The sequence below is a fragment of the Episyrphus balteatus genome, chromosome 2 (genome assembly GCF_945859705.1).
Source record: "Episyrphus balteatus chromosome 2, idEpiBalt1.1, whole genome shotgun sequence".
In the NCBI taxonomy this organism is placed as follows: Eukaryota; Metazoa; Arthropoda; class Insecta; order Diptera; family Syrphidae; genus Episyrphus; species Episyrphus balteatus.
The window spans coordinates 111,615,675-111,759,853 of NC_079135.1; the positions used below are offsets into that span (position 1 = coordinate 111,615,675).

Genomic DNA, 144,179 nt, shown 5'->3' on the forward strand with positions numbered 1-144,179 from the left:
TAAAAATAAAAATACATTAGTTTTCTTACTTAAATGTAGAGAATTTGGATTGATTCCGGAATTTGTCCAAAACTCTACAAAGAATGTTTTAACGATATTTGATTTTGAAAATGGACATTTTGAAGAGGTTTTAAAAAAGAAACTTTCGTCAACTTCAAGGAAATATCATTTGAAATTATTAAACATATCAATATCGTTGAAGCAATCTCAAATAAAATCACAACAGAGGTTATTGGAAACTTTAGAAAGTAAAATTAAAAATAGGTTATTGATTAATGAATATACTAATTTCTTTAGTAGTCAGGAACAAACAAAAAATAAAATCAATAATAGCACTAAATTATCACAAAAGAATAAACTTGAATTGCTCAAGTCTAAGCTTAGGCAAGAAATGAGAGTACATTTTCAGGAAAGTTGGTTTGTTAATAAAACACAAACAGATTTTCCTGAGGATGTAAAGTGGCTGCTCTCATTAGGACCAAAATTTGCTTTGCCAGTTTCAAAAGAAAATTTCCCATTATTTAAAATTATTGCAGATGGGGAAGAAATTATTAAAAGTAAGGAACAAAGTGAACAAGAACCTGCACGGTCTTGTTTCACACAAATTCTTCAAAATCATCTTCGATGTGTATCAATTCCACCTTTTGATAAATATTTGAATAAAATATTTAATGATACAAAAAAGTTTTTGAAAAGACATCCAGAGATTTACATTGTTCCGGCTGATAAAGGCAACGTTACAGTTGCAATTTTAAAAACGGATTATTTTAATAAAATGAATAATATGATGGCTGATAGGAATACATATTCAATTTTAAGAAGCGACCCAACAAATAAAGTTCAAAGTCAAAATAATAAACTTGTAAAAGACTTATTCATAAATAAATTCATTAATGAATCTGAGAAAAAATGTATGACGACTTATGTAGCTAATAGTCCCAAAATATATGGTTTGCCTAAAATACATAAACAAAATGTACCTCTAAGACCAATTTGTTCGTCGCTTAAAGTTCCTTGCTATGAGTTATCGAAATACATTGTTAATATTTTAAAAAATGTTACTGTTAACTCCAAATACAATGTTAAAAACGCATCATCGTTTATCTCAACAGTATCACCAATTATTTTAGAACAGGATAATATTCTTGTTTCTTTTGATGTTGTGTCACTGTTCACTAACATTCCTATTCCATTAGCACTAGAATTGGTTGAGAAAAGTTGGGATATCATTAAATATCATACGAGAATGCCAAAAATAAAATTCTTAGAAATATTACGATTTTGTGTTATAGATAACAATTATTTAGAATTTGATAAAATATTTTATCAACAAAAACAAGGAGTCCCGATGGGTAGTCCTGCATCTCCCATATTGGCAGACATTGTAATGGAAGCATTATTGGATAATGTTTTTGAAAATATTCCATATAAACCTAAAATTGTTACAAAATATGTGGATGACATTTTTGTTATACTTAAATCTAGTCATGTTAATTCAATTTTAGATGCACTGAATGGTTTTCATCCAAAAATTCAATTTACAGTTGAATATGAAAATAATGGAAAACTTCCGTATCTTGACGTGCTTGTAATTAGGAAAAATAACCGTTTGATATTTGATTGGTATAAAAAACCAACATCATCAGGTCGCCTTATTAATTATAATTCCCAACAGCCAAAACAAATCATTATTAATACAGCAAAAAATTTTATAACCAGAGTATTGGATATCAGTGATATTGCCTTTCGTCAGAATAACATTTCAAAAATCATGGATGTTTTACTATCAAATTCTTTTCCAATAAATATAATAAAAACTTTGTTGAACCAATATTTCAACCCGTTGGTTAGACCAAATTTAGTTACAAATACAACACAGTTTTCCTACAGAAGTTGTTTGTATATTCCTCATCTTTCGAATCGAATTCAAGATGCTCCTATTAGAAACAAAGATAGTGTTCGTTTAGCTTTTAAATCAGTAAATGTTTTGAGAAATTCACTTTTTTCAAATTTAAAAGGTGAGTTTTCTAAAAACGATAAATCAAATATAGTATATAAAATCAAATGTTTAGGTGATGGAGCAAACTATTGTCCATCAGTTTATGTAGGTACTTCCATGCAGAAGCTTAAAAATCGTATAGCTGGTCATAGATCGGATATTAATAACGCACATTCTCATAAAACTGCTCTAGCTTTGCATTGCATAGGTGAGGGACATAGACCAGATTATAACAATGTAGATATTTTACAGTCAGAAAAGCATTATAATAAGAGAATGATATTAGAAATGTTACATATTTTAGATACAGACAACACTGTTAATAGGAGGTCGGATTGTGAAGGGCTTAGCAGTATTTATAGTCAGTTTGTTAAAAGGAATTTTTAAAATGAATAATCAACTCAATTTGATAAGAAATTTTTTTGAATTTCTTATCAAATAATTAAAAAAAGTTTTTATATTTTGAAATTTCGATAACAGAAAACGTCTTTTTCAAGACATTTTTTATTGATTTTTGAAATATTGAAGCGAGACAAAAAACCTAAAAAAACCTTTAACAGCAATTAATTGGAGATCAAAAGATTAAAGATAAGTATTTATTCTATACGTTTTAGCATTTTTTAGAATTATTTTTTCTTAGTCCTGAAGAAGCGTGTAAGCACACGTGAAACGTCGACAAAGAAGTTTAGATAAAATCGAAACAAGACCTATAGCCAGCGAAGAAGATAAAATTTATTTAATAAAGAAAGGTCACGGAATAAGGCATAAGAATTTATAATTACGGAAGGCACGCCGTACTACAATCAAATTTCAAAATGAGTTTCTACAATTATATATCCTTTAAATACGGATGCGAAGTATGTATGAGTTTAAAAACCTATAGCAGAATTGGGGTGAGTTATATTAAAAATAAAAATACATTAGTTTTCTTACTTAAATGTAGAGAATTTGGATTGATTCCGGAATTTGTCCAAAACTCTACAAAGAATGTTTTAACGATATTTGATTTTGAAAATGGACATTTTGAAGAGGTTTTAAAAAAGAAACTTTCGTCAACTTCAAGGAAATATCATTTGAAATTATTAAACATATCAATATCGTTGAAGCAATCTCAAATAAAATCACAACAGAGGTTATTGGAAACTTTAGAAAGTAAAATTAAAAATAGGTTATTGATTAATGAATATACTAATTTCTTTAGTAGTCAGGAACAAACAAAAAATAAAATCAATAATAGCACTAAATTATCACAAAAGAATAAACTTGAATTGCTCAAGTCTAAGCTTAGGCAAGAAATGAGAGTACATTTTCAGGAAAGTTGGTTTGTTAATAAAACACAAACAGATTTTCCTGAGGATGTAAAGTGGCTGCTCTCATTAGGACCAAAATTTGCTTTGCCAGTTTCAAAAGAAAATTTCCCATTATTTAAAATTATTGCAGATGGGGAAGAAATTATTAAAAGTAAGGAACAAAGTGAACAAGAACCTGCACGGTCTTGTTTCACACAAATTCTTCAAAATCATCTTCGATGTGTATCAATTCCACCTTTTGATAAATATTTGAATAAAATATTTAATGATACAAAAAAGTTTTTGAAAAGACATCCAGAGATTTACATTGTTCCGGCTGATAAAGGCAACGTTACAGTTGCAATTTTAAAAACGGATTATTTTAATAAAATGAATAATATGATGGCTGATAGGAATACATATTCAATTTTAAGAAGCGACCCAACAAATAAAGTTCAAAGTCAAAATAATAAACTTGTAAAAGACTTATTCATAAATAAATTCATTAATGAATCTGAGAAAAAATGTATGACGACTTATGTAGCTAATAGTCCCAAAATATATGGTTTGCCTAAAATACATAAACAAAATGTACCTCTAAGACCAATTTGTTCGTCGCTTAAAGTTCCTTGCTATGAGTTATCGAAATACATTGTTAATATTTTAAAAAATGTTACTGTTAACTCCAAATACAATGTTAAAAACGCATCATCGTTTATCTCAACAGTATCACCAATTATTTTAGAACAGGATAATATTCTTGTTTCTTTTGATGTTGTGTCACTGTTCACTAACATTCCTATTCCATTAGCACTAGAATTGGTTGAGAAAAGTTGGGATATCATTAAATATCATACGAGAATGCCAAAAATAAAATTCTTAGAAATATTACGATTTTGTGTTATAGATAACAATTATTTAGAATTTGATAAAATATTTTATCAACAAAAACAAGGAGTCCCGATGGGTAGTCCTGCATCTCCCATATTGGCAGACATTGTAATGGAAGCATTATTGGATAATGTTTTTGAAAATATTCCATATAAACCTAAAATTGTTACAAAATATGTGGATGACATTTTTGTTATACTTAAATCTAGTCATGTTAATTCAATTTTAGATGCACTGAATGGTTTTCATCCAAAAATTCAATTTACAGTTGAATATGAAAATAATGGAAAACTTCCGTATCTTGACGTGCTTGTAATTAGGAAAAATAACCGTTTGATATTTGATTGGTATAAAAAACCAACATCATCAGGTCGCCTTATTAATTATAATTCCCAACAGCCAAAACAAATCATTATTAATACAGCAAAAAATTTTATAACCAGAGTATTGGATATCAGTGATATTGCCTTTCGTCAGAATAACATTTCAAAAATCATGGATGTTTTACTATCAAATTCTTTTCCAATAAATATAATAAAAACTTTGTTGAACCAATATTTCAACCCGTTGGTTAGACCAAATTTAGTTACAAATACAACACAGTTTTCCTACAGAAGTTGTTTGTATATTCCTCATCTTTCGAATCGAATTCAAGATGCTCCTATTAGAAACAAAGATAGTGTTCGTTTAGCTTTTAAATCAGTAAATGTTTTGAGAAATTCACTTTTTTCAAATTTAAAAGGTGAGTTTTCTAAAAACGATAAATCAAATATAGTATATAAAATCAAATGTTTAGGTGATGGAGCAAACTATTGTCCATCAGTTTATGTAGGTACTTCCATGCAGAAGCTTAAAAATCGTATAGCTGGTCATAGATCGGATATTAATAACGCACATTCTCATAAAACTGCTCTAGCTTTGCATTGCATAGGTGAGGGACATAGACCAGATTATAACAATGTAGATATTTTACAGTCAGAAAAGCATTATAATAAGAGAATGATATTAGAAATGTTACATATTTTAGATACAGACAACACTGTTAATAGGAGGTCGGATTGTGAAGGGCTTAGCAGTATTTATAGTCAGTTTGTTAAAAGGAATTTTTAAAATGAATAATCAACTCAATTTGATAAGAAATTTTTTTGAATTTCTTATCAAATAATTAAAAAAAGTTTTTATATTTTGAAATTTCGATAACAGAAAACGTCTTTTTCAAGACATTTTTTATTGATTTTTGAAATATTGAAGCGAGACAAAAAACCTAAAAAAACCTTTAACAGCAATTAATTGGAGATCAAAAGATTAAAGATAAGTATTTATTCTATACGTTTTAGCATTTTTTAGAATTATTTTTTCTTAGTCCTGAAGAAGCGTGTAAGCACACGTGAAACGTCGACAAAGAAGTTTAGATAAAATCGAAACAAGACCTATAGCCAGCGAAGAAGATAAAATTTATTTAATAAAGAAAGGTCACGGAATAAGGCATAAGAATTTATAATTACGGAAGGCACGCCGTACTACAATCAAATTTCAAAATGAGTTTCTACAATTATATATCCTTTAAATACGGATGCGAAGTATGTATGAGTTTAAAAACCTATAGCAGAATTGGGGTGAGTTATATTAAAAATAAAAATACATTAGTTTTCTTACTTAAATGTAGAGAATTTGGATTGATTCCGGAATTTGTCCAAAACTCTACAAAGAATGTTTTAACGATATTTGATTTTGAAAATGGACATTTTGAAGAGGTTTTAAAAAAGAAACTTTCGTCAACTTCAAGGAAATATCATTTGAAATTATTAAACATATCAATATCGTTGAAGCAATCTCAAATAAAATCACAACAGAGGTTATTGGAAACTTTAGAAAGTAAAATTAAAAATAGGTTATTGATTAATGAATATACTAATTTCTTTAGTAGTCAGGAACAAACAAAAAATAAAATCAATAATAGCACTAAATTATCACAAAAGAATAAACTTGAATTGCTCAAGTCTAAGCTTAGGCAAGAAATGAGAGTACATTTTCAGGAAAGTTGGTTTGTTAATAAAACACAAACAGATTTTCCTGAGGATGTAAAGTGGCTGCTCTCATTAGGACCAAAATTTGCTTTGCCAGTTTCAAAAGAAAATTTCCCATTATTTAAAATTATTGCAGATGGGGAAGAAATTATTAAAAGTAAGGAACAAAGTGAACAAGAACCTGCACGGTCTTGTTTCACACAAATTCTTCAAAATCATCTTCGATGTGTATCAATTCCACCTTTTGATAAATATTTGAATAAAATATTTAATGATACAAAAAAGTTTTTGAAAAGACATCCAGAGATTTACATTGTTCCGGCTGATAAAGGCAACGTTACAGTTGCAATTTTAAAAACGGATTATTTTAATAAAATGAATAATATGATGGCTGATAGGAATACATATTCAATTTTAAGAAGCGACCCAACAAATAAAGTTCAAAGTCAAAATAATAAACTTGTAAAAGACTTATTCATAAATAAATTCATTAATGAATCTGAGAAAAAATGTATGACGACTTATGTAGCTAATAGTCCCAAAATATATGGTTTGCCTAAAATACATAAACAAAATGTACCTCTAAGACCAATTTGTTCGTCGCTTAAAGTTCCTTGCTATGAGTTATCGAAATACATTGTTAATATTTTAAAAAATGTTACTGTTAACTCCAAATACAATGTTAAAAACGCATCATCGTTTATCTCAACAGTATCACCAATTATTTTAGAACAGGATAATATTCTTGTTTCTTTTGATGTTGTGTCACTGTTCACTAACATTCCTATTCCATTAGCACTAGAATTGGTTGAGAAAAGTTGGGATATCATTAAATATCATACGAGAATGCCAAAAATAAAATTCTTAGAAATATTACGATTTTGTGTTATAGATAACAATTATTTAGAATTTGATAAAATATTTTATCAACAAAAACAAGGAGTCCCGATGGGTAGTCCTGCATCTCCCATATTGGCAGACATTGTAATGGAAGCATTATTGGATAATGTTTTTGAAAATATTCCATATAAACCTAAAATTGTTACAAAATATGTGGATGACATTTTTGTTATACTTAAATCTAGTCATGTTAATTCAATTTTAGATGCACTGAATGGTTTTCATCCAAAAATTCAATTTACAGTTGAATATGAAAATAATGGAAAACTTCCGTATCTTGACGTGCTTGTAATTAGGAAAAATAACCGTTTGATATTTGATTGGTATAAAAAACCAACATCATCAGGTCGCCTTATTAATTATAATTCCCAACAGCCAAAACAAATCATTATTAATACAGCAAAAAATTTTATAACCAGAGTATTGGATATCAGTGATATTGCCTTTCGTCAGAATAACATTTCAAAAATCATGGATGTTTTACTATCAAATTCTTTTCCAATAAATATAATAAAAACTTTGTTGAACCAATATTTCAACCCGTTGGTTAGACCAAATTTAGTTACAAATACAACACAGTTTTCCTACAGAAGTTGTTTGTATATTCCTCATCTTTCGAATCGAATTCAAGATGCTCCTATTAGAAACAAAGATAGTGTTCGTTTAGCTTTTAAATCAGTAAATGTTTTGAGAAATTCACTTTTTTCAAATTTAAAAGGTGAGTTTTCTAAAAACGATAAATCAAATATAGTATATAAAATCAAATGTTTAGGTGATGGAGCAAACTATTGTCCATCAGTTTATGTAGGTACTTCCATGCAGAAGCTTAAAAATCGTATAGCTGGTCATAGATCGGATATTAATAACGCACATTCTCATAAAACTGCTCTAGCTTTGCATTGCATAGGTGAGGGACATAGACCAGATTATAACAATGTAGATATTTTACAGTCAGAAAAGCATTATAATAAGAGAATGATATTAGAAATGTTACATATTTTAGATACAGACAACACTGTTAATAGGAGGTCGGATTGTGAAGGGCTTAGCAGTATTTATAGTCAGTTTGTTAAAAGGAATTTTTAAAATGAATAATCAACTCAATTTGATAAGAAATTTTTTTGAATTTCTTATCAAATAATTAAAAAAAGTTTTTATATTTTGAAATTTCGATAACAGAAAACGTCTTTTTCAAGACATTTTTTATTGATTTTTAAAATATTGAAGCGAGACAAAAAACCTAAAAAAACCTTTAACAGCAATTAATTGGAGATCAAAAGATTAAAGATAAGTATTTATTCTATACGTTTTAGCATTTTTTAGAATTATTTTTTCTTAGTCCTGAAGAAGCGTGTAAGCACACGTGAAACGTCGACAAAGAAGTTTAGATAAAATCGAAACAAGACCTATAGCCAGCGAAGAAGATAAAATTTATTTAATAAAGAAAGGTCACGGAATAAGGCATAAGAATTTATAATTACGGAAGGCACGCCGTACTACAATCAAATTTCAAAATGAGTTTCTACAATTATATATCCTTTAAATACGGATGCGAAGTATGTATGAGTTTAAAAACCTATAGCAGAATTGGGGTGAGTTATATTAAAAATAAAAATACATTAGTTTTCTTACTTAAATGTAGAGAATTTGGATTGATTCCGGAATTTGTCCAAAACTCTACAAAGAATGTTTTAACGATATTTGATTTTGAAAATGGACATTTTGAAGAGGTTTTAAAAAAGAAACTTTCGTCAACTTCAAGGAAATATCATTTGAAATTATTAAACATATCAATATCGTTGAAGCAATCTCAAATAAAATCACAACAGAGGTTATTGGAAACTTTAGAAAGTAAAATTAAAAATAGGTTATTGATTAATGAATATACTAATTTCTTTAGTAGTCAGGAACAAACAAAAAATAAAATCAATAATAGCACTAAATTATCACAAAAGAATAAACTTGAATTGCTCAAGTCTAAGCTTAGGCAAGAAATGAGAGTACATTTTCAGGAAAGTTGGTTTGTTAATAAAACACAAACAGATTTTCCTGAGGATGTAAAGTGGCTGCTCTCATTAGGACCAAAATTTGCTTTGCCAGTTTCAAAAGAAAATTTCCCATTATTTAAAATTATTGCAGATGGGGAAGAAATTATTAAAAGTAAGGAACAAAGTGAACAAGAACCTGCACGGTCTTGTTTCACACAAATTCTTCAAAATCATCTTCGATGTGTATCAATTCCACCTTTTGATAAATATTTGAATAAAATATTTAATGATACAAAAAAGTTTTTGAAAAGACATCCAGAGATTTACATTGTTCCGGCTGATAAAGGCAACGTTACAGTTGCAATTTTAAAAACGGATTATTTTAATAAAATGAATAATATGATGGCTGATAGGAATACATATTCAATTTTAAGAAGCGACCCAACAAATAAAGTTCAAAGTCAAAATAATAAACTTGTAAAAGACTTATTCATAAATAAATTCATTAATGAATCTGAGAAAAAATGTATGACGACTTATGTAGCTAATAGTCCCAAAATATATGGTTTGCCTAAAATACATAAACAAAATGTACCTCTAAGACCAATTTGTTCGTCGCTTAAAGTTCCTTGCTATGAGTTATCGAAATACATTGTTAATATTTTAAAAAATGTTACTGTTAACTCCAAATACAATGTTAAAAACGCATCATCGTTTATCTCAACAGTATCACCAATTATTTTAGAACAGGATAATATTCTTGTTTCTTTTGATGTTGTGTCACTGTTCACTAACATTCCTATTCCATTAGCACTAGAATTGGTTGAGAAAAGTTGGGATATCATTAAATATCATACGAGAATGCCAAAAATAAAATTCTTAGAAATATTACGATTTTGTGTTATAGATAACAATTATTTAGAATTTGATAAAATATTTTATCAACAAAAACAAGGAGTCCCGATGGGTAGTCCTGCATCTCCCATATTGGCAGACATTGTAATGGAAGCATTATTGGATAATGTTTTTGAAAATATTCCATATAAACCTAAAATTGTTACAAAATATGTGGATGACATTTTTGTTATACTTAAATCTAGTCATGTTAATTCAATTTTAGATGCACTGAATGGTTTTCATCCAAAAATTCAATTTACAGTTGAATATGAAAATAATGGAAAACTTCCGTATCTTGACGTGCTTGTAATTAGGAAAAATAACCGTTTGATATTTGATTGGTATAAAAAACCAACATCATCAGGTCGCCTTATTAATTATAATTCCCAACAGCCAAAACAAATCATTATTAATACAGCAAAAAATTTTATAACCAGAGTATTGGATATCAGTGATATTGCCTTTCGTCAGAATAACATTTCAAAAATCATGGATGTTTTACTATCAAATTCTTTTCCAATAAATATAATAAAAACTTTGTTGAACCAATATTTCAACCCGTTGGTTAGACCAAATTTAGTTACAAATACAACACAGTTTTCCTACAGAAGTTGTTTGTATATTCCTCATCTTTCGAATCGAATTCAAGATGCTCCTATTAGAAACAAAGATAGTGTTCGTTTAGCTTTTAAATCAGTAAATGTTTTGAGAAATTCACTTTTTTCAAATTTAAAAGGTGAGTTTTCTAAAAACGATAAATCAAATATAGTATATAAAATCAAATGTTTAGGTGATGGAGCAAACTATTGTCCATCAGTTTATGTAGGTACTTCCATGCAGAAGCTTAAAAATCGTATAGCTGGTCATAGATCGGATATTAATAACGCACATTCTCATAAAACTGCTCTAGCTTTGCATTGCATAGGTGAGGGACATAGACCAGATTATAACAATGTAGATATTTTACAGTCAGAAAAGCATTATAATAAGAGAATGATATTAGAAATGTTACATATTTTAGATACAGACAACACTGTTAATAGGAGGTCGGATTGTGAAGGGCTTAGCAGTATTTATAGTCAGTTTGTTAAAAGGAATTTTTAAAATGAATAATCAACTCAATTTGATAAGAAATTTTTTTGAATTTCTTATCAAATAATTAAAAAAAGTTTTTATATTTTGAAATTTCGATAACAGAAAACGTCTTTTTCAAGACATTTTTTATTGATTTTTGAAATATTGAAGCGAGACAAAAAACCTAAAAAAACCTTTAACAGCAATTAATTGGAGATCAAAAGATTAAAGATAAGTATTTATTCTATACGTTTTAGCATTTTTTAGAATTATTTTTTCTTAGTCCTGAAGAAGCGTGTAAGCACACGTGAAACGTCGACAAAGAAGTTTAGATAAAATCGAAACAAGACCTATAGCCAGCGAAGAAGATAAAATTTATTTAATAAAGAAAGGTCACGGAATAAGGCATAAGAATTTATAATTACGGAAGGCACGCCGTACTACAATCAAATTTCAAAATGAGTTTCTACAATTATATATCCTTTAAATACGGATGCGAAGTATGTATGAGTTTAAAAACCTATAGCAGAATTGGGGTGAGTTATATTAAAAATAAAAATACATTAGTTTTCTTACTTAAATGTAGAGAATTTGGATTGATTCCGGAATTTGTCCAAAACTCTACAAAGAATGTTTTAACGATATTTGATTTTGAAAATGGACATTTTGAAGAGGTTTTAAAAAAGAAACTTTCGTCAACTTCAAGGAAATATCATTTGAAATTATTAAACATATCAATATCGTTGAAGCAATCTCAAATAAAATCACAACAGAGGTTATTGGAAACTTTAGAAAGTAAAATTAAAAATAGGTTATTGATTAATGAATATACTAATTTCTTTAGTAGTCAGGAACAAACAAAAAATAAAATCAATAATAGCACTAAATTATCACAAAAGAATAAACTTGAATTGCTCAAGTCTAAGCTTAGGCAAGAAATGAGAGTACATTTTCAGGAAAGTTGGTTTGTTAATAAAACACAAACAGATTTTCCTGAGGATGTAAAGTGGCTGCTCTCATTAGGACCAAAATTTGCTTTGCCAGTTTCAAAAGAAAATTTCCCATTATTTAAAATTATTGCAGATGGGGAAGAAATTATTAAAAGTAAGGAACAAAGTGAACAAGAACCTGCACGGTCTTGTTTCACACAAATTCTTCAAAATCATCTTCGATGTGTATCAATTCCACCTTTTGATAAATATTTGAATAAAATATTTAATGATACAAAAAAGTTTTTGAAAAGACATCCAGAGATTTACATTGTTCCGGCTGATAAAGGCAACGTTACAGTTGCAATTTTAAAAACGGATTATTTTAATAAAATGAATAATATGATGGCTGATAGGAATACATATTCAATTTTAAGAAGCGACCCAACAAATAAAGTTCAAAGTCAAAATAATAAACTTGTAAAAGACTTATTCATAAATAAATTCATTAATGAATCTGAGAAAAAATGTATGACGACTTATGTAGCTAATAGTCCCAAAATATATGGTTTGCCTAAAATACATAAACAAAATGTACCTCTAAGACCAATTTGTTCGTCGCTTAAAGTTCCTTGCTATGAGTTATCGAAATACATTGTTAATATTTTAAAAAATGTTACTGTTAACTCCAAATACAATGTTAAAAACGCATCATCGTTTATCTCAACAGTATCACCAATTATTTTAGAACAGGATAATATTCTTGTTTCTTTTGATGTTGTGTCACTGTTCACTAACATTCCTATTCCATTAGCACTAGAATTGGTTGAGAAAAGTTGGGATATCATTAAATATCATACGAGAATGCCAAAAATAAAATTCTTAGAAATATTACGATTTTGTGTTATAGATAACAATTATTTAGAATTTGATAAAATATTTTATCAACAAAAACAAGGAGTCCCGATGGGTAGTCCTGCATCTCCCATATTGGCAGACATTGTAATGGAAGCATTATTGGATAATGTTTTTGAAAATATTCCATATAAACCTAAAATTGTTACAAAATATGTGGATGACATTTTTGTTATACTTAAATCTAGTCATGTTAATTCAATTTTAGATGCACTGAATGGTTTTCATCCAAAAATTCAATTTACAGTTGAATATGAAAATAATGGAAAACTTCCGTATCTTGACGTGCTTGTAATTAGGAAAAATAACCGTTTGATATTTGATTGGTATAAAAAACCAACATCATCAGGTCGCCTTATTAATTATAATTCCCAACAGCCAAAACAAATCATTATTAATACAGCAAAAAATTTTATAACCAGAGTATTGGATATCAGTGATATTGCCTTTCGTCAGAATAACATTTCAAAAATCATGGATGTTTTACTATCAAATTCTTTTCCAATAAATATAATAAAAACTTTGTTGAACCAATATTTCAACCCGTTGGTTAGACCAAATTTAGTTACAAATACAACACAGTTTTCCTACAGAAGTTGTTTGTATATTCCTCATCTTTCGAATCGAATTCAAGATGCTCCTATTAGAAACAAAGATAGTGTTCGTTTAGCTTTTAAATCAGTAAATGTTTTGAGAAATTCACTTTTTTCAAATTTAAAAGGTGAGTTTTCTAAAAACGATAAATCAAATATAGTATATAAAATCAAATGTTTAGGTGATGGAGCAAACTATTGTCCATCAGTTTATGTAGGTACTTCCATGCAGAAGCTTAAAAATCGTATAGCTGGTCATAGATCGGATATTAATAACGCACATTCTCATAAAACTGCTCTAGCTTTGCATTGCATAGGTGAGGGACATAGACCAGATTATAACAATGTAGATATTTTACAGTCAGAAAAGCATTATAATAAGAGAATGATATTAGAAATGTTACATATTTTAGATACAGACAACACTGTTAATAGGAGGTCGGATTGTGAAGGGCTTAGCAGTATTTATAGTCAGTTTGTTAAAAGGAATTTTTAAAATGAATAATCAACTCAATTTGATAAGAAATTTTTTTGAATTTCTTATCAAATAATTAAAAAAAGTTTTTATATTTTGAAATTTCGATAACAGAAAACGTCTTTTTCAAGACATTTTTTATTGATTTTTGAAATATTGAAGCGAGACAAAAAACCTAAAAAAACCTTTAACAGCAATTAATTGGAGATCAAAAGATTAAAGATAAGTATTTATTCTATACGTTTTAGCATTTTTTAGAATTATTTTTTCTTAGTCCTGAAGAAGCGTGTAAGCACACGTGAAACGTCGACAAAGAAGTTTAGATAAAATCGAAACAAGACCTATAGCCAGCGAAGAAGATAAAATTTATTTAATAAAGAAAGGTCACGGAATAAGGCATAAGAATTTAAAATAAAAAAAAATAAAATAAAATAAAGTAAAATAAAATAAAATAAAATAAAATAATATAAAATAAAATAAAATAAAATAAAATAAAATAAAATAAAGTAAAACAAAATAAAATAAAATAAAATAAAATAAAATAAAATAAAATAAAATAAAATAAAATAGAAAAAAAAAACAAATTAAAAATGAAACAACCGTCAATACAAGTCTTTTGGGTAAAAAGAAGACAGTTCCGCAAGAGTGAGTAAACGAAAAAAATTGTACAGTTGATCGTTCCGATACCGGAACTGTGAAAGTGAATTTTTTTTGACAGAGCTCTGTACACAACCTTATGAATTTATTCAGCGTATTTACAAGCGTGCATTTTGAGCTTGGGAGTGGAGATAGAACCACATAGAAAATTATATGTCTATACTTAAACCAAATCCTTCTGAAAACAAAACCAAAATGTTAAAACTAAATTCTACTTACTGAATTGGCAAAAATAAACTCATTCATCACTTAAAAACTCACGGCACGTTCCACGATTTTCATTCGAATGAATACCGCTGTACACACGGGCCGTGAATGTGAGTTTAAAATTATAACAAAAAATTAATGACAAATGAGTGAAAACTTTCCAATTCTAGACTTGCGTTCTAAAACCTAGTACGCTGCTGATGCGAAACGAAAAATTTTCAAGTCTCCAAAGTCGACAACGAAAATGCTAACGAAAAAATATCATTGAGTATTATGTCAAAGTCAAAATAAAAAAATTTAAAATTATAATTTAAAATCAAGAAAAATCAACAGAAAATAATTTTGAAAGCAAGAAATAAATAAATTAAAAGTGAAAAAACCGTCAACACTGCTCTTGGGGTCAAGAAAAATGCACAGTAAAAAGTAAGTGACAAATCGCTGCCTCAAAACTATAATGATTATGTCGAAGAAATGAAAAAAATGACTTTTTTATATCAAAATTTTCGTCTTTTCAATTTTCGGATAAAATGGCTTATACTCAGTACTATAAAGTTCTTAGTTGACATAGAACAATTTGCCTCATTTGCACCCCATACAAAAATGACTACTTTTAAGTTACATAGAACATTTTACATTTAAAAATTAGCTGCCGGACTCCAAAATAAAATCCTTTAAGGCAATATTGAAAGGTCATGCGGCAAGTCGATTATGGCTTTTTTGAAAAAGTTACTGACAGTAATCAGCAATAGTTTTTAAATAAGGTTCACTTGAATGTTTATTTAAATAATTGCTGTGTAATTATATTTTTTTGCTAATTTCTTGGTAAATACTAATTTGAAATCTTTGAACTTGCTTGGGCATGATGCACTTCATTAAATTTATGGTTTTTAATAAAAAAAAAACAACAAAAAGCTTAAAAAGCAATATAATTACTCCAAAAATATTGTTTGTCTATTGAACAAAAAAATCAACTCGAAATGCAAGGAAATCAAATAAATGTTCTATGTCAAAACAGAAAAACGTTAATTAAACAGATTTCCAGCATCAAAAAAGAAATTTTAGCATTTGAATTGATAGATTATCCAGCTACCGTAGTTAATTTTCTATTTTCATGCAAAAATACATAAATAAAGGTTGAAATTCCAAACTTTGTAGTCGATTTTCTCGAAACATTTTTTCGCAACATAGAACATTATAGTTTTGAGGCAGCGAAATGACTGAAAACTCTCCAATTTTTCGCTAGAGCTGCGTACTAGGCTTTACGAAAAAATATCATAGGGTATTATAGCAAAGTAGAAATATAAATAAAAAAATGTATTCGAAATGAGAAAATTTGCAAAAATATTTAATTTTTGGGACCCTTTGAAAAATCATTCCTTTCTTAGCCTTGTCCTTTTGAAAATAGGAAAGTACTTCTAGTAGTTTACTAGCGATTTTCAATGAAACGCACTTTCAAATACTACCTCCACAAGAACCGGGCCTTTATTTATATTAATTATAGTACTTTTCCACTTCTAAAGCAACACGGCAATAATAAACAAATTTCCTACCACCTTGAACGACTCACTTCTGTTAAAACAAAAAATAAAAAAAAAGCAACAACAAAACTTTTTATTTTTGACATTCCTCTTCAAGCACAATATTCGTTTATTGAGTTTTGATTTTGATTTGAGGAAGTGCAAAAAGAAAAATATTTTGCAGTACATTCGTGAATGGGTGGGTAGTTTTTCTTCTTCGTTGGATTGCAAAAGGAATTTATATATTTTCAAAGTAAACAAAAAAAAACAAAAACTATTAGAAAAGTCTTGTTTAAATATCCTGCAATAATCATGGGTTAGTAATAAATATTTATAATAAACTTAATTAACTGTATTTTGTAGAAATAGAAATTATATCCTTAATGTCCTTTGGGACTCACTATCCCCAAATCCCAGGAAAAAATTGTGTGTGTTCTTTTTTTTTCTCTCAATTTTTTTTTTTCTTCATCTCCCACAGAAACAATTGAAATGCTAAAAGCACTTTATGACTTCCAAGCTGTATACCCAAAAACAATCAGCTTTGACGAAGGCGAATATTTTATCCTTTATCAGACGAGCGTTCGTCAAAGGAATTGGTGGCAAGTGGTCAGCATGAAGGGCAACATTGGATTTGTCCCATCTAATTACGTAATGACAATTAAGGTAAGGTTTGTGTGTTTGTATATTGTATATATAAATCAATGTCTCTATTCTATATCTGAATGTGCGCGACCTATCCCCAAAAGAGGGAACAGCGCGATGCTGGTGGCCTTGAAAATCACAGGCAATCAGATTTGAAACTTATGTATTTCATTTTATGTGTGCTTGCTTATTCCATTTGCTTGATCGTTCATTCAGCGAGCAAAGTTAAAACCATAACAAAAGAATGTATTTATATGTCAACAATCGTTAAAGAAGGATTTTAAATACTTTGCATAATTAAAGCCTTTATGGGCAAAATTATGGCAGCTTTACCTCTGTCAGTCATAGGAAACACTATCAATCGATTGTGACCAAAGTGTCGTTTCATCCTGGTGGGGGGTTGTTTTTGAGCAGGTCGGTCGGGCGAGATGGATGGAACTTGGCTGGCTTGTGTGGGTTAATTTTTGTTTTATTTTTTTTTTTTTTGTCATTCACAAGTAAATCGGAGCCAACAGTTCAAGTGAGTGCTGGCTGCTGGATTGGATGTGATAAACGAGAAGTTGAGTAACAAACGATGCATTCAAGGCTTTGAAGCATATAATATGCGCATTCGATTATCTGGTACATGGGCAGAGTTATTGTTTTTTTTTTTGTAGGTTCGTTTTGTGTTTGGATGTTTGAAGAGGGTTTTCTTCTGAAAGATGACACAAAGCCCTTGATATAATGTCCTAAATTTTATTTGAACAAGTTGAAGAATGAACTTCGAAAGTATAAAATAAATTAATACAAAATTGATATAGAAAGGAGGTTGAGGTGCATACAAAAGTTGTTTTTATGACTATGTGGAATAAGTAGCTTGATTAGAACTGCATTTATAGACTTAATAATCTGCTTAGTTCTAGGGTGCGGCTAGCTTAAAAAAAATAATAATAGATTAAAAAAAAAAATAAAATAAGCCTAATTCCATCTTTCATATAAAAAAGATTCGAAAGTTTAAATTATAATTAATATGTTTGCAACAATATACAATAAAATGCACGACTAGGTCCCACGAACTTGCTCTTGAGGTAAAGAGTTGCTAAGGTTGTTCAAGTTTCATATAGCATTCATAAAACAAAAATTTAATTAAAAAAATTAATTTTGTCATTAATTTATTGTAAGAAAAGATTAAAACAATGCAACATCTTTTTGAATGATATTAATCTTCAAACTGATTATGCCATTTAGTTTCTTGTATAATAAAGAATTTTTGGATTTTTTTTTCGAAATTTCAAAAAAAAATTGTATGCTATTCCGAAGAAAATATTTTTCGACACATACCTAAAACACATACAAATTCGACACTATGTGTCGAAACAATTATCAACCTTTTTTACAAAAATTAGGTTTTTCAAAACAAATTTTGAAATTTTATTTTTTCATTGAAGATTTTGAAATTTCTTAGACATTTTAATATTGCGGCTATTTAGATGCTTTTGTATAAAAATGTTCGCTGAAATCGGCTGAGTCGTTTATGATAAAGTTAGAAATCAAGATAACGGTTTTATGGCAGGTACCGTTAATGACGGTTCAAAAATATTTTTTTTTTTTTAATTCAAAAGTAGGACTTTATTGCAGCAGTGGAATTTTTTTTTAACAAAATCGTTAGAGCCTTTTTTGAGAAATAACTTTTTCTATTTTATTCATATGGCATGTACCATGTCATGTCTAATTGTTATTGTTATCTCGAGTTCGATTTTTTTTTACGAATTCTAAAATTGCCCTATGTTTACATACGTCGCAAGTAAAAATGAGTTCTAAGAAGTCATTGATGTGAAAGGAATCTTAATTTTCTAACAAAATTCAAATTTTTATTCCAAACAAATTACATTTTCAAGTTCAAGTTCAATGTTTTTGTTGTTAAAATTTAACAAAAACACATCAACATTGGGCGTATTGCAAATGAGATAAAAAAAAAATACGAGCAAAACAAACTAACCTTACTCTATTGCTTTCAATTGAGTCACTGCCACTATAAAACATGCATACAAAACTAGTAAGCTTTAATTGCTTAATTGCATTTCACTCATTAAATTAGTAACAAATTGTATTTAAATTGCAACGTATAGATATGTAGAATTAGATACTCCGAAAAGTAATGCAGTTATATTTTGAACAACTGTCCTTGAATAAATCACAGTTTAAAGGAAAATTAATTGACTAGACTAGACTGTCTAAGCGCTATAGCCTTTTTCATATATAGTAAGAGGTCAACCTTATTTAGAGTGTAGTTTTCGTTTAGTGTGTTTGTGGGTGATAATTCCAGTTCCGGTATTAGATTAAAGTAAAAGTATAATATGGATAAAGAATATCTGTGTGGTATAAATATGATAAGAGACGAAAAGGGAAATTTTTTATTTAAAGCTTTCAAATATTGCAATTTTTAAATAAATTAATTTTTAATGGCTTTTTTTTAAATACAAAATTGGGCAATTATTTGCAATTCCCAAAGTGAAAGTAAAAATCACTTCATATGAAGCTGAATGTAATCTTTTCTGAAAGTCGAAAAGTGTCCCCTTAAAAAGCTTCAGGCCCTGAAAATGCTTGCTTGAAGTTTTTCCAACCATGTCTTATTGCTTTATTTTTATAGAATAGTATAAAAATAGGTCCGTTCCACACTCAGTCTGAAACTGCTTAATTTTTACCAAATTTTAAAGTATAACACTTAAGTGTTATAAGGTACAGCCTATTGATTATTTATATACTGCACACAAAAATTGGAAACATTTATTTTTCAACGCCACTGCAGCCATAGATTAATCGTGAAATAAATCTGCTAGATTTTTGAATTGTATATCATATCTACATATCGTCGGCGTAAAGCAAAATTGTTCTAAGTACATAGGATTTCTTAAGGACTTAGAACAATTTTGCTTTACGCCGACGATATATATAAATGTAACCCGTTTTCGGTTATACATCCACTCACAAAATCTGCTGTCGGCTCTCTGCTTAAATAAACAGTGGTTTATTATACAGCTATTTAACTAACACTTCAACACATAAAAATCTGTAACAATTCCATCAATTTTGGAACAAACAGTTTTGGTGGAAAATTGTCTTCTGATAATAAAATAGCAAAAAACGTTCTCGTCGTGGTCAAAAGAACAAGATTATTTTTTTTTTTTTAATTAAAACAAATTCTTTCTGATTTATTTGACTTGCAGGTGGAACCGGACTTTTTGATTGGCTTTTTGAACTCCAGTATTGAATCTCTTGAACTGTCTAAAGACACAGAAATCAATGGTATCATAGCCAAAGAAGAATTACTCGATCGACTGAGGGAAAAGAAAACAGCTATCGAACGCTTTTATTCCGTAAGAAATATTTGTGCTCCAATAAGTGTATTAGTGAAAACAAAAAAATACATATAATATCTCTTCTAGGGTGACAAAGAAGACAGTGAGACATCAGAAATTGAACTGAAAAATGCTTCTTCACCGCCATCTACTTCAATTCAAATGGGCATGCAAAGTCCACCACAATCCAAAAAATTAGATTGTGGTAAGAAATCGATGTCGAGTCCTGCTGTTGGAACAGCAGTACCACCACAAATGATACAAGAAAGCCCTAGCATGGGTGTAATTAGTCAAAAAACAAGCGAACCTCCACAGCAGCAGGACAATCGAGACAACAGTATTACATCTGAACCATCTGAAACAACAACGACAACCACAACGACAAGCGAAGAAGTGGTCACCATTTACAAGGAGTCCTCATCAATAGCACAGACAAATGGTGCTGGAACAGATGCCAGTGAAATTACAGAATGCGTCCCAGTTGACATTAAACCAGTAGAAGATGTGGCCAGCGACGAGCAGAGTGAAAAAGAAACTATTAATCTAAGTACTCATAATCATCCACATTTTCAGCATCATCACAATCATCCACAGCAGACAGATAGTGATAATGAAGATAGTGCTACAGCTGCAGCTATTATTGCTGCTTCAGCGGCTGCCGCAGCTGGTAGCGATGTTAAGGTCGATTCGGGAGATGTTTATCAAATTGTCGAAGTTATTCGAAGAAGTACGAATTTAAGTTTTGATTTGTCATGTGAGGCATTGCGTGTGGTTCTGACTAGCTTGGAACAATTGTACAATGGTGCTATCAACCCGTACCTGGAAGCAGTTGCTGTTCATGTTACTGACAAAGTCGAGACACCAAAAGAACTCTTAGGAGAAACACATGATTCGAAACGCTTACAAGATATTTTTTGCCAATTGGCCGATTGTAAGAATGACTCGGAACAACGCACATGGATGTTATATGAAGACGAAGATGATATTATTCAGTTTTTAGAAGAACTTGTTGATATTTTGGTAAGATTTTAAATTTCAAATTGCAATCATAATACGGATAACAAATGTTCTTGTTTTTTTTTTTAGGAAAATGCTGATGAAAATATTTGTTGTTATGAAATGTCTTGCGATCAATATGAAAGCCTCATCAATATGGTGCAGTTCTATCAAATGGAAACAAGCTGGCCAATTAAGAAACTTTTACTTAGAGCATTTACAGCTGCATGTCACTTGGATAAGACTATTATTGATATTCTACTCACTTCAGTGCTTCCACTTGAAATTGTAAGTTTTTTGAAAAATTATTTAATAAAAATCACATGCACAAAATTTATTCTTAACTTCATAAAAAAAAAAAATGCCCGTGTTTCCGAACTACAAATCGGGTCTTTTTCTTAAACGTCTGGTTAACTTAGGCCTGCGTTAGACGTGAAGCTTGCTTAAATGGTTAATTAATTTTAGCAATCATGAGGGGATATAATCATCGTCACTATTAGATTCATCTTGTTTTCTGTGGGCTTGTTTTTCCATCATTTTCATATAGAATTCTTCTGTAGTTGCCAAGCTTATGCATTAAAAATGCTTTTAGGTTACTTATACTCCATGAATTAAATTTCTAGCGATAAGAGTATATATAAAGAATATTTTCTTGCAACTTCTATAATGATTTGCCGTTTGTAAATATTGATTTGTTATGAAAAAAGTAAAAAAAAAAGCCCTCATAATTTGTTCACATTTCGTGTTCACTTTTTCATTGAATTACCCCCACAGCGAAAATTTGTAAAACGTTTTTTTATGAAATAAAGTAAAATTGAGTATTTTAGCATTAGGGGCTCAGAAAAATGCTATATTTTACATTAACTCGTGGAATTCAACCCAAATCGATTTAATTAATATAAATTTAATATTACTATATCAAAAAACACACTTCACAAACTTTCTGTGCACTAAAACTCATCTTTACGTGATGTGAAGTTGGAAAAGAATATGAAAAAATGAATGGTACCTCGTGGCCAAAACAACTCAATGGATAAAAAATAGATTCGGCGACAGAACGGACCCTGGGACTAACTTTGAAATGAACGACCAGAAAGATAATTACTAATCCAATTGAGAAGGTTTTCATCGATACCCCCTGATTCCAAACTCTATCAAATGATTTGAAAATATCGCATGACACCTCCTAGACAAGACTCTTATTCAAACCCGACAAACAACGAGGCGAAGACCTGTTTAAAGGAAGCGCTTTTAGAGGAAGGTTGAAAAGTGCTATACGCCGATTGCAGCATAATCGTTTTGAGTTTTAAACTAGTATCGACTATCGAGGAACTGTAAAGAATCTCAAAAGATCTAACAATTTATGTGAACGAGAAGTAGTCCTCCTCCGCAAGATCTTTTGAATGTTTTTTCCTCGGTCAGTACAGTGCTTACAAGTGCATTATAGAATTATCACTTTGGGGGTATTAAAACCAATATTCTTTCCTTGTTCTAATGTTCTACATTTCTAATAAAGTAAACCCATGTATTTTATATCATAAACTTTTCAGGTCGAGGACATGAAAACTCACTTCTCCAATGTACCAAAGTTTAAAGAACTAGTAAAAATGCTTACAACAATATTTTCTCAAGGTGAACGCATGCCTGTAGCACATGATGGTAAGAATTTATTTTTATTATTATTACTATGTAACTAGTAATACTCATTTTAAAATTTATTATTTTAGCTTTTCTCGGAGTTGATTTTAGTACATTTCTCCTTGAAATAGTCGAAGGCAATCATCCAGATATATTAATTGATTTGGTTATTTATCTTCTTCTATCGTATAATTTACAATTTGAATTATATTATCAAAATTATGTTCTGCAAGCAATGCAAAAATTACAAACTGTCAAAGTCTTCACAGAGAAAATATTACTTCTTTTAAATCGAGAAGGTAAGTCTTTTAAATATTAAAGTCACATTTCCGGCACATGATTCTAATTGTTTTTTGTTTTTCAATACTCACAGAGGATCCACTGAAATCATTTAGACATGCATTAGTAACTAATTCAGTATTGAAGATGATTACCGACATTTTTACAATTCCCGAAACTGCCATGTTGGTCTACACAAATGATAGAATAGTTGTGTTTGATATTGTTGTAAGGCAGCTATCAGATTTATGTGCTGGTAATCCTGTAAGTTTTTATATTCTATTTATATTAAGACAAAAACTAGAATAATAATTGTCTCCAATTTTAGATGAGAGGAAAATATCTTAACTTATGTCGTTGCATGGTTAGAAGTACCAACTATGAAAAGAATCAATACCGCAAACAAGAACTTATGAAAATATTTACTCGCATTTTTTGTGAAGAAACAGAATGCAGTGCTGATGATCAGAAATTAGTTCGTGCAATAGCCAATGAGTTTCCTCATATATTTAAGGCGTAAGTTGTTGTTTTTAGGAGTCAAAGACTATTTAAGAAAAAAAAAAAACAAGCATTTTATTCATTTCTTATCAATGCAATGTGTTTCTTTTAAATAATTATTATATTCAGTGATATGAATCGTAGTTAGATTTGTTGTAAGTAAAAAAAAAAAAACTAAAATTACTTTCAGATTCATAAGAACAAAAAAAAGCCTCTAAAGTAATTATTTAAAAGCAATACATAAATTTCAAATAATGAGTAAAACTCTACATACATTACATACATTAAGTAGATTTGTAGTTATTTAACAAACACATTGCAAACAATACATTAACAACATTCATAATTTCATTTACATAGAAGACAAATTGCAGTAGTAGTATAATGTTGTGAATACTCAAACCAGTTTTCTGTTCATTTTGCATTTGATTTGTCTTCCAAGAAATGCAGCTTTTATTTTTGCCATTTCTTTAGTTCGTAATTACCTTTTTTGAACCTGTTTTGTATATTTTGTACAATTTATCATTTTTAATTTAAAAAAAATTGGCGCAAAATTTTAAAGAATTAAGTTAAATGTTAAAGCCATTTTAGTAAGCTATTAAGTTAAAAAAAAACAGTCTGGTTTTAAACTTAGTAACTTGTAAAAATGGCTTAAGCATTTAACTCAATCTTTTAAAATTTTGCGCCATTAATTTTAAGTTCCTCTTTCATTTTTGTTTTTAGTTTTTTTCATGTCGTAGATTGTTATTATATTTTTGAATCAGTAATACAATTCGTTTCGAGTCAGTATACAATTTTTTTAATTACAAAGGTGTTCACTTTCGATGTAATTTATCCATACGATAGTATCGCTATTAATTTTCTTATTTTAATAGCAATAGCCGTTTTTTCATAATTTAGTAACCTTTAAAAAAATATATTTAGGGGTTACAGATCTACCCTGCATTAAAAATGATCAAAATCGCCTTCGCGGTGCTTATTTGCCAGTTTTCTTTTTCTTTTCCTCAATTCTACAACCTTAAGGTGATTTCAAATAGCACCTTTTAGAGTCGTGTCATGCAATAATCACCTGGGGTCGAATTAAAGCATACGTTCGTTATCGTATCGTTGCTATGTGTCCCTATCTTTTTCTTCTAAATAAATAGATACAGAAATAATCAAAACGTTAACGTATGATCGTAATCGTGTGCTGTAATTCGACCCCTGCTTTTTCCCAAAACATTGAGAAATATTTTTTTTTTAGATATCTTGAGCATCATTTGGTGTGGTGTCTTGAATTCTTTTAAAGAATGTTTTCTACATTCTTGTAACTTTTATGTTATCTTTGATGTGCTGCAGAAACGAAGTATGTTTTCCATCGTCTAACCATTTTCTCATCAAAAGGGAGTAAAGAAAGAAATTGTAGACTTTTTTAACATTGTTGTGGGCTATACACTGCACACGCACAGTGCAAATGCGAGATCTTTGCTGTTGCTTATTTGGCGCATCGATTTGTGGCCTCTTGAAAAATCTGTTAACTGCTGATACTTCTTGAGAACAGTGTCCATCTCCACATGTCTTTTTCCTGAGTTACTGGAACTCAAATGTTAATGGATATCCATTTAAAATGCCGGTATACCTATTAGGTATAAAGAAAATCATTATTTCTGCATTATCATCGCCATCATCATCCTTATTTTTGTATCCTATTTTGTGTCCTTTTATTTGTTTCAGTTTAATGTTTATTTTGTTTTCAGAGTACTCACAACACCAATTGAAACATACTACAATATACCAAATTTTTCATTTAATTGAATGCCATTAAGTATTCAAAAATTTCAATTGTGCCAAAATAAAACAAAAAATATTTAATCTTAGTATTAAAACAAAAACAAAATAAAAATCATGTTTTTAAACAAACCAAACAAAATTCAATTAACAATAATCTAAAAGAGAAAAAAAAAAATAATCTAATCAGAGAAATTTATTTATTTATTTGTCATATAGAAAACATAGAAATATATTATATATTTTACCATAGATCCAATTGCTTTAATTTTTCTTAGAACTCTTTAAAAAAATATATTATATAAAATATATTAAAAAGCTGAAAAAAAAAAATACAAATCAATATATTCATATACAGTACATGCATCACTCATAAAAATATTAAAAATCATTAAAAAAAAATAAAAATAAACAAAAATACAGATTCTAAGATCTAAAGTTAAAAATGAATAAAATTAAATTAAATGTTAAAACAAAAATAGGACAATTATATGTAATGGAAAAAAAAATTTACAAAACTAAAAACACTGATCAACTTCGTCGCATTTTAAACAATCATTCCTAAATTTTGATACATAAATATAAATCTTTGTTGTGCTATTGTCTTTTGAAGGAAATAAGAAATCAGTAATTTTTAAGGCAATTTTAAGGTAATTTGCATTGCTTGTTTTTAGGCTTTTAATGTTCGTTTGAATGTTTGAATTCTATTTAAAAAAAAAAAACAATTGAATATAAAAGCACCCAAATTTTTAAACGTATACTGATCCAGCGTTGCCAGTGACGAATATTTATCCCCAAACAGGTGCCATGCTAAAGAAGGACCAACTGTTGGGTCGTTCTGATAGCACATGAATCTAAAAAAGCTCTTTCATGCCAAACGCTGTTAAGAGGTATTTCCAACTTGTGACAAAGAATTAAGGTTCACTATTAACACAGCTGTGTAAGTTGATTGCGTATTGACAAGGTGTCTCACTATAAATCAACTGATGAGTCCAAGTGAGCTCCACCGGGACGAAACGCCAATTTTTTGTTTGGACTAAAGGCCATAAAAAAGCTATATTAGTTCACTATCATTGATAACACTGGTAAACAAAATTGCACCCTTCTTGTTTTTTTTTGAAGTTTCTTAAAGGTGTTTAGTTTGGATGATACAGGTACTATTGAAATGCTTAAAAAGTAGCAAAAAATCGATTATTCAGATTTTATAACGGGAGTTCTGATTTCGTATTCGAAATCAGCACCCAAAACCTCTGGAAAAGTATTGTTAAGTTCCTGAAACAAAATCGCTGTAAGCTAACAAAAGCTTAAAAAGTAGCAAAAAATCGTTTATTGAGATTTTGTAACACGAATATCTCGGAAACGCGAGTTGATAAAATATTTTCCACTTCGTTGTTCTTTAAAACGTGGTATCTTAAATCTCTAACCCTGATAACTTCTTTACAACTTAAAATAAACCTGAGCGTAATAGTATAAAGCCTAACCTATTTCTTAACTATTTCTATGGTCTGAGCTGCTTCACAATAAAATATAATTGAATGTGTGCTGATAAGACCTTAGACCTTAAAATTGCCTTAAAATATTACATTTCTTTCTTCCAATATTTGTCTAAAACAACAACAAAAAATACTCTAGGTAAATTTAAAAATCAATTCAGCATCAAATCACGTTACAAAAAAACTAACAAGAGCCAAAATTCATAACAAAAAACTATAGTTAGATTCTTATACACAAAACAAAAATAGTTTTTTCTTTAAAATTAAAAATTGTCTCAATTTTCAAACTAAATTTACAAATTTTTTTAAGAAAATATCTCAAAATTTTTCCTTTCTCACAAGCAAAGTGTTTGCTTAAAATAAAATTTTAAAACAAAAAAGAAAACTGAAAAATTAAATTTAAAATAAAACAAAAAAAAAGTATTATTAAATTTAAAGAAAAAAAGAAATGTTAAATTTGACTATATAATCTATAACACAAAAAAAAAGTTATAAATCCAATTTTAATGAAATGTTACATAATATAATTCACAAAATTAAATTCTAAAAAAACCAAAGCAAAGAAAATTAAATTAAATTAAAATCACTAAAAAGTCTTTAAAAGAAAAAAAAAAGAAAAATTTTAAATTATTATTGTAGATATCTTCCCTTTTTTCATTTTTGAAAAATCATAAAAAAAAACAAAGTTTACGAACAAAATTAATACTCAATTATGTATGTTTAATTATAATAAAATTTAATTTTATTTTATATTAATTTTTTTTTTTTTTTAATAAATGACATTCATTGAAACAAAACAAAAAAAAAATAAGAAAGAAATTGCACTGAAGCACACAAATTCTTGATAGTTAGGTTTATATGTAGTATTCTAAGATATTTTTTAGGTAAGGCCTTAGTGATAAAAAAAAACAAAACAAAAAAATACATAAATGTATTAGAATCATGATTATTACTATATTATTGCATTCGCATCCACAATCAATTTGTATCATGTTTTTACAATTAATTATGGTTTCTTTTTTTGTAGTTTTAAGGTTTCAATATAATTATAATTAAATCATTATTTATAAGTCAATCGTACAATATTATTGATTCTTGTGTAAGTTTTGTTTGATTTTGTTGTTTGTTATATTGTTTGTTTTTAAAATTTCTTTTTTGTTCTTTGGTTCAAATAAACCAATCTATAAAAATAAAAATAAAAAAAAATGTTTTATTATTATTTTATATGAGGAATGCTACCTGGGGCACACTGGTAATATAGATGCCATGTGTGCCATACAGTGCCGCTCACTTGAATAGCATCCCACTGAAATTAACTTCTCATAAATCAGGCAGACGAGAACATTTCACCACTATCTTCCAAAGGGATCTTATTTTTGTTTAATATACATAGGTACACACCAAACTATGTGGGTACTACAAATACTTGATTTGAAATTAACTGACCATAAGTTTTGAAGCTCAAAAGTATCTTTTTTCATACTGAGTGGTGAGTGCTTTGGAAAACTGAGTAGCCGACGATTATTATACCACTATATTTAAATTCACTTATTATTTTAATTTTTTAATAAACTATAAAAACTACGAGAAAATAAAAAAAAAAACAAGTTCAAAGGTTGATTTATGAAAATAAAAAAAAAACAAGTCGAAAGGTTGATTTATGCTGGAATGTTTTGCAGACCAAAAATACCTTTTAACTAATTTTTTTTTCATAGAGATCCCTAAAGGCGGCAAAACCAGATACAACTTTTTATCATAAAACTCATGGATGCCATGGTCAGAACTGGACCTAAATGAAATGGGAACACACTGAAAGAATCAGCTTTCAAATACAAAAGAATGATCAAAATCGGATCACCCAGTCGGAAGTTCTCAGGTAACAAACATCCTTGTTTTTGGAAACCGTTTAAAAGAATCAAAGATAAATCTGCAAATCAGGCGCTTTGTCGCCCTGTTACCTTGTCGCTATGTCACCTTGTTGCTATGTCACCTTGTCACTATGTCACCTTGTTGCCCTGTTAACTTTTCACCTTATCGCCCTGTCACATTGTCACCTTTTGACCCTGTAATTTTGATTCTATTAAATTCTTCATATAAAAAAAGAAATTTTATTTAATATTTAAATATTTCTTTGTTGAGCTGATTTTGCTATAAAAGGGCGACACATCATCGATATTATTCAGTTGGTCCGTGATCGTCGTCGAGTCAACATCGGAGACGAGCTTCATGAAACATCTTCGGGACATCTTCGGGACATGCTCGGGATATCTTCGGGACAAGCTCGGGACATCTTCGGGACATGCTCGGGACATCTTCGGGACATCTTCGGGACATGCTCGGGACATCTTCGGGACATCTTCGGGACATGCTCGGGACATCTTCGGGACATCTTCGGGACATGCTCGGGACATCTTCGGGACATGCTCGGGACATCTTCGGGACATGCTCGGGACATCTTCGGGATATCTTCGGGACATGCTCGAGACATCTTCGGGACATGCTCGGGACATCTTCGGGACATGCTCGGGACATCTTCGGGACATCTTCGGGACAACTTCGGGACATGCTCGGGACATCTTCGGGACATGCTCGGGACATCTTCGGGACATCTTCGGGACATGCTCGGGACATCTTCGGGACATGCTCGGGACATGCTCGGGACATCTTCGGGACATCTTCGGGACATCTTCGGGACATGCTCGGGACATCTTCGGGACATGCTCGGGACATGCTCGGGACATCTTCGGGACATCTTCGGGACATCTTCGGGACATGCTCGGGACATCTTCGGGACATGCTCGGGACATGCTCGGGACATCTTCGGGACATCTTCGGGACATCTTCGGGACATGCTAGAGACATCTTCGGGACATCTTCGGGACATGCTCGGGACATCTTCGGGACATCTTCGGGACATCTTCGGGACATCTTCGGGACATCTTCGGGACATCTTCGGGACATCTTCGGGACATCTTCGGGACATGCTCGGGACATCTTCGGGACATCTTCGGGACATGCTCGGGACATCTTCGGGACATGCTCGGGACATGCTCGGGACATCTTCGGGACATATTTGGGACATCTTCGGGACATCTTCGGGACATGCTCGGGACATCTTCGGGACATCTTCGGGACATGCTCGGGACATCTTCGGGACATGCTCGGGACATGCTCGGGACATCTTCGGGACATATTCGGGACATCTTCGGGACATCTTCGGGACATCTTCGGGACATGCTCGGGACATGCTCGGGACATCTTCGGGACATGCTCGGGACATGCTCGGGACATCTTCGGGACATCTTCGGGACATGCTCGGGACATCTTCGGGACATCTTCGGGACATCTTCGGGACATGCTCGAGACATCTTCGGGACATCTTCGGGACATGCTCGGGACATCTTCGGGACATCTTCGGGACATCTTCGGGACATCTTCGGGACATGCTCGGGACATCTTCGGGACATCTTCGGGACATGCTCGGGACATCTTCGGGACATGCTCGGGACATATTCGGGACATCTTCGGGACATCTTCGGGACATCTTCGGGACATCTTCGGGACATCTTCGGGACATCTTCGGGACATCTTCGGGACATGCTCGGGACATCTTCGGGACATCTTCGGGACATCTTCGGGACATCTTCGGGACATGCTCGGGACATCTTCGGGATATCTTCGGGACATGCTCGAGACATCTTCGGGACATGCTCGGGACATCTTCGGGACATGCTCGGGACATCTTCGGGACATCTTCGGGACAACTTCGGGACATCTTCGGGACATGCTCGGGACATCTTCGGGACATCTTCGGGACATCTTCGGGACATGCTCGGGACATCTTCGGGACATGCTCGGGACATGCTCGGGACATCTTCGGGACATCTTCGGGACATCTTCGGGACATGCTCGGGACATCTTCGGGACATGCTCGGGACATCTTCGGGACATCTTCGGGACATCTTCGGGACATGCTCGGGACATCTTCGGGACATGCTCGGGACATGCTCGGGACATCTTCGGGACATCTTCGGGACATCTTCGGGACATCTTCGGGACATCTTCGGGACATCTTCGGGACATGCTCGGGACATCTTCGGGACATCTTCGGGACATCTTCGGGACATGCTCGGGACATCTTCGGGACATGCTCGGGACATGCTCGGGACATCTTCGGGACATATTCGGGACATCTTCGGGACATCTTCGGGACATCTTCGGGACATGCTCGGGACATCTTCGGGACATCTTCGGGACAACTTCGGGACATGCTCGGGACATCTTCGGGACATGCTCGGGACATCTTCGGGACATCTTCGGGACATGCTCGGGACATCTTCGGGACATGCTCGGGACATCTTCGGGACATGCTCGGGACATCTTCGGGACATCTTCGGGACATCTTCGGGACATCTTCGGGACATGCTCGGGACATCTTCGGGACATGCTCGGGACATCTTCAGGACATGCTCGGGACATCTTCGGGACATGCTCGGGACATCTTCGGGACATGCTCGGGACATCTTCGGGACATCTTCGGGACAACTTCGGGACATGCTCGGGACATCTTCGGGACATGCTCGGGACATCTTCGGGACATCTTCGGGACATGCTCGGGACATCTTCGGGACATGCTCGGGACATCTTCGGGACATGCTCGGGACATCTTCGGGACATCTTCGGGACATGCTCGGGACATCTTCGGGACATGCTCGGGACATCTTCGGGACATGCTCGGGACATCTTCGGGACATGCTCGGGACATCTTCGGGACATGCTCGGGACATGCTCGGGACATCTTCGGGACATCTTCGGGACATGCTCGGGACATCTTCGGGACATCTTCGGGACATGCTCGAGACATCTTCGGGACATCTTCGGGACATGCTCGGGACATCTTCGGGACATGCTCGGGACATCTTCGGGACATGCTCGGGACATCTTCGGGACATCTTCGGGACATGCTCGGGACATGCTCGGGACATCTTCGGGACATGCTCGAGACATCTTCGGGACATCTTCGGGACATGCTCGGGACATCTTCGGGACATCTTCGGGACATGCTCGGGACATCTTCGGGACATCTTCGGGACATCTTCGGGACAACTTCGGGACAACTTCGGGACATGCTCGGGACATCTTCGGGACATGCTCGGGACATCTTCTTGACATGCTCGGGACATGCTCGGGACATCTTCGGGACATGCTCGGGACATCTTCGGGACATGCTCGGGACATCTTCGGGACATCTTCGGGACATGCTCGGGACATCTTCGGGACATCTTCGGGACATGCTCGGGACATCTTCGGGACATCTTCGGGACATGCTCGGGACATCTTCGGGACATGTTTGGGACATGTTTAGGACATGCTCGGGACATCTTCGGGACATGCTCGGGACATCTTCGGGACATGCTCGGGACATGCTCGGGACATCTTCGGGACATCTTCGGGACATGCTCGGGACATCTTCGGGACATGCTCGGGACATCTTCGGGACATCTTCGGGACATCTTCGGGACATCTTCGGGACATCTTCGGGACATTTTCGGGACATCTTCGGAACATCTTTGGGACATGCTCGGGACATCTTCGGGACATCTTCGGAACATCTTCGGGACATCTTCGGGACATCTTCGGGACATCTTCGGGACATCTTCGGGACATCTTCGGGACATGCTCGGGACATGCTCGTGACATTCTCGGGACATCTTTGGGACATCTTCGGGACATCTTCGGGACATCTTCGGGACATCTTCGAAACATGTTCGGGACATCTTCGGGACATGTTGCCCTGTTAACTTTTCACCTTATCGCCCTGTCACATTGTCACCTTTTGACCCTGTAATTTTGATTCTATTAAATTCTTCATATAAAAAAAGAAATTTTATTTAATATTTAAATATTTCTTTGTTGAGCTGATTTTGCTATAAAAGGGCGACACATCATCGATATTATTCAGTTGGTCCGTGATCGTCGTCGAGTCAACATCGGAGACGAGCTTCATGAAACATCTTCGGGACATCTTCGGGACATGCTCGGGATATCTTCGGGACAAGCTCGGGACATCTTCGGGACATGCTCGGGACATCTTCGGGACATCTTCGGGACATGCTCGGGACATCTTCGGGACATCTTCGGGACATGCTCGGGACATCTTCGGGACATGCTCGGGACATCTTCGGGACATGCTCGGGACATGCTCGGGACATCTTCGGGATATCTTCGGGACATGCTCGAGACATCTTCGGGACATGCTCGGGACATCTTCGGGACATGCTCGGGACATCTTCGGGACATCTTCGGGACAACTTCGGGACATGCTCGGGACATCTTCGGGACATGCTCGGGACATCTTCGGGACATCTTCGGGACATGCTCGGGACATCTTCGGGACATGCTCGGGACATGCTCGGGACATCTTCGGGACATCTTCGGGACATCTTCGGGACATGCTCGGGACATCTTCGGGACATGCTCGGGACATGCTCGGGACATCTTCGGGACATCTTCGGGACATGCTCGGGACATCTTCGGGACATGCTCGGGACATGCTCGGGACATCTTCGGGACACCTTCGGGACATGCTCGGGACATCTTCGGGACATCTTCGGGACATCTTCGGGACATGCTCGAGACATCTTCGGGACATCTTCGGGACATGCTCGGGACATCTTCGGGACATCTTCGGGACATCTTCGGGACATCTTCGGGACATCTTCGGGACATCTTCGGGACATGCTCGGGACATCTTCGGGACATCTTCGGGACATGCTCGGGACATCTTCGGGACATGCTCGGGACATGCTCGGGACATCTTCGGGACATATTTGGGACATCTTCGGGACATCTTCGGGACATGCTCGGGACATCTTCGGGACATCTTCGGGACATGCTCGGGACATCTTCGGGACATGCTCGGGACATGCTCGGGACATCTTCGGGACATATTCCGGACATCTTCGGGACATCTTCGGGACATGCTCGGGACATCTTCGGGACATGCTCGGGACATGCTCGGGACATCTTCGGGACATGCTCGGGACATCTTCGGGACATCTTCGGGACATCTTCGGGACATGCTCGAGACATCTTCGGGACATCTTCGGGACATGCTCGGGACATCTTCGGGACATCTTCGGGACATCTTCGGGACATCTTCGGGACATGCTCGGGACATCTTCGGGACATCTTCGGGACATCTTCGGGACATGCTCGGGACATCTTCGGGACATATTCGGGACATCTTCGGGACATCTTCGGGACATCTTCGGGACATCTTCGGGACATCTTCGGGACATCTTCGGGACATCTTCGGGACATGCTCGGGACATCTTCGGGACATCTTCGGGACATCTTCGGGACATCTTCGGGACATGCTCGGGACATCTTCGGGATATCTTCGGGACATGCTCGAGACATCTTCGGGACATGCTCGGGACATCTTCGGGACATGCTCGGGACATCTTCGGGACATCTTCGGGACAACTTCGGGACATCTTCGGGACATGCTCGGGACATCTTCGGGACATCTTCGGGACATCTTCGGGACATGCTCGGGACATCTTCGGGACATGCTCGGGACATGCTCGGGACATGCTCGGGACATCTTCGGGACATCTTTGGGACATGCTCGGGACATCTTCGGGACATCTTCGGGACATCTTCGGGACATCTTCGGGACATCTTCGGGACATCTTCAGGACATCTTCAGGACATCTTCGGGACATCTTCGGGACATGCTCGGGACATCTTCGGGACATGCTCGGGACATCTTCGGGACATCTTCGGGACAGCTTCGGGACAAGCTCGGGACATCTTCGGGACATCTTCGGGACATGCTCGGGACATCTTCGGGACATCTTTGGGACATGCTCGGGACATCTTCGGGACATCTTCGGGACATCTTCGGGACATCTTCGGGACATCTTCGGGACATCTTCGGGACATGCTCGGGACATCTTCGGGACATCTTTGGGACATGCTCGGGACATGCTCGGGACATCTTCGGGACATCTTCGGGACATCTTCGGGACATCTTCGGGACATCTTCGGGACATCTTCGGGACATGCTCGGGACATCTTCGGGACATATTCGGGACATGCACGGGACATCTTCGGGACATCTTTGGGACATGCTCGGGACATCTTCGGGACATCTTCGGGACATCTTCGGGACATCTTCGGGACATCTTCGGGACATGCTCGGGACATCTTCGGGACATCTTCGGGACATCTTCGGGACATCTTCGGGACATGCTCGTGACATTCTCGGGACATCTTCAGGACATCTTCGGGACATGATCGGGACATCTTCGGGACATCTTCGGGACAGCTTCGGGACATGCTCGGGACATCTTCGGGACATCTTCAGGACATGCTCGGGACATCTTCGGGACATCTTTGGGACATGCTCGGGACATCTTCGGGACATCTTCGGGGCATGCTCGGGACATGCTCGGGACATCTTCGGGACATCTTCGGGACATGCTCGGGACATCTTCGGGACATCTTTGGGACATGCTCGGGACATCTTCGGGACATCTTCGGGACATCTTCGGGACATCTTCGGGACATCTTCGGGACATGCTCAGGACATCTTCGGGTCATGCTCGGGACATCTTCAGGACATCTTCGGGACATCTTCGGGACATCTTCGGGACATCTTCGGGTCATGCTCGGGACATCTTCAGGACATCTTCGGGACATGCTCGGGACATCTTCGGGACATGCTCGGGACATCTTCGGGACATCTTCGGGACATGCTCGGGACATCTTCGGGACATCTTCGGGACATCTTCGGGACATCTTCGGGACATCTTCGGGACAAGCTCGGGACATCTTCGGGACACCTTCGGGACATCTTCGGGACATCTTCGGGACATCTTCGGGACATCTTCGGACATCTTCGGGACATCTTCGGGACATCTTCGGGACATCTTCGGGACATCTTCGGAACATCTTTGGGACATGCTCGGGACATCTTCGGGACATCTTCGGGACATCTTCGAGACATTTTCGGGACATCTTCGGGACATCTTCGGGACATGCTCGGGACATGCTCGTGACATTCTCAGGACATCTTCGGGACATCTTCGGGACATCTTCGGGACATCTTCGGGACATCTTCGGGACATCTTCGGGACATCTTCGGGACATGCTCGGGACATCTTCGGGACATCTTCGGGACATCTTCGGGACATCTTCGGGACATCTTCGGGACATCTTCGGGACATCTTCGGGACATCTTGGGGACATGCTCGGGACATGCTCGTGACATTCTCGGGACATCTTCGGGACATCTTCGGGACATGCTCGGGACATCTTCGGGACATGCTCGGGACATGCTCGGGACATCTTCGGGACATCTTCGGGACATGCTCGGGACATCTTCGGGACATGCTCGGGACATGCTCGGGACATCTTCGGGACATCTTCGGGACATCTCGAAGATGTCCCGAATATGTCTCGAAGATGTCCCGAAGATGTCCCGAAGATGTCCCGAGGATGTCCCGAAGATGTGCGAGCATTTCCCGAAGATGTCCCGAAGATGTCCCGAAGATGTCCCGAAGATGTCCCGAAGATGTCCCGAAGATGTCCCGAGCATGTCCCGAAGATGTCCCGAAGATGTCCCGAGCATGTCCCGAAGATGTCCCGAGCTTGTCCTGAGCATATCCCGAAGATGTCCCGAAGACATGCTCGGGACATCTTCGGGACATGCTCGGGACGTCTTCGGGACATCTTCGGGACATCTTCGGGACATCTTCGGGACATGCTCGTGACATTCTCGGGACATCTTCGGGACATCTTCGGGACATCTTCGGGACATCTTCGGGACATGCTCGGGACATCTTCGGGACATCTTCGGGACATCTTCGGGACATCTTCGGGACATCTTCGGGACATGCTCGGGACATCTTCGGGACATCTTCGGGACATCTTGGGGACATGCTCGGGACATGCTCGTGACATTCTCGGGACATCTTCGGGACATCTTCGGGACATGCTCGGGACATCTTCGGGACATGCTCGGGACATGCTCGGGACATCTTCGGGACATCTTCGGGACATGCTCGGGACATCTTCGGGACATGCTCGGGACATGCTCGGGACATCTTCGGGACATCTTCGGGACATCTCGAAGATGTCCCGAGCATGTCTCGAAGATGTCCCGAAGATGTCCCGAAGATGTCCCGAGGATGTCCCGAAGATGTGCGAGCATTTCCCGAAGATGTCCCGAAGATGTCCCGAAGATGTCCCGAAGATGTCCCGAAGATGTCCCGAAGATGTCCCGAGCATGTCCCGAAGATGTCCCGAAGATGTCCCGAGCATGTCCCGAAGATGTCCCGAGCTTGTCCTGAGCATATCCCGAAGATGTCCCGAAGACATGCTCGGGACATCTTCGGGACATGCTCGGGACGTCTTCGGGACATCTTCGGGACATCTTCGGGACATCTTCGGGACATGCTCGTGACATTCTCGGGACATCTTCGGGACATCTTCGGGACATCTTCGGGACATATTCGGGACATGCTCGGGACATCTTCGGGACATGCTCGGGACATCTTCAGGACATGCTCGGGACATCTTCGGGACATGCTCGGGACATCTTCGGGATATGCTCGGGACATGCTCGGGACATATTCGGGACATCTTCAGGACATGCTCGGGACATCTTCGGGACATCTTCCGGGCATCTTCGGGATATGCTCGGGACATGCTCGGGACATCTTCGGGACATGCTCGGGACATCTTCGGGACATCTTCGGGACATGCTCGGGACATCTTCGGGAAATGCTCGGGACATATTCGGGACATCTTCGGGACATCCTCGGGACATCTTCGGGACATGCTCAGGACATCTTCGGGACATGCTCGGGACATCTTCGGGACATCTTAGGGAAATGCTCGGGACATCTTCGGGACATGCTCGGGACATCTTCGGGACATGCTCGGGACATCTTCAGGACATGCTCGGGACATCTTCGGGACATGCTCGGGACATCTTCGGGATATGCTCGGGACATCTTCGGGACATCTTCCGGGCATCTTCGGGATATGCTCGGGACATGCTCGGGACATCTTCGGGACATGCTCGGGACATGCTCGGGACATCTTCGGGACATCTTCGGGAAATGCTCGGGACATATTCGGGACATCTTCGGGACATCCTCGGGACATCTTCGGGACATGCTCAGGACATCTTCGGGACATATTCGGGACATGCTCGGGACATCTTCGGGACATGCTCGGGACATCTTCAGGACATGCTCGGGACATCTTCGGGACATGCTCGGGACATCTTCGGGATATGCTCGGGACATGCTCGGGACATTTTCGGGACATCTTCAGGACATGCTCGGGACATCTTCGGGACATCTTCCGGGCATCTTCGGGATATGCTCGGGACATGCTCGGGACATCTTCGGGACATGCTCGGGACATCTTCGGGACATGCTCGGGACATCTTCGGGACATCTTCGGGAAATGCTCGGGACATATTCGGGACATCTTCGGGACATCCTCGGGACATCTTCGGGACATGCTCAGGACATCTTCGGGACATGCTCGGGACATCTTCGGGACATCTTAGGGAAATGCTCGGGACATCTTCGGGACATATTCGGGACATCTTCGGGACATGCTCGGGACATCTTTGGGACATCTTCGGGACATGCTCGGGGCATGCTCGGGATATCTTCGGGACATCTTCGGGACATGCTCGGGACAGCTTCGGGACATCTTCAGGACATGCTCGAGACATGCTCGGGACATCTTCGGCACATCTTCGGGACATGCTCGGGATATGCTCGGGACATGCTAGGGACATCTTCCAGACAAGCTCGGGACATTGTCGGGACATGCTTGGGACATGTTCGGGACGTTCGGAACATTTTAGGGATACTTTCTATATTTGTTCGGAACATTTTCGGGAAATATTTGGGACACTTTTTGGACATTTTCGGGACATGTTTTAGGATATGTTTGGGACCTGTTGGGGGCATGATGTTTGAACTCACTACTTACATGAAATGAGAATATTTTTACATACACGGGTCGATTAGAGAAAAACAAAAAAGAAAATTTAAAAATTTTACGCAAAATCTTTTTAATAAAAAGAAGAAAAGAAGAAAAATCTTTGCCAATTCTTTTCCAATTGGATTACTCAATTTTGTGCGTGCCGGAAATATTTGATTGCGTCTCACCATTGCCATTGGTTCAACATGCCTGAACTACAATAAACAGTCGACAAGACACAGGTGGTCCAGAGTGTCTTGTTAACACATTCAAATCAGTAAGGTAGTCAAAAAATAAAATAATTTATTTAAAAGATTTTTTCATTATTGCTTTTTATTTTTCCATATAACTATACATTTTCTTAAGTAAATTAAATAAACATAAATTTAAAATTAATAAATGCACATAACTCTGGTACGTTTTTATTTTGTGTTAAGTGTTTGTCTTTTATTTTTCAGACCTTAAAAACTAATATTTATGATATCTAATAGATAAAAATAAAATCCATAAAAATTCCTCTGCCATCTATTGAAAGTGTATACTTAACAATAGATATTGGAAGCTCTCTCCGATTCTAAGTAAAAAAAAATGTCTTTATCATATTCCCAAGAAAAAACCACACACCAATTTTCAGCGAGACTTTATAAATTTATTCTCTTATTTTAAACAATAAAATTTTTATTTTTTTATTATAATATAAGTACCATAAATTTTATGGAAATAAAAACTTGAAATCAATTCTCAATGGAACGAGAAAGTATTTTCTTCACAACCATATTTGTTTAAACAAAATATTCCACTTTTTTCTAGTTGTTTCAAAAAAACAAAAAACAATATTTTTAGCTTATACTTTAAATATTGTACATATTTACATAGTTTTCAAAATTCTTAAATTCGCAGTAATAGAAACTAATTCTAAATTAAACTATTAAAGAAATAAATAATATGCTTAAAAACTATTATGCTTAAACAATCCTTCATTTAACTATATTTATGTCACTAAATAAATAAATGCAAAATCTATTTGCGTTTCGAGTCAAGGCTTCAGAAAGTAAGTATCCAGATTCGTAGTTTGAAAAAAAGATCTGTTGGGGCTTATTCATCAATTCGGCTTAAAATCCCATTACAGTTGTTATAGATTCTTTTCGGTATTTAGATGACTAATAAACTAATCAATTTTAATCGCCCAAGGATGTTCGATTTTTCCATACTGAATATCTCGGAGAGTATCACGCATTTTTTCAAAAACTGGTTTCTCTTGTTCCAGAGTTGGAATGAATAAGTCTTGGCCAAGATAGCTTATTCGATTTATTGGGCTAACCACGCAAGCAGTTCCAGCTCCGAAAAGTTCAAGCAACTATAAATAAAGAACAAATTAGTCAATTGTTTATTAGAGGGTAATCTTAAAACTTACTCGTCCTTTGTTAAGAAGATCACAAACCATTGGCATTGTGAAGGTATTTTCGCTAACTTTCAATTTACCCCACTGACGTGCTAGTGTTAAAATTGAGTCTCTGGTTATGCCAGGCAAGATTAGACCATTCAATGGAGGTGTAACTAATTCTTTTTCTAAAAATAAAATTGAAAAAAAAAATAATATTTAATTAAACACTTGCCACTTGCAAAAAGGTTTAATAAAAAAGTGTAAATTTACCTCCTTGATCGTTTATGAAACACATGAAAATATTCATTGTTCCAACTTCAGTTAGCTGATGATCCTCACCATATAGCCATAAAACTTGTTGTAAGCCTTTAGCGGCAGCTTCTTTTTGTACATTTATTGTGGGTGCATAATTTGAACCCATTTTACGATCACCAACACCACCTGGCCATGCCCTGTAAGTGAATAAGAAAAAAATGTTTAATTTAAATTTGAATTATTCACTGACACATCATGTTATTAAATCAATTTTGTGAGCTGAAAAGATCCTACAACTGCAATATGTTAATGATTGAAAATAAGGTCTACAAGCAAAAGAAAAAAAAAATCATTAAAAAAAAATGTTGCGCATACGCCACAGTGACTGTTTAAGTTTAAGCCTTGATATTAATAAAAACATGATCGTGAGTTATCATTGGTTTTTATTTCGAAAAGAAAGAAGAGAGCTATAAAGAGTTGAACCAATACCTTGGCGGAATAAAAATTATGTTGAAATATTAAATAAAAATACATACAACTATCAAAAGTCTCTTGACTTGTTTTTTTTTTTTCTATACCTGACATTATTAAAGGAATGACCATGGCCGCACCGGAAAATTATGCGGTAGTGGATACGCTTATGGAAGAATCTAAGGTTACAATTTATGTGTATAACTTTAACGTTTTTTTTTTTTTGACTTCGGGATGCAATGAAACATTTAAGTGGCTGTCATCTAAAAAATTAGCAATATTTTGTATTTTAAAAAGTTTTTGGAATTTTTGAAATAAAGTAACGAAAATCAGCTTTGAATCCAAACATATTTCTTGCGGATTTTTGGGCGCTGATTCGAAGTCGAAATTGCACTGGCAAGTCACGTTTTTGAAGAACTTGAATATTAACTGGTAAAACACGCGTTTTTTGGGTAATTTTGACGTCGAATGCAACTTTAACTTCTTTTTTTCAAAATTAACTCTTCTCTCAAAGATATTGGAAATAGAAATTTATGATAAAAGTAAATATTCCTCTATGGAAGAAAGCGTTACGTATACGCCGCAGTGAACCAATGAAATGGCGAATCCCAAAATGCGTTTTGTTGCAATTTGTGGCATAAATTTAAATAGCTAGGAAAATAGTAATATTATGTCCATATCAACCGTGGAAGTCAAAGAACTTCTATACGAGACATTTCGTATAGAATGAAACAATGGACAGAAAAGTAAAAATAAATGCTTTAAGATTATTTTTTTTTGCATGCATAGAGAGAACAAATTTTTCACAAGTTTACTAGATTATTCACTTAATGAAGTCTTGTGAATTTGATGACAATGCGGTAAATGTGTAAAAATTTTGAATCTCGATAGATTTTAAACTAATAAAGCTTACCTTGTATATCTTGGATCGGCTAACAACGACACCCCAACATTGGTTCCACTGAAATAACTTCCAACAGGACACAAAATTGAATATAACAACGCAGAGTCTGAAGATGCAACACCTAAGGTTGGCTGTAATTACATAAATTAAACAAATTTAATAAAATATTTTTGCAAATCAATCTTTATTTTAACTTACATCAATACCAATCATTGTTGGACGAATATATAAACTAGCTGCCTCTGAATGTGGAACCCATTCTTGATCAATGGATATTAATCGAGCCATGCATTTAATAAATTCAATACCTTCAAATGTTGGTAAGCCGGAACGTTTAGCTGTTAAATTCATACGATTCATGTTCATATCGGGACGAAACAATCGTATTTTACCATCCACACCTCGATAGGCTTTCATACCTTCAAAAAGCTGAAGAAAATAATAAAAAAAAATGTAATTTAAGCGTTAAAAATTTATTATTATTATTTTAACTTCAATAAAAAATATAAAAACATGATTGACGCAAGCTTCCACGCTCAGCTTTAAATCTCAGTTGACCTTTTCTTGTATAGAAAGCAAAACTTTTTAATCAAGGTACATTTTAAAATAATTTATTATCTCTTTTTGAAACTGCAAATCACTTTTGTATAATTTATTGTGATGATGACTCAAATGAAAACTGATTAAAGAAAAATCGCAAAAGTTGTCTGTATGGTTAACCAGAATGAACCAGTTCAGTTCAGAGAAACCTACATTATAGAATAGGGATGAGAGGTCAATTTTTCACCTCCCATAAACGTTATCATAATGAAAAGATCTGACATCACTTTAATACGTCTGGTCAGCATAATTTTTGGTTAGTAACATATTTAGGGTAATTTGGTATTATCTTGTTCTAGTTTTTTTTATATTTTATTTTAAATGCCTTGAAATTGTGCAGACAGTCTTTATCAGCTCAACAGGAACTGAAATTAATTTCTCATTATATGTTTCGCGCGCAATAGGAATCTAGCCTTGTAAAAGTACGACAGTATTTAGTATTATTTCATTCTAAAAACTTTACAAAAATAAGAACAAAAAAGTTTAGCTTTCTGAACTTTTAAAGGATTTCCTCATAAATATACTTTCATTGTAACTTACCTCAACAGCATAGTGCAAAACTTTGGCAGCTGGATGTAAAACTAAATTTTCCAATCGTGTGATTTCTGGTTTCTGCCAACCACCCAAACTCCGATGGTATTCACATCTTAACATATGATCTGTAAAATGTTTACCAAAACCTAAATCATCTGCATCTGGTTTTGGTTGAAGTTGTTGTGGTGCTGCCAATCTAACACTTAAGTCTTTTGCCTGGAGAATAGAAATGAGATGTTAAAAATGCAATATTTTGAAAAATATATCTTTTTTCTTACCGAAAATTGTTGGCCAACATCATCGTCATGTGTAATTGGTGCTGGAATTGTTTCATATTTAGATGATATCGTTGTTATTTGAAAACCATCATCATCGTCAACTTTTTGTGATGCTTGTGCAGTTTTGTAAGATTGTTTGCTGCATAATCGAATATTTTGACGAATAAAACCGATAAGTCGGTGTTGATTCCGGAAAAGTTCCTACAAAATTGAATCTAGATTTAAGCTCTTTTTGTATTGGAATATGCAGAAAAGGATTTATTGTTTAAAATGTACCCTACCTATTTCTATTCAACATTTTGGTTGCCTTAAAGTCTTCTTGAAGGTTTTAAATAATATAATTTATAAACGAATATAGAACACAAATGTTTACTTTTAACCTTATCGTGAAAATTAGGAATTATGAAAATCTCAAAAAATATCATTTCGGGAAAGTTTTTTTTTTCAAAAAAGAAATAGATTCATTTTTCAAAAAGTTTAAACACTTCAAAGTATGGATTTGATACCTACTTTAACAAGGAATACCAAAAATTAGACAGTCAGTTTTTGTTGTTGAATAACATAGCGTTCCCGGAATGCTTCGATATAATAAAAGGAAAATGAATCGAGTGGTACACGCTATTAGCACGTGTATAGTTGCCGTAATTGAAGCTGTTTTTGTAAGTACCTATAAAATGTTTAAGCATTGTAATGTCTCTTTAAATACAAAAACATTTATTATAAAATTATAATAATGAACTTGCTTAAACAAAAATACAGGATTTTTTCTATTTTAAGTATATTAAATGCAGCACGCTCCCTTTTAATGATTTTTTTTATTTAAAACCCATTTATTTTCCTGCGAATTGATATCACATTGCCTACGTAAGTGTATAAATAATAACCTTGTATTCGACGCAATAACCTTTTGCAATCAAAATGCATTCTTATTTTGTATTTAATTTAAGTTCTGTAGGCATATAGAGTCTTAAATAGGGACTGTGTATATTGAGTGAGGGCTTATGGTCAAAACAAATTTTTTTATTCACATTTTCAGAAAAAATGTATAGCAAACTTCTAAATTTAAGTTAAGCAAATATAAGATGATTTACATAATTTATTATGTACCTAGGTATATTTTTTTTTAATTTTAATTCTTTTTTAATTTTTACGTTGCAAAAATAAAGTAAAACAAACTAAAATTAAATTGAAAAAAAAAATAATATCTAACATAAATTATTAAATTAAAAAAAAGTAAAATAAAATAAAATTATATTAAAAAAATGTTAGTTTTTAATTTTTTTTTGCTTGATTGTTCTTATGGAGTGTGTCAAACTTAATAGAGGAATTAAAAACATCATTAAAATTAATCGTGTGCAATATGAAAAATAAAAAAAAAAAAAAACAAAAAAGTTCATTGTTCTGAAACACATGTTAAAGTTTTAAAAAGGGAAATGCATATTTAATTTATTAGGTGCTACTGCAAGCAATAAAAATTCAAGGTTCATAAGCATAAAGTGAAATTCTTTTAGGTAGATATACCTACCTACTTTCAGCTTCAAATTAATAGGTTAATATAAACAAATTAATATACACCACCTATCTATGTAATAGGTATACTTAATAAATTAATTAGAAATTCTAATCTAAAACTGTATCAAAAAATAATCAGTTAAAAAAGGAGGCGTGTATCTAGGTACATTCGAGAGGTCGAATATTAAAGTTGATGAAACCTACCTATTCACTAGTCTTTATTTAATTTTACTGATAAAAAAAATTAGTAATTAGGTATAGGTAATCAGTCAAGTTCAAGGCATTTATTAACAAATAAATAAGTACTGACGTAATGAAACTTAGAAACAGTTGATATTCTCATAATAAAGTCAATATTTTGTTTGAAAATGATTTTGTTTTTAAGCGAATTGCATGAGAAAAATTATTCAAAAACAATACAAAAAAACAATGCATTGGGCTAGTAACAAATTTTTTTTAATGTTCTTATATTTTTGATAAGAGCAAAGTGGGTAAAGTATACAGTTGCTATGTTTGTAATCTTTTCTAATTTAAAAGGTTAAATATTTGTTTTTAAGTTTAGGAGTGCTGACGTTAATCATGGGATGTTGTCCCCCAAGGTAAGGTTGGGTTTATATAGGTTTAAAATGATTTTTTTGGATTCCAAGAAACTTTTGAATTTAGAAGACAATTTTTTCTAAAAACCCACCCCAAATCCTATAATGAGCCCAAGCACGGGGGTTAGACGGCACAGGCACAGCTAGCAACAAGTTTTTGTTTTTTTAAAAACGTTTTTGAATGTTGGAGCAAAATTCGTGCTTCTTAATTTTTGCGGATTAGGTACAGAAGAAAATAATATTGTGAGAGATTTCAAAAATCCGCCTAGCTAAATTTTGAGTCTAGGTGTTTTCTGAACTTGGTCGTAACTTGTAAGCTAGGGTAACTTCGGGCATTATGGCGCACCGGGCATTATGGCGCACGTCTCAACTACCATACTTCCAATACTCGCATTTAAATAAAACCAATGCAGAAACTTTGGCCTTCGTCGAACACTAGCCTTGTGACGATTGCAGGTCAGTGCTATTATTTTTGTGCCAAACAAAAAAGAAAACAACAAAAATATACCGGTTCTGGGTTCCAATATAATATCGCTTTGTTCTTGTTTGTGTGTATCTCGGAAAGTATACAGTGCACGTGTTTGTTATAAAGAGTGAAACGCAGAGTACAGTTTTGGTTTGGTTATATCACTTGTTATATTTTAACTGAAGTAAAAATTGTGTTTAGTTTTTGGAGTTTTGTGAATATGTGTATATTTTACAATATGGCGCAGATGCAATAAGGGCATTATGGCGCTATATTATACCCGACTGCGCCATAATGCCCTTATGTAAAACTAATTTCAAAAGTAACTCTGCATTCTTTTAAATTTGAAAATAACCTCAATTTAACGTTAATTTTATGAAACTTATTAACAATAATATTTCAGAAATGCTGAATATACGTAAAAAAAGTAAAGGGTTCCGAAGTAAATGCGGTTCGCCATATTGCCCGTACATAGGGCAATATGGTTTTTTTTGGACTATTTTTAATTTAATTTATTTTTTGTTAAAAAGCTTGAATTTGTATTCTTAAATAATTTATTTATGTTACGTTTTTATGAAATTTAATTAAAAAAAATTATTGAAGTAAAAATTGTAGTCCGTAGTAAAGTTATTTGAGTTTGTGCTTAGGTATGCCATAATGCCCTAATTTACCCTATACAAATTAGTAAAAAAAAATAATTAATTATTTGCAATTTTTAGTTAAGTAAAGATGTTCTGCGATAATTAATAGGTACCTACCTACCTAACTTTTTTAACGCGTGGTTTTACATTTTTTCGGTTCCTAGATGTTACCCAATTAGGTATTTTTTATAAGAAAACTAAAATGTTTCATAATTTTATAAAATCTGATGAAACAACTGACAAAAACATGTCATGTACCTACTTCTGTAAATTTTGTTTTTATTAAATTGTTTTCGTAATAATTGTAATTTTGATAAAAAATAAAAATGATGCAATGTTTTCGAAGATTTGCTACATGGAAAAAAACTAATTTTTTTCATAATCGGTTGACAAAAATGTATTTTTCGTATCAACAAAAAACCAAAAAATAAACTAGGTATGAACTTATTATTATTAACAGGACCATAACCGATAACAAGTGAAGAAGACAAGGGAAGTTTTGAGGAATGAATTGAGAAGTTGATAACGAAGAAACCGTAGAGGGAGAGCGGAAAGTTCTTCTGTAATGCGACCTTCAACTTACTAATTATAATTATTTTGGAACTTTGTCAGCTTTTAAATTCTATGTGGTTTTACAGAACTACATTGTTAAAAAGTCTAAAAAATGGGCGCATTCACAAACCTAGGTGCTACGTAGGCGAGTTTCAACTAGCTTTTGGAATGCGAATTTGCACTACAAAGCTAGGTGACAGATGCAATAAAAAAAAAATGTGTTTTGAGTGGTTTAAATAGCTTTTTTTCTTTGAAATTCCTCAATTTCCTGATTTATATTCACATACTGCACAATTAATTTTATTTTATATGCTTTTTTCATCAATTCCACCAAATTTAAAATTCAAATAGAATTTGTTTCCATCAAACAGCTGACTGAGAAATGTCAGCTAGCTTTGAAGTCGAAAATTTTTACCCTACGTCGGAGGGGAAATTTCAACTAATTTCTTAGCTCTTTTCAGCCAATCAGAACGAGTCGCTACGTAGCACCTAGGTTTGTGAATGCGCCCAATGTCTTCTAAATTTTTTTCAATGCGGTAGAAGGTCCCTTAAACCGTTTTTGCCCAAATTTCCCGATTTGGGGGGTACCAAGACTCTAATTATTTTGTGGCACGGCTTTTGTTCAAATTCCCACTTACAAAAGGGAATTTTTCCCACGTCCTCCCAGTCTCCTCGCGTTCGCGGTGTGTTGTTTGAAAGAATGCAAGCGGCAACAACCTATACGCTATACCTACTACAACTACTTGACTGTAAAAGTCAGTCAGTACTAATATAGCAGGGTTTTAAAAAATCATTTAATTTGTATTGCATGTTTTCCACTAAAAACTAAAAAAAAATAATTAGGTATTGCATGTTTGCATGAAAGCAAATACAAAAAAAAATAACAAAAATTGCATTACAAAATTTTGTTGCAACTGAAAAATATTTGCATTAAGAAAAATAAATGCAAATGCAAGATGCAACTAAAAATATTTTGATTCAAACAAAAAATATACCTAAATGCAGAAAATTTTTTATTCATAACATTTTTAAAATTTTTTTAGCAAGAAAAACTTTTTCTAAATGCAATTTTTTGCAGTTAGGTACAATTAAAATATTTCTTTAAGCATACCATATTTTTGATTGAACGGAACAGAACAATCACTCAATTTACTTACTAATGCAATCGAAATAGATTTAAAAAACTTATAATTTAACTTTTAAAATTTAATTTATTTTAATTTCTATATTCTAACTACTATTGTATAATATTAATGAGCTCTCTCGAGCTTCCAAAAATTGCCGTAGCGGACGGTTTTTCACGTCCTCATGGCGGGGTATTGGTTAAAGTTTTCAACTAGCAATAATCGCACCTCGGTAGGACCTCATTGGTTACGATATCGCCTCTGCGCAAAGCTGGTGATTGCCAATTTTATTCTGTTACTTGAAGATTTTGTGACTAAAAGATAGTGTGAATTATAATAAAACAAAAAGTAAAAATAAACCAAAATTAACCCTCACTTAAAATGTTCATAATTTTTTCACCCCTAAAAAGGGCAATATACTTGTTGTTGTTGTATCATAATCTTAATAAAATTGTTCTACTTTCTGCGCAAGGGTAGTTTTTTTGGACGAAGTGAGATAGATTTTCAGAGCATTACCTACCTACCTAAACTACCCTGTTGTTCTTGTTAATGGTTGATAATAATAAAAATAACTTAACCAAATGAAAGGAATGCAATTCAACGTGTGCATGTGCATAATGAAAATTCAAACGATTGTGGCTACCGATATTATGCATAGAAAGTTGACTATAGAGAATAAATTGTTATTACCTACCTAGATAAAATGATTTGAAAGTGAAGTAGGAAGGAAGGTAGATATCAAGTACCTATCAACAGTTGTTTAAACTTAAAAGCTCTGAATTTTTCTATGAATTTAAAGAACATGCGCATGAAAATACCGACAAGAATTATTGTCTCTTTAAGATACAAAGAGGTACCTACCAGACCTAGAGGAAGAAGGGATATCCTTGTCCTAGTCGGACAGAAGTTGCCGACGACAGTAGATACCTATTTAGGCAGAGCCTACAGTCGTGGTAGGTACCTACTTATCTATCAGCTAGGTAGGTAGGTATGGTAAAGTACCTAATTACCTATGACTAGTAGGTTACCTACCACTACCATAGGTATTAAGAAATAGGTAACTCTATCTAAATACCTATCTAGTACCTAAACAAATTAAAAAAAAAAAAGTTAAACAAGCTAAGCTTTAAAATCCGCTAAAGGTTAACTTATCTCTAAGCAACTCTATATGTATTATTGAAAAAAAAAAATGGCTATCTGTATGGAAATGCATTTCTAACAGCAAATATTAATTTGTTATATGTATGTATGTAGGTAATTATGTACTTTATAAAAGTAAGGTAATTCATCCCTTTTCGATAATTAGTAGGCAAGTACCATTTGAAAATCAATTAGATATTGCATTTTGATCCACAACTAGCAAAGAGTTTCGTTCTAAAAAAATTGTCAAACGTTTTATATAGCCTCCGTGGCGCAATCGGTTAGCGCGTTCGGCTGTTAACCGAAAGGTTGGTGGTTCGAGTCCACCCGGGGGCGATTTATTTTATAAAAAAATATATATTTTTTTTTTAAATTTATTTTTTCACCTTCAGAAGCTGAAATTGCAAAAAAGTAATTTGCAAGCAAAATAACTTGAAGAACTAAGACTAGCTACATAATAACTAACTATAGTTGCATTCCTATATATTAAAAGTTTTGAAAATTTAAGTAATAAGGTATTTTATCAAAGGAACGCAACCAATATAGACTAATGAATTATACCACAAAACCCCCACATTTGTGGTAATGTTGCATTACATTGTAAAAACAGAGTTTTTTCTGTATACCTGACAATTTTTGTGTGTTTTTGTTTTAAATGTTTTAAGAGAATTTTTTATTTAATTCAGAAAATGTAGCATGTTTTATTAATTCGCTGAAAGGGTAAGTCTTCAACCTTCATACAATTTCTTTTGGTTGACTTTGTCAGTCTGTACGTGACGTTCCTTTATTTTTCTCACAATATTTATTTGATTTGTGTTCGTCAAAAATGAATAATGGTTTTGATAAATAAAATCTGTAGGAAGAACAGTAAGGAGGGAGAATATGTGTGCACGTGAAAGCAGATTTGTCTGTACGTGACGTTGAAATTCACATAGAAAAGCTAGAAATAGATACTTTTCGCACAGAAAATTTGATAGTATTTTTCAATAAAAAATTATTTTGTTTTTTCGAATAATTATGCATATACAGTCGACTCCCTCTAAATCGAACTTTCAAGGGGACTCGAAAATCGGTTCGAGTTAGAGGGATTTATTTAATATTTCTTCTTCAAAATTGTTCATAAGAAATGGTTAAAAAATTCGACTTAGAGGGAGTCGACTGTACTTTAACCTTATGTAGGACGTAGGCTTTAGTTCCTTCTTTTTGACGAGATATTCGATTTAAAATGAACAGGAAATTCAAATCGATAGGTATGTTCGTGTTTTCCTATGATTTCAAACTCTAGTACAAAAAAATGCAAAACGCAAAGTTGAAGCGCAGGATTTTAAACCGCATTCTTTGAAGAATGTACTATATTCATTATTTTCATCAATGCAACATGCATCACCTCGCGAAGATGTGTAGATGCTGTAATTACAGGTACCTACTAGATTATTATTTTTGCGAACTCATGATAAGTACTTTGCGTCAATTTGACTCAGTTTCTGCCTTTTGCTAAGGGTACGTTAAGTCGACAAGGAGGCGTGTTTATTGGGACAAGTTGCTCATTTTTCAGTTTTTTTTTTTTTCAAGTCTAATACCCCTTTTTTGGACACCAAAATGAGCTTCAGAAGTCTATAATTTTAAATTTCGTTAAAACTAGAAGAAAGAGACATCTGAGACTTTAGTTATTGATTTTTTTTAATTATTTCTCGAAGTCACTACAATAGGCCCATATGAACAAGAATCCTTTGGGCCCATTGCAATGGTTTGAACTGCTTCACGCGACCATCCAACTGTGTGCAAACAAGAATAAAGACATTATTATGGTATATGGTGGTACAGGTTCTAATACAAATTGCCCACATCAGGTTAACTTCTACAAAACCAGCCACCTAGGTACCTATTTATTTTCATTAAACAGCTTATCAAGTATAACTTGCAACTGCACTATTACCTAACAGGCGTTATTGGTTCAACGTTTAAACAAAGTATCCTTTCCATTTGGCATTTTTTTTTTAAATTGAAAATAGAGAGATTGAAGTGATAAGACTTCAAACCAGTTTTCAAATTAATCGTTCTACTGAACTTGTCCCAATATGATGGCCTGTTATAAGATCGTTTAAGTCAACAGTTTTTTTTTTTTTATGAGGTCAGAATGCTCTTATCAAAAATACTCCAAATGCATGTGTTAAAAAAACATCAATCCTATATTTTGATTCAAGATTAAATGCTGTCAAAATTCAATAATCGTCATTATGGAAGTCAATACACGAGTTTATATATGAATTTTTTTTTCTCATATCAAAAAGAAGAATTTCGCCAAATATAATTGAATAAATTTAAAATTCATTTTATGGCAAATTAAGTCTAGATTTTTTAATGAGAATCAAAAAAAGACCACACAAGCCTTATTTAAGAAAAAAAAACTAGTTTCATTTTTTTATATTTGGGAGGTATGGCAAAAAGTTGTTACTAACAGCAGCGGAATTTAAATTGTTGAATATAAAAATTTGTAAATTTGTAGGTATAAAAAGATGGATTGTCAAATATTACCTTAGCACTGACAGCCATTGTTAATACTCAAAGAGCAAAGAGATTCGAAAATTGGGAAAAATTGTTCAATTTTTTAAACAACTTGTTATTGTGAACACAACTTTTTAAATGGTGGAAAATTTCACTTCTAATTTTTTTGAATAAGTATGGTTTTTATTTCACTTATCACTTTAATTGTTTTTTTTTTTTTTTAATTTTTTCTTTATAAAAAAATTCAGTTGTTTTTTTAAACAATTTTTTAATTAAAAATACGATGCATAAATTATACAATATAATTTATTAAATTAAATAAAAACGTCCAAACTGTCCGATGTCTGATTAAAAACTGAATTCAGTTGCGACGGAAAGTCTTCTATCTATAGAGTGCCACGATCGCCATATAGACTAGTAAAACAGCACACAGATACTCAATACATTGACAAAAAGTGGTTTTTTTCAAAAAAGATAGATGGATGGAGGTGCGTGCTCTTATATTAAATCTTATCACTTATTTCACTGACTATAGTGTTGAAAAGGGATCATTAAAAAAATAAATAAATAATTGAAGACCAAAAACTTAAGAAACTGCCTTTGGCTCTCTTCAATTAACTAACACTTTGAAAGATTTAGTTAGCCAAAAGCCAAAAAAATGTATAACATGAAGAACAAGTATCTTTTCTTATAGGTACTGTCTGATGGATTGTGCGCGTTTGATCGATAAGACATCGTGGCTGCCACCTACAAAAAATTATTTTTTTAAATTATTAGCCCCGTAACAGTTTACTCATGAGTAGAGAACTACTCATACTCATGCTCTTCTGCTTGAGTTGCATTGATTTTGTTGAAAGTGCGTATACTATTTAAAATCGCAAGTAAACTAAGTAGTAATTTGCCTCCTCCCAAAGGAACACGGCTATTGTCTTCATAGGTATGTACAGTAATCAGATACTTTAAGACAAAGGACGGAATTCATAGTCATCGGCCAAGTCAAGTAATATCTCAATCCTTATTCATATAGTCATCTCATCACCCAAGTCATCACAGGTAATGCTGTTTAAAATTTTTAAAAAGAATAATTTTAATTTAAGAAATTAAATATTTGCTTTAAAAATAACGAAAACATCTTTTTAAAAGATTTTGACTTCGAAACCAAGTCATTATTTTGGAAAAAGATTGTTTTTAAAACAATTTTACATAGATAAATTTTTCAAAACATTTATAAAAAAAAATGTTAGTACGGTACGATATTTTGGAAAAAAATTTTTACTAGGCAATTAAAAAAAAAAAACAATGGCCTTTAGTAATAGACCCGAATTTAGAAAAACCCGATTTTAAGAAGAAAAAAAAAATAATAGGAATAAAGCATACATTTAACTTCTAAACTTAAAACTTAGAATTGGCTTAGAAGCAGTTCACCTATAACAAAGTGGATTTTAAAATCATACCTAACACTTTTTTAATTTGGAAGTGAGATGTACGTATGTTTTTTTTTTTGTTGAAATTAAGTTTTCGCAAAATTCGGAGAAATCTTAATATTAAGGTAAAAAAAAACAAACAAAAAACAAAACCGTTAAAATATGTTAAGTCGAAAGACAAAGTCAAGAAAACAGGTCTATGACAAAAATTATTTGTTTTGAACACTACGCCCACAACAAGTGCTTCCTATACCCAATTTTCAATGTATTGCAATATTCTCGATTTTTATTAAACTTTGCCGAGGTAGTTTTCTTTAAAAAAAAATCAAATACAAGAAAAATTGCATTGCAGAATTTTTTAGCTGAAATTGACATAATTTTGTTTTTTTTTCGCGGATTTTGGTAACAAATTTCGTAAAAAAGTCAATTGCTTTCGCTTAGCAATATCATGAAAACAACGAAATGGACGGTTGTTTTAACTGGTTAAATATTGTTTGAAACAAATTAAAAATAATTTGCTCGTACAATCATGTGCAAATTTTGGAAAATTTTCCATAAACTTTTACATTTTTATCGCATTTTTAAGTAAAACCCTTTAAAACTATCTGTAATTTATCAATATTTTTCATGGAAACATTGAAAATAAGTTCCGCAAGGGTATAAATATAATGATAGAGACTTGAGACATTTGGAATATTTTGTTTGATTTATTTAGAAACTTTGAGTCCGTATACATTTTATAATTCAGCCGTGTTGAAAATAAGGGACACCCTAATGTATATAAAACTCGGTAATGACGTGTTGCTGGGGCTTTTAAATGTTGGAAATTCATTTTTTTTTTAGTAAAATCCGGCTTTCTATAGTTTGTGTCTAATTTTGATAAATATTTTCTGAAAAATGGTATTCAAACTTTATTTTGAATAGTGTTAGGAAATTTTTATAAATTTGTATAAATTGAAATGCTTTAATTATTTGAACCCGGAGATTTACCTACTGTTAAATTTATTAAATTATTATTATTTATTTAACCCAAAGTGGTAACCATAGTCACAATGCTGCTGATGTAAATTGAATATTGATGAAAAACCACTTTAAGTACTAAAACGCATGTGTACTAAAAAATAATGTAGGAAGAAAAAGGAAGCCAATGTATCTATCTATGCAATAAATACATATATACATAATTTAAATTTATAGAGAAACGGACTGAGGGGATATTATCCGTATATTTGTAACATTTGCAAAGAAAGTTGTTTTTTGTTGTTAGTATTTAAGATTGTGATTTTGGTGAGCCCCTTTTTTACCATCGTCATCGACCACAGGTATTTCTAAGAAAAAAACAAAGAAATTGGTATTTATTATTGTAAACAAAAGTTGATGAATATTTGTTTTTAAAATTTCAAGCTGCAAATGTATTTCATATCTACATAAGAAGGTAATAAGAAGTAAGAAAGATAGATAAAAACACGTGCTCCATGTTGGTAAACAACAAATAGAATCTAACTCAATAATATGCGTTTTACGCTTAAATTCAAGGGTGAGGTCTGAAGTATGTTTGTAAACATTAGGATGATGCAATGTTATGTTTCAACGTCATCATGAGAGAATCAGAGATTCTCTCAACGAAAAAAAAGATACATCAGAGATCAGCGTGGTGTGTTTTCCTGTTCTAGTTTTGTTTTTTTCCAATTTAAGACTGTTGTATCGATAGAAGAGTGAAGATTCATGTTATCAGTTATTATTATTATTATGCATTGCTATTGTAACACAAGCTGTGAATTTCAATAATGTTTTTCACATGAAAAATGCTTATGAAATTGATCAATATTTTACAAGATGTCTGGGTATTTATTTTTATTAAAAAAATAACATGTTTTTACATTAGGTTCAGGACAGTAATATTAGCTTGGGCCTGGGGCTGATTATTTTCATTAGGTGTGCGGAGGCGGACCTATGTACTTATAAGTTATAATGTATTCTTTCAAAAAACTATCTAACTTTGTACTTTGAATTTAATAAACTATGTCTATACTGCACCTTCAGTTGCCGCCTGTTGAGTGAAAAGTATCAAAATGTCTGCTGTTTTCTTTGCATAGGATGATAAATCATTAAAATAAAAGAGATTTCAGAAACCGAACTTACCTTTGTGCCACATTGTAACACTTTTTCAAACTCTTCTGTTGATTGAGGTACCTAAGAGATGCTTTAAATGTTCCTGGACTTATCGCTTTCCCCATCCTGGACTTATCGCTTTAAATGTACGTATACATACATTTCCCCATCCTGGACTTATCGCAAAATAAAAAAAAAAAAAATGCCTACGTTTTGTACAGTTTTGTGCACCCAAAGTCACATTTTGTACAAGTAACAACCAAAGATAATATAGCTTATCTTTGGTTGTAAGCTAGTAAACAAAACTCATCTTTGGTTGTAAAAAACTTGGACACATTTTAATTTTGCAATAGGTACGGGCTGGGGGATGTACGTTTTCAACCCTACCAAATCAAAATTTTATAAACATCTATAAAACAACAATATTTATGTAACTAATAAGTAATTATAGCTGTGTTTTATTTTCCTCGTGATGAAGGTCAGATCATTGTTTTTATTAGCCTTACAACAAAAGTAGGATTTTGTTTTGTTATTGTTTCGCAAATAAATTCATGATCTGATCTCGACCACGAGGAAAATAAAACACAGCTAAAATTAACTGTATGTTAGATGAATAAAGCAAAAAAATAAAAAAAAATTGTTGACAAAAATAAAAATTACACTTGCAAAATTTCCTAATGGAATATTCCAAGAAAACTGTTAATGTTTTTTTCCTAAAATAGGTTATTTCCATTGTAACGGGTGTGACAGAGTTACTTATTACTTTTTGTTGTTTGTATATAATATTCATTTAATAATGTTTTTAATAGATGAAACGCCTGTATAGCTGTCTTTCAACGTCACAAACTCTTAAGATTATAATATATAACGGGTGTGACGTTGGAAAATCTATTCAGTCTGCTTCGGTGACTTTTTGAAGCCATATTGTAATTTGTTTTAATGAAAAGCCGTGGAAATCGTATTCAATAGGAATAAAGATTTTATTACGTTTCCAGCAAGCATATACCTATTTGAAGGTTATTCGTAAAAAACTGTGTTATTATAACAATTTAAAAATGAAACAGGTGTGACATACTTTTATAAGGGGTGTGACATTGTGCATCTCGTAGAACTTAAAGACGATTTTTTTAAACAAAACCTTGAATATTTTAAAAAGCATACAAGGTACAAAATTGGGGTTTGCACCAAAAATTTTGTTTTAAAAAGTTTCAATTACTGGCAATACAATAGTATTTTTATTTTAAATACTTAGCTCGATAAGCTAGGGCAAACTTTATGTGATCATTTTAAAATTGAAATTAAAATAAAAAATTTTTCATAGAAGGTGCAGAAAATTGCGCAATAAATTTGCATTTAATTATCTAATTTTAAGGATTAAAATTTATTGATTCCTAGCTGCAAGAATTAAGTAACAATAAAAAAATATACGATTTCAACAAAGTTGAGGATTTTTCAAATATTTCATTGAATTGGTATCACGAGTTCTATTTCTTATGAATATTTAGCCGGTTTTATACAAAGTAAAGGCACATATGCACATGCACAATATATCGCAATTAAAAAATCATACCCAAATAATCAAAAAATATTGTATAAAATATTTATAATTACATATATATTTTTGTATATAGTCTATGACCAAATTTCTTAAACTGGCTTCATCTCGTTTGATAAAAAAAAAATAAAACTTGTTTTAGGCGCGTTGTGAATATTTTTATTCAATCGTTTTTATTTCTTCAAACAACCCAACTTGAAACAAGAATATAATTTACTCAAACAAATTTTAAATAATTTTTGTCGAAAGGCAGTGCTTAGCGACTTTAACCAATCAAAAGTTAAGGCAAAAAGTAAAGGTCAGTATTTGCCATTGGTGGTATCAATTAATCGAAAATATATTCAATAGGTACCTGCCAACAAATTGAATGTAAATATGAAGTCCCTTTGTAGTGTTAACTTAATAAAAGGAGTTATAAAAGACATTCTTGGTCTGTTATGTTATGTTCATAAGACTTTCTAAAAAATTAAATCAATAATTTTAGTAAATCAAAGCAAAGCCTTCACCTGATCAATGTTTTTCAAGTGAATATGTAAAAAAACATTCAAAGAAATCCACAATAACAAAACGTCATTATAAATGAATGCCTCATTCATTGGTGTTTTGATAAACAGATTTATAATTTTATTCTATCTTTCAGTCTTGTGTTGTAAGTAAACAATATTTTCAAGTCACCTTATTATTGTTGTTTTGCAAAAAAACGCACTAATTCCTAAACATTTCTTTGAGGTATATAAAATAGCAAAACTTGTTCCTACGTAGTCATCAACACTTGCGCCTTTATGCCTTCTCGTGTAGTTTTGTAAACAAGTTGATTTTGATCAAAATATTTTAAAATAATAAAATTATAAGCTTGCTGGAAGTTCCCGTGCGTTGTTCCTGCGAGAGATAGCGCTCATTCAATTTTTGTACAAAACAATTCCACTACATAATAAAAAATTCCACATAATGAATGGGAAAAAAAATATATATATATTTTTATTAGAAAGAAACTTGGTCAAATATTATGATCGAATGACTTAGCTCTTAAGTTGATGTTTTTGTTTATGGATTTATGGAGGTGTTTACGTAAAAGTTGTTGACCTTAGTAAAAGTTAATTCTGCGGTTGGATACAAAATAGCAAATTAGTAGCTTGTTTTCTTGGGGGCTCGATAAGATGATATTTTTTAATGTGTGTATCTTTCCATCGAGCCCCCAACAATAGTCCGTGGAGTTAAGTTACAATTTTCATATTCGATATTTTTGCGATTAAATTTATGCGAATAAAATTTTTTTTAAAACAATAAAATATTTTAATATAAAAAGTTACACATACGCCACAGTGACCCGCAGTTAGAACGCAAACAAAACAATTAAAACAAATTTATAGCTGACCAAAAAATTACACCAGTTCACCTTTGTTGACCATTCAATAAATGTCAACATTTTACAAATTTTACAAATGGGATGCTAAGATTTCGGAGCCATTAAGCATCGCAGAAAACAAATCATAAAACAAAATGGTGGAAGTTGGCAGAACTTTTTATTTTCTTTCCTGATAAGAAAAAATACTGCGAAAATTATGTAGTTTTATAGGTACCAATCGCTACTATTTTACTTTTTTGTTATTTTTTTCTTTTTCAGCTGTTATGAAAAAAAAAAAAAAACACTTTGAACTCTCACCTTAAAAGATCAAGGTTAAAAACAAAAACTTGTTTCATCGAAAAAAAAATATGCTTTGTATTGAATAAAATTAATACTTTTTTTTTTTAAACAGAAAAAAAAGTTATGAACTGAAAAAACTGGATGTTGTTGTTGTTCAAAGATTATAATGGAATTGACGGAATAAATAGCAGCCAAACTGCAAGTATGGAAACATACGAAACTGAAACTCAAAATTCTTTTGTCAAAATTCTGCTATCAAAAATCTTTTTTTTTTCAAAATTTTGTTATCAAATTTCTGCTTTTCAAAATTCTGGTTTTCATAGTTCTGTTTTACAAAATTCTACAAAAATTCAAAATTCTGTTTTTCAAATTTCTGATTTTCAAAATTCTGGTTTTCATAGTTCTGTTTTACAAAATTCTACAACAATGTACAATAAAAAACTTAAATTTTAAACACGTTTTGACATCTACATCTAGCACGTAGGTAGTTTAAATAAACCATTCAAATAAACCATATTTACTGTGTTAATGATAAGATTGACAAAACAAAAACACACATGTTTAAATATCTGAGTTATCTTCTATGAATGAAGATTTAGTTGCTACGAGGTTTAAAAAAAATTGACTAATTCCAAGAAATACAGAGAATGAACAAATGTTTTTTAAAAGATTTTAGATTTTATAGTACCTATCTAAAAAAAAATATAGGTTATGTTTAATTTTATTAAAATTAAATAAATGTTTTTTTTTTTCTTAAATTGGTATTTTATCTGGTTTGATCAAATAATTCCGGTGAATACGTGAATTGCTCTGATGTAAGTGCATAATATTCATAGAATAGCCATTCATGACTAGGTACTAATTTTTAAATTTTTGATTCTAGATAAACAAGTACCTAAACTTATGGCAGTGGCATGTTTATATGAAACTTACGCAAATACCAACACAATTAGGTCATGCTCTCATTCATTAATTTTGTTATAAAAATTAAATGGAAGTTTTATTAATTGGATATCAGTTTTAATGAAACATTCGTAGGTAGTTTTTTTTTTTTAAATAGTTTTTTTTTTACTAACCTCAGATCTTAACAAAAAAATATTCATGTTTGCATTTCCAAAAGCCTTTTATATAAAACCAGTATCTTGGAGGTGTGTGTCTATAAAGAAATATACATTTTAACATTTTAAATTTGCAGTCAACCTTCTTTGCAAGAGTCTCCTTAAGCTCTTATACCCGTTTTAGAGCAAAATACGATGAAAATATACATACGACGAGCCCAACATTTTCAACCAATCAAAATTGATTTTCTCAGAGAGACCTTGACGCTCCCATTAGTTTATGTTGCTTTTTTTTACAATTACAGCTAAGTTATAAGAAAGATCTGGAAACTTGTACGATAATGTGAATGTAATACTTGTTTTAGTACTCTCACCTGTTCATTTAAATATAAAAAGAAAAAGAAAAACTTATTTCTCGATCAACAATTTAGTACTGGGTACACATGCGGATTTGCCATTACATTTCTTCAAGGCCTCAGTCCGGGTGTTAGTTTGTAGTAATAGCCGCGTTCCTTTTGAGTAGGTAGACTTATCCCGCTCTTCGAGTTGAAGGAAATTGCATTGATTTTCTTGAATGTTCGTTCCATCGAAATTCGTTAGTCAAATACCTAGTACGTACCTACTCAAGACTAGGATATCATCTCCAAAAGAACGCGATTAATATCGTCGTTATTTATTTTGTATCCTTTCATAAGAATCTTTAAATAAACACAATTTTTTGTCACTACCTATGTGAAATACTTCAGGTCCTCTGAGTCACTAGTATACTTAGTTCTTAAGGCCACTTTTCACTTTTGATGGTCTCCTAACAATCCATAAACAAAATTATGATATATTATAGGTACGGGCGCAAAGCTAATAAATTTGCTCCTGAAAACTGTATTTGCCATAAAGCGGTCGACGATGCTGACACATATTGAAGCAAAATAACAGGTTGTTTTTGTATCCAAAACGATAAATTTAAAGTTTCATTATGCCTTGTGCGTATAGCAAAGTAAATTCTGTTTTTATAGCAGCCATAGTGCTAACACGCGTATCATATTTATCTGTTTTGAAGAAATTAATATTTAATAAGATGTTTTGTACTTGAATTCAGTTAAAAATAAAATGTATTTGCGAAACTATTTATATGCTTCTACAGAAGTTCTTTCCGTTTTTATCAGTTTTATGTAAATTCGTACTATCAACCACTAGAATCTTTTATTCAAATACCTATAAAAAGACCATAGTTCTTCAATTTTGGGTTGATGCTCATATTTAGATAGTTTTTAAAATGAATTACATATTTTCTAAAAAATCAAAGAACAGAAAGAATGGTGTTTAATTTTTTTGCTCTTGTTTTAAACTTTTCTAATTTTTTTTTTACATGGGGCAATAACAGAAAATATTAGGGACAAGGCATTTAGTCAACTTCATTTTCTGAACGGAAATTAAGGTGGACGAGTTAGGAGAGAGATTTTTGTGCATAACTTTACTGTCTTCTTTTTATATTAACCATTTATGGAAACTTTAAAATATCTTCACATGTGTACACTGTATAGAAAAGAGAATAATGCCTAGTACAAGATTAATAACAATGTAGTAGGTATACAAATATAAATTGCGGAGTATTATAGGAAAATCGTTTGGAGGACTTAATACACGTGTGATGTTTCATTTTGCGGATGCAGTTTCTTGAAAAAATTAATATACTAAATTTAAAATTTAAGTGGTTTTAAACGAAAGAAAAATTCCTTGTCTGCTAATTATCAATTCTGCGAAACGGTAAATAAATACAAAAAAAAAAAATATTTCCTAACCGAAAAGGTACTTTTCAAAGATGCACGGTTTTTAAATAAGAAAATACTTAACATTTTGGGATCATTTCCAACTAATGTTTAAGTCTCAGCGAATAATAAAATCAAAATGTAGCAAACACGTTAAAATGGATAATTTGTACTGTCTGAAATTTTGACTACTAGACGTCTAGACGCAATGTTTATTTCATAGAAGCATGGACTAATAATTTATTATAATTTAGCAAATTTAACCAATACTTATTAGTTTCATTAAACTTAAGTCAAATTTTTTTTATTTTCTTATGTATGTAAATGACTTTCATTTTTGTTAAACTCTTAGTTGTTCAGGTATAAAGATAACAACTTATCATCTTACTGGAGGCAACAAAATTTATTGCAGAGCTGTTTTCTTAAACTACCTGAATAATTAAGCTGATAAACGAGCAAATCCTTGGAAATAACATTTCGACCCCCTACTGAGCTGTTCAGATAAGTCTATACATATTATAATCGCGCAAAAATTTTCTTCTCTGCAAAAAAACATTCAACGTCATTATAGCTTATCAAAAATTAAAATTAAACTTATTTATAAAAGAAATATGAAAATAGAGCAACGTATGTATAGATACTAAAAGACGCACGATTTCATCGTCATTCATATATTTGTCGCATTCATATTACACTGATAAGTGAGAATGATAAGCATTTATACGATTACCTATATTTCTAGAATTAACCAGAATCTTTAAATTTGATGATGCCATTAAGAAGTTTTCTAATTTTCACTTTCGATTACGACTTTTTGATTTGTACATATACTCGTACATATATTTTTAATGGAAGTTTTAGTAATGATTTTTGAATCCTAGAAAAGCAATTATAAATTTTCTAAACGCAAACTAGAATATATATATTCAAAATTCCATTTATCTAAAGTTAATCATTTGATAAAGAACTTAAAAATGCTTATTAATAACGTAACTAATAAAAGCAATACACTATTTGAACTGGAATGATTTCCACTACCTCCAACTTCATGAATCCAATCCCTGTAATACAAAACATCCGTGTAAATTCCAGGCTTATTTTCAGTTCCACAGCCAACACCAAATGAAACAATTCCAGTAAGTTTCCCATCGCACACTAAAGGACCGCCTGAATCTCCAGAACAAGCATCTTTTTGGCCACTCATATACCCAGCACATAATTGACCAGTTATTTTTAGTATACCCTCATAGCCTTGATTACAAACGTTGATGTCGATTATGCGAACATCAACAGCTAATAGGTTATCTGATGGAGCTTCCTGAAAGTAGAAAAGGCCTCAATGATATATTTCAAAAAATATATAAATTTTTAACTAACTTCTTCGGTATATCCCCAGCCAGTAACTTCACAAATAGTATCCACAGGCATTCTAGCATCAACCAAGCTAATTGGTTGAATTGTTGGATGACCAGTTGGTACCTTGCCGTCCAGCAAAATGTACGCAATATCAAAAGTAATAGTTGTACGATTATAATTCGGATGTGACACATATTTCGAGATATTGAATACTAAAGTGTCATTATCTCGGACATTTTTTACAAGGTTTCCCATTGCAACAACCATTTCGGAGGCATTTATAGGATTATTGAAAGAACTAGAAGTAAAATATTGAAGTTTTTCCAAAACCGGAAGTAAATTTGAAATTTTATTTACTCTCGAAGACAATGTGCAGCTGTTAAGACACCATTTGAACTTATTAAACTTCCACCGCAAGCAAAACCTAAACCAAAATAGAATTCATCCATGACTTTCTCACGAAGAGACACTTGATGTTTTGTGTTGGCAGCTCCCGTAAGATGTCCATTGAAAATTTTTCCATCTTCAATTAAGTTTGTTTTAATAAGATATTTAAATTAACTTTTTTTCACATACCTCTGTTTCCAAATGTTGATGAAAATTTTAAAAGTACACAAAAATAGAAAAAAATTGCATTGGGCCCGGAAAAATAAGCTATTCGCATCTTGAGAACCTTATTGGCTTGCAGTTGAAATTCTTTTGAAACAAAATTGCAACCAGGAAGAAAATACCTGACTATTACTACATTTTGAGTACTGATAGTAATTTTATCTAGATTTTATTAAGTGCATCGTGAAAATCAAGTCTATTCAAACTTGAAAGAAAAGATATAGAATCATCGGTGAATTACAATTGATAAAGAGAACTTAAAAAGAAGAAAAACAGAAATTCGTAAACAAATTACAGGAAATCAAAGTTCGTCACATTCCAAATGTTAAAAATGAATTTTATACTTTCCCAAGTATCTTATCTAATGTAAGCTTAAACTTTGTGAACGCTAAATTTGAGGCAGTGAAGTATGGCAGGGTTGCCGACTGTTCCTAACTGATTTTTAAAAAGCAAAAAAGAAGTGTCAAAGTTTAAATGTTTTGCAAGGCTGGTTCTTGATTAGATAAGGGGTTTATGGGTAAAATTACTTTTTCCGTCGAATCAAGAGTATTCTTTTTTAGGTTGTCATAAAAAAATTATGAAATCACGGTTGAAAATCATAGTTTAAAACACCGTGAATTAAAAAACTCAGTCAAAGGTATACCTGTGATTGAAAAATCACGACTTATTTAGCTCATCTCTACCTCTGGTGTTGACTGTCCATATTTCATTTGAAAGGCTTCTCGTCATTCCATCAGTTCCTCCTAAACCTAACGATGGGCATTTACCCCGATGACAGAAGTCCCCCAACCTGGAGGACCAGCTTTATCAATAACTAAAAGAATTAGGAGGCCTGTCAAGTCGCTCTGTATTGGTCTTAGCTCTGAATATGTCGAAATAGGCCTTAAGATATAAGCTCTTCACTAAAAAGCCTAGTAGGTTACATACTTCTTGTTAATCAAGCCGTGAAGTGAAATGGATTCCCGCAAATTTTGCACGTGAATCCGCTGCCTCGTGCAGAAGTACCTTAGTGGAGGGACTTCATTAGTTAAGATTTAAAATCTCTTACATTAGGTGCCTTAAGTCCAGAAGTCGCTTAATTGCAGTTTTTCTAGTTTTGTTTTATTTTACTTAATGTTGAACTTGAAGTTTTTATCGAATATTTTCTTTTCTACGCAAAGTTTGCGCAAAAAGGTCCAAACTGCTTGCTGATGCTATGCAGAAAGGACCAACCTGATGTAATGAGATTATCCCTTTTGTCACCACCAATATATCGATACCTATTCAGTAATTTAGTGAATTTTAATCAATTTAGCAGTACATCTACCTATGTTCGTTTTTGAATTCTCCAAATGCGTAAACTCAAGGATCAAGGTGTTCCTTAAAAGCATTTCCGAAAAATTAATAATTTAATATTAAATGCTTTAACTACTCCGAAAATGAAATTGTGTGCAAATTGTTCTTCATTTCCGTTGACTCGTCGATTTCGACTATTTTTAGAGGTCGGGCTGACGGGCATTTTTGCACATATCTAGCTATTATTATTTGTTGCAAAAAATGAGGTTAATATGAATGTTTGTCTAAATTTGTAAAAAATGGTCAATATCAAGTTTAATTTTAAACAATTGCAGTAGCAATTTCTTTTTAACTTTTAAAATTTTAGAACCACCCACAATCTATAAAAATTTGTAGATAAGCTCATTAAATTTGGCGGAATCGAAGATAATTTTTAGCACAACTTTATTTTGGTACATTGAATACAATATTAGAGAGTGACTAATGAAATTTTTGGGAAATTTTGATTTTAAGAAGCACCCTAATAAAGTGTACATTTATCACTTTTTACTGATATTCCACTCATCAAGCTCTTAATTAAAATTGATAATTGTTTCTGCGTTATCAATGAGATATTATCTATTTTTTTTTTCATTCGACATAAGAGCAGTAGGTACAGTATCTTAAAATTGGTATTTCTAACATTGAAAATTCTTATCTTATTCTATAAGTGAAAATCAATAAATTTGTTTTAATATAACAATCATAAACTATTGTGGTCGCAAGTATTTGCTTAAAAACTTTCTTCTCTAAAAAACAGTTATATCACTAGATTTGATCAAGTTTGTAAGAAATTTAGGTAGGTATCTAAAAAATTTTGTTTCTGAGCCTGATGAAATGGATAAATGCGAAAAATATATGAATACTTTTCAATTTGTTAAGCATACCATTATTGAAATTGATAGAACAAAAAAACATCTTTTGTAAATCACCAAAATTAGTTCCCACAAATCAGAACATTTTTTCAGGAGTTTAGATAACCGTCAAATAGAGGAGTTTTGTTTTGTTCATTTTTGTTTGAATCATTTCTACTGGGAATTTATATATTTTATTTGCTGAACCAATATTTATACCTAAGACCTGGAGAAGTATTGATGAAATTCGACGAAAAATGTGTAAGGCTGATTAGATTTGGTGAATGATTTTTTTTATAAAAAAAAAACGTACATATTCGACACAAGAGTAGATATCTTGGTTTATTGTCATTTTTAAAAAGTTTAACTTCTTAGTCAATTCACAACCTGTGGTCTATTTAGACTGTTAATTCTTTATCAACTTAAACTTTTTTGAAAAAAAAAAATGATATTAAGATATCAACCAAAATTATGGCGATTGACAGCTGTATTAAGTGTGCTACTGATTTGGAAAAGTGAGCAATATTTTAAGTGAAAAATAATCAAAATAATTTATGAGCCTCTTAAATTCATTCAATAAATCAAAAGAATTTTTAAAAAATCAAGAAAATAATGATCATTATCGAATAAGTGTTATAAATGTGTTGAACTTTGATGTAACTCTCCATGTAATTCATATTCAAACTCGAGTTTTGAATCCTTTCAAATCCATCAACTTTTCGTACTAATAATAATTGTACTGTCGTGATTTAACGTATTCCTTCTTCCTTGTGTGTTGAACTTCAAAAAAATTGCTGGGGAACATAATCACTTAAAATAATTAAAAAACAATGACAATCAGGAGAGGGTTTTGTATGATAATAAACACGCAATCTCTTATCATTTAACAAACCCACTTAAAATTGGAACAGAATCAGATTCAATCACAAAGCAAGTCATTTGAATGACGAATTTACTAAAACGTGGACAAAAAAAAAACACACGAACCAAAATCATATCATTTATTTCTGTCGGACTTTTTCATTATATTGATACCTCTTTTATGCTATGACTTTGCTTATTTAGGGTACAAAATAAAATTAGGAAGTAAATATTATTTGATCGGTACCACTTGAGTCAAAGAAATACCAGGAACTCGGTGAACTCAACAAAAATGATTCTCTGACACACAAACCTTATAAAATGAAGACCTTTTTTAACAATTCCGCAGCTGAAAATTTATTTCGCAAAGATAATTTAAAGCATATGTGATCAATCAAACCAAAATCAGACAATATAAAAATCGAAGAATTCGCTTTTGGTTTGGTCAGCATAGTTTGTTTTGTTCATCATTGGTGGCTATCTTTGAGGAGATCTTAAGATACTTGGTATCGAGGATCGGAATGGTTTCGGTCTCTGATTATAATTCCTATATGATTGAATTGGATTTTACAAATTATCTATAGATTTTCTAGGTGCTCATAAGGCAAAACAAAAAAATCAATGATTTTTACACTTGAAAAAATATTTGCATACATTGTGTTTGTTGAGGTGAAATAAAACAAATCTACTTAACCTTCTTAACAGGTATGTTATAAGGATCAAGTAAGAATTCTAAGCCAAATAAAAAGTATTTAATATATTTTCTAAATTAATAAATTAAAAAGGTCACTGTGGTGTATGCGTACTATTTTTTTTAGGTGAATATAAAAATAATAATAATAATGCTTCTATAATTTTTAAAACAAGTGTAGGATAGCGAAAATAAAAGTTGGACTATCCTGGGCTAATCTAGGGCAAACAAACCACTTTAACTTTTAAGCTAACGATTTTTTTACAGGAAAAAAAACCATATTTTTTTCGGTTTCTAATATGAAGTAAAATGCACGACTGTGTAGCACGTACTTGCTCTTGTAGTTCAAAGTACCTTTATCTTAAATATCTATTGGAAATTTAAGATTTTGTTAAGTTTCGAGAAAAAAATCAAAACAAAAAATAATCGAAAGTTAAAAAATTAAATTTTTCAATTTTTTTTTTCAATATTTTTTTTTTTTTTAATTTTGAATCTTATGCTTTGATGAAAAAAACCAAAAAAATATGTCAATTTTTGCAAAAAACGGCAACGTCTTATTTCAATTCTCCGAGTTTTGTTGAGAAAAACTAAAAACGCAATTTTGCTATAGTCAATAAGACTATTACGTACCTACACCAAATTTTATCGAAATCGTTTGAGCCGTTTTCGACAAAATTGCAACACCTCGAAATATTAAACAAATAAAAAAAGGGTCCAGAAAACTACGCAATAATAATCTGTACCAAGTTTCAAGCAAATCCATCCATCCGCTTAGACCCTAGCTCGATGTACAGATAGATGCACAGACGCAAAGTTCGACGACAACGAAACCCACTTTTTTTGACTTCTTCGTAATGTTAGTTTTGATTAAAACCTCGAAATTTTTTTTCGATACGAAATTAATGTAAAAAATTAAAAATACAAAACAAAAATCGGGGGGCTAAATACAGTGAGTCACCAAACGGTCATACTGAAATGGTCAATTCCGTTATTAACCTTTTCCATTACGAAGTAGAACGTCTTGTACGCTTTATTTTTTCTTAGCATTCAAAAACGGATGTAATTTCTCGAGTTTTGCCATTTTGTTTCTAGAACACCCAAAAAGATAGTATTTTCTCTTCATTTTCTTAAAAAAAAACATAGTTAATAACTTTACAATAATTCTTTTTTATTTACAGTTTCTCTCATTCAAGGCGATGTAGAATCAAGAATAATAAATGGAAAATTAGCAAAAATTGACAATACCAAACATCAAGTATCAATACGTCTGAAAGCAAAAGATTACCCCTTTGGTAATGGTCACATTTGTGGTGGATCATTAATTGGACCTTATAAAATATTAACAGCAGCACATTGTGTATACAAGTACATTTTCACTAAGTACCTTTAAGATACATTAGAATAAATATATTTTTATTTGAAATTTAGTGCTGACAAAAATAGATATCGTCTCCCCAGAGAACTTTTAATAGTAATGGGTACATTGAATCGTTTCAAATCAAAAGGAACTATTGTTTCTGATGTCTCATCTATAGCATATTTAAAAACATTTGACATTAAAACAATGAGAGATGATGTGGCGATAATATTTTTGAAAAAAGGTTTATCACAACCGCATCCTAATATTCAACCGATTCCATTGAATAATTTCACACTTCCACAAGGGTATATATGCGAAGTTTCTGGTTGGGGTAAAACATCGATGTCTTTGAAGGTAAAAATTCCTTTTCTACCATTTATAATATCAATTTAACATATTTCTATTTTGTTTTAAATTATTTTTTTTTTAAGGATATGCCAGCAGATTTGCTTATCACAAATGTATCAATAATTTCAAGAAAAAATTGTTCACAAAGTTATGGAAGTTCTATTCAACCCGGAATGATTTGTGCTGGTTATATGTTAGAGGGCAATGATGCCTGCCAGGGAGACTCTGGTGGTCCATTGGTGTATAATGGCGCACTAGTTGGTGTTGTATCCTGGGGTACAGGATGCGGACAAAGATTATTTCCCGGCGTATATTCCGATGTGAAATATTATATTAATTGGATAACTAAAACAAATGCTAGTGGGAAATTGAGTTGGAGTATGACAACAACCGTAATTGGGATGATTGCGATTTTATTTATAGGAAAATATTTTTAATGTCTATATAAGAGATACCTATAGTCATAAGTAAAATTAAATTATTATAATATATGTTCAATAATAAACGTGTTTTATTATCTCCGTTATCAAGATCAGATTATTGCATTTATTTCCGTTACAAAAAAAAAGCGAATTCCTGCTTTTGTTGTATTGCTTTTATAGCCGAACAGCTCTGATTTTGACGATTTTTTTTTCAAACGTAGGTAATTAAAAATACTTTAAAGTCTATAGATTAAAAATTGCCGGTGTTGCCGTATTGTTTTTCAAAATTAAAATTAATTTTTTTTTAACAAAACCATTTTTTTTGCTTAAATTTCATAAAACAAATGATAGCAAAAGATTCTCTAGGTAATTTAAGGAAAATATATAAAAGGCAGTAAGGGACAATCTTCCATCGTTTAAGCGATAAATGCAATTTTCTAACATTCTGACCTCAAACACAAAAAATATATTTTGAAAACAACGGCAACACCTACAATATTTTAAAATACATTTTTAAAAAGCCAGAAGCTCATTCTTATCTCTTAAATTTAAATCCACTAAATTTAATCAAGATTTTTTGAAAAAATGGTCCTCAAACTCAGAATTAAAAAAAAAATGTTATTAGAAAAATTTAAAATGACTTTTTTCCAAACTTTTTCTAATAAAATATGAATTTATTTAAAACAAATTTTTGGCCATAAATATTATCAGTTGAATTTCGAAGCAAAAAAGGTAAAATATATCACACTTTTGAAAAAAAATTAAAAATTACTTCAATTTCAATGTTTTTTTTTTATTAAAACTGAATTTTTGCATTGAAATAATTAATTTTCTCAAAGACTGTGGTAAATAGGAACTTTAAATTTTTGCTATTTAACTTTCAACAGTAAGGGTTATTAAATGAATAAAAAATAATTTTATGTTTAGATGTTAAACTTTAAAAAAAAAATAAGTTACATTTTTTTTCAAAACTTTTATTAAAAAAAGTTCTTCGAAAATGAAATACCTACTTTTTAATTTTGTTCATAAACCGTAATACATATTGACATTTCCTTTTATAATTTGAAATTATAATAAATGCGGCCAAAAAAATTTGAAAATAAATGCATTTTATATTACGACCAAGTTTAAAAAACGACATGTTAAAATTTTTTCAATAATTTTTTTTTTTTTTCAAAATCTGAGTTCAATTACCATTCTCTCAAAAGCCGTTCATTCATTTAACTTAATTTTAATTGTACATATATGACTAAGCTTCTAGCTTTTAAAAAATGTATATTTGAATATTGTAGGTGTTGCCGTTGTGTTCAAATATTTTTTTTTTGTGTTTGAAGTCAATTAATAAGAAAATTGCATCTATCGCTTGAACTATGGAAGATTGTCCCTCACTCCCATATATTTTTTTTCCTTGAATTTCCTAGACAATCTTTTGGCATCAATTAATTATTGAAATTTAAGAAAAATTTTTGAAAAAAATTTGTTTTTGTTCACAAAAATCTTCAATTAAATTTAAAAAATCAAAACGGCAACACCGGCAATTTTTAATCTATAGACTTTAAAGTATTTTTAATTACCGACGTTTGAAAAAAAAGATCATCAAAATCTAAGGTGTTCGGCCGGGTTCCCTAATATTGCCAATTTTTGAGCTTTAGTTACTCCACTATTAATACAATGATCTGATCTGAATCATAGGGAAAATAAAACACAACTAATATTTGACAAAATGTGTTTAATTTTTTTGCCTGAGAAATTACACTGCCGGTCAGCTGAATACGTCCACATTTTAGTTCATCTTATTTTTAGCCTGGCTTGGTATTTATTGCAATGGTACATATTTTTTACATACGTAACGAGAGAACATCTTTATGCGCTTAGTTTAGGAGAAAAAAAATTGTCTTGGGACCTACCGTTCTTCTCACACGGTAGCTAGACAAAATGTATTCATAAAAACAAGTATATTTTTTGACTCATCTGAATAGACTCAAAAGCAAAAATGTTAATAAATGATGAGTTGCATGGGTCAGTTGGACTCAAAATTGTGTCTGTCAATAAATCTGATTGTCTATAACCTATAAGGACGAAAACGGCTCGAAAAAATCATTAGGCGCGGGAAAAACGGCGAAAATAAAAGAAGTCTTTGAATTAGGCCGAAATCAACGATGCATTGGGACAAAAATTAACAAAAGCTAAAATTTAGTATGCAGTTATTCGCGCAATATCCAAGGGTATAGAAACAACATTTACAATCGAAGTTGCTTAGCCACAACATTGGCCGATAGATGTGCAATGATCTGAACAGCATGACTTCGCGCTAAAAATTAAGCTGAAAACCGGTATGAAATGCAGTTTAACGACGGCAAAACGGGTTGTCAGAAGTGGTAAACATTTGAGAAGAACAAATCTTCGCAAAAACTACCACTTTACAAACCACGAAAAGAAACTCGCCTCCAATAATAAAAAAAAAAACATGTCGTGAAAGTCGAATTTCCAACCGGTGATTTTACAAAGGAAAAAAATGAATTAAGTTAACCCTGAGGTCTAAATTCCTATTTGTATGACCTTCGTAGAGAGAAGGATTATTTTAAGTTGTCTGCATAACTGTGAAGGGAGTGTCATTAAGTGCAAGCTATTTTTTTCTACAAAACTTTCGATCTGCAATTTCTAACACAGTTTTTTTTACTATTGGAGGCGAGTTTCTTTTCGTGGTTTGTAAAGTGGTAGTTTTTGCGAAGATTTGTTCTTCTCAAATGTTTACCACTTCTGACAACCCGTTTTGCCGTCGTTAAACTGCATTTCATACCGGTTTTCAGCTTAATTTTTAGCGCGAAGTCATGCTGTTCAGATCATTGCACATCTATCGGCCAATGTTGTGGCTAAGCAACTTCGATTGTAAATGTTGTTTCTATACCCTTCGATATTGCGCGAATAACTGCATACTAAATTTTAGCTTTTGTTAATTTTTGTCCCAATGCATCGTTGATTTCGGCCTAATTCAAAGACTTCTTTTATTTTCGCCGTTTTTCCCGCGCCTAATGATTTTTTCGAGCCGTTTTCGTCCTTATAGGTTATAGACAATCAGATTTATTGACAGACACAATTTTGAGTCCAACTGACCCATGCAACTCATCATTTATTAACATTTTTGCTTTTGAGTCTATTCAGATGAGTCAAAAAATATACTTGTTTTTATGAATACATTTTGTCTAGCTACCGTGTGAGAAGAACGGTAGGTCCCAAGACAATTTTTTTTCTCCTAAACTAAGCGCATAAAGATGTTCTCTCGTTACGTATGTAAAAAATATGTACCATTGCAATAAATACCAAGCCAGGCTAAAAATAAGATGAACTAAAATGTGGACGTATTCAGATGACCGGCAGTGTATAAGAAACCAGGCACATAAAAAAGCCATAATTTGAAAATATGTAATTGATATCTTGAGGATAGATCATTTTTTAAGGTCGGGTGAATACTTTTGTTCAAAATTATATCTGAAAGTATTTTGTGATGGTGAGGAATATTTTGAAGTTAAGGCGTTTTTGAAGTTAGGATACTTTTGAAGCTAGTCCATTTTTCAAGTAATAATGAAAAATGCACTAACTTCAATAATAGATACATAGGTACCCTATCTTAAAAAAAAAATAATTGGATTCAATGAGATTGAACAAGAATAAACCATAAACCTTCAATATAAGTCCTCAAACGCTGCCATCAAAAGCCTCAAAGGAAGTCAATAGTAAATGATGAAATTGCAGGCCTGATGTTTTTGGCTTTTGAAAAAAAAAAAAAAAAAATACTTAAGTCACTTTTGCGTTTTAACTCAAATTGTCATATCTGCATTTTCGTTACATTGAGGCAGTAGAGTTATGGGAATAATTTCGAATTTTTAAAACTAAACTGTTTTCGGCACTAATCCATCTATCTAAACAATATAAATCATCCAAAAACGCAAATTATCAAAATTTTACGTATGTATAATTGTTTTAACTCTCTTCAGTCCGACTAAAAAAGTTACTCCGCTGCTTTTTGAACACCGAAAATTTTATTGATGGACCAAGATTCCAAGATAAAGAAAACACCAAGAAAAAGAAAACATATAGAAGTTATGATACTTTCTGAAAATCCTGAAATAAGTGGTAGTTAAAATTTTACTTAATTATGACAACTTTATTTAATTTCGACAACTTTAAAGGGTAAAATTTTGCATAACTGCACTTTTCAATTCTACAGCATCCAAAAAAAAATTTCGCCAACATGTTCCACTCGTTAAAATCCGTTAATTGAGTGAAATTGACAGCTATTTTTCAAAAGTAGGTACCACCATGAATAAAAAGTTTCACTAGAAGGAATATTTGTATCGAATTTTGTTTGGTAATTTTTCATAGATCAATTCGAAAATCCAAATTCTTGCTACCAGTAAAATATCTAAATCATAGAGGTATTTTACTTATCAAGGTAGGACAGGGTTACACTTGTCGTGACACATGACTGAGTCAACCCGTGACCACGACAAGTGTAACCCTGTCGAAACGTCGGGAAAATAATTTAATCGATTAATTTCGTTTAAAATAAAAAAAACATAATCGCGGTAAGTCCGAAAAAATTAAAATTTAAATAGATATCAAGGATGTCTCTCATGACACACTATTCTAACAGGAAGTTTATTGATTTGAATAAAATTGTCCTTCAGATAAATGTAGCTTACCATCCATTAAGGGTGTGTTCTAATGATACTTGATAAAACTTTCGGCTTACTCATTATTTCCTTGTCATATGTTTATCTACTTGTTGTTATAAAAGCAAAAGTATAAAACAAAATGTATTACCTACCTTCCCAATAAAACACATAAAAAAAGTTTATATTTACACAAATTTAATGACAGTTATAAAACATTTTTATACAGAACACATTTAAATGCAGCAACATGTTTGGCAGAAGAATACAACAATTTCAAAAGCTTTTGACTCTTCAACAATAACAATTCCTTTTTCGCTTTGGCCCACCTGTATCATAATCTGTGTTGATTTCATTCACACCAAGCCTTACAGTATCAACTGAGTAAAAATGATTCGGAATACCTCGCTGATGGATGGGCACATCTGTCTTGCTCATCAGCAATTCCATCCGATTCATGACTCTCTCGAGAAGTAAGTCAACTGCATTTCTAATATTTAGTCCAGTACAAGCACTTGTCTCTACATATGGCAGTTTATAACGATTTGCAACTTGTTGGATTTGTTCTTCGCTAACAACTCTCTGTCCATCCAAATCACACTTATTTCCACACAACACCACATCAGGATCTTCACAATAAGCATGCATTCGAAGTTGTTCCAACCAATTGGTAACTTCAAGGAAGGATTTCTCATTGGTAAGATCGAAAATCAATAGGAAGCCCATGGCATCTCGATAGAAGGCAGTTGTTAAACTCCGAAAACGCTCTTGACCAGCTGTATCCCAGAGTTGTAAGTGAATACGATGACTTCTTCCTTGTGTTGTATACATCTGAAATAATAATAACACCCCCACAAAATAAAACAGTTGAATTTTTTATTTATTTGTGAATAACAACTTACCACACGTTTTTCACGAAAATCTATACCAACAGTGGATATGAAACGTGAATGGAATTTTCCATCTGTGTATTGATAAAGGAAGCTGGTTTTGCCCACGCCCGAGTCTCCAAGGGCAAGGAACTTAATCAAATAATCATAGTCAATGGCAGGAAGAGTAGATTTAGTTTTTTTGAGCATGATTTTTTTGGTACTTTTCTTTGGTTTGTTTTTTATTATTGTCAAATGTTTTTATATTTCCTTGAAAGAGAAAAAAATGAAGAGACATTTAATTTGATTTGTCTAAATAGATGAAAGATAAATTATATGAAATACGAAAATTATACATTATGTAACTGCTTTTGTCCATATTTACTAAACAAATCTATTGCTTTGAATAAAATTGTTTGGGTAACTAGGGCGTATACGTACTATTTCTGTAACTGGTAAAGTGGTAGAATGAAAAAATTTTAAATGGAAATATTTTTAGTTGTGTCTTTTTGTGTCTTTTTTTTTTAAGTTAAAGCTTGTATGAAAAGTTATCAAAGTATCTGACATAAACTTTTTTTTAGTTTATAAAGTTGATGAAAATGTTTCATTTGTTGCGAACAAAAATTTAAGGAGTCCATAATATTATTTCGGGTGAAAGGGTGGTTTTTTTTTTAGAGAAACAATTAATAAAGAAAAATAAATTACGGAAACGATTAAAAAAAAAACTGGTGACTCATATTTCATTTGAACAGAAACCAATATAATCTTAGGTAGTTCTTAAGAATATTTCAAATAAAAGGGTGTTTTTAATTTTGGAGAAACAAGAAAAATCTATGAAACCTAAGTGCTATAACATAGTCGCAATGAAAATTTGCAATAACTTTTCTGATTGGAGTTATAGTTTTCTTTCTTTTTTTTCGGACATAATTTTCTTATGGGAGTTATATCTCAAATTTACAGCAACGCAAATTTGGTGTTTTTTGATGTTTTTAATAACCGTAAAAGCTACGCTGAAAGTATAATTCTCATAGAAATAAATTGCACGACTGGGGTCGCACGTACTTGCTCTTATGCTTAAAGTAACTATAATGTTAAAGCTTTTTATACAAGAAATTTAAAATTTGATATTTTGAAGAAATTTCATAAGTAGTATAAAAATCTGTTTTATTAATTAATAAAACTCCATTTTAAATTATCTTAAAAAAAAAAAATAAATATGCTATTTTATTTCTTGTATAAAAAGGTATTTTTAGAAAAAAAATTTCGAAAATTGTAGGAGCCGTTTTTTAAAAAAATAATTTTTTATGTATAAAAATTTTTTAACATTTTTCAAAAAAAAAGTTGGTATGCCATTTTGAAGAAATAATTAATTTACACATAAAAACTAAATTTCAAAATTTTTCATTGATCCGTTTTCAAAAAATTGATTTTTCAAAAAAAAAATTTGAAATATTTTTTAAAAATCCAAAAATGCGTTTTTTGAAAATTTTCTAAATTTTTAATATTATCTTTACTTACACACGTTTGTATAAAAATTTTCATTTAAATCGGGTTAATGTTGTACGAGATATTCAGAAACGAAAAAAAACGTTCTATGACAGGTACCGTTAATAACGGTACAAAAAATATTTTTTTTATTTAAAAAGTTGGCTCTTATGTGTAGTACTACACACAAAAATTTTAATCAAAATCGTTAGAGCCGTTTTTGAAAAAAATTAAATTTCCTATTTCCGTTATATGGCAGGTACCGTTAGTTTTGGTCATAAAAAAAAAATTTCAATTTCCCCTCTAGGGAATCACCAAAAACTGCTAACTACCAAGTTTGAAGAAAATCACTTCACTCGTTTAGGCTGCAGCTCCAGATAGAGACAGACAGACAGACAGACAGACAGACAGACAGACAGACAGACAGAATTGCCGGACCCACTTTTTTGGCATTCTCCATCATCGTAATGTCATGTAAAATTGTTATCTCGAGTTCGATTTTTTTTACGAATCCTAAACTTGCCCTATAGTACCTATATCGCAAGTAAAAAAGAATAGAGAGAACCTCCTCCTTTTTGGAAGTCGGTCAATGGTGCAGAAGAGGAAGAAAAATTTTAATAAACTGTGTTTTTCAAGAAGAAATACAACACATTAATGATGTTATGAAGAAGAATTTAGGATTTTTATAAAGATTAGGGTTTGCCATTTTGTTTTAAAAACTAATTCGGGAAAGTGGCCGCCACAGCTGGCTTGAATTAATTCCAGTATTATGTGGAGGTTCAAGACTACAAGTTCAGAGCACACCAAATAGTGACTTTTTGAGAATATGTAACGGCGACGTCTCAACAATGGCTTGTGGATTCTGATTAGTGAAGGGAACTATCGAAAAAGCTATCGATAGTTGTAGAATATTTATTCATTCGATAGTTTTAAATCATTCATTCATTAAGTTACTTTTTTCATTCGAATAGTTTTTTCATTATAGATTTTTATTCGATATTTTTTTTATACGCTAGCCTTTTCATTCGAATATTTTTTCTTATTCGATAGTTTTTTCATTCGGGTATTTTTGTATTCGATAGTTTTTTCATTTGAATAATTTTTTTATCCGATAGTTTATTCGATAGCTGGTATTCGAATGAATGAATGAACTATTTGATAGTTCAAATGATTCAGTTTACTAACTATCGATAATTCAAATCATTCGATAGTTTCCATCACTAATTCTGATCACAACAAATACGACAATAATTTTACTTACTAACCAGGGATGGAAAATTACATTTTTTAATTGTACTGAAAATTTAATTTGGATTGTACTGAAATGGATACAATTGTATTGAAATATATTTTTCACACGAGAAATTAATATAAAATTTAATCAAAATGTTTTATTTGCGTATACATTTCACTATTTTCTGCGTAAAAGAGTAATTTTTATTTAATTTCGGTATGAATAAATATGGAAAAAAGTACATATTCACAAAAAACTACAAGTATTAAAAAAATGCAAAATTGTTGGTACCAAAAGTGCAATTTTGGTTTTCAGGTAATGGCTCAGTTTTGAACTTAAAATTTGTTTTACAAATTTAAATATTCGATAAATACCAAAACTCTATGAAAAGACATAAAGAATAACGTGTTTTCTTTGATCTTCATGAAATTTAATCTAAACTAACATGCCTTTTCAATATAAAAGTTTGCAAGTCTTCGGACTTAATGCTGTACTTTGAAAATTGTTTTCATTTTCTTTTCTGAATTTATAACAGAGTGAATTCAGTGTTTTTCATTTCGACTTTATTAGTCTCTAATTTGAACAGCATTTTCAATATTTGCTGATGAATGTCAACAGTTTTATAAATATTAAAAAAAAAAAAAAAACAAGTCACTATACTCAAATTGTAACATTTATTTTGGTTAAAAAAATCTGAAACTAAATTAAAACTTAAACAAAAAGATCTTTCGTTTTAAATACTTTCGATTTCCTCTTTTTTTTTAAATATTAGATTGCAAAAGAATTTTTAAGACACAGATTAAAAAATTGTATCGAATTTAGACAAATTGTATTTTTGTACTCGAGCAAACCCATTTGTATCGAATTCGATACAATTGTATTGACTTTTCCATGCCTGTTACTAACGTCCTCATTCAACCAATAACAAAAATGAGCTTTATCGCTCAAAAAAATTGTCTTGTGAAAATCGGGATTGGTGGACATTTTTAGTCCCACTCACCGAACTTGCGACGCACTTGATGGTCGTTCGGTCATTCATTATGAAATGCCAAATCAAACTGAGTGACAGCTGTCAAAAAGACCAATTACAAAAAAAGTACCTATTGCCAATTTAAAAACCACACGTAAAAAAACACCCTTTATTTCCAATGAGATAGCATACGATCTTCTTCGTTACCACTTTGTCTGTGGGCTACATTTAATCAGTTTTGCGTGAAATTTCTAGGACTTCAACATAAAACTCATTTGTGATGAGTTGACAAAGTATTTCCAATTAATAAAATTAATTAGTTGATAGTTGCATTACTTTAGTAAAGAAAATCTTACATTATTGAATGTTTTATTTCAATAAATTAAAAGCTGAGAATAAAATAAATGAAAATAGGTAAATGTATATAACCAAATCGTGAAAGTACTATTTTTTGTATTTATCCCTCCCCCTATTATATAGATCAATGCTTTCAATTAAATTCTTTTTGAGATGTGTTCCACATAAAAAAAATATACACATTTCATTCGTTGGAAAAGCTTTTTAAAAAAGATATCTCCATGATGTTTTATCATAAAAGGTATGAGTTAAAATTCCCTTTAATAGGCTTATTTTTTTTACTCCTACACAAAAAAAAAATAGGACGAATCTATAAGAGCCTCAGGAAAATGAATATTTGGGTAAGGATATTTGCATATACTTAAACATCCGCACGCACACGAATAGCTAACATTAAAAGTAAAACATCAAATGAATCATGAACAAGAATATGAATTCCAAAGAAAAAATATGACCTTGTCATGAATCAGCTTACATTTAAAAATACCTACATGTCATTCAAATTGAACATTGGAACAAAAACAAAAAAAAAATTCCTTTTACTTCAAACCGAAATCTTCTTTCGCATCCTTATTATAACAGTTTTCATAGGTAGGAGGTACCTACCGACTTGATACCTATTTCATTCATTTTTCTAAAATCAATTATTCTCTGAGCATAATAAAACGAACAAAGGTAAACATAATTCTAAAGTTTTCATGGATTGATCACGTTCATAAAAAATATAGAGAGGTATGTAGGTATTTATATATTTGAAAACTTTCAGTTGAATTTACTAGGAAACGTGAGAAGTTGCACAAGGAGAAGTATTTTCCCAACCTTCCTATGCTCTTGCAACTTTTTCAAAGTTCTACTTATTCCTTCCTATGCACACTTATTAATATGGAATGACCATAATAAGGATAACAAAAAACTCAGGTAATATGAAAATTTCTCAGGATTATGAAGGAAGTTCGAGTAGGTATAATAAAACTTTTAAAACATTCGATTGGTAAAGGTAAATACGAATATACCTAGACGTACATAGTAACTGCGTGTAGATTTATCTAGGTTTTAAAGCAAGCATGGTATAATCTAATAGAAAATCAATCGTGTTTAAAGTGCAATAAAAAAGTGTGGATTTAAAATTTAATTTCTGATAGGTAGTTTAGTTTGTATACACATATTACTACTCAATGGCAGAACTTATTTATTTTAAAACACACAAATATTCTTTAAAGTTTTTAAGGATTTTCAAATTTATTTAAATTTAAGCTAAAGTTTCTTGTACCTACATATAATTTAGTCTTTTAAAATTTTTCTCAAGTGAACATTTGGTCTTGCATTTCTATTCTTGAACTGGGTTCTCGTTTTTTATACTTTTATTTAATTTTAGGTTATGATTATACCTACTGAAGAAATCCTGAAGTAAATACTTGAGCAAACCGAGCATACCTCTCCTAAGAATTTCTTTTAGATTGAGCACAAATTGGTCTGTCTTTTGTTGTATCATGTATTTCTTTTTAACACTATTTTTTGTCGCCCTTCTTTCGCATTTTCAAAAATAAAATATCTACTACTTTTTGACTCCTCAACCCACGACCCACACTACATTTTCAACCAGTTCGGGGGCAGCACTGTTTGTGTCATTTTATTTTGCTTACACTACCCGACTACCTTCGTGACAATTTTTTTGTGGAATTGCAATGCAAATTGCAATTTAAGTACATGCAATAATAACTACATAACGATAACAGTGCCTTGCCTACCTAATTAATAAATATTTTACAGTGTACAATGAAATTGACATCAGGGATGGAAAATGACATTTTTTAAATTGTACTGAACATTTTATTTGTATTATTATGGTTACAATTGTATTGAAATATATTTTTCACACTAGAAATTAATATAAAATTTAATCAAAATTATTTGCGTAATTTACAGAATACTACAAGTTACAATTTATTAAAAAAAATGCAAAAATCGTGGGGAAGAATTTTATGACACAGACCACAGAGTAAAAAACTGTATCATATTCGAGGTTCGAGCATCGAGCAAACTATTTGTATCGAAAATTTCGATACAATTGTATCGACTTACCCATGCCTGGAAATTGACACGTATTTAAGGATTATGTAGGTTAGGTACTATTATAAACTATACTACGTACTTTAACTACAAAAATATTATATCAATTTAATAGTGAATTTTTATTTATTTGGGCCGATCCCGGCGGTACTGCAATACCGGGCCAACCCGCGACAGAGGTGGAGCAAGCCCCTAGCACTCCGTCTATTTCCAAAAATCAGTTTAACATTTGTTGTCCCCCGATGGGGGATCTATCAGATGTTAAGCTGATAAGAACAGATACTACACTTTGATCTTAGCCATAAGGCCGAGAAGCGATACTGTTTCCATCCATTTTACTATTACTTGATTACATTTGCAACAAAAACTCACTGTGAATATATAGAATATTCGAAATAAATTCATGTAAATTGTTGTTGTTATAAAGGTAGGCATTTTATGCTTCTTTGTTCATGTCCATTGCGCAAGGCGCCACCCCAATAATTTACCCATAGAACATAAATTGAAATGTACAGTGAAAATTAAATGCATGTAGAAAGCAGCATTATGCTGGCTAGCTCTACCCTCTGCTTGCCTTTCTATTTACGAGTGCATTGGCACAAGAGGAACACTTTGAATTTAATTTGGTGGTTGATAGAAATTTATGTTTTGAATGGTTATGGTTTTGGTTTACCTTCGTACCATTAACCAAGAACCAAGTACCTACCTACAGAGATATTTTTTAATTTTAAAATATGTACCTACCATTTTGATATTTCTTTGCTGGAATTATTGAATGAATTGCATGGCATGCAAATCAGACATTAAAACTAGTACGTACTTAAACAAGAACAATTACAGGTACCTGCAAGAACTGAAGAACTTCTGTAATAGGCTATTCCCTATCAACAGGTAGGTAGGTAGATGAGGAACCTCTTTCAATGTAATGATTTTGTTGTTGAACAAAAAATATTTAGGAATTTTATACTAAGGTCCAATTTATTCACTCTCCATCTCCATTATATATAAAGGCCCCATTAAAAATAAAAAATCTGTCAAATCACATACAAATTTTAAAATTTCCCGTTTTTAATGGAGACTTTAAAATTAATGGAGTGTGAATAAATTGGGCCTAAGTAGGTTTTAACTACTTAATTAGCTGATCGAATAAATAGAAAAACACTCGGTTTAAACCTCAAATTACTCAGAGTTTTTTTTTTTTAAGAATCATGTTAACTCGTTGTTGAATATGATTCCTTGCCATAAAAGTATGCTTCAGCCAAAAATGCTACGAACTACTAAATGCGATGGTGTAGGATGTAGGTATTTCTCAGAAAACGGGATACTGATCGGTTTTCAGTTTTTTTTCCGATTTAGCTCGAAAACTAAGACTAACTTTAAAATGGTTTAAAGACACTTTTCATGGAAAATTAGCTTTTCTATATTATTTAGTTGGTTACAAATTTTTTTAAATTTGTTTTGCTTACAGTTGTTACCTAAAATCTAGTCAGTAAACTGAGTAACCTACCTGTTTAATTTTTTTTTATTAAATCAATTGCTATTCGGTTCCAAACCAATACCTTCAACCTCTGTAGGTACCTACTAATGAAATAAAGTAGAGATTAGATTCTTTGATATAAAAAAAAAATACACATTAAAATAATAAATTAATTTATTTCTTACACATTGTAAGTTTTAAAAAATATCTTTATTAAAAATTAAACCGAACAAGGGTTACTTAACACTAACGGGTACAATATCAGACTTAAGACTAAAATACATTTCAAGTGTTTTCTTATATCTAACTTTATGGTGGGAGATGGTGATCTCATCAACTGGAATCTGGAACACTGCATCCCAGGGGTATTGATTACCTGCATGATTGTGATCGTACTTGTTTAAGTTATAATTTTGGATTGCATCATTGGCCGGATGCTCTATTGATATGATGTTTACTATATTGTTGAGAAGTTTAGCAGGCTTTATTGGTTGATTCAAATATTCTTAATTTGACGTTTGGGGTATATGTAAACATCGGACCTTAACTCCCCTCCTTCTTTAGGAAGAACGCCCCGTTCTTCAGTTAGATCTGCTATTTTTTTCATAATATTATTAAAACGGATTTCCTGTTGATTTTGCAATTGTATTTGATTTGGTGATCTCATCTTCAAATAATAGATGACGCATAAGGCTGTGGCTATAATGATGATCATTAATGTAAATGACGTAATGATAGGACTATTGACGGCTTCGTCTTGTAAAAATTCAATCAAATTTATGTTTTCAAATTTAAGTTCTTCATTCAATGATTCGAAATAGTTTTCTATTTCATATTTATCTATGGTGTACGTTCTTAAATAATTTTGTATTTCGTATGTTGGATTCTCATAAACTACTCCATCTATTGTTGTATAGTTTTCGAATGTAATTAGGTATACTCCATTTATTGTTGTGTTGTCGACCACATGTTCTCCGGATATTAAAATTGAACCATCTTTAATTACTTCTAAGTTAATATTTTTTTCTTTTATCTTATTGCATTTAGCTTTCTGATTATTTAACAAATTTGATAAACAAGTATTATTCAAATTTAATTTACAAAAATTGTATCTTAATTCTATTTTACATTGATTCACATTTATGTAATCCTTGTTACATTTAGCAATTTCCTTATCTATTATTAATTTTCCATCTGTTTGGCTTATGGCCCTTGCTTCGTAAAGCTTACAGTTTTTGTTTACAATTGGGTATTTAATTAGAATAACAATTACATCTTTATTTTGAATTATTTTAAATTTAGATACATCTATTAAGTCTGTTATAGTCATACTTCCATGTTCATGTCTCGTTATTTCCCTTATGTCATGTAAGTTTAATATTGCAGGATTTAATGTTCCTAATTTTGCCAATGCTATGGTTTGTACCACATTCTGTAATTCTATTACAATTAATTTATTTCGTTCTCTTGCTAGTCTAAGTTGTACATCGTTTTCTATTGTATGTAGGTAATGATTCAGAGAGTTTTTTTATTGCATCAAATATTTCTGAGTTTGTTACAAATTGTTTATTATTGTTTGTAACGAGTTCTGATAGTTTGTTGTTTATTAATATTAAGTCATCGTGGTCAGGTGAACCTGAAATCCATTTCCAAATTTTTCCTATTTCGTCAATACCTCGTCTATATCTATTTGTCATTCGTAGTTGTCCTAATAATGTTTTTATAATTGTAATATCTGTATCCTTACTAGCATTAAACATGTCATTATCAACATTGTCAAAATTTACATTTTTGTAATAGTTCTTTTCTATTTCAAGTTCGGTTTCTTTTAGTAATTTTTCAATGTAAGTAATATGTGTTATATGAAAAATAGTTCCGTAATCATTATACAGAGCTGCATTACCATTCTCTAGTAGTAAATAGTTTTCTCTCGTGTAGTCAACTATATCGCATGTTCCAATTGCTATCAATGTCATTAATATAAATAGTGTTTCCATTTTCTGAAATAGAAATATAAATTTAACTTTTAATATTATCCTTATGAATTATTCTCTTTCCTCCTCTAACCTTATTTCCTAAATCTTCTTTTACTACTTGTTTTTTATAACTGTTGATCATTTTATTTTTATTCTTAAACTGCAAAATCTTTTCATATACTACTTCCTTAGGTTTAAAATTTCTCATTTCCCTTTTTTTGTTATTATACTTAAGCATTTTATTTTGCGCTTCTTTTAATTTCTCTGGGATATTACTATGGTTTGATTTATTAAACAAAATTTCAAATGGTTTCATATTCGTTACAGAATGAATTGTTTGGTTGTACTGTTGTACTGCTCTAAGTAAAGCTTCTGTTGTATCTATGATTTCATACTCATCTTTTATGCATTTGGTTATTTCTGCTAAAGTTGAATGTATTCTTTCAACTTGTCCATTTGTTGAACTATGACCTGGGTCACAGAAGAAAAGTTCAATGTTTAATCTACTCATTAGATTCTTAAAGACCATGGATTGAAATCCTCTTTCGTTATCTAGTGTAATCTTCTTACAATTGGGATACATTTGTAAAACTTCCAAAACTTTATTTTCTAAGTTAGTTTTATTCTCTAAAAGTTTTACTGTTAAGAATTTTGAATATGCATCAATACACGTTAAATATTTTATTTGCTGCGCTGAAAAAATGTCTTTATGGAGGAATTCCCCCTCTTTCTTTGGAATTGGAGCCTCTCCAATTGGTATTAACTTTGGATGCCTATCATATTTAAGTTTATTACAAATTTCACAGTTTCTTGTAAATTCTTTAAACTGTTTTCGCATATTTGGCCAATAATAAATGTCATATATTTGTTTAATGTTCTCTCTATAGTTTCTGTGCGCTCGTGTATGAGTTTGTTGTATGATTGCACTTTGATCCTCTTTGTTACATACATCATTTGGGAATATTTTTGTGTAAAGAAACTTATTATTGAATGTCTCTAAAATTATCTTTTTTATTTCGTAAAGATCTTCAGGTGTGCAATGTATAGCTACGACTCCTGGTCTTAAATATTCTTTTAGTATTACAATTAAATTTTCGGGGGTATCATATTCAATAATATGACGTAATCTATTTGGGAAATTTTGAATTTTTTCATGAATTGTAAATTTAGCTTTGGCTAATAGAATTTGTTGACGAAAGTCGTTTAATGGTTTATTCGTTTCATTGATGACAGTATTATCACTGCTTTCCGCTGAATGTATTGTTGCGTCCGTTGAGGAACTATTATCAGTTATCTGATTTAAATTTTGCCTTGAAAGGGCATCAGCTACAACGTTTGTCTTTCCTGGTTTGTATATTATCTTTGGAGCATATTCTTCTACAAAATTGTGCCAACGCTTCATTTTTGTGTTAGGGTTTCGCTGGGAAACTGCATATGTAAGAGGTTGATGATCTGTATGTATTTCTAAATCAGACACACCGTAAAGGTAATTTCGTAGAGTTTTGAGTGCCCACACTATGGCATATAACTCTTTTTCATTAGTTGCATAGTTTCTTTCAGTTGGATCTAATGTTTTAGATATAAAAATGATGGGTTTATCATCCTGTGATAATACTCCACCTACACACTCAAAAAATTTATTAGTAAAACGGCTACGAATGGCATTCGTAGAAAAAATATTCGTGTATTGTACGCATATTCGTAAAATATACGATGTATTCGTGCGGTAATATTTTTACGAATGCATTAGTAAAGTTTTACTAATAAGTGTGGTATAATGCACGAATTTATTCGTTCAATGCACTAATTTTATTCGTGAACAAAAATTAAACAAATTTCATGAGTACATTGTACGAATTATTGTGTACATATTACTAATAACATTCGTGAATTCCTCGTACGAATGACTTCGTAGTTTTTACTAATAAATTCGTAGTATTTACTAATAAATTCGTAATATTTACTAATAAAAACTAATATTCGTAGCCAAAATTCATTCGTAAGGTACCTGTACGCATTATTAGTAGAATGTACGAATAATTCGTTGAGTTGCAACAATTTTGAACCGAAATACCCGTTATTTCCGTTATTTGTTAAACGTTTTCCATTCCTAAATAGCATCAAAAAATTAGTTGCAATACGCGTGTTGTCGCATGTATAACATTTATATTTCGTGGAAAATATACATAAAATTAATATAATTTAAAAATATAAAGTTTATAAAAATAGTTTAGTTTCAGTGCGCCAAAAGATAGTGCTTGTTTCTTTATAGCTATGTACATTTAATATAAAGTTTACCGTGGATATATAAAGTGATTACTAAACCGAACGAACAACTACAATTATAACAAAAACCAGGTGAGTAAATTTATGTTTAAGAATTATTCATTGTTGTGAAACATTAATGTTACATTAAAATATACATATATTTATGTTATTTCATAAATATTGATTTATTAAGTGCCTTTTTACTTTCATTTTGGAATATTCTTTCAAGGTTAGCATCGGAAATTCGTCAACAATCAGCTAAACAAATTGAAAAATGGCGGACGATATCAAAACCTGTCACTGGTTACTGGAGCTTTTCTAAAAATATTTGTAGTAAGTAGACATTTTTTCGAAGGATTTTCAATGTTAAATGTTTGTATATTTTCAGTGGCCTTCCAAGACAAACAATATGAACACCGTGGAATACATTACATATGGTATAATATTTAAGATAAAAAAACATTCATTTTATTTATAAATGTAAAATATTAATGAAATATATTTTTGTAGTTTTGCAGTACAGTTATATGCTTGAATAATTATTTCAACAATTCATATTTCAGGAAATTTCAGGAAAAAAATTCAATGGCGGAAAGTTCTACAATAAATAACATTCGTACAATATACGAATAGCACTGTATAATGTACGAATTATTAGTAAAGCCATTCGTAAATATTACAATTCTATTCGTACAATATACGAATAGTGCTGTACAATGTACGAATGAATTAGTAAATACTACAATATTATTCGTACAATGTACGAATGGGAACGTAAATCTACTAATAGTATTCGTACAATATACGCATGATTTTCTACGAATACTAATAAAATATTGTTAAAGTACTAATATACGTCTATTTTACGAATAATATTCGTGGCTGAAAACCACGAATAAAATTCGTAGAATGTACGCAGTTATTAGTACTATTTACACATGAAATTTTTTGAGTGCAGCATCGTTTGACGCGTCAGTCGTTAAGACAAATTTTTTATTAAAATCAGGTTGAGCTAATTTTACCTCGTTCATTAAGTAGTTTTTTAATTCTTGGAATGCTTTGATTCCCTCTTGATCTAAATATACTTTTGTTTTTTTAGAAACATATTGGGATACTTTTCCATTTTCTCCCGTTAAGTGTTTAGTAAGAGGCTTCGCTACTTTGCGTAATTTTTAATGAACTTTCTATAATAACCTGTTAATCCTAGGAAACTTCTTAATTGTCTCAAAGTTTTTGGAAGAGGAAAATTTTGAATAGATTCTATTTTCCTGGGGTCTGTTTTAATAATTCCGTGCCCTACTACATAGCCTAAAAATTCTACTTCTTTCTTATAAAATGTGGATTTTTCTAATGAAATTTTCATGTTTGCATTTTTTAAAACATCTATTATTTTTTCTAAATGTTGTTCATGTTCATGTATATTATTTGAATATACGATTATATCGTCTATGTAAACATGACATATTTTTCCTACGTAATCCCTTAAAATATCGTCCATAGCTCTTTGAAATATGCCTGGAGCGTTTTTTAGTCCAAATGGCATTCTGAGGAATTCATATTTCCCGTTATTTACTGAAAATGACGTTTTTTCTATATCTGCTGTATTCATCTTTATTTGATGAAATCCTGATTCTAAATCAATTGTGGAAAAGTACTTTGCTTTTCCTAAATTTGATAGTATTACATTACTATCTGGTATGGGATATTTATCGGAAATTGTATGCTCGTTGATTTTTTTAAAATCAATGACGAGTCTCATTTTTGGAGAACCGTCTTCGTTTGTTCCTTTTTTAGAAACTACCCAAACTGGTGAGTTATAAGGGCTCTTTGATGGCTGAATTATTCCATCTTTTAACATTCTTTGTAACTCTTTATTAATAAATGAATTAGCAGAAAGTGGATAAGGATACTGTTTACTCCATATAGGAGTTTCAACAGTTGTGCGTATTTCTGCTCTTACATCGGTTCTGAAAGGTAAATTCAGATTAATATTTGAGTGTATTCGTACTACTCTTTCAACTACTTTATTTTGCAACTTTTTTATATCAACTTCATTTTCTTTTAGATCAATAATTTTATTTATTGAGTCATGTGGTATATGTATTTTTTCTTTCTTATTTTTATATATTAATAATTCTTTTTCAAAATCTATTTTAATACCTGCATTTTTAATAAGATTACATCCTATTAATAAATCTTCTTCAAGATTTTCTATTTCGTAAAATCTAACATATCTATCAAAAATATAAACATCATAGAAGTAGTCTATAATGGTGGACCCATTTATTGTTCTTACTTTTTTCTTTATTGTCAGTTGCTGTCTGTTTTGTAGTGCGTTGGGCTTGCAATAACAGCAAGTTGCACCTGTGTCAATTAGAATTTTTAATTTTCCCTGTGGAGTGCTCCTGAAAATGAAGGGCAATCCTGGGTCTCGTCTAAAAAACCTTCCTCATTAAGATTATTTACCCTTTCCATTTTTTGGGGGGGTTTTTGCAAACTTTGTTGCAAACTGTTATGTTCTCTTTTAAAAATTGCTCTTTGCGGATTATTGAACGTATTGTACGTCGGTTTTTGCCATCGAGGCTGGTTGGCATTATTTTGGAAATTATTATTCCCATGATTTTGATTAAAGTGATTTTGTCGAAATGGATTATTTTTAGCTCTTTCATAATTAAATCTATTTTGCTCATGATGAGTAATTGGCCGATGTGCCGAGCTTCCTAGTTCCATAGGTTCTGGTTTCTTATTTTGACTACTATTTTGATTCCGTGGAGGAAATCTTAAATTATTTTGGTAATTGTTGGTTTCTCGTGTAGAGCGATTGAATTGTAGAGCAAAATTAGCTCTAAGGTTATTCGACTCAAGTTCTTGCGCTTTCGCTAAAGCACAAGGTAAATCTTCTGGAGAGAGAGAGAAAAGAATGTTCGACAAAGGAGCATTCAATCCTGTAATGAATACTCGGAGAGCATTCCTGCGATGAGTATCATTAAGTTCCCTAGTTAGGGCTGAGTCGGTACCATGCGACATAATTGTTTTATTGATTAAAAGTGTTAATTTCGTATTAACAAGATTGTAATAATCAATAAGAGTTGTACTACCTTGTCGTAATATACTTAACTCTTGCTCAATGATATGAGCAGGGCGCTTATCAGCGTAAGCGAAATCAAGACGCGAAATTATAGCATCGTAATTAAGTACTGTACCATGATTGGTTAGTACGTCATTTGCACTATGTGTAATTTTGTTTCTAAAAATTGTAAGGGCAGCGAAGTATCTACGACTGCCTTTTGTATAGAGGGAAATTGAATTGTTAGCTGCTTCGCGCCAGCTAACGTATGAATTAATATTTATTCCTGAAAACTCAGGTAATGATTTTATTACATCTAAACCTTCCGTACATGTTATTTGCTCGTCAATTGTTTGAGTCTTGTATTCAGTTACTGCGTTTGAATTTGTTAAAGTTTGAAGTGTGTTTTTTAATGTCAAAATTTCTGCTTGAAGGGTAGCAGTATTGGCTTCTATTAGTCGAGCGACTACATTTTCAATTTCGTCTGGCATTTTGATGCTTGATTTGTTTTGAAGGTTAAGTTTTTCAAATTGGTCGAGTAGTTCGTCCAGTATGTTTATTTTATAAATTTTTCAAATGATTTGCTTAAATTTTTCTTTCTATTCTTTTTCTTCAAAATTATTTATACTTTTTAACTTTCTTTAATAATATAATTTTTCTTTTCAACTTTCCTTAACAATATAGTTTTTTCTTATGTCTATTTTAGTTAATATTAATATAAACAACTTACAATAAAATGTATTTATACCGTTGTTTTCTGCGCTTGTAATACTTCTGCTACTGTTGATGTTGATTCCACTCTGGTTTCTTGATCACTGAGCTTTTCCTGTCCTTGTTTCACTATATGTTTGTATATGAGTTTTTTTATTATTTTTTTTTTATTTATAACTTTTGTTTTTTTTTTTTTATATATGTATTCACTTTAATTTAAAATTTTTGCTTTGCTTTGTTTTTTTTCTTTATATACATATATAATTTATATTTCACAATTTATATTTCCTGTTTATCTGCACTGAATATATTTTAATTTTCTTTTTTTTTATTATTTTCTTTGTTCACACTTTTTGTTTATTTATTTTCTGTTTTCTCTTTCTTTCACTATTATCTTTCTCTTTTACTCTTCAGTCTTTATTGTCACTCTTTTATTCAATCAATTTTTTCCTTTTTTTTTATATTTTTATTTGTATATATGTATACATAAACATATTTATTTCACTTCGTAATATAATTATTTATTTTTATTTTTTTTATTTTATTTTTTAGTTTTTTTTTTTTTTTTAAACTCTTTTTATTCATTTATTTATTTTTATTTTTTTTTTTTTTTAATTCTTTTTATATTCTTAGATCACCTTTTGTATTCAATTTTTTACTTGCTCTATAGGGCAAGTATTGGTTTCGTGTCGAAAAAAAAAATTGAGGTTTTAATCAAAACCAACATTACGATGATGGAGAATTCCGAAAAAGTGGGTCTCGCAATTCCGTCCGTGCGTCTGTGCGTCTGTGCGTCTGTGCGTCTGTGCGTCTGTGCGTCCATCTGTACACATTTCTACTGGCTAAACGGGTGGTCGGATTTTCTTCAAATTTGGTACAGATGATTTTTATAGAATTTCGAAAGTTGGTTTTTTTTTGTTTTTTTATATCTCGTTTATATCGTATACCTCCCATACAAAAAAATACGATATTGCAAATTTCTCGAAAACGGCTCTAACGATTTTGATTAAACTTTGCAGACTTAATATTCAAGGCAATTGCAATAATACTGCATTTTTAGATTTTCTCAAAAAAGTCTAAAAAGTGTACCTCCCATACAAATTTTTCAGTTCAAACCAAATAACTCGAAAACGGCTCTAACGATTTTGATTAAACTTTGCAAACGTAATATTCAAAGCAATTGCAATAATACTGCATTTTAAGTTTTTCTCAAAAAAGTCAAAAAAGTGTACCTCCCATACAAATTTTTCAGTTCAAACCAATTAACACGAAAACGGCTCTAACGATTTTGATTAAACTTTGCAGACGTAATATTCAAGGCAATTGCAATAATACTGCATTTTTAGATTATCTCAAAAAAGTCAAAAAAGTGTACCTCCCATACAAATTTTTCAGTTCAAACCAATTAACACGAAAACGGCTCTAACGATTTTGATTAAACTTTGCAGACTTAATATTCAAGGCAATTGCAATAATACTGCATTTTTAGATTTTCTCAAAAAAGTCTAAAAAGTGTACCTCCCATACAAATTTTTCAGTTCAAACCAAATAACTCGAAAACGGCTCTAACGATTTTGATTAAACTTTGCAGACGTAATATTCAAAACAATTGCAATAATACTGCATTTTTAGTTTTTCTCAAAAAAGTCTAAAAAGTGTACCTACCTCCCATACAAATTTTTCAAATTGTACCAAATAACTCGAAAACGGCTCTAATGTAATATACAATATAATTGCAATATAACTGCATTTTTTTTTCTTCAAAAAAGTCAAACACAAAAAAAATTCAGCAAAATCTGTCCTAAATGTCGGCTCTTCCCTTTTATGAACCAAATTTTTCTAAAAATTATATAACCCACATTTCTTAAAACCTACAACTTAGCTTATATTTTTTTTAACACTCAAAATTAAATTTTAGGTCTTTCCACGTTACCCAGGAGGTAGACCCTTCACGCGTTTTTTTTACCGAGGTTTCCCCGGTAGGCATAGTCCTCATGTTGTAATGTAAGAAATACGGTTATGAACAAAAAATGTATGCAAAATGAATGTAACATTATAATAAAGAAAAAAAAAAACAATTATAAAAGAAGAACTATGAAAACCTAACCAAAACCTATTCGATCATCTCACCATATTAATTATTCTTGTGGAAATATAAAGTAAATTGGTTTATGATCTGAGAAGAAGCTTTCATACACTCCACACTCTAGTGGATGTATGTTTGAAAATATGACATCAATTTGGGTATTGTTGTCTGTAGTAACTGTATTGTTAGGTAGTGCGGATCTAAGATTCCATTCCGTCAAAGTTTCATGGAGAAATGTGTTCGGCTTATTTCTTAAATTGATGTTAAAATCTCCCAACAGAACGATTTTTCCAAGTAATTTGTGTCTTATTTCATTCATAAAATCTTTGAATTGTTCCCTAAAGTCTTCAAATGAAGCCGAAGGAGATTTATAACCTGCGATAACTAAAACTTCACCTAATTCAAATGAGAGCAAATCAATATGAGTTTTCTTTGTCGAATCTATAATTATTTGTATTGTAGCCGATTTGATGCTCTTTGTGTCAATTGATAAGGTTTCCTTTACAAAACACATTAATCCTCTGGGCTTACGCTTTTTATAATCCTGATCTGACCTATAAATTAGTTTAAATCCCGGTATATTCAAAGAATCTGAATAAAGTGTTTGAGTTTCGGAAAAAACTAAAACATCACAATTTGAGTACCAGTGATCGGCTATAACGCAATTTATGTTCTTTTTAAGAGAACGAGCATTTTGGTAAGCAACAATTAAGCCGGTTTTTTGGTCAAAATTTTTAAACGACAAATTCATTTTACAATCATTTCTAAGACGTCTTAACTCATCCAAAATCAAATTTTCTTCGGCTGTAGCATTTGGTGGTGAGAAATTACCAATTATAAAAAGCCCTGTCAAAGATGTTACTCTACTTAACGCAACGTACATCATAGATCTTCTGATTTTTTTCGATTTTCTCAGATCGATGCACACTTTATCGTATGTTTGGCCTTGGCTTTTATGAATTGTTATGGCTTCTGCTGGAACTATTGGAAATTGTTTTCTAAGAATTTGGTATGTGTTAACGGTATTCACATTTATTGAATGAACTTTCCTTTCAATAGGGACCAAGTTGCGGTCTATGTCATTTAATTCTATGAATTTATTTAAGGACTGTCGGGCTTTCAATCCAACTTGAGGATTTGGTGGAAATAAAATCCAAATTTTGTCTACTTCACTCGTATTGGGTTTCATTGAAATGTGCTTGAGTTCACCACAGGCTCCGTTCACCAAACCGTCTTCAACATCTATATTTGTTGTAATCATATATTTTATGTTTTTCTTAAGACGTACTATATTTGAAAGACCCCCTAAATCAGACAACTTTTTCTTCTGAAGTGCTTCCAATGCTCGTTTTTTAATTGCTTCTCCCACTTTTCCAAGCACAGAATCGATGGATGTGGCACTTATTTCTTCACCCGGTGCTTTTGACAGTTTTAAACTATTATACTCATCAACGTCATTATTCGTTGAGTACAATCGAATTACGTCTTCAGGTATAGAAGTGCTATCAACTTCACGACTCTTAACTAGCTGAATATCTTCACTTGTCATTGTTCCCGTAGCAAGATTATTCAGTGCGTTTATAAATAAGGTTTCATTTTGTTGGCGCATGATTTTGGTTAGCTCAAAAATTTTGAAAAGTGCCCATAACGTGTTCGTTTCGGCAAAAACATTTAAGTCGTTATTTTGTGGTGCCTTAAATATAAACGTGTCAAAGACAGGAGGTAACTGGTTCAAGTCTCCAACTAAAATAATGGAAATCCCTCCAAATGGTTCATTTCGGCCCATAACCTGTCGTAGTCTTGTATCTACCCTACTTAGAAGACGACTTCCAACCATTGATATTTCATCAATAATAAGCAATTTAAGATTGATTAACTTTTGTCGTATCGTGTTCGCAATATCACTGGAAAGATTGGGCATGGTCCCTCCGTACTGAGAAACGGGGAGAGCGAAAGCTGTATGAAGTGTCACCCCATTAATCAAAAAAGCAGCTTTTCCTGAGGGAGCAGTTAGCAAAACTTTTATGGAATCTCCAATTGCTCCCGGTCTATTATCAAAATATTTAGTAATTAGTTGGAATATGGAGTTGATTACCGTAGATTTACCGACTCCAGCAGAACCACTTAAGAATATATTAAGAGGCAAACAGTTTTTCGTTTTAAAACAATTATATACATGCATTACAAATTCTCGTTGGTCTTTGTTTAATTTGTTCAGCAGTAAAATCATACGCTCTTGGGAAATTTTGGGTGGACTCACGAAACGATTAACTAAATTTTCCTTTTTATTTTCTACTCCGCCCTGCTCTAAAATATCTATCTGCTCTGGTTCAGGAAGAAAATCTGATGGAGTGCATTCATGCCTTTCGTTGCCTTGTCTTATTTCTTCAAGTGCTTCATCTAAAATATCGTCTTCTACTATGGCATATTTTAATCTATTCGCTTCAACTAATGTTCTATTCCTCAAATAAGCTTCCTTAGAATCGATATTTTCTATTTCCTCGGCCTCATTTCTCCAAGGCATAAATAAAAGTATCTGCTCACGATAATAATTGTGTGGATCCTGTGCCAATTTGTATCTTCTATATCGAATTATCTTAGAATTGTGCCTTAAATGATAGTTATCTTCGTTTTCATTTTCTTCATCATTTTGCCTACGCGAATGTGTGAAATTCGCAACAAAATCTGCTAAGCATAATTCTTCGTGTTTCACAGGCCTTTTTGAATATTTTTTAAAGTCATTTTCGACAAAAATGTCAGTGGAATCAGAGTTAAGGTTCTGAAGAAACTTATTGGACTTTAGCATCATTAATCTACTTTCAATTGGACTTGTATTTATAAAAACATGTCCTCTACTACTTTTCGACAATGGCAAAGATAGTACGTGATATGCAGCTTCTTGAGCAGACATCAAATTGCTGTTGAGAAAAACATTCGCGATATTTCTAAATTTGTCTTTAATATTTTTATGGCCCTGATTAATATCTGATGCAGCATCTCTTAGAAGCTTGGATAAACCAGCATCCACTTTGCTAATGTAGTTCACAATATAATTAGCTATTCCGTATTCCTCCAAGACAAACTGAACATCGATGTTCGACTCAAACAAATTCAAAACGTCCTTATTGTAGGAATTTATTGCAACTTCTAAACTGTTGCGTTTTAAAAATACTTGGGGGTTCTTTAAGGAATTCCTGATGGCATTAATGTATTGGGACTCTGTAATTTTGAGTGAATGCAGTATCTCACCAAAAGGAACAAGGGATGGTTTTTCAAAATAATGTTGCATTTGGGTCCTAATTTTTCCTAAAATAGCTGAAAGTTCTTCTTTTTCTTTACCTACTGGAGTTTCGGGAAGAGGTTCAAGAATTTGGGTTTCTAGCATAACTGGTATAGGGAAGTTAAACCTGCATTTGGTTTTATTTAACTTTCCCTTATTACAAGTATGCGAATGCCTATGGCGAAGGTAGGGTATATAGGGACTAATAGGGTTATCTTCGCACGTGATAAACCTATCAATAAACGAGGTGCATCGCGACTTGCTTTCCTCATCGTTTAATTTATAAACAGGAGCATTTTTGAGCCATAAGAACATGTGCTCATGGGGTGAACCACGCATCTGGAATTCTACTCTTTGATAACTGTCTAGGACTTCAAATTCGTTGAATGGCCCATTTTTGCTTTTTATGTACTTCATAAATTTGGCAACTTTATGGTCAAAATATCTAGCACAAGTAACAGGGTCATTTCTGATAAGCTCAGTTTTTTCGCAGTTTTCTAGTGACATGGCTTCTTCAATACTAAGTGTTTGGTTATTTAATAGTTTTGAAAGAAGTTGGATTAATTCCGGCCAATTCGATTCGGCAGCAGACAGAGTTAAAAAGAGTGTAGGTTTGCCCAATTGGCGAATCATTGCCATTAATTGCATTTTTTTTAACTCCCAGTATGACGGAGATGACGGAATACGGTTTAAAATCCTGTACCCTGCGTCGTGTTGAATAAGGGAATCAACAAAATTTTTCTTTAAAATATTGTCTGCGGTCACTTGATTTGTTCTTTTGCTCTTCCGGAGGCAAATATTAATATTTGAGAGACACGATTGTTCGAGTTTCTTTTTTGCCATGTATAAAATTTTAGTGGGAACACACCCGCGCCTGTCATTTCGCCGAGCGATTGACTTTGCTCTCTCTGAGTAAGATATTTTGTTTGAAGATTCTAAGGGATGCCCACAATAAATTTTAGGAAAACATAGTTCCTCTAAATTTGGGTATAAGTGCCATGGTACTGGAGTCTTCCCTTGACCAGGTGCTATTATTGGAATGCAATCTGCTGCTTCTTTGTTTCTATCAATAACTAAGACCTCATCGTGAATCTCTTGTTGTAAAACCTGATACTCTTCAAATCTTTTGCCCTTATTTGATGTACTAGGTTTTGCTTTCGGTAACCCTTTGAATTCATCCAAATTAATTTCTTCTAACATGCTATCACCTTGTGAAAACCTATCGAGAGAGCCCTGTGGGTTCTGTGCATCATTAGAGTCCACAATGAACTCAACTAATTCATCATACTCCTTGTCATACTGATTAAGGTAAGCTTTATCGATTTGAATGTTGTTTTTTATATAGAGAGGTGTGGTCATGAGGTATTTCAAAGCATCACACACAACTGCTGGTCGAATAGTCTCAAACATATAGTTTGTGGCATGGTCAAGATGTCGCCTGAGTTTTAACTGAATCGTCTTCATATTGTCAAAACGCCGTGGCAGTACCTGCAGCATATCATTCACCTCAACTGAAATATTGACAACGCTTCCTTTCATTCCAAGTTGGGGATTCAGGGCAAAGGGTTTCAAATCGCGAATTTGCATAAAATTGATGAAGGGCGCAACCATTCTTTCTTCAAGAGGAGAAAGTATTTGTATACAATTTGGAATGGGAATAAATTTAAGTCCATTTGTGGTCGCTAATTTTGGAATAACACCTTTTTGGACGTATCTATAACAAGTCTTACATGTCCACGGTGACAAATTACTTCTCAATTTATCTATGCTCTCAACAAATTCTTTTCCAAAATATTTTTTGGAATAATTAGTTTGGTATTTTACAACTGAATGCGCGAAAAATAGCCCTTCACAAAAACAACAAATATGCTCAGGACACATGCTTCTTTCTTTAATAAATCTAAGCTTTGCTTGACAGTCTAAACTGTTTTTCTTTTGCAAGGTATTGTAATATTGTTCTCGAAATTTGTATAAATGATGTTCTCGCTTTTCTTTCCTTTGTTTAGAATTGAGTGCCTTTTCTTTTTGTTTTAATCCAGGGATGCTGCGCCTTGTTTGCATTCTTGTCAATAGTCTTGCATTTTCTTTTTTTTTATAAGTTTCTTTAGTCCTTAAAATCCTTTTCTTAGCTATATCCTTCTTCTTTTCTAATACTCGATTTTCAACTAGGCTACGTCTTGTCTGCATTCTTGTCAATAGTTTCTCATTTTCCCTTTTCTTATAAGTTTCCTCAGTCCTTAAAATCCTTTTCTTAGCTATGTCCTTCTTCTTTTCTAAAATTCGATTTTCAACTAGGCTACGTCTTGTCTGCATTCTTGTCAATAGTTTCTCATTTTCCCTTTTCTTATAAGTTTCCTCAGTCCTTAAAATCCTTTTCTTAGCTATGTCCTTCTTCTTTTCTAAAATTCGATTTTCAACTAGGCTACGTCTTGTCTGCATTCTTGTCAATAGTTTCTCATTTTCCCTTTTCTTATAAGTTTCCTCAGTCCTTAAAATCCTTTTCTTAGCTATGTCCTTCTTCTTTTCTAAAATTCGATTTTCAACTAGGCTACGTCTTGTCTGCATTCTTGTCAATAGTTTCTCATTTTCCCTTTTCTTATAAGTTTCCTCAGTCCTTAAAATCTTTTTCTTAGCTATGTCCTTCTTTTTTTCTAAAATTCGATTTTCAGCTAGACTTCTCCTTGTCTGCATTCTTATTAAAAGACTATCATTTTCCTTATTTTTAAAATCTTTTTGAGATCGCAAGATTTTTTTCCGTTTTACGTCCATTTTTCTTATCGCATGTAGAATTGCTTCATTCTTCCCTTTTCTTGATTCTATTTGGGTTCTCCGTTCTTTTGCTTTAAATGTCTCATTCAAACGTAAAAGTCTTAATCTAGCTTTGTTTTTTTCTAAAATTTGTTTTTGTTTGAATGAAAAACTTTTTCGCTTAACTGTCCACGGAGTTTCATTCTCACAAAATGACTCATACTCTATTTTTAATGGAGTTATACTAAATAGAGGCTTTAGCATTGAATCTAAGGACGATTTAAAGGTTGAAACTAGTTCCTGTATGCTTTTAAACATTAGAAGAACTGCTACACCATTTGTTACAGCGTTAAGATTTTGATCTCTACTATGAGGATCGAACAAACAAATCAAATTTTCGTTCTTTAAAACTGCAACCGACAAATTAGCAACAGTCAAAACACCAAATAATTCGTTGGAAAAAAAACGATTAAGCTCCGTAAAAAAACATTCCGACTCATCAATATAGCCTTGAAAAGGATCTAACTTATATTCTACATGAAAATTGGTATTTTCAACCGAAAAAAATTCAAGAACTTCGTCTGCCGCCAAGTAAAAAGATGACGGCGGCGGTTGGCCAAACCTTTCAACAAAACTGGAAATTGATTGAACATGAAGCTCATGTCCCTGTACCAAAATCTTATCGATGAAATCAGTGTTCCAAGTTGTCACGGATTTAAGTTGGGACATACACAATGCCATCACCGCATTGCTGGTGCACTGAGTATTTCTAAAATTACCGTCAAATATGTCACTGTTCTGACAGAAAGACCCCTTAATACAACTAAAATTGTCATCGTTTTTAGGAATAACGTCGCTACAGACTTTATTTAAGTTTTTATCAGTTTTAGAAAAATTAAATGTTCTATTTTTTTTCCCCTTATTGGTGTTTTGAGATTGTGAAAAATTGTTTTCCATTTCAAATTCAATGTAAAATTTTATCAAAATGTCAAAATCAAATTATGAACAAATTATTTATCTTTCAAAATAACTCACCAATCAATATCTTAACACAATTTGGTCAGTTTCACCGCCTTGCTGGTAGTAGTTTTTTTTTCTTTAGCTGGATCAAAACAAAGGCACAGTATTTCACAAAACTTTGTTTAAAAAAAAAAATAAGAAATCAAATTGATAAAACTTATGTTTCCCTTTTTGGATATTTAAAAAAAAATAGTATGTTAAATTAATCTTCAATATCTATGTTAGTGGTTAAGGCTTAACACTTCACTTTAAGTACTTAATAAGAAAAAGCAAAATTAAACTTTGTCTTTTACTTCACTTTTCACTAGTTTTAATATTGAGGCACTTTGCTGATATATTGCATTAAAAAATGCAGTTGGTTTTAACACAATTTTTGGATTAGATGTACACTTTTAAAACCTGTGTTTGCACAATTTGTTTTTGTAATTGGTTTTAACACAATTTCTATTATAGAGCACTTCCAAAAACTTTGTCTTTACAAAATATTTTTTTTTTTTTTTTTCAAATCTAAATTTTCTTCCGCACTCGGTCAAAAACGATTGTCAATTGATCAAGTGGTTTTGTTTTTAAAGTAAAAGAAACCAACGCGTAATTTAAGGGTTTTTTATAACTCTTAATAGTTATTTGTGACCAATACATAGAAGAATACATATTTGTATGTACATTTATGAATTACCTAACTTCCTATGCTCATGCAAATAGATAATAGATTGGATACCTTCAAGTTTGGTATTTGGGATTTTCCGAAAATATATTAATGAAAAAGAGTTAAAGACTTTAAAAAACTGTATGCATATACCTACACATGTTTGCAAATAACCGGACATATGTACCTGCTTCACTTAAGGGATTTTCCTACAACTATATGGCAATCTAATCACCTAACCCTAAAAATGTGGAAACTTTTTTACCTGAACTAATTGTAGGATTTTCCCAAAAACATTATCATAATGAACAAATGTTTGTCAATTTAAAGTAAAAGCAACGTTTATGAGTACAATAAAAATTGACTTTATCAAATGTATCCATAACAGAAAATGCAATTTTCGGACAATTCCAATTAATGCAATGCCCTAAAGAAATGGCATTGAAGTTTATAAAATAAATTTCTCAAAAAAAAAAAAATATGTTTAAAAAAAAATTTTTTCTAAAAATTCTTTTTTATACAAGAAATCAAATGGCATACTTGGTTTTTTGCAAAAAAACCATTTAAAATAGTGTTTAGTTATTTATAAAAATCAGATTTTATTTTTTTTTCACTACTTATGAAATTCCTTAAAAATATCATGCCTATTTTAAATTTTCCTAATTTTGTTAAATCAAAAGCCTTAACATTAGAGTAACTTTTACCATAAGAGCAAGTACGTGCGACCCCAGTCGTGCATTTTATTTTTATTCACTATCTGACTATCACTGTGTTGAATACTGCACAAGTTTTATTATTTTTCCTTCACTTTCAATTTTATAAATTTTTCTCCTTCTTTAGGATACTTATTTTTCACTGATTTAATTTTTTTCTCCTTTTCGAAAGGATACTTATTTAGGTTTTTGTTCTATTTTTTCTCCTATTCCAAGGATACTTATATGTTAATTTTTTCTCGTCCGCACCGGGTATTTTAAATTACGGCACTCGAGTATTCTTTACAAAGTTCGTACTTTGTTTTTTCCGAACTTCACTTGTAAAAATTTAATGAACACAATTTTTCATACTTTGTAATTTTCTGAATTCTTGATTGTGATTCACTTCACTTGACAACTCAACATAAAACCATACTTTGCGTTTTCTGGTTATCTTTATGTGGTTGTCCTGTCACGGTCGCCAATTAATTTATTTCTTACACATTGTAAGTTTTAAAAAATATCTTTATTAAAAATTAAACCGAACAAGGGTTACTTAGCACTACACTGAAAATAATAAATTTCGTAAAATTACGAAAATCGTTTCATACACTACATTTTCGTTGGCCCAACGAAACTTTCGTTGGCTCAACGAAAATATGTAATTTTTCATAATATGAAAACCTTCATCAATTAATGAAAACGTTTCATACACTTTTCGTCCCTTTTTAGTGCCAAAAAATCCAATTCAATGAAAAGATTCATCAATTAACGAAAAATTTCATACTCATTTTAAAGAATAAAAATAAGAATTTTTTCCTTACTTTATTAAAGTTTTAATTAAGTAACGAAAAAATTCATTAACCTATGAAATTCAACATTAACTAACGAAAATCTTCATAAGCTTATGAAAATTCTTCATATACTAATGAAATATTACATTGGCTTATGAAAAAATACATCAGTTAACGAAAATAAAATGCACGACTGGGGTCGCACGTACTTGCTCTTATGGTAAAAGTTACTCTAATGTTAAGGCTTTTGATTTAACAAAATTAGGAAAATTTAAAATAGGCATGATATTTTTAAGGAATTTCATAAGTAGTGAAAAAAAAATAAAATCTGATTTTTATAAATAACTAAACACTATTTTAAATGGTTTTTTTGCAAAAAACCAAGTATGCCATTTGATTTCTTGTATAAAAAAGAATTTTTAGAAAAAATTTTTTTTTAAACATATTTTTTTTTTTTTGAGAAATTTATTTTATAAACTTCAATGCCATTTCTTTAGGGCATTGCATTAATTGGAATTGTCCGAAAATTGCATTTTCTGTTATGGATACATTTGATAAAGTCAATTTTTATTGTAGGTACTCATAAACGTTGCTTTTACTTTAAATTGACAAACATTTGTTCATTATGATAATGTTTTTGGGAAAATCCTACAATTAGTTCAGGTAAAAAAGTTTCCACATTTTTAGGGTTAGGTGATTAGATTGCCATATAGTTGTAGGAAAATCCCTTAAGTGAAGCAGGTACATATGTCCGGTTATTTGCAAACATGTGTAGGTATATGCATACAGTTTTTTAAAGTCTTTAACTCTTTTTCATTAATATATTTTCGGAAAATCCCAAATACCAAACTTGAAGGTATCCAATCTATTATCTATTTGCATGAGCATAGGAAGTTAGGTAATTCATAAATGTACATACAAATATGTATTCTTCTATGTATTGGTCACAAATAACTATTAAGAGTTATAAAAAACCCTTAAATTACGCGTTGGTTTCTTTTACTTTAAAAACAAAACCACTTGATCAATTGACAATCGTTTTTGACCGAGTGCGGAAGAAAATTTAGATTTGAAAAAAAAAAAAAAAAATATTTTGTAAAGACAAAGTTTTTGGAAGTGCTCTATAATAGAAATTGTGTTAAAACCAATTACAAAAACAAATTGTGCAAACACAGGTTTTAAAAGTGTACATCTAATCCAAAAATTGTGTTAAAACCAACTGCATTTTTTAATGCAATATATCAGCAAAGTGCCTCAATATTAAAACTAGTGAAAAGTGAAGTAAAAGACAAAGTTTAATTTTGCTTTTTCTTATTAAGTACTTAAAGTGAAGTGTTAAGCCTTAACCACTAACATAGATATTGAAGATTAATTTAACATACTATTTTTTTTTAAATATCCAAAAAGGGAAACATAAGTTTTATCAATTTGATTTCTTATTTTTTTTTTTAAACAAAGTTTTGTGAAATACTGTGCCTTTGTTTTGATCCAGCTAAAGAAAAAAAAACTACTACCAGCAAGGCGGTGAAACTGACCAAATTGTGTTAAGATATTGATTGGTGAGTTATTTTGAAAGATAAATAATTTGTTCATAATTTGATTTTGACATTTTGATAAAATTTTACATTGAATTTGAAATGGAAAACAATTTTTCACAATCTCAAAACACCAATAAGGGGAAAAAAAATAGAACATTTAATTTTTCTAAAACTGATAAAAACTTAAATAAAGTCTGTAGCGACGTTATTCCTAAAAACGATGACAATTTTAGTTGTATTAAGGGGTCTTTCTGTCAGAACAGTGACATATTTGACGGTAATTTTAGAAATACTCAGTGCACCAGCAATGCGGTGATGGCATTGTGTATGTCCCAACTTAAATCCGTGACAACTTGGAACACTGATTTCATCGATAAGATTTTGGTACAGGGACATGAGCTTCATGTTCAATCAATTTCCAGTTTCGTTGAAAGGTTTGGCCAACCGCCGCCGTCATCTTTTTACTTGGCGGCAGACGAAGTTCTTGAATTTTTTTCGGTTGAAAATACCAATTTTCATGTAGAATATAAGTTAGATCCTTTTCAAGGCTATATTGATGAGTCGGAATGTTTTTTTACGGAGCTTAATCGTTTTTTTTCCAACGAATTATTTGGTGTTTTGACTGTTGCTAATTTGTCGGTTGCAGTTTTAAAGAACGAAAATTTGATTTGTTTGTTCGATCCTCATAGTAGAGATCAAAATCTTAACGCTGTAACAAATGGTGTAGCAGTTCTTCTAATGTTTAAAAGCATACAGGAACTAGTTTCAACCTTTAAATCGTCCTTAGATTCAATGCTAAAGCCTCTATTTAGTATAACTCCATTAAAAATAGAGTATGAGTCATTTTGTGAGAATGAAACTCCGTGGACAGTTAAGCGAAAAAGTTTTTCATTCAAACAAAAACAAATTTTAGAAAAAAACAAAGCTAGATTAAGACTTTTACGTTTGAATGAGACATTTAAAGCAAAAGAACGGAGAACCCAAATAGAATCAAGAAAAGGGAAGAATGAAGCAATTCTACATGCGATAAGAAAAATGGACGTAAAACGGAAAAAAATCTTGCGATCTCAAAAAGATTTTAAAAATAAGGAAAATGATAGTCTTTTAATAAGAATGCAGACAAGGAGAAGTCTAGCTGAAAATCGAATTTTAGAAAAAAAGAAGGACATAGCTAAGAAAAAGATTTTAAGGACTGAGGAAACTTATAAGAAAAGGGAAAATGAGAAACTATTGACAAGAATGCAGACAAGACGTAGCCTAGTTGAAAATCGAATTTTAGAAAAGAAGAAGGACATAGCTAAGAAAAGGATTTTAAGGACTGAGGAAACTTATAAGAAAAGGGAAAATGAGAAACTATTGACAAGAATGCAGACAAGACGTAGCCTAGTTGAAAATCGAATTTTAGAAAAGAAGAAGGACATAGCTAAGAAAAGGATTTTAAGGACTGAGGAAACTTATAAGAAAAGGGAAAATGAGAAACTATTGACAAGAATGCAGACAAGACGTAGCCTAGTTGAAAATCGAATTTTAGAAAAGAAGAAGGACATAGCTAAGAAAAGGATTTTAAGGACTGAGGAAACTTATAAGAAAAGGGAAAATGAGAAACTATTGACAAGAATGCAGACAAGACGTAGCCTAGTTGAAAATCGAGTATTAGAAAAGAAGAAGGATATAGCTAAGAAAAGGATTTTAAGGACTAAAGAAACTTATAAAAAAAAAGAAAATGCAAGACTATTGACAAGAATGCAAACAAGGCGCAGCATCCCTGGATTAAAACAAAAAGAAAAGGCACTCAATTCTAAACAAAGGAAAGAAAAGCGAGAACATCATTTATACAAATTTCGAGAACAATATTACAATACCTTGCAAAAGAAAAACAGTTTAGACTGTCAAGCAAAGCTTAGATTTATTAAAGAAAGAAGCATGTGTCCTGAGCATATTTGTTGTTTTTGTGAAGGGCTATTTTTCGCGCATTCAGTTGTAAAATACCAAACTAATTATTCCAAAAAATATTTTGGAAAAGAATTTGTTGAGAGCATAGATAAATTGAGAAGTAATTTGTCACCGTGGACATGTAAGACTTGTTATAGATACGTCCAAAAAGGTGTTATTCCAAAATTAGCGACCACAAATGGACTTAAATTTATTCCCATTCCAAATTGTATACAAATACTTTCTCCTCTTGAAGAAAGAATGGTTGCGCCCTTCATCAATTTTATGCAAATTCGCGATTTGAAACCCTTTGCCCTGAATCCCCAACTTGGAATGAAAGGAAGCGTTGTCAATATTTCAGTTGAGGTGAATGATATGCTGCAGGTACTGCCACGGCGTTTTGACAATATGAAGACGATTCAGTTAAAACTCAGGCGACATCTTGACCATGCCACAAACTATATGTTTGAGACTATTCGACCAGCAGTTGTGTGTGATGCTTTGAAATACCTCATGACCACACCTCTCTATATAAAAAACAACATTCAAATCGATAAAGCTTACCTTAATCAGTATGACAAGGAGTATGATGAATTAGTTGAGTTCATTGTGGACTCTAATGATGCACAGAACCCACAGGGCTCTCTCGATAGGTTTTCACAAGGTGATAGCATGTTAGAAGAAATTAATTTGGATGAATTCAAAGGGTTACCGAAAGCAAAACCTAGTACATCAAATAAGGGCAAAAGATTTGAAGAGTATCAGGTTTTACAACAAGAGATTCACGATGAGGTCTTAGTTATTGATAGAAACAAAGAAGCAGCAGATTGCATTCCAATAATAGCACCTGGTCAAGGGAAGACTCCAGTACCATGGCACTTATACCCAAATTTAGAGGAACTATGTTTTCCTAAAATTTATTGTGGGCATCCCTTAGAATCTTCAAACAAAATATCTTACTCAGAGAGAGCAAAGTCAATCGCTCGGCGAAATGACAGGCGCGGGTGTGTTCCCACTAAAATTTTATACATGGCAAAAAAGAAACTCGAACAATCGTGTCTCTCAAATATTAATATTTGCCTCCGGAAGAGCAAAAGAACAAATCAAGTGACCGCAGACAATATTTTAAAGAAAAATTTTGTTGATTCCCTTATTCAACACGACGCAGGGTACAGGATTTTAAACCGTATTCCGTCATCTCCGTCATACTGGGAGTTAAAAAAAATGCAATTAATGGCAATGATTCGCCAATTGGGCAAACCTACACTCTTTTTAACTCTGTCTGCTGCCGAATCGAATTGGCCGGAATTAATCCAACTTCTTTCAAAACTATTAAATAACCAAACACTTAGTATTGAAGAAGCCATGTCACTAGAAAACTGCGAAAAAACTGAGCTTATCAGAAATGACCCTGTTACTTGTGCTAGATATTTTGACCATAAAGTTGCCAAATTTATGAAGTACATAAAAAGCAAAAATGGGCCATTCAACGAATTTGAAGTCCTAGACAGTTATCAAAGAGTAGAATTCCAGATGCGTGGTTCACCCCATGAGCACATGTTCTTATGGCTCAAAAATGCTCCTGTTTATAAATTAAACGATGAGGAAAGCAAGTCGCGATGCACCTCGTTTATTGATAGGTTTATCACGTGCGAAGATAACCCTATTAGTCCCTATATACCCTACCTTCGCCATAGGCATTCGCATACTTGTAATAAGGGAAAGTTAAATAAAACCAAATGCAGGTTTAACTTCCCTATACCAGTTATGCTAGAAACCCAAATTCTTGAACCTCTTCCCGAAACTCCAGTAGGTAAAGAAAAAGAAGAACTTTCAGCTATTTTAGGAAAAATTAGGACCCAAATGCAACATTATTTTGAAAAACCATCCCTTGTTCCTTTTGGTGAGATACTGCATTCACTCAAAATTACAGAGTCCCAATACATTAATGCGATCAGGAATTCCTTAAAGAACCCCCAAGTATTTTTAAAACGCAACAGTTTAGAAGTTGCAATAAATTCCTACAATAAGGACGTTTTGAATTTGTTTGAGTCGAACATCGATGTTCAGTTTGTCTTGGAGGAATACGGAATAGCTAATTATATTGTGAACTACATTAGCAAAGTGGATGCTGGTTTATCCAAGCTTCTAAGAGATGCTGCATCAGATATTAATCAGGGCCATAAAAATATTAAAGACAAATTTAGAAATATCGCGAATGTTTTTCTCAACAGCAATTTGATGTCTGCTCAAGAAGCTGCATATCACGTACTATCTTTGCCATTGTCGAAAAGTAGTAGAGGACATGTTTTTATAAATACAAGTCCAATTGAAAGTAGATTAATGATGCTAAAGTCCAATAAGTTTCTTCAGAACCTTAACTCTGATTCCACTGACATTTTTGTCGAAAATGACTTTAAAAAATATTCAAAAAGGCCTGTGAAACACGAAGAATTATGCTTAGCAGATTTTGTTGCGAATTTCACACATTCGCGTAGGCAAAATGATGAAGAAAATGAAAACGAAGATAACTATCATTTAAGGCACAATTCTAAGATAATTCGATATAGAAGATACAAATTGGCACAGGATCCACACAATTATTATCGTGAGCAGATACTTTTATTTATGCCTTGGAGAAATGAGGCCGAGGAAATAGAAAATATCGATTCTAAGGAAGCTTATTTGAGGAATAGAACATTAGTTGAAGCGAATAGATTAAAATATGCCATAGTAGAAGACGATATTTTAGATGAAGCACTTGAAGAAATAAGACAAGGCAACGAAAGGCATGAATGCACTCCATCAGATTTTCTTCCTGAACCAGAGCAGATAGATATTTTAGAGCAGGGCGGAGTAGAAAATAAAAAGGAAAATTTAGTTAATCGTTTCGTGAGTCCACCCAAAATTTCCCAAGAGCGTATGATTTTACTGCTGAACAAATTAAACAAAGACCAACGAGAATTTGTAATGCATGTATATAATTGTTTTAAAACGAAAAACTGTTTGCCTCTTAATATATTCTTAAGTGGTTCTGCTGGAGTCGGTAAATCTACGGTAATCAACTCCATATTCCAACTAATTACTAAATATTTTGATAATAGACCGGGAGCAATTGGAGATTCCATAAAAGTTTTGCTAACTGCTCCCTCAGGAAAAGCTGCTTTTTTGATTAATGGGGTGACACTTCATACAGCTTTCGCTCTCCCCGTTTCTCAGTACGGAGGGACCATGCCCAATCTTTCCAGTGATATTGCGAACACGATACGACAAAAGTTAATCAATCTTAAATTGCTTATTATTGATGAAATATCAATGGTTGGAAGTCGTCTTCTAAGTAGGGTAGATACAAGACTACGACAGGTTATGGGCCGAAATGAACCATTTGGAGGGATTTCCATTATTTTAGTTGGAGACTTGAACCAGTTACCTCCTGTCTTTGACACGTTTATATTTAAGGCACCACAAAATAACGACTTAAATGTTTTTGCCGAAACGAACACGTTATGGGCACTTTTCAAAATTTTTGAGCTAACCAAAATCATGCGCCAACAAAATGAAACCTTATTTATAAACGCACTGAATAATCTTGCTACGGGAACAATGACAAGTGAAGATATTCAGCTAGTTAAGAGTCGTGAAGTTGATAGCACTTCTATACCTGAAGACGTAATTCGATTGTACTCAACGAATAATGACGTTGATGAGTATAATAGTTTAAAACTGTCAAAAGCACCGGGTGAAGAAATAAGTGCCACATCCATCGATTCTGTGCTTGGAAAAGTGGGAGAAGCAATTAAAAAACGAGCATTGGAAGCACTTCAGAAGAAAAAGTTGTCTGATTTAGGGGGTCTTTCAAATATAGTACGTCTTAAGAAAAACATAAAATATATGATTACAACAAATATAGATGTTGAAGACGGTTTGGTGAACGGAGCCTGTGGTGAACTCAAGCACATTTCAATGAAACCCAATACGAGTGAAGTAGACAAAATTTGGATTTTATTTCCACCAAATCCTCAAGTTGGATTGAAAGCCCGACAGTCCTTAAATAAATTCATAGAATTAAATGACATAGACCGCAACTTGGTCCCTATTGAAAGGAAAGTTCATTCAATAAATGTGAATACCGTTAACACATACCAAATTCTTAGAAAACAATTTCCAATAGTTCCAGCAGAAGCCATAACAATTCATAAAAGCCAAGGCCAAACATACGATAAAGTGTGCATCGATCTGAGAAAATCGAAAAAAATCAGAAGATCTATGATGTACGTTGCGTTAAGTAGAGTAACATCTTTGACAGGGCTTTTTATAATTGGTAATTTCTCACCACCAAATGCTACAGCCGAAGAAAATTTGATTTTGGATGAGTTAAGACGTCTTAGAAATGATTGTAAAATGAATTTGTCGTTTAAAAATTTTGACCAAAAAACCGGCTTAATTGTTGCTTACCAAAATGCTCGTTCTCTTAAAAAGAACATAAATTGCGTTATAGCCGATCACTGGTACTCAAATTGTGATGTTTTAGTTTTTTCCGAAACTCAAACACTTTATTCAGATTCTTTGAATATACCGGGATTTAAACTAATTTATAGGTCAGATCAGGATTATAAAAAGCGTAAGCCCAGAGGATTAATGTGTTTTGTAAAGGAAACCTTATCAATTGACACAAAGAGCATCAAATCGGCTACAATACAAATAATTATAGATTCGACAAAGAAAACTCATATTGATTTGCTCTCATTTGAATTAGGTGAAGTTTTAGTTATCGCAGGTTATAAATCTCCTTCGGCTTCATTTGAAGACTTTAGGGAACAATTCAAAGATTTTATGAATGAAATAAGACACAAATTACTTGGAAAAATCGTTCTGTTGGGAGATTTTAACATCAATTTAAGAAATAAGCCGAACACATTTCTCCATGAAACTTTGACGGAATGGAATCTTAGATCCGCACTACCTAACAATACAGTTACTACAGACAACAATACCCAAATTGATGTCATATTTTCAAACATACATCCACTAGAGTGTGGAGTGTATGAAAGCTTCTTCTCAGATCATAAACCAATTTACTTTATATTTCCACAAGAATAATTAATATGGTGAGATGATCGAATAGGTTTTGGTTAGGTTTTCATAGTTCTTCTTTTATAATTGTTTTTTTTTTTCTTTATTATAATGTTACATTCATTTTGCATACATTTTTTGTTCATAACCGTATTTCTTACATTACAACATGAGGACTATGCCTACCGGGGAAACCTCGGTAAAAAAAACGCGTGAAGGGTCTACCTCCTGGGTAACGTGGAAAGACCTAAAATTTTATTTTGAGTGTTAAAAAAAATATAAGCTAAGTTGTAGGTTTTAAGAAATGTGGGTTATATAATTTTTAGAAAAATTTGGTTCATAAAAGGGAAGAGCCGACATTTAGGACAGATTTTGCTGAATTTTTTTTGTGTTTGACTTTTTTGAAGAAAAAAAAATGCAGTTATATTGCAATTATATTGTATATTACATTAGAGCCGTTTTCGAGTTATTTGGTACAATTTGAAAAATTTGTATGGGAGGTAGGTACACTTTTTAGACTTTTTTGAGAAAAACTAAAAATGCAGTATTATTGCAATTGTTTTGAATATTACGTCTGCAAAGTTTAATCAAAATCGTTAGAGCCGTTTTCGAGTTATTTGGTTTGAACTGAAAAATTTGTATGGGAGGTACACTTTTTAGACTTTTTTGAGAAAATCTAAAAATGCAGTATTATTGCAATTGCCTTGAATATTAAGTCTGCAAAGTTTAATCAAAATCGTTAGAGCCGTTTTCGTGTTAATTGGTTTGAACTGAAAAATTTGTATGGGAGGTACACTTTTTTGACTTTTTTGAGATAATCTAAAAATGCAGTATTATTGCAATTGCCTTGAATATTACGTCTGCAAAGTTTAATCAAAATCGTTAGAGCCGTTTTCGTGTTAATTGGTTTGAACTGAAAAATTTGTATGGGAGGTACACTTTTTTGACTTTTTTGAGAAAAACTTAAAATGCAGTATTATTGCAATTGCTTTGAATATTACGTTTGCAAAGTTTAATCAAAATCGTTAGAGCCGTTTTCGAGTTATTTGGTTTGAACTGAAAAATTTGTATGGGAGGTACACTTTTTAGACTTTTTTGAGAAAATCTAAAAATGCAGTATTATTGCAATTGCCTTGAATATTAAGTCTGCAAAGTTTAATCAAAATCGTTAGAGCCGTTTTCGAGAAATTTGCAATATCGTATTTTTTTGTATGGGAGGTATACGATATAAACGAGATATAAAAAAACAAAAAAAAACCAACTTTCGAAATTCTATAAAAATCATCTGTACCAAATTTGAAGAAAATCCGACCACCCGTTTAGCCAGTAGAAATGTGTACAGATGGACGCACAGACGCACAGACGCACAGACGCACAGACGCACAGACGCACGGACGGAATTGCGAGACCCACTTTTTCGGAATTCTCCATCATCGTAATGTTGGTTTTGATTAAAACCTCAATTTTTTTTTTCGACACGAAACCAATACTTGCCCTATAGAGCAAGTAAAAATCGTTGCCTTACAAAAAAAAAAAACGTAGACTTGGGTGCATTTCTGTTTTAATGATTAAAAATTGAATCTTGCTTTATATAGTTCACATTAGGTTTTTGTTTAAAAATCTATGTAAGCTGAGCTGAATATAAAAAATATTTGCGTATAGACAAGGTGTCTCACGATAAGTCGGACTCATCAGTTGACTTAAGTGAGCTCCACCGGGTCGAAACGCCAATTTTTGGTTTGGACTATTGAATCAATGATTTAACAGGTCCAATTAAATATTTATAAAAATAAAAATGAATGAAAAAATTCGTAGGTTAACGAAAAAATTCTACGAAAAGAATGTAAAAATAATCTACTAAAAAAATAATTAATACAACGAAAAGTTTCGTTAGCTAACGAATATTTTTTCGTAATTTAATTAAAATATTCATAAAATTTACGAAAAACTTCGTTAGTTTACGAAAGTTTTAATTAAATTTTTTCGTTAATTGATGAAAAAATTTCGTAAAGTGATGTAAAAATTCATTAATTCTCGATCAAAATTTTTTATGAAAAATTTCATTAAAATACGAAAGTTTTCGTTAATTGATGAAGTTCTTCATTAACGTATGAAAGCCATTTCGTTGAGCCAATTAAATTTTTCACCGGCTGAAAATTAATTAAATTTTCGTTGGCTCAACGAATTTTTTCGTTGTATTTACGTAAGGATTTGGTTCAGTGTAACGGGTACAATATCAGACTTAAGACTAAAATACATTTCAAGTGTTTTCTTATATCTAACTTTATGGTGGGAGATGGTGATCTCATCAACTGGAATCTGGAACACTGCATCCCAGGGGTATTGATTACCTGCATGATTGTGATCGTACTTGTTTAAGTTATAATTTTGGATTGCATCATTGGCCGGATGCTCTATTGATATGATGTTTACTATATTGTTGAGAAGTTTAGCAGGCTTTATTGGTTGATTCAAATATTCTTAATTTGACGTTTGGGGTATATGTAAACATCGGACCTTAACTTAATATAATAATATGGATTTGCCTTTAAATCTGCGCATTAAAGAAATTAAGATGATTTGTTTAAGACGGAACTTAAATTAAGCGGACAAATTATCATCTTAGCAAAAAACAACGGACGAAAATCCGCTTAATTCATTGTGGAACCCGCTCTTTTTTGTGGTCTTTATTTTTCCGTGTACACAGAGAAAAATAGACCATATAAAATAGAACAAAAACAATAAGGGTGATTTTGTTCACTAGAAGTTAAACATAACTTGGGAATTTTTATCTTCAACTTGTGAATTTGGTTTTGTTCACGCCAAGTTGACGTTTTTAACTTTCGATTTAAAACTCGAGAGTTGATAAACTTTCGGTTTTCTCAACTTCCGGAAAAAGTAGAAGTTTGCCAACCAAACTTGAGATTTTGCTTCAAAATTAATTTTTTTTTTAATTTTCCTGTCAAAATCTAATTTTGCTGTTACTGTGCAATGAAAGTTAATGTTCCAAAGTAACGAAGTTTCGAAAAATAAGCCTATTCTTTTAAGAGAAATCGATACAAAATATTGCCCCGCTAATTTAAAGAGCAAATTCATAAACATTTTTTTTTAAACAAAACAAAAACCAAAACAATTTTTAAAAAATTGAGAGAATTGCATTATATATTTTCTTATGTATTACAATAAAAAAAAACTTTAAATAAAAACATTTTATTCACGAAAATATACCAATATACAATATTTTCTGGTGGTATGGATCTTGCAATAAGGAATTTTTCAGGTTTTCTTTTAATGAAAATATCTGTTTAAGATTTCTGTCGACGAAGCGGACGCTAGAATGTTTTCACTTCCATCCAATTACATTTACTTCAGTTCAGTTATCATTACGCATTTTATATTTTTTTTATAAATTAACCATGAATTTGAATGCCGAAATTGATTTCATTTGGATTTTAGACTTTCGAAAAATTCGGCATTTTGTACACCAGCAATGCAAAATAATACACCAGCTTTAATAAAATTCTAACCGATGTAGTAAAACATTCAAAATATGATTATAAGCTGTCAATATTTTTGTTTTTTGTCACAAATATCCCAGGGATATTTTTAAAAATAAAAGTTAGCCAACTTTTGTTTTTTAAACTCGAGAGTTAAGAAAAAAATAGTGAACAAAATAGATTCTCAACTTTTGTTTTAACTCTCGAGTTTGAGTCAACTCTCAAGTTTGTTAACTTGAGAGTTTGCTTCAAGTTGAGCAATAGTGAACAAAATCGCCCTAAGATTTCTCTATGGTTTTCATCCAAGAAGGAAACCTTATTAAAACTATCGGGTTGTTTCTGCACTTGTAGGGTTTTGAAAAGAAAAAAACCACGACCAGGCCGGGAATCGAACTGGAGACCTCAAATTATTAGTCGCCCACCTCACCACCTGAACCAACCCGCTATGCCAAGTTGCAAAAAAAATTAACTTTTCACTCAAATTTTAATAAGATTTTCTTATAAAAATAATAAGAAATTCTTATAAAAAAACCTTATTAATCGTTGCTTTTAATAAGATCTCCTCATAAAACATATGGGCAGTAAAACAATATGGCAATCTGTTTTTAGGTGTTTCTAGGTGGTCATATTTTTCTCTGTGTACATATGCATCATTTTATTGTTTTTCGTTAAAAAATTATTAAATTTTACCCCTGGGAACAAGTTCAAGAAAAATAATATTTACTATAACTTGATGGAGTGTAGAATAGGAGGAGAGTGTAGAATAGGAGGAGAGTACGATAGAAAATAACTAAGGTGACAAAAATTGATAACGGTTTTTTGTAGAAGTTCAACAATATCTTTTGGTTGCCCTTTAGGCGGAGGGGCAATTTACTAAAAAATGTTCTAAAATGAAAAAAAAACTTAAAACAACGGCAACACTTAAAGTTATAAATGATACCTTTTCCAAAAGCCAGAATTATTATGCACTTAGGTGTAATTTTAAATCAAGTTCTTTCAATCAATCGTTTTCGAAATAATCGATTTCAAAGTAAAAAAAAAAAAGTTTTAAAAAACATATTGAGTAAGTACCTAGTACCTAACCTACCTACTATTTTTATCAAGAATTATGGATTTCATTACGATTGAAATGAAAAAATAAATTTTGATTGATTGAAAAAATAACCTCATCAATACTGAAAACCATATGCTCATCCTATGGCTTTTTTTTGTTGAGAAAATCGAAATAGGTAAGTGCAAGAAAACTACATTTTTTAACAGATTTTTTTTCCTTGGCTGTTTTCGCCATTATCAACAGCTTTTTAACTAAAAAATACCTTGCCGGTCCCTTCGTGGGCTCTCAGGATGTTCGTTTCATAAATATGATTTTTATTTTTTTTTAATCATTATAGAAGAAATCATTATGCGCAGTCCATTTGGAATATAAATTCATTTACCTAATTTTCTTCTAAGTTTCAATTTTTCAAACTGAAAAAAGACCAACTTAAACAATATCTAATAATGGTTCATTTTATTCACACTCGCATTTTATCAATTTTTACTTCCAAAATGAAATCATACTCGTATAATAGGTACATACAATTTTTTAGTCTCAAGAGGGATTATTAAAAACCCAAAATCGATAGATAAATTGAATATTGCAACTAGGTATAATTTTAGAATATATGTAAATTGATACATTATTTGAAAAGAATACTTCTTGGAACATGTTAAAATCATATTCATAGATTACTCAAGGTCTCAAGGGTACAACTTTTCAATATTTTATTTCATTCATGAACCAGGAATCATGATTCATGAATAACATTTTGTATGTAAATTGAATAAATTATAAATTCAAAATTATAATCTCACAATTCTATGATGGGTTATTGTCAGAAAAATTTAGGAACATTATGTTGGTAAGGTAGGCATACCTAACTTGTTGATACTCGTAGGTTGAGTTTATTTTATTTAGGTATGTTTCCTTATTCAGAATTCCTACATATACTTTTATTTGTAAAGTACTTTAATACGGGCTTATAATGTTCCCCATTTAACCTTAACATCATGATGGTTAATCGTTCATTTACAAAAGACCGGACAAAGTTATTTTGTATCGTAATTCTTTTTCAATACACATTAGGTAGTCCCTTAACCCTAAAATTACATACCCATTTTCATCACTTTCACTTGAAGACTTTCATTTTTCGGACATTTGTCGATAAGGGATATCGGTTGTGGTAAACCTTTCATGTTTGATGAATTGAATCGTTTTTTAATACCAAACAAAGGGGCTTATCCCTAAAGGCAATACTGTTCGATGCTGATAGTAAATTTCTATTGTTTAAAGGCGGATTTTGTATTTCTCCTAAATATTTCATACAAAAGTAAAAAAAAAACCAGCATCAACACTCAACAGTTTAAAATTGCTTTAATAAAGATGAAATCCTCTCAATTAAAAAGAATATTGGCATTAGAAGAGCAATTTAAAGTTGTAGGTACAAATGGTGCATATTATTTAAGCTGTTTTATTTTTGAAAAATGCTGTTAAGTAAACCTTAAAACTTGATTAACTTTAACTCGAAATTTCCTTGGCAGCCAACAAATACCTCACATTCTGTTCAAAAATTTGATTTTAAATCTAAAGTTTTGCCAATTTATTTTCCAAATCACCTGTAGTTTTAACAGAAGCACATGTTAATTAGCAACACAGTTCGAAAGATTTAACAAATATTTAATCAAGATGAATCGTTTCTGAGGTTAATCCAATTAAAAAAGTCCTTTGAGGTATTTAAACTCAAACACAAAGAATCTACCAACGCATAGCTGTTGACTTTTCATTTTTCGTTCTTTGGAATCTCTTTATAGATTTATTTAATCTTCCAGGCACATTTTGTTCATTTTAAATATCTTGGAAAACTGGTTGAATATACCTACTTATTATTGCCAACAACAACAAAAAAACAAAAGAAAAACAAAAACATTTTCTATCCTGATGGATTTCACTTTTATGTTTTCATCTTAGTCATTTTTCCAACTGACAAGTTGTGATTGATATAAAACCGGCAATAAATACCGAGAATAAAAGGATATTATATACAATATACATAGCACGCACAAGAGGGATATGAATGACTGGCTGACACTAATTAGATTCACTATAGAAACCAAAACCACTATGAGAAGGATTCATCAAATTGAAAGGATTAGCTTAGGTCCTTATAGAAAATACATTTCAAGAGAAAATACCTAAAGTTATTATATCAACTTTCACTAAGCCTTTTACCATAAAGTATAAACCTACTTGTTGCTTGTTGCATTACCGATTGTTAACTGAACTGTGAAGCGTGAAGGTGGAAGTTTAGGAGGTTCTATTCATCTGTGTTCGTGTTTGGACTTGGAAATGGGTATCACTCACTAGATTATAAGGATAAACAATAATAATGGATATTGTTCGGACGTTGCTGGGAGCTTTTGTAAGATAATGCAACAGATTAAAAGCTTATAATAGAAAATAAGCTGAACATTTCATGGATGACGATTTTGAATTGAGTCAAAAGTGTGAAATGGATTTCGATTTGTAAAAATACTAAAACAATAGGCGTGTTCTTTTGAAGGTGTGCAAAGTATTCCTCAGCAAAAATATCGTTACACAAGCTCTTCTCTTTCCTTTAGTGTAGGTACGTTCTGGTCGAATTGTATATGCAGAGGCGGCGCTAGACTAAAATGAGGAGTGTGCGAGAGTAAATTTGCGGGGCTCCTTGGAAACTGATTTTGGAGTATCTATTTTGAAAAAAAAAGCATCAAATCTTCTGTTCAAGTTCAAAATTGTTATAAGTGTTATAGGTGTTTCCTATCAATGTAGATCAAAAACAAAAAGCATGACTCGATCTCACGAACTTAGATTTGCAATTGCTTTATTTTAAAAAATTTTATATAAATAAGATTTGTTTAATGTAAGTACATATCAGAAAAAAAAATAGTTCGTTCTTCAAATCAAACAAAATAACAACATCTTAAATGAATTTGAGCAATTTGATTTTTTTTATAAAGGCGCATTTTTAGAAAGAAAAAAATCAAAATCTTTAGAAATCGTTATAAACATTTTTCGGAAAAAAAACTATTTTATATAAAGTTTTTATGAAATTTTGCATAACCATAATCTACATTCCAAATTTCAGAAAAAAATTAATGTAAAATTTTCTAAAATGTGACTATTCAAAAAAAAAAAATCAAACTTTCTTCTTCAAAAATAGAAACTATTAAAAACTAACACTTTATTGCTTTTTTTTCATAAAATCGTTAGTCACTTTTAAGTTAATTCTTTTCTAAAATTGGTAAAATATAATATTGCTATTAGATATTTATTTTAATGTAGAAATACTTTTTTTCGCACAGACGCACAGACCGACGGACAGCATGACGAAAACCACTTTTTTGATCTTCTCCATAATCGTAATGTTGGTTTTGATTAAAACCTCGATTTTTTTTTCTACACGAAACCAATACTTGCCCTATAGAGCAAGTAAAAACAGTTTAATATTGCAAATAATCTTCACTAAACGCAATTAAATAAAAAGTAAACTGGCGAAAAAAAGTATTTCTACATTAAAATAAATATCTAATAGCAATATTATATCGGTTCCTTTTTTAGAATATAAAAATATCAATTGAATCACCAATTGGAAGAAGGGAATAAATACATCTCAGCATATTGTTGGCAAAACGCAAATAACTGCATAACTTCTTTATTTTACGGTTCTAAGAATGTGGTTATGCTAGTTTTCCGTTAGTTTTAAAATATGAAAATTGACACTTTTCAAAAAAATTAAAATAAGTTAAAATTTATCAGTAGAATGAAAGAAATAAAGCCGGGATTTGTTTCTTTCTTTAAAATTATTGTTTTTTAAAATCACTCGTGTTTCTGTTAGAAAAACGGTTTATGTTTCTTTCTTCGGCCTAAAAGATGCGATGGTTTACGTATAGAGATGACATTTGCATCAAAATGTAATTTTAGTAATATTTAGGACTTATTGGTTCTTTTAATTGGTGATTTAATGAAGGAGAAGAGGCCGGAAAAAAACAAGAGGCTAGATACAGGAAGATATTTAAAAAAAAAGAGTGTGTGCAGTGCACACACTCTTTTTGTGCACACTGTGCACACATGTACACGCGACTGAAGTTATACTTCACACTCAGTATATTAAATGAATATTTAATTGCCACATGCAAATTGCCACATGCATTTTGTCACATTGAATGCCACTTGCCGCATGCACTTGCACCATGATTCATGCCACGCGATTTGCGACATGAAACATGCAACTTGCCACGTGTTGTGTGTTTTTTTTACCGTACTGCGGCATACTGCATTTTAAAATACTGCTACCAACTATAAAGGTGAAACGACAGCCCTGCTGCCCAATTGTCTCGGAGTTCTTGTCAAAAAACAAATTTTCATACCCACCGTCCCATAAGAAGTATAACTTCAAAAAAGTTGTGGGACTATAATTTTCGCTTTGCGATCTATTGTTTGTTTTTATCCATCATCTAGTTGGAAGTTCTTCAATGAAGTTATACTAATGAAGTATTGAAGTAATTGTTTCTGTTCATGTTTGCTTTCCTCTGTTAGATACTTATCAATATATTTTAATATTTTTTTAATAAATAACTAATAAATACATAAATTATCGAATACGGAATACGGAGCAGCGAAAATTCGAAAATTCCACTGAATAAAATGGTATTTTTTAATGATTTTTCATGGAGATCAACAAATCAATCTTTACAAAGTGTTTAAATTGTCACAAAGTGAAGAGTCAGTTTATGCAAGCAAACAATTTTTATTAGAGGAAATAAAGTTTACTAAGCTTTATAAAAAAATTATTTCGTACAGTTTTAAATACGCTCAGAGAAAAAATAAATATTTTAACCCTTTCGGACCCAGCGTTACTCTCATGTAACATATTTTTAAAAATTCGTAAAAAATATTCCATTAGATATTTTTTTAGGTTTCGATGGCTTAATTGAAAGATAATGATGCCTAGTTACTGGATTGTTACAAAAATTTAGTCAAATATGATACCTTTAATTTTTTTATCGAAAAAGGAACTGAAATTTACATTTTTTCTTTTTTTTTGCAAAAATTTTTTTTTTATATATGGTCATAATTTTGAAAAAAAGATATAAAAAAAGTTAATCCAGAAAGTGTCTTGCTTTTTGGCTTAGAAGAAGTAGCATATATTATTGTTCCATAAAAATTTACTTTCTCAGTTGTCCGACTTTTTTTGGTGGTCATAGGCAGTGCATGTTACTTACATGTAACATGAGAGTAACACATTAGTTTTGCTATTTATTATTTTGGAAAATAACTTTTTGCTATTCATATTTCTTAGTTGTGATGTGATGTTTTTGATACGATAATACTGAAAAATCATTTTTTAATATTGATTTTCATAGCTTGGGTTCGAAAGGGTTAATAGTAAAAACCGAGGTAACAATTTTAAACAGTCATTATTGACAGTTTAAATAGTCAAATATAAATATTTTAATAGTTAAAATTTACTATTTAATAGTAAATAGTAAATAGCGATTGATTATAATCAATCACAAATAACTATTTTTTTTAACTATTTTAATAGTTATCCCGATATTAACTATTTTTTTCTCTGAGTCTACTTTTACAAAATTGAAAAATAGCATTTTTTCTCACATAGATTTCCTAGAAAAAAATGTATACATTTCATTAAGTTTTAAATAAAATTGGGATTCCGAAAAGCAGAAATTTTAAAAAATCCAACAATCTAATTGTGCTTCACTTGAGAAAAAAAAGTTAAACAATAATTTTAAATTGTTTAATTTTCTTTTTCTAATTTTTCTAATTTTATTATTTCCAAAGGCCGAGACATTTGCGTTTGGGGCCCGCGGAGCCCCTCCAAGCGCGGGGCCCCTTCAAGCGCGGGGCCGTATGCGGGGGCACACTCCGCACGCCCCTTCCGCCGCCTCTGTGTATATGCAGACTCATATAAAAGTGGTATAGGTTATTGGTTTTGGGGGCTTAGTTAATGTTTTTTAAGGGTGTTGAACATACGAATCTGGAGTTGTGCAACAAAATTTCTCATTGCAAACATGAGAGATTAAAAATAATGTCAAGAATATAGGTAGGCTTTTTTCCCGTACTTACTACTTTTGCTTTAATTCAAGGAAATAACAGCTTATGACTATAAATTAACAAACTGTAATGTTTTATTTTTGATTTTTACAAATCAGGACTCCCATCGCGTAGGACAAGGACAATCGAACAAGATTGTTAATTACTCAAAAATAAAACTATTTCCATTATACAAAAATATTACACATACGCCACAGTGACTCGTTTAGTTCCTTCTAATATAATCAGTGATTAAATAATGAAATAAGTTACTTTTCGAAAGCATTCCTTAACTGTTGAAATTGTATATGTGGGTTGGGGTCAAAATTCTGCCGGGGTCAAAATTCTTTTGTCAAAATTCTGCTTTACAAAACTTATGGAATAATCCTTGATTAAAAGATAATCGACCGTGAACAAACTGGCCCTAAGAGTAGTAATTTTACTGTAAGGTTCTAAAATCTCAGCACTCTCAATTACCAAAATTGCAAGCAAATAAAATGCACGACTTGGTCGCATGTACTTGCTGTTATATTAAAAGTAGCTTGGAATTTAAAAAAATTCATATAAGATTTTTGGGGGAAAGTTTTCTTTCATGGAGCACACAAACCTGGGGTCGAATCACGGCTCACGATTACGATCATACGTTAACGTTTTGACTATTGCTTTCTCTATTTAAATTAGAAAAAGATAGGGACACATATAGCAACCATACGTAAACGAACGTATGCCGTGATTCGGCCCCTGTACTTTTTTGATCTTTTCTGTTCTTCTCTGTGCGTTATTTAACTATTTATGACTGGGCCACTGTGGCGTATGCGTAATATTTTTGTATGAAAAAGTTTTAAAGTTTTAAGTAATCAGACAGTTTGAAATATTTGTTGACTATATAGTGTAACAGAATAGTCAACAAATATTTCAAATTGTCTGATTACTTAAAACTTTAAACTCTAGAGTTAAAAAAACAATGTTTTTAATTTTTTAATTTTTAACTGAATAGAAAACAATAAATTATTTATGTGCCGCGGTACTGACAATTTTAATACATCTTTGTAGGCCATCTAGAATTTCAGCAAATTATTATAATAATAACTGACTTTCACCAAGAAATCTCACAGGCCTCAAATATTATTGTTTAAAAAAACGTTAATGAAAGCATTGAACAGGAAAAATCACTCTTAGCAAAGAAACACCCTCACATGTTCTTTTATCTTTCATTGTCATAAACCTAACACCAAACCTGGAAATAATATCCAAACCCATAAAATTCTTTTAAATTATTTTTAAAGTCGTTAAAAAAGAAAAAACCATCGATATCTATTTAAAAACACTCTTTTTGAAAGGAAATAAAACACACAATTTCAAGGCTAAAAATAAATTTAACATTCAAAAAGGTATTGAACAGTAAAAGCAATTGGTTGATTTTGCCCTTTAGCTTTTGCTATGAGACATTAAAGGGAAGTCTCTTTCTCTTTTATAAAAACAAGAACAGTATCTACAAACAAAAACAGAAATGCAAATACTCTTCCTTTAATGCACTAACTTTGATACTTACAAACTTAATTATTATTGTCAAGAACTTATTTGGATTCCAGTTGATCCTTTATGGGACTTCCAAAAGCATCTCAGTGCCGTACATGAGTCTTTGAACACACAATTTCACAAAGAGTCTTTCATCTAAAAAAAAAAATAACTTCACAATAGGTAAAACAAATAAATCTTTTGCTAATTTAAAAACTTAAAACAACCATTAAATGAAAGCAATATCCTGTTTCACGTAATGACAAACACATAAAGGATTTCCTGCAATTTTTTTTTTTTTGTTCATAAAAGCAAGAAAAGGCAGACAAACTTTGATTTCAAGGGAATTTCACTACCAAACATACCAGACACCACAGAAATAATGCGAGTGTAGTCAACTTTAATTAGATTCCCGATATATGCAGACAATACGGAAATTGGCAGGATTCACATAAAACCGCAGGAAATGATGCTCCCGTTAACAAAATGACAACTCACTTGTTGCAACAACTTGATCGAACTAAAAACAAAAATAGGCGAGTGTGTCTATGAACAGTCATAGTTCTTGGGCTTCCGATTGTGGAAGAGCCACGATTCGAGTATTGACGATTGTGCTTGAGGCAGCAGTAAAACGTACTTTCATTCTTGGAAATTTAATAGAAGACAACTAGGTGCGAGTTTAAAATATAAAGGATCTGAAAGCTTTCGCTCCTTTGGTATACTCTACGCGCATGTTTTGATTCTGTTCCGAAAACGTGAATGCATTTCTACTGGGAGCAACTTTAGTCTATTTTTTAGTTAATAGGGCAGATTGAAATGATTCGTGGAATCAAGAGGCAGTAGGAATATGATTGTCGGAACTTTTATTTGATTTTTTTTTCAATTTCCGAGAAATCTTGAATCTTTGCAGTTTTTTATTCGAAAGTGAAGACCTTCAAAATGTTTCAAATTAAAACTAAAAATGGATTCAGGTGAAAGTGTAAAAGGATTCCTTAAACTGGTACACTGGTTGATTTGAAGTTTAGGTACGCACATTTTACGGTACTCAATAGGATATTTTTTTAAAGACTTCAAGAAATACGAATGTTAAAAAAATTGATAAAAGACATGTAACTTTAATGATAGAAACCAAACCTTTTGTTTTCATTGGAAAATAACCATATGTTTGTGTGAATGTGTCTGCCAGTGACCTTGTGATTTTAATGTATGCTCAAAAATAATGTGATAGGGAGATAGTTTACCTAGTTTTCGTTCTTTTATATATTTTTTTTTTTTTGTAGGAAACTTATTCAATGTTGTTGACATTACATTTGCATATCACTTTTGTTCTTGGTCGTGCTATAGGGAGGCAGGTAAAGCTTAAGCAAAGAGCATTGAACTTGTTGTTGTACTCATGCCCATGACTTTTATTTTTAGTGTGGGGAAATTTGCTTACCGGTGACGATTGGAAGTCTGGGTTTAAGAATGATAATAGGTAAAAAGAGTGTTTAAAATTTTCCTAACCTACAAGAGTTTTACTAAACAATTTTTACTATTTATTTATTTTATTTCTATGGAGTTTGGTATTAACAGCATATACAGAACTATTTAAAAATCTAAATCTATTTTCGTTTGATCTTAATAGCATGCCTGTTTTATTTACTAACTTTCCTGTACTTAGACTACAGTTTTCAGATCAATAACTTTCGACTCATACATCGCATGACTTTCAAAAATATACCAAATTATTGGAAATTTGATGGTCTATAACTTTAACCGTTTTAAAATTTATGTAACTAATACCGGGAATGATAAAATCTTAAAAAAAACCGAAAAAAATATATTAAAACAACATAACCTCAAAACTATTGCCCGCTCAGAAAAATAATGTACTACAAAGAAAAAGATGATTAAATTTCCAAGAACTTTGGTCTGATAACCACTTCTCTAGGATAAATAGTTTCGGAGATATAGATCGATTCGCGTTTTCCAAAATGGCGGATTTCGCCAGGGGGGTGGCGTCCCGAAAACCAGGACTTAAGCTTTTCTAATGCCCCTCTTTCAGATTTGAAAAATTCAGCCGTCCTATATTTCGTTCCACGAAAAAGTCTATCTTTCCTGTACTATCGTTTAAAAAAACAAAAGTAAATAGCGGTAAGTCCGAAAAACTTGAATTCTTAAAAAAAAAACTAATTCCAATATTGGCACTAAGAACACAACTCGAAATAATCTTTTTCTTGTTTGGTCAAAACAACATATCTCACTTAAAAACATAATAAATACGCTTAAAATTTAAATTTTTTGTCTTATTTGTGTAAATATTATTATTTAAAAAAAAATTGCATCCCAATATATTTATATTAAATAAAACTGGATTTGGAGGAATTTTGCTAACTTTAAAATGCATTTATCTCAAAACGAAAATTTTGGACTTACATATGTCGTTAATACATAACTCCATAGATTTATAGGTGGGTAGCAACTTGCTGAGGTGAATTGAATTCCAACATACATACTTCATGCAACAAGCAGTAGGATATTGTAACGATGAATTACCGAACTACTTTTAAGATAAAAGTCTGAACACACTACCTGCTACAGTAAAGGTAGAAATGTGAACGGACCTTTAGTAATTAAGAAACTACCCTCTGAACGCATCCAAAGAAATTCCCTCGACTGCTGAATATCCCAAAATATCCCACTGGACTGGAAGTATGAAGCGCCCCCTCTTGGAAAGGAAGCTTCGAGAAGCAAAGACGAGAACCTTCGAAGACATTCTCGAATTCCGAATTTCAGGTATAAAAGGGCAGCGTGGACACCGACCGGATACAGTTTGATTTATAAAGTGAAAGAGTGCAGTACGAAGTGAAATAAAGTGTTGGAAATTGTTAGTAATAAATAAAGTGATTTAAAAGTGTGTTTGTTTGAGCGAATAATAAAAGTAAATTGAGTTGAAATAAAGTGTGTTGTTATTTGAACGGAAAGATAAGTGGAAATTAAATAAACGAAATAAGTTTTATTGTGAACCCGGAATAAAACATTACAATATCTTTTGTGGAATGTAATTATATTCATATGACGCATATTTTTAGTTTATTTTTTGATACTGAATCCAATGATATCAAAATCAAGTTAATACTCTTAGGTACCCTAAGTAGTTATATGTATAAGTTATTTTCGATTAAACGCAAGGATGCTAACTACAGCTGGTTGAACTGAACAGGTTAAACTTAATTTTTGTCTTTTACAAAAAATATGTATTTGGATTTAAACAAAACTTCGTTTGAACTTATCTTTTAATGAAAAGGTTTGTGTATGGCTTTTTCATACTTGCAGGGCAGAGCTGCTTTTAATGTGTTTTGCTTAATTTTAATGTTTTTTTAGCAAAATAATAATTTTTGGGTCTGTTACGAATTTAATTTGAAAAAATAGCGTTCTTTTTTCAAGTTCAATTCGTCAAAAATTCAAAAACTAATATATTGCCAAAAAAATAAACATTAAAAGGTTTCTTTAAACCAAGTTTTTTTTTAAATACAAAAGAAATTCGTATTTTTGCAATTTCCTCCCTTTTTTGAGTAAGCAGGTATGTATATACAAAAATAATTTGAATAAATTGTTGTAAATCTTTCTACTATAGAAAGCTTTTGTATTTAACTTTTTTCGGTGAAAGATCTCTTCACAGAAATCTTTAAAATCCAAGATTTTTATTTATATGCTAATTTGGACTTTGGTATACCGAGTTTTCATACTTATCTCTTGCTTTTATTAAATTAAGGGCTGACATTAAGAAATAATAAATTGCATGTGTTCACATTTTTTAATCTCTGTGTAAGTTTATTTTTTATCATTGCAGGTTTGAAAAGTACCTACTATAGAATGCCTGAATTACAAAAAATATTTCAAAAACATTATCCGCAGATCCAGCCTCAAGCATTTTATACATGTTTCCCAATGACTTTCTTAAAATTCCATTCGATTAAATTCTGGAAATCAGAAACAAGAAATACGTTCCTAATTGAAATCAACAGTTCTTTCTTTCTTTTACAATTCTCCATAATTTTTCATCTTTTAAAAATCTTAAGAGAACAAACATTTTAGCTAGGTATAAATAAAAAGTGGCCATTTTGGTAGTTTTGAAAAAAGTGGGGGCCACGGGTTCCGAGCCCCGTGACATCTTATGAGGTTCTTGTGACTTGTTAGGTATCAGTAACCAGGGGCCTGATTCCGCAAGAGTGAATTCCTCTGTGTATACGAAAAAACGTGTAAATTGCCTTATACTATGTTTCCACCTACGCTAAATCCGAGATTTAGCTAAGTAGATTTAGAATAAATCTCGAGATTTATTTTAAATCTACTTCGTTTAATCTCAGATTCTATGAGATTTGGAATAAAAATCGAGATTTATGCTAAATCTCCTTGGCTTAATCTCGAATTTAGGGTAGGTGGAAACGTAGTATAAGATTTTCACCTACTTTTAATCCGAGATTTAGAATAAAACTCGAGATTTATGCTAAATCTACTTAGCTAAATCTCGGATTTAGGGTAGGTTGAAACGTAGTATGACAAACAAGACAGCGAAAAACTCACACAGAAAAACTCACTCTTGCGGAATTGGGCCCCTGGGGCCCAATTCACACTTGCGCGATTTGGGTCCAGAACAAGGGTGTGAAATTACAAAAATATGTATCTGCGAGAAGAGTTTTCATAGCACTTTTTATAAAACTTGAAACGCCCCTCAGTGGTCTACAGTTAAGAAAATCATTCTGTTTCCAGAATAAGAAAAAATATTTTTGGTAACGAAAATGTTCGTCAAAACTGTACTTCATCTGTCATCTTTGCTTGGTAAACAAAAAACAGCTGTTTTGTTTTGATACAAAAATAAATATTTTTATTATACCTACTTGTAATAATAAATTTTATTATGAAATAAAGAAAACCAACAAATAACATTTCTAATGGTTAAAGTTGATGTCGAATACTGGTAGGTACAAAAACAAATCAACATAATAGAAATACATTAAACTCCACTATCATTTTTGTCTTCTTTAAAAAAAAAAGTGGTCGCTGTAATTTCGAATGGCACTGCAAAATGCTATCAGCATTTCTCCAAGAAAAACAACCTGGCACCGAAGTAACATGTCATGTCGGCCGTCAAGGATCATTCGAAGTTAAAATCAACGAAGATTTGGTTCATTCAAAAATACAAACCTTAGCTTTTCCCGATCATCAAAGTGTTTTGGAAAATGTTCAAAAAGCTGAAAAAGGTTTGCCAGTAGATAAAGTTAAAGAACAGCCAATAGAAAATTGTATAATTATGTAAAACGAATAGAATATAAAATATTTTCAAATTATTTATATCTCCAAAATGTTGTTTATTTTAATTTAGTTTTTATATCATCTTTGCATGAAATAAATGCATTATTTTTAAACCCAATCAAAGATACATAAATCCCAAATTGAATTTTCCCCTTAAATTCCTTAGCAATCGTTCTTAAAGGTTCCATTGTCTTCTGCCCTGAACGTTGATCAATACAAATCATTTGACATCGTTTGCAAAATCCATCCACTTTGAATTGAATACCTCCAATAGTAATTTCTTCAAATTGGTTTTCCTCTAATGGTAACGGTGTTTCAATTATTAGATTCGCTCGGAATCTATCAATAGTCGTATCAATGTCTTCTTGCTCCGATTCAACTTTAGAGGCTAACCATTCAACAGAAGTTTTGTTTAACAAAAGAAATTGTCCTTGATTAACAAGGTTTAAATCTTTGTTTTCACCATTCTTGGTTTTTCTATCTGCACTCTGTCGAACCAAACGACTGCCAGTGCATTCCAAGCAATCGCTAATCCATTCTGCTACCTCATCTCCTAAATCTAAACCCTCTACCATGTCGTCACAGACCTTGCTCTGACAGAGAGGTGATACTAATGATTTCCCCTCAAGATTCCCAACAGTATCATCAAGTAGAACACGAATAGACTTCATGTACGGGAATGTCAACTCTAAAGTTCCAGCTTCAATGTCAATTATTGGCTTTATCAAGCACATTCTAGTGTGGGTTTTCTGAGTGACTGCCATGCCATTTGCATCAACAATCATCCAATTCCTGTCGTATTTAAACCCTCGCTCTGTTATTTCCCAACTATCCTTGATCTCAAAAGATCCACAACTCTTTACAGGATATATGCAAATCTTCTTTAATGTCGTCTTTTTTAAACGTCTAGGAATATGTTCCAAAGCTCTGGGAAGTGATTTACATTTCTCCATCAATTCCAATCGTTGACTGCTACCACTTAAATAACAATCGGCAATCATCTTTAGAGCTTTGTCAACATCTTTTTTGCGAGTCATGTAACCGAAAGACATTCGAACAGCACCTGTTGGCAGTCCATCAATCAAGTCATTGTAATCGCTACAAATGTGTCCAGCTTTGAATTGCTTTCGAATATCATCATTTGTCAGTTTCAAATGATTCTGACAAGCACCAGGATTACAAAAGCAACCTGTTCTCAGTTGGACATTAAAAACTGCAGCTATACATGCTACTTCAGCGAAACCTACATAAGAACCATCTTCATGAAGAATATTGAAGGTTATTATGCCTCCTTGGTCTTGGACGCTGTTAAAATTTGTATGATTGTAGAATTGAATAAGTTGCTGGCCATTGGGATGTTTTAATTGACGGAGAAAATCATAGCAATACTTTGCCAGTTGAAAGACATGATTCGATATCCTTTGAATTGGCTTAAGACCATCTCGACGAGTTATCAATCTTTCATGAGTCTTAAATCCTTCAAGGACTTTGGCTATTCCTAGAAATGAAAGTGTTCCATCTTCGAAATGATCAGTGAATCCATTTCGTTTTACATGGAAATCTTCCATAGTCATTGAGATCTGAACAGTTCCTCCACCATAATAGGATTTCTTTAATAGCTGTTGACCACGTTTGCTGACTATTAAGGCTCCAACACCTGTGGGATAGCTTTAAGACAGAATGAAATGATTGAACATAAGAGAATGAATAACTTACCCAAAGATTTTGTAAAAGGAAACACATACAAATTCGGCTGGGTATTTGTTAAGATCCAAGAAGTTTGTTGCAACGAATGAAGCTGCATCTAGACAAACATAGAAATTGCTATTGTCCAAGTCTGATAACTTTCCACGAACTCTTGTTCCATGAGACTTTAAACCATTTTCCTGAATAGCTGAAATTAGACTCAATGGCAACTTATAACCACTGAAATTGCATTGAGCTGAAAAGGCGACCAATGAATTGCCTTTCACTTCCAACGAGCGGTTATTTCCATTCTCATTTAAATTCTCTAAAAGATCATCTTTTGTAAGTACAAATATATCATCAGTTCGGACAACTTCTCTCATTCCCAGAACTGATGTGTGATTCTCTTGGCAGTAATAGAATCTGCCACTATCACCAAAATTGAAACATTCTCCAGCTAATTTCAGAGCTGCAGTAGCATTGGCAGTAAAGACTACAGCATAATCATTAGAATTTGTATTGAAATGATTAAGGATTCTAGGAACATTATTTATAATTTTAATACTAAACTAAAGAATTTGGACTTTGTTTGTTATTTACCTGAATCGAACTTGATCAACCAAATCACCGGTAACCTTGCAAGTATGGGGATTGCAAAATAGATTTTCTTTTAATACTTTTTCGGCAAATTCTATTTGTTTTTCGGAATATAAAGTCGTTCCGGCATGGTCGAGATAAGTGTTTTCTATATAAAAAAAAATGTAAAGATAATGATGAGTTACGCATTATGACTCGTTATCAGCAAAAATATTGTTGTTTTGTTGATAAAATTTACCCCCAAGACGTTTAAATTCTCTAGAGATCAATTCAACTTCATCCGATGAGAATTCTTCTATGAATTGAGTCATTTTTTTCGAATTTTCTATTTTTTTCTTGAATTAAATTGGATTTGTAATTATTGGTAAATGACTTGGGACTTCTATTCTCTTGGAACAATAAAGTTGTTGTGAAATGCAAAAAATATTGAACATCAACAACTACAACTACTATCAACATCAAGTATCAACAACTCTAGTTCGATGATCGCATCAAACTTGTAAACATTAAATTTTTTGCTAGGAGTGTACTCGATCGACAACTACTTTTTTAAGGTTCGGTGTTCACTTAATAAAGCGAACGAAAGGGTCGCACGTATTAGCCTATGTACAAATTGGTTTGGGACGTTAAAACTTTTTATTTAAAAAGATTGAAAGTTAACTACGCTATGGCGAAGGTAGCAGCATTTTTACTCACTCGAATAAGCGATTGATCGCTGAAAGGAATGGTGTGGTTTAGTTGAACAATTTTAAATCGCTAGATGGAAGGGATTTGTAATACAGTTGTTTGCTTGAATTAGTTTTCATGTATTTGCCACAAACAAAAAGTTGTGTAATATGTGTTTGTTTATTTTCTAACGATTTTCACTTCACCTCCGAAGAAATATTATTTGTAGATATATGAAAATTTTCAATTATTTTCCACAACAAAATTTGGCACGCCAACGCCATTCTAAAAAAAAAGTATTGATCCACACATAAAAACAAAATTTCAAGTGTATGCATTACATTAGTTGTGAAAATAATATTGATTAAAAAAATTTATTTATTTTTTTAAGCCTGGTACGCTGCTCGCGCTAAATTTTATCTGAAAGGGTTTTTTTAAGCTATTGCATAGATTTTAACGCAGGCCTGGCATGGGGAGCTAACCAAGAAAAAACGTAACGAAAAATTAGTACATTTATGATGGTATGTGTGTATATGCATATGATACGATTGTACGAAGCTTGCATGGATGTGTGAATGGTTTTGGTTCAGCCAGAGAGGGTTATATAAATTGTGTTAGACAACAAAAAGAAGAATAAGGAAGACGACCATAAATGCTGTGTCTGCAGAATAAATCCAGAAGCAAAAAAATTATCTGTATTTTCTTTTCTTTTCTCTTCCCATTCTTCTGTTTCTTGTTCAACTTCTTGTGATTTGTGAACGAGTAAAGCGTTGCATTGCGCTTGCGATATTAAATCAGAAGAGAAAAAGTATTCTTGTGATTTCCTATTTTTTTTTTTGTCTGGAGAAGTTTATGACATGAGATTGTATGTATGCATGTTTTCAAATGTGACCGAGTTGTTGTATATGAATTGATAGGTAGATAAAAAAAAAAATAATCATTGGTTTTGTGTAGTGTAGGTAAATAAATAATTATAATTGCATAAGTCGATAAAAAATGCAATGCAATAGCTTTACCGCGACAGTCCTCGAGTGACACAAGTCTTTTTTCAATTTTTTACAATTGGGCATATTGAAACATTTTCGTACACAAAGTGAGAAATAAAATAAAAGTTCTATGGTTCTTTATGGTGGTTCTTGGTATGTACCTTCAATAAAGAGTTCAAAAACAGATTTTTTTATTTTTTATTTGAAGCCAAACAGTACAAATATTTTTTAATCAAAAGCGTTAAGGCTTAACTACATTGGCTCAAAAAGTGAAAAAGTGAAAATTTTCAAACGCATTTTTATATAGTTTTAAGGGCTGGAAAATTAAAACAAATGATGAGGAAAGCTTATTTTTTGGTCTAAAAAACAATTTGTATACTCTTTTTCACAACAAAATTGCACTAGCCAGAAAAAAAATATTCTCACTTTTGTACTTTTTCAAAAAGTGGTGTATGTAGTTAAGCCTTTAGAGGCGTTTTTGAGAAAAACAACATTTCAATCGCGGTTAGGTATATGGGAAAAAAACCTAACGTTAATTTTTAACCAAAAAATCCCGGGCACTTTATTAGCATTATCTGTCTTGTCCCATTTGTTATTTCGAGCTTGACTTTTTTTAAGATTCCTATAGTACCTATGTGTATCGCTACTGAACATTTTTTTAACTCTACTTTAAAGCCTAGTACGCAGCTGAAGCGAAACGAAACTTTAAATACAAAATTTCGTTAACGAAATTTTGAACGAAATTAAATTTGTTTTGTTTTTGCTTTAAAACTTATTTTCTGATATTTTTTTCTTGAATTTTTTTATTATTTATATTTGGTATAAATGATGGTATTTTTTTCATTAACATGTTCGCTGTTGACTTTGGAGACTTCAAAATTTTTCGTTTCGCTTCAGCCGCGTACTAGGCTTTAGGAAAAACAATAATTACATTTTATATATAGAGTGTTTCTTAAGATTTTATTGCTAATATTGAATGATGGAGGTTTTGCAAAATGATTTATAATATCCAATACAGGGTCTCCTATTGATTCAACTTGGTCCATCATATTAATATATCGCAATAAAATTTACAAAAACGCTATAGGTACAAAAAATCAAGGTGGGTAATTTGAATTTTGTTGTAACTGCATTTAAAAACAAAAATTAACTCGAACAAAAAAATACATTTTTTATTCATTTATTGCATTTTAAAACAAATGATGCAGAAAGCTTATTTTTAAGCTATTGCATAGATTTTAACGCAGGCCTGGGATGGGGTGCTAGCCAAAAAATATAGTAACGAAAACTGTAACGAAAAATGAAACGAAAAATTACTACGCCACACACATGGATGGTTCACTAAACGTGTATGGTATGTGTGTACATGGTACGAATGTACAATTGTACGAAGCTTGCATGTATCGAGACGAACGAGAGCAAACAAGCGCTGTTTGTGTGAATGGTTTCTTTCTTTTGTTTTGTTTTCTCTTCTCATTCTTCTGTTTCTTGTTCAACTTGTTGTGATTTGTGAACGAGTAAAGCGTTGCGTTGCGATTGTAGAGAAAAGAGAAAAAGTATTCTTGTGTTTTTTTATTTTTTGGTCTGGAGAAGTTTATGACATGAGATTGTGTGTATGCATGTTTTCAAATGTGACCTTGTTGTTGTAGGTGTATGAATTGATAGGTAGATACAAAATCAGATCATTGGTTTTGTGTAGGGTAGGTAAACAAATTATAATTGCATAAGTTGACAAATAATCATTTTTAGCAAAAAAACAGAACCGACTTCCATGGCTCAAAACTGGGTTTTATGATTTTTAAAATAGTTCCTATGGCTAAATGTAGATGAAATTGAAATGGGACCACACTGCAGCCACCAGATTTCCAATACAAAAAGATTTATCAAAATTGGTTCACTCAGTCCAAAGTTATGCGGTAACAAACATAAAAAAAAAAAAAAAAAAAAAAAAAAAAAAAAAAAAAAAAAAACCAGACGAATTGAATACCTCCTCCTTTTTGGAAGTCGGTAAAAATGCAAAGCAATAGCTTAACCGCGGCAGTCCTCGAGTGCCACAAGTCTTTTTTTGGTCTAATAAACAAACAACTGCGCTAGACAAAAAAAAAAATATTTTCAATTTTGTACTTTTTCAAAAAGTGGTGTATGTAGTTAAGCCTTAAGACTACTTTTTTTTAATATTAAATGGAGGTTTTCTCATTTACTTATCATAAAATGTATGAGTGTTTGAGCTCTTTTAATACCGACTTGAGTTCATCGTATACCGCTGCGGTAACACGCATCAGCTAGGAGAATATCATCAAAATTTACCCTATAAAAAAATCTATCATGAGTGTACCTGCTGAACAGACATGTTCGATGCACAAAAAAAATGAAATGTCAAAAATTGTTTGTGTACCGACCTACCGAATGCAAAAAGCCAAACGTTTTAATTCAATAAAACCACAATCGATTAAAATAAAATAAAACCCCGAAAATGGAATCATCTAAATCAGATAAAACCGAAAAATCAAAAAATGATGAAGATACAACTTCTACCGCCCCCGAATCAAAAGACAAACAAAACTCTCACAAAGGACATCGTAAGCGCAAACGAAAATTTCTAAATGCCATACGTGAACAAATGGAATTCTATTTTGGTGATGCAAATTTATCCAAGGATCGATTTCTAATGCAATTAATTGCTCAAGATCCTTGTAAGTATAAAAATTCAAATTTTCCCTTAAACTATTACTTTAGTATATTCCTTTATCAGTTGTTCCAATTGAAGTATTTTTAACTTTCAACAAATTAAAAAATCTTACCACCTCCACGGCTGACATTGTTAAATCCTTGTCAAACTCGCAGCTCCTCGAACTGGATTCGGAGCAACAAAAAGTTCGTCGCAAAACTTCATTACCCGTTGATCGGAATGTCGATCACAAAACAATGTACGTGGAATCACTTCCACCTACCGCCGATCACGAATGGGTGAAGAATATGTTCTCTCGATTCGGACCAATTGCATATGTATCTCTTCCAAGATATAGCAGGTCTAAGAAAATTAAAGAATTTGGTTTTATTGAATTCGAAGAAGAATCAAGTGTTGACAAAGCTGTTAAAGCATTTCGTCAATTTAATGGTGTCCTCTGCATGGAAACCTCTGATCCTGCAGAGCTTATAAGTGTCAAGTCATTTATCCGAGAACAAAATCAAGAAAAGAAAGATCAAGAAGAGAGAAAGGGAAAAAAGAGAAGAATTTCGAGTGAATCTAGCAGCCAAACAGATTCAAAACGCTCCAAACTCGATTCGGCTGATGAAGGAGCAACTTCAACAGCAGCAGAAACAGATGACCAAACTGACAATGATGGCGAAGGTAGTAAACGTCGCAAACGAAAACACAAGAAAAAGAAGAAGAAGTTAAATCCCGATGAGGAAGCTAATCCTGATGCGGACTTTGTTGAGATTCGAGTATTACCCAAAAAAGATTGGAAGAGATTGCGAAATAAATATCTCAATATGCAACGTGAGAAAACTGCCGAACTCAAAAGAATGGCTTGGAAGAACTCCCAAAATGAAATGGACACTACAAAGCCCGTAGAAAAGCCTACCAAAAAACTCGAAAAAATGAACATGAACTTTTATGGAGCTGGCAATGAAAACGATGAGAATCAAGCGGCTAAATTTAACGATCGCTCTAATGATTCCCCAAAATTAAATCCAGCCATAGAGAAGGCACCATTGTTTTCCTATGAGCCGGGTTTGATTGTTGAAGCTGGCTTCTTGGAGCCTTGTGTGACTTTGAAAGAATTCAAAGCTGATATGAGACAATATGAAACTGTTAAATATGTTGATATTAAAGAAGGAGCTATGTCGGCATTTTTACGCTTAGATTCAGCTCAATCGGCAGTGAATTTGGTCAAACAATTATCATGTGCTGAATATAATTGTAAAGTTCTAAGTGGTGAGGTAGAAAGTGAATATTGGGAGAAGATTAAAGAAGATCGAGAAGCAAAATTGAATAAAAAGGTGAAGATACCAAGTAAACGTGGTAGAGAGAAGATGAAGAAGGTTATATCGAAACATATTCGATTTGGTGATGATGATGTTGATTGAATGTATTTTATTTTTTGAAATAATTGAATTTTAAGAAAAAAAAATTGAATTAAAAATTAATTTTTTGTTTTATTTATTGGTTACTAGCTGACCCGGCGGACTTCGTTCCGCATTTTTTTTGTATTTATTTTCAATTTTTGGCTTTGTAATGTGTTAACCTTTTCCAATACAAAAAAATCGGGCCACAACTTGATATATGGAACATAAACAAAAAATTGTATAAAGTATTAAAAAAAGCAAACCATTTGTCTGACAGCTATCTATTATAATTTTAATTGGAATGTGTACGAAGTTTCATTAATAATATTATCAAGGTATAACAACATAAATCTTCAGCGGAAAGCAAAATGGTATGATGTCCTTAACAGATCCTATATGGAGTTACAATAATTTTGCTTTCCCAGGCGATATGTATGTTGTATGCATGCCACTGTTTTTTCTGTTATTGGCAGGGGTTTTTTGCGTCAAATAGTAAAAAAAATGTTTTTAAAAACTTATGTGTCTCGAACTCTTTTCAATCACTTGCAATCGCTACTAAAATTTGATAATCCAGTCAAATAAGGGTTTCACTTCAGAATGAATGCTAATAGAATTTTTTTTGCTTAATACCTTCGTTTTGGCATTCCATAACATACCTCAAAAGTCTAAAAAAATCTCACGTCTGCAAGTCGCGATTTTCAAGCTTAAATCGCGAAATGGAGATTTTCAAAATTAGAATTTCAAGAATTACATAACTTCGAGGCATTTTTTAATGCTGATTACAAAAAATTTTTTTCTGATTTTTGACATAAGTTATAGAATATCCAAACAAAGATACAAACAAAAAAATTAGCCTATCAGCATTTTTTTCATTGCATTGTTTTGATTCTTAATGATAATGGATATGAAAACCTTCATGAAAAATTTTGTCCCTCTACCATAACTTTTAAGGGTTTTTCGGTAGTAAGTTTGCAACTGTTATAATAATATGGGTTGACAATTGAAAAACAGGTATAACTTTTTTCAGAGACGTCAGATTGTCTTGATCTTGTCTAGATTTTTTGGCATCAGCATTAAAAAATACCTCGAAGTATTGTATCATATGTGAATATAATACCATTGTCTTTTATTGCTTATTTTGAAAATCTCCATTTCACGCTTTGACCTTGAAAATCGCGACTTGCGAGGTATGTTATAGAATGCCAAACCGAAGGTATTGAACAAAAAAAAAATTCTATTAGCATTCATTCCGAAGTTTACTCCTTTTTTTCACCTTATTTGACTGTATCATGATATTTTTTGGCTATTTAGGAAATTCAAAAAGTAGCAATTTTTTTTTTTAATTGTAAAGAAACCGACTTAAAATGAAAAGATTCCGTCTTAATTCTATACATACGTCTAATATTAAAATATTTTCTTAATTATTAATAAATTGGTAGTTGAAACAACTTAAACAAATTTTAAGTTTCAGTTTATCATACCAATTTTCAACTGTGAGATATAGCTTAGTGGTAAACAATTTTAATTGAGGAAATAACATTTTAAAGAGTTAAATCGTGTTTGTTTTTATTAGCCTTGAATATGAGCTCTTTGAACCCCAAATATTGAATTTGCTCATAACTTGACAGCAGCGCCACGTACCAGGTCCATTCGTCCAACTATGAAACAAAGCCTGTCTCGAATGAACCTTATCAAACGCAAAAAATTTCATAAAAGTCTATACAGCCGTTCGGACTCCAAATATGGAATTTAACTATAACTTGACAACAGCGTCAAGTTTTTCTATATATAATTTGACAACAGCGTCCCCTAACGCATACAGTTATAATTTACAAAACATGGATGGAACTTATCACACAAACGAACTTTCACAAAAATCTGTCAAGTCTTTCGGACTTCAAATATGAAATTTGTCTATAACTACTTCGGCAACAGCGCCACCTACCGGGTCCAATTTATGAAACAAAACATGTTTCGAATAAATTGTATCAAACACAAAAAGTTTCACAAAAATCAAAAAATGTAATTTTTCTAGAACTTGACAACAGTGCCAAGTACTGGGTCCAATCATGAAACAAAACTTGTCTCGAATGAACCTTGTCATAACACAAAATTTCACAAAAATCTGTCCAGTCATTCGACCCCACCTATGGAATTTGCCTATTGTTATGTACTTGAGTACATAAATTAAAAACTCTTAAATACTTATTTAAGTTAACATTTATTGAAATATAAAATAATACGAATATTATAACATTGAAAGTTTTAGTTCTTTTTTCTTGTTAGTTTAACACGTGTAGTCAGAATGAATTGTCAGTTTTTATTCGAGGTTTTACATGAGATCTTTTGCTTCTGTTCGATTGTTAGTTTACATTATGTTTATACACGACATGACATATGACATGACATGACACGCCCCTTTTATAATAAATTGATTAAACATACATTTTTAGTCAATACTTAAATCATAATCCTTTAATTTGACTCTTGGTTTTATTACCCTCTTCGAACCGCTTGGTTGTTCAGGAATGTCCGGTATAGGTTGAGAATTTGAATTTGCTAGTATATCAGGTACGGCTTTCGATGTTTTCATATCTGGAAATAGTAATTTAATACTCATTATAGAATCTGAATTATCAATTATTGCTTTAGATGAAATCGCTTGATAAATGCTTCTATCAATTAATGAAGTTTTGTTAGAAGAACACTGTTTCGCTGAAGAACAAGTCGGTTCTTCTTCTAAAAATTGAGCTCCAGGCGAAGCGGTGGTGTAATAGTCTTCAGGAGATGCAAAACTTTTGCTGTAATCTTTATCAACGCTTTTTTCTGGAAATTTGTTAGGACGAATGTACACACTATTTCTTGTGAAAAATTTGTCATCAATTGTTTTAATAACATAACGGCGACTCGATTTTTTTTGAACAATTTTTCCTGTTGTCCAAGGAGTTTTATTATTTTTGCGAAACCATACTGTGTCCTTCACACAATATTCTTTATAAGGTTTTGTTTTGAGGTTCGCGGCTTGAGATTTAACCCTTTCGGACCCAGCGTTACTCTCATGTAACATTTTTTTAAAAATTCGTAAAAAATATTAAATTAAACAATTTTTTAGGTTACGATGGCTTAATTGAAAGATTATAATGCCTAGTTACTGGATTATTACAAAAAGTTAGTCAAATATCTTACCTTTAATTTTTTTTTTATCGAGAAAGGGACTAAAATTCACATTTTTTTTTTTTTTGCAAAAAAAATTTTTTTTTATATATGGTCATATTTTTGAAAAAAAGATATAAAAAATGTTAATGCAGAAAGTGTTTTGTTTTTTTGCTTAGAAGAAGTAGCATACATTATAGTTTCATAAAAAGTTATTATCTCAGTTCTCCGACTTTTTTTGGTGGTCATAGACAGTGCATTTTGCTTACATGTAACATGAGAAAAACACATTAGTTTTGCTATTTATTATTTTGGAAAATAACTTTTTGCTATTCATATTTCTTAGTTGTGATGTTTTTGACCCGATAATACCGAAAAAACATTTTTTAATATTGATTTTCATAGCTTGGGTTCGAAAGGGTTAAGACCATTAGTTGCGGTGGTTCGATAGTCTAATTTTTTTTTAACTGGTTCATGCAATGAAATTGGAATTCGTCTTACTGCAGCAATATGTGGAACCGCATTCTCCTTTAGGTGTTTTTTAACTGGTTTTAATGAACCACGGCCTTCAATCACGTCTGCAAACTCAGCGATAATGGATTCTGGATTTTCTTTTATTTGATTGTTGTTGAACACAAGCTCACATATATTTTTTTTATTAATGAGCTTAAAATATCTGCATGCCTCAAGTCCAAGAATTGTTTTTACATCCAGATAAGTGACTAAAAATCGCTGCTTACATTTAATTCCATTGAGTTCAACTTGCAAATAACATTGGCCAACCAATTTAATTACTGAACCTCCAAATGTTTTCAAAATATCCTTGGTTGTAAGCACATTCGGTTTATTTTTAAATTGCTGCAAACAATTTACAGAAATAACATTTGACTGAGCTCCTGTGTCAAGTTTACAATTAATAAGATTTCCATCTATAAATGCATTCACCAACCAGTCTTTCGAAGACCATTCGGATTTAGCTAATGTGGAGATTGTAAAAACTTCACCCTCATCATGGTTGTCATTGCCAGTCTGAATCTGATGGACGTGGTTGTAGTTATTTTTATTTTGTAGAAGGTTTTTTTTATATTTCGGCGAGCTTCTGCATTTCTTTGCCCAGTGATTCAATTTGCCGCAATTATTACACTCATCACCATAGGCTGGACAACGCCGGGGATCGTGCAGCCGTCCACACTTGTTGCATGTCTGATTTTGGTTTGTATTCTTTATTTGAAATTTTCTTTTTTTTATGAAATCTATAGAAACTTCTTGATTTTCTACACTGGCAGAGGACATGCAATTTGACTGGCTATGAGATAACTCACTTATTCGGCACTGCTCTACAACAATTTTTTCGGATGGAGTTTTTTCACGCATAAGGCGCTCGCGTAAGGCAGAATTTGAGATACCAATAAGCAATTTATCCCGAATGTTTCTTGATAGCGAATTGCCAAAATTGCAGTCGATAGCATGTTGTTTGACTTTGTTATAGAACACATCAAATTTTTCTTCTGGAAGTTGTCTAAAATTTGAGTTCCAAAATAAATAACTAGAAAAGATTTCATTAGAAAATGATTTAAAGAAGTCATCAAATTTAGCCAGGACTTGTTCAAACTTAACTTCAGTGGCGGGAAGAACAGGTTCAACTTCGAGTTGCGCAAATTTGCACTTTAGATCTTCACCGCAAGTCATGAGGAAAACTGCAATTTTTCGTTTATCAGATTTTTCATCTAATTCATTTGCAATTAGATAGTTGGAAAAATCTGACTTCCACCGTCGCCAATTTTCTGCAACATTTCCATTCATCGAAAAAGGTTCCATTTTTAATGCCGCCATTTTGAGGTTGCGTGATTCGACAATTATTTTATTTTATCTTTTCTTAATAAGATCCCGATTCTGTCACCATGTTATGTACTTGAGTACATAAATTAAAAACTCTTAAATACTTATTTAAGTTAACATTTATTGAAATATAAAATAATACGAATATTATAACATTGAAAGTTTTAGTTCTTTTTTCTTGTTAGTTTAACACGTGTAGTCAGAATGAATTGTCAGTTTTTATTCGAGGTTTTACATGAGATCTTTTGCTTCTGTTCGATTGTTAGTTTACATTATGTTTATACACGACATGACATATGACATGACATGACACCTATAACTTGAAAACAGCGTCACCTATCGGATCAAATTATGAAACAAAACCTGTAATGGATAGACCTTATCAAATAAACAAAATTTCACAAAAATCTGTTCAGTTATTCGACCCCAAATATGGAATTTGCTTATAACTTGACAGCAGCGCCACCTACCGGGTCCAATTATAAAACAAAACCTGTTTCGGATGGACCTTTTCACATATATTTCACACAAAATATCAGAAAAATCTGTCTAGTCGTTTAGGAGTAGGGCCACAAACAAACGCACAAAAGAAATATCTTATATATAAAAAAGAGTTCGTTAACTGTGTGTGGCTGATAAACTCGCGTTTGGCTGGTCCGATTTTGGTAATTTTTTTTTTGTTTGAAAGGTATTAATGTGTAGATGGTTTGTATAAAAAAAAATTAATACCTTTTCTCCCATCTTTACATAGCTGTCAATTTGTACAAGTGATGAAACACTCTCGCTTTTTAAAAAATTTAACTTAGCTTAATTTGTAAACAAATTAATTCAGACAGGATTTCAAAATTATTATAATTATTATCGTTTAAAGCTAGCCCCACCCGCTTCGCTAAGTGCATATATAATAAAAATTTAACCTGTGTGAAAATATTTTAAAACCGAAAAGTGAATTTATATTTAATGCAGTGAACATTTCTCAATTTATTCTAATGTTTTTTGGTTAGATCAATACCTCATATTTTCAACAATGGGCTTTGCGCTTTATTTATGGTTAAAGCGAACGTAAGATATACACAAAATCAAAAAAGCAAGTCTGACGGAATCATTTAAATTCGATGAAGCAAAACATCTTTGTCTTTGAATTTTCCACAAAAAATGGTAGCTTCAATCAGAGCTGCCATTAAATTCCTTACGGGAAAACTGGTATTATTACAAAGTTTTAGGTAGGTTGATATTTCGGAGCAATATATTTGGTGCTCCTATTGCGGAGTTCCTGGTTAATCGAAGGAATTCAATAACTCCGTCGGGTAATTAACTACATCGTTTTCACTTCTAATTGTGTCAACTGATTTGTGAAGGCTGATATATAGGTAGATACATTATACCAGAAGAAGCACGATTCAGTGCTTTTTATTTTTAAGATGTTTTCCCAGTACCAAAAGTTAAGAATTAAAGAAGGTATGGTCATTCAGTGTTTAGGTTTGTGTTTTTCATATGCACCTGGTTTCTGATGGTACGGGGAAAACATCTTAAAAATAAAAAGCACTGGATCTGGCTTCTTCTGGTATAAAGTATCTATACAGCGGCAGAATTTTCTAAGTAGGGTTATTGGACAATAATGCCACTTGATTCTGAAGGCCAAACTACAATACGAACGAATTTTTTTTGAAATGCAAGTTCGAGGAATGATTTGATTCAAACATAAAAATTACAAAAATCACGGTTCGTTAAATGAATAAGCAATAAAAGCAAAAAGTTTCTAAAAATCATAGTAAACTTTAGCACGATGTGATGCCCAGTAATTTTAGGCATTTTTAACCCCAATCTGCGGAAAAATTCCTACTGGGCTGAATTTGGGTATACACCTTCGTTACGACGTTGTAATGAAGATGTGAAAAATCAACATTGATATCGTGCCGGCGTTAGAAGTTATATAGGTCAAAAGGTCACGAAAATCAGTTTTTCGCATATATCTCGCGACGTGTTGCTCAAAGGTCAATAGGGGTCTGTAGTAAAATTATTTGTCATAAAATTATCTACAAATATTGCGTTATGCATTTTTCTGTAAAATCAACCGTTTTCGAAATAGACGCTACCATTTTTTGTGGAAAATTCAAAGATAAAGATGTTAAATGATTCCGTCAGACTTGATTTTTGGATTTTGTGTTCATCTTACGTTCGCTTAAACCATAAATAAAGCGCAAAGTCCATTGTTGAAAATATGAGGTATTGATCTAACCAAAAAACATTAGAATAAATTGAGAAATGTTCACTGCAATGAATATAAATTCACTTTTCGGTTTGAATATATTTTCACATGTAGATACAAACCATAACTCTGATTGATGTGCCAATGCTTTACTTATTTGTCCTCAATGAAAATCTGAGATATACATTTTATTTGTGCAGTCCATATGTGGATTTAATATCACAAGACGAATAATTATTTGTTTCACTCAAAATCAGACTTTTTTAATTATTTTGAAAGCTTTACAAATTAAGCTTAGTTAAAATTTTTAAAAAGCGAGAGTGGTTTTTTACTCGTACATATTGACAGCTATGTAAAGATGCGAGAAAAGGTATTATTTTTTTTTGATACAAACCATCTACATATTAATACCTTCCAAACAAAAAAAAAATTACCAAAATCGGACCAGCCAAACGCGAGTTTATCGGCCACACACACTAAACGAACTCATTTTTATATATAAGATTTAACAATCATAAATGCTTGTCAGATGAGGAACTAAGAGACACCATGTAGGCGAATAGAGACAAAATAAAAAAATAATTCTATTGAGGATGGGACTCTTGAGGAGCATCGTGGTGGTTGTGGTTGATTTCTGGTTCTGAAATTCGTGGACGGTCTTCTCGAGTGAGATTCTATATCCATAGGTCGGTAAATTCGGTAATAATGATAATGTTAATTATTTTGACCCCTACTGGATAGTTAACTGTATTCGTCATAGTTTTCTAATCGGAATACTACGACTTGATTATCTAAAAAAAACTTTTGAATTAGTGTCGCGTCGCATTGTGTCGCTGGCGCTGCTGACCGCGCAGCCGGCCAAGAGTGTTTTTTTTAAGTGAAGAGAAAATACCACAGTGCATTCAAAATGGGTTAAAACAAAAGTGGTATTGTTGTCATTTCTTCTTCATTTTTGTCTGTTCTTCAACGTGCTTTTGTATACGATGGATAACAAAAATGTAAAATTTAACGAATTGAAATAAATAAAAATAAATAGAAAGTTTTCAGAAACATAACGAAGCAGTTTGTTCGATTTTGAAATAAGCTCATATGCGAGTTGGTCCTTAAATTGGAAAAATTTTATTACCAACTAATTGTTTAGCATCAAAAGTTTTTGAATGTAGGGTGACTCACTTACTTACAGACGAATATTCTTGAAAC

The 144,179-nt window shown here is 32.0% G+C and overlaps 10 protein-coding genes and 3 non-coding genes across 13 annotated transcripts; 6 read left to right on the plus strand and 7 right to left on the minus strand.

Moving 5' to 3' along the window:
• The first annotated feature begins 16,569 nt into the window (after window positions 1-16,569).
• On the plus strand, window positions 16,570-25,791 carry LOC129908774 (NCK-interacting protein with SH3 domain). Its single transcript, XM_055985535.1, has 10 exons — window positions 16,570-16,674; window positions 16,837-17,021; window positions 20,207-20,356; window positions 20,426-21,358; window positions 21,425-21,622; window positions 22,885-22,993; window positions 23,062-23,271; window positions 23,346-23,515; window positions 23,580-23,767; window positions 25,486-25,791. The coding sequence occupies exons 1-10, from the start codon at window positions 16,671-16,673 to the stop codon at window positions 25,541-25,543; spliced, it is 2,205 nt and encodes a 734-aa protein (XP_055841510.1). The 5' UTR covers window positions 16,570-16,670; the 3' UTR covers window positions 25,544-25,791.
• Window positions 25,792-39,347: 13,556 nt separating this feature from the next.
• On the minus strand, window positions 39,348-52,125 carry LOC129908778 (branched-chain-amino-acid aminotransferase, cytosolic). Its single transcript, XM_055985538.1, has 8 exons — window positions 52,020-52,125; window positions 43,454-43,654; window positions 43,182-43,391; window positions 42,240-42,470; window positions 42,051-42,172; window positions 40,682-40,863; window positions 40,442-40,596; window positions 39,348-40,384 (listed from the first exon to the last, which is right to left on the minus strand). Exons 1-8 carry the CDS (start codon window positions 52,035-52,037, stop codon window positions 40,196-40,198), a joined length of 1,308 nt encoding a protein of 435 aa, XP_055841513.1. The 5' UTR covers window positions 52,038-52,125; the 3' UTR covers window positions 39,348-40,195.
• LOC129912831 (U4 spliceosomal RNA) lies at window positions 48,478-48,617 on the minus strand. Its single transcript, XR_008771927.1, has one exon. It is a non-coding gene; the product is annotated as a U4 spliceosomal RNA (small nuclear RNA).
• Trnan-guu (transfer RNA asparagine (anticodon GUU)) lies at window positions 49,747-49,820 on the plus strand. Its single transcript has one exon. It is a non-coding gene; the product is annotated as a tRNA-Asn (tRNA).
• A 10,349-nt stretch (window positions 52,126-62,474) lies between the features above and the next one.
• On the minus strand, window positions 62,475-63,586 carry LOC129908783 (trypsin-2-like). Its single transcript, XM_055985544.1, has 4 exons — window positions 63,482-63,586; window positions 63,263-63,428; window positions 62,927-63,203; window positions 62,475-62,867 (listed from the first exon to the last, which is right to left on the minus strand). Exons 1-4 carry the CDS (start codon window positions 63,567-63,569, stop codon window positions 62,502-62,504), a joined length of 897 nt encoding a protein of 298 aa, XP_055841519.1. The 5' UTR covers window positions 63,570-63,586; the 3' UTR covers window positions 62,475-62,501.
• Window positions 63,587-66,073: 2,487 nt separating this feature from the next.
• On the plus strand, window positions 66,074-69,398 carry LOC129908784 (trypsin alpha-3-like). Its single transcript, XM_055985545.1, has 4 exons — window positions 66,074-66,197; window positions 68,413-68,599; window positions 68,663-68,948; window positions 69,026-69,398. Exons 1-4 carry the CDS (start codon window positions 66,128-66,130, stop codon window positions 69,377-69,379), a joined length of 897 nt encoding a protein of 298 aa, XP_055841520.1. The 5' UTR covers window positions 66,074-66,127; the 3' UTR covers window positions 69,380-69,398.
• A 4,848-nt stretch (window positions 69,399-74,246) lies between these two features.
• LOC129908787 (ras-related protein Rab-27A) lies at window positions 74,247-75,208 on the minus strand. Its single transcript, XM_055985548.1, has 2 exons — window positions 74,940-75,208; window positions 74,247-74,868 (listed from the first exon to the last, which is right to left on the minus strand). Exons 1-2 carry the CDS (start codon window positions 75,114-75,116, stop codon window positions 74,332-74,334), a joined length of 714 nt encoding a protein of 237 aa, XP_055841523.1. The 5' UTR covers window positions 75,117-75,208; the 3' UTR covers window positions 74,247-74,331.
• Window positions 75,209-81,147: 5,939 nt separating this feature from the next.
• On the minus strand, window positions 81,148-81,341 carry LOC129912823 (U2 spliceosomal RNA). Its single transcript, XR_008771920.1, has one exon. It is a non-coding gene; the product is annotated as a U2 spliceosomal RNA (small nuclear RNA).
• An 11,318-nt stretch (window positions 81,342-92,659) lies between these two features.
• Window positions 92,660-97,498, minus strand: LOC129909656 (uncharacterized). The gene has a single exon (XM_055986731.1). The coding sequence runs from the start codon at window positions 97,496-97,498 to the stop codon at window positions 92,660-92,662; it is 4,839 nt and encodes a 1,612-aa protein (XP_055842706.1).
• Window positions 97,499-105,518: 8,020 nt separating this feature from the next.
• On the plus strand, window positions 105,519-110,357 carry LOC129909657 (uncharacterized). Its single transcript, XM_055986732.1, has one exon. It carries the CDS (start codon window positions 105,519-105,521, stop codon window positions 110,355-110,357), a length of 4,839 nt encoding a protein of 1,612 aa, XP_055842707.1.
• Window positions 110,358-127,357: 17,000 nt separating this feature from the next.
• LOC129908791 (migration and invasion enhancer 1) lies at window positions 127,358-127,778 on the plus strand. The gene is made up of 2 exons (XM_055985551.1): window positions 127,358-127,437; window positions 127,515-127,778. The coding sequence occupies exons 1-2, from the start codon at window positions 127,412-127,414 to the stop codon at window positions 127,774-127,776; spliced, it is 288 nt and encodes a 95-aa protein (XP_055841526.1). The 5' UTR covers window positions 127,358-127,411; the 3' UTR covers window positions 127,777-127,778.
• A 50-nt stretch (window positions 127,779-127,828) lies between these two features.
• Window positions 127,829-130,527, minus strand: LOC129909658 (molybdenum cofactor sulfurase 3). Its single transcript, XM_055986733.1, has 4 exons — window positions 130,294-130,527; window positions 130,059-130,203; window positions 129,489-129,995; window positions 127,829-129,440 (listed from the first exon to the last, which is right to left on the minus strand). The coding sequence occupies exons 1-4, from the start codon at window positions 130,364-130,366 to the stop codon at window positions 127,829-127,831; spliced, it is 2,337 nt and encodes a 778-aa protein (XP_055842708.1). The 5' UTR covers window positions 130,367-130,527.
• Window positions 130,528-134,157: 3,630 nt separating this feature from the next.
• Window positions 134,158-135,803, plus strand: LOC129908775 (la-related protein 7). The gene is made up of 2 exons (XM_055985536.1): window positions 134,158-134,400; window positions 134,460-135,803. Exons 1-2 carry the CDS (start codon window positions 134,181-134,183, stop codon window positions 135,797-135,799), a joined length of 1,560 nt encoding a protein of 519 aa, XP_055841511.1. The 5' UTR covers window positions 134,158-134,180; the 3' UTR covers window positions 135,800-135,803.
• Window positions 135,804-144,179: the final 8,376 nt, after the last annotated feature.

Excerpts from the sequence above, each read along its gene's own strand:
- LOC129908774 (XM_055985535.1), top strand. Across the intron at positions 17,022-20,206 it reads ATTACGTAATGACAATTAAG|GTGGAACCGGACTTTTTGAT; the intron begins GTAAGGTTTGTG and ends TTTGACTTGCAG. Across the intron at positions 23,272-23,345 it reads ACTTCTTTTAAATCGAGAAG|AGGATCCACTGAAATCATTT; the intron begins GTAAGTCTTTTA and ends CAATACTCACAG.
- LOC129908778 (XM_055985538.1), bottom strand. Across the intron at positions 42,471-43,181 it reads TTTTGCACTATGCTGTTGAG|CTTTTTGAAGGTATGAAAGC; the intron begins GTAAGTTACAAT and ends TATTTTCTTCAG. Across the intron at positions 42,173-42,239 it reads CAACAATGATTGGTATTGAT|CCAACCTTAGGTGTTGCATC; the intron begins GTAAGTTAAAAT and ends ATGTAATTACAG.
- LOC129908783 (XM_055985544.1), bottom strand. The coding sequence starts at position 63,569 with ATGCGAATAGCTTATTTTTCCGGGCCCAATGCAATTTTTTTCTATTTT. Across the intron at positions 63,429-63,481 it reads ATCAACATTTGGAAACAGAG|ATGGAAAAATTTTCAATGGA; the intron begins GTATGTGAAAAA and ends ACTTAATTGAAG. Across the intron at positions 62,868-62,926 it reads GCTGGGGATATACCGAAGAA|GAAGCTCCATCAGATAACCT; the intron begins GTTAGTTAAAAA and ends TTCTACTTTCAG.
- LOC129908784 (XM_055985545.1), top strand. The coding sequence starts at position 66,128 with ATGATATTAAGATATCAACCAAAATTATGGCGATTGACAGCTGTATTA. Across the intron at positions 66,198-68,412 it reads TGTGCTACTGATTTGGAAAA|TTTCTCTCATTCAAGGCGAT; the intron begins GTGAGCAATATT and ends TTTTATTTACAG. Across the intron at positions 68,949-69,025 it reads AAACATCGATGTCTTTGAAG|GATATGCCAGCAGATTTGCT; the intron begins GTAAAAATTCCT and ends TTTTTTTTTAAG.
- LOC129908787 (XM_055985548.1), bottom strand. The coding sequence starts at position 75,116 with ATGCTCAAAAAAACTAAATCTACTCTTCCTGCCATTGACTATGATTAT. Across the intron at positions 74,869-74,939 it reads ATTTTCGTGAAAAACGTGTG|ATGTATACAACACAAGGAAG; the intron begins GTAAGTTGTTAT and ends TTATTATTTCAG.
- LOC129909656 (XM_055986731.1), bottom strand. The coding sequence starts at position 97,498 with ATGGTTGCGCCCTTCATCAATTTTATGCAAATTCGCGATTTGAAACCC.
- LOC129909657 (XM_055986732.1), top strand. The coding sequence starts at position 105,519 with ATGGTTGCGCCCTTCATCAATTTTATGCAAATTCGCGATTTGAAACCC.
- LOC129908791 (XM_055985551.1), top strand. The coding sequence starts at position 127,412 with ATGGTTAAAGTTGATGTCGAATACTG. Across the intron at positions 127,438-127,514 it reads AAAGTTGATGTCGAATACTG|TGGTCGCTGTAATTTCGAAT; the intron begins GTAGGTACAAAA and ends TAAAAAAAAAAG.
- LOC129909658 (XM_055986733.1), bottom strand. The coding sequence starts at position 130,366 with ATGACTCAATTCATAGAAGAATTCTCATCGGATGAAGTTGAATTGATC. Across the intron at positions 130,204-130,293 it reads AGAATTTAAACGTCTTGGGG|AAAACACTTATCTCGACCAT; the intron begins GTAAATTTTATC and ends TTTTTTATATAG. Across the intron at positions 129,441-129,488 it reads TCCTTTTACAAAATCTTTGG|CTATCCCACAGGTGTTGGAG; the intron begins GTAAGTTATTCA and ends TCTGTCTTAAAG.
- LOC129908775 (XM_055985536.1), top strand. The coding sequence starts at position 134,181 with ATGGAATCATCTAAATCAGATAAAACCGAAAAATCAAAAAATGATGAA. Across the intron at positions 134,401-134,459 it reads ATTAATTGCTCAAGATCCTT|TTGTTCCAATTGAAGTATTT; the intron begins GTAAGTATAAAA and ends TTCCTTTATCAG.